A 144,179-nucleotide genomic window follows, 5' to 3' on the forward strand; every position below is an offset into this window, starting at 1 on the left:
ATGGGCTGCACTACCCATGAGAAATGCAGGAAAACAAGTCCCTGACCCTTTTTTTAAATTGCGCAGTACCAAGCTGTGCTGAAGTGTGGCGTGTTCCTCTGCGGGCCGGGAACATGTGCAGTTTCACCTGCATTCCCCAGCTGCAGAGATGGGACCGCCTAGGAGAGGGTGCTGTAATGTAAAGGATCTGAATCAAATCACAAACATGATTCGGACCTCCGCTGGAAGAAGATTTTACTAAGCGGACCTCCATGAATTTTAATTCAGTACCCCTGCCCTAGACTGTTCATTGACTGAGCCAGAGAGTAAAGAGTTAAATTGTGTATGCTGCAGTTGCTATTGGTGAGGTGGCCAAGGTGAACAATCCAGCAGTCCTCAAGGGGGCAGTGCTACATTTAAAAGTCAGCAGCTACAGTTTTATAGCTGCTGACTTTTATTTATTTTTTTTAAGACTGAAGTTCCTCTTTAACCACTTAAAGCGGAGTTCCACCTAAAACAAAAATTACATAAAAATACCCCCGGGACAGTCAGGGCTAGTGCATTCCACAATGGATAGCCTCTGAACTGTCCCACGTTGCACTTACCTTTTAGAAGAAATACTTCCCTTGAAAATGTATTGTCCAGCGTTGCCATCTCAGGTGTGGGCAGCTCGAAGCCAGCGCGATCCTCTTCTGCGTCCTTTTCTGTTTCCTCTTCCGTCCTCTTCGGTCCCACGATGCACTGCACAGGCCCCGCCGTCACTTCCGGGGCTGCAGCGCCATCCCTGCACAGCTTCTGGGCATGCCCAGAAGCTGTTTAGCAAGGTATGGAGCGCCTGCACCGGAACGAACGTCGGGGCCGGTGCAGGCGCATTGATTCCTGGAAACAATGACGTTCAGCTCCCAGAAATCATTGCAAGCCAGGAAGTGACAACGGGCCGTGGCCGCAGAGGGAGGAAGAGGACGTAAGGTGAGTATATTTTCTTCTAAAACAAGGTAAGTAAAAAAAAAAATTGCGATTATCCATTTGTTTTTCAGGTGACCCGGAGCAAGAAAATGGACCGAAGTTAAATTTTAGGGTGGAACTCCACTTTACTGCTACAGGGTGGCACTTGAGCGCCAGATCACGTGTGTATATATATATATATATATATATATATATATATATATATATATATATATATGTGTGTGTGGTTAGACACAGCCAGGTAGGGGGCTACACAGAGATGATCGGCGGGTGCACGGTACCCGATGTCCGCCGGCACCCGCCAATCGTCAGGCAGAGAGACAGAGCTGTGATCTGCCTATGTAAACAAGGCAGATCGCCATTCTGACAGGAGGAAAGAGATTGAATTTGTGTCCCTGCAAAGCAGTGAATAAATTCCATGTCTTCCCCTTGTAAAAGCACCTCACACAGTATATTAAAACATTAGTTAGTCACACAGTTAACCCTTTGATCGCCCCTGTTGTTAACCCCTTCCCAACCAGTGTTATTAGTACAGTGACGGTGCATATTTTTAGTACTCATCACTGTATTAGGCCCCTTTCATACTTATGCGACCTAAAAGTCGCTCGGTTTTACCGCGATTTTGCTGTGATTTTTACTGGACTTATGCCTATGTCTATGGACCTCAAAACGCATTAAAATCAGCCCAAAGTACTGCAGGGACTACTTTGAAGTCGTGATGCGACTTTGCAGTCCCAAGTCGCAGGACAAGTCGCACAAGTGTGAAACTGGTTCCCACATAGTGACAAAAGTGTCAGTTAGTGGTGGGCGCCATTACTAGTAAAAAATAAATAAATAAAAATATCCCCTAGTTTATAGACGCGATGCCTTTTGCGCAAACTAATCAATATACATTTATTGGGATTTTTTTTTACCAAAAATATGTAGCAGAATACATGTTGGCCTAAATTTATAAAGAAATTAGATCTTTTCAGTTTTTTTTTTTATTGGATATGTTTTATAGAAGTAAAAAAATATTGTTTTTTTTTTTTTTTTTTTTTCAAAATTGTCGCTATTTTTTGTTTGTAGCGCAAAAAATAAAAAACGCAGAGGTGATCAAACGCCACCAAAAAAAGCTCTATTTTTTGGAAAAAGGGACATTTTATTTGGGTACAGTGTCGCACGACCGCACAATTGTCAGTTAAAGTAATGCAGTGCCGAATCGCAAAAAATGGCCTGGTCATGAAGGGGGGGAACCTTCCAGTCAAGAAGTGGTTAAAACGACACATACAGATCTGAACTGAGCCTAAACGTGCACTTCAGTGTTCTGAGCATGACGTCAACATTCAGACAGGTAAACAATTCGATGACTTTATTTAGGAAGAGACAAAATGTCAGCCAGAGAGCCATAAAACCTACAAACATGGCAGGCGGTGTGACTGCATTCCTCCAGGGCAGCCAGCCTGTGTATTGTATGAGACCTGGAGGAAGGTGAGCTCTCTCTGGCCTCCTCCTCCTCCCTCATACTGAGAAGGGAGGGGAAGCCAGGACTGACTAGAGAGCAGAACAGGAAGGGCTAGTTTCACAATTCACACATTAGGTAGAGAGACGGCTGAGAAGACAGAGGACTGAGAGGAAGACAGACAGAGACAACCATGGACAGGAGGCCGGTGAGTGCTGCTGGGAGGGGGAAGTGAACGGGTCTGTGTGTAACTACAAGGGGGGGGAAGTTCCTTCTACTTTGTGATATATTCAGAAGGTCTGATATCCTCTACGGATTAACATAAGCCCCCTACTCAGGTATAGTACGTACATTCATTACCAGCATCCTCCAAGCTGGTGTCCTCCTATCCAGGAGACCTCATGTGTTTGTAAACAGTGACAATCTATTCACTTTGTGTGGTGTAGTTCTACTCTGGAGGGTGTTCCCGAGTCCTCCAGAGGGTACGAGTCCTCCAGAGGGTACGAGTCCTCCAGAGGGTACAGGTACCACCGACTCTACTCAAGTGCTTGAGAACTGAGGATAGGGGGCTGGGTGAGGACACTTGGGGACGTATATTTGTAGGAAGTAAGGGACGTATATTTGTAGTTAGTAGGGGGACGTATATTTGTAGTTAGTAGGGGGACGTATATTTGTAGTTAGTAGGGGGACGTATATTTGTAGTTAGTAGGGGGACGTATATTTGTAGTTAGTAGGGGACGTATATTTGTAGTTAGTAGGGAGACGTATATTTGTAGTTAGTAGGGGACGTATATTTGTAGGAAGTAGGGGACGTATATTTGTAGGAAGTAGGGGATGGATATTTGTAGTTAGTAGGGAGACGTATATTTGTAGGAAGTAAGGGACGTATATTTGTAGCTAGTAGGGGGACGTATATTTGTAGGAAGTAGGGGATGTATATATGTAGTTAGTAGGGGATGTATATTTGTAGGAAGTAGGGGATGTATATATGTAGTTAGTAGGGGATGTATATTTGTAGGAAGTAGGGGATGTATATATGTAGTTAGTAGGGGGACGTATATTTGTAGTTAGTAGGGGGACGTATATTTGTAGTTAGTGGGGGGACGTATATTTGTAGTTAGTAGGGGGACGTATATTTGTAGTTAGTAGGGGACGTATGTTTGTAGGAAGTGGGGAACGTATGTTTGTAGGAAGTGGGGGACGTATATTTGTAGTTAGTAGGGGACGTATAATGTAGGAAGTAGGGGACGTATATTTGTAGTTAGTAGGGGATGTATATTTGTAGTTAGTAGGGGACGTATATTTGTAGCTAGTAGGGGACGTATATTTGTAGCTAGTAGGGGACGTATATTTGTAGTTAGTAGGGGGACGTATATTTGTAGTTAGTATGGGGACGTATATTTATATTTCCCAATTTTTTAACTACAAGTTCCAGCTTAACCCTCAAGCCAACCATAGACGGATGGAAATTGGGCCGGTTCAGCAGGACACATACAAATTTAGATCTATCTATGGGCAGCCTGGGTTGTACTGAAGTCCATCTATCGACTGATTTGAGTACAACAGCCTGTTGTTTGATCACTGCCAGTAGTTAAGGCCAACTCCAGTGATCATTGTATTCTGACGATGGGGAAGCCTGATGAGTGTGTTGATGGTGGAAATTGACATAATGTATAGCCTGCCTTAGGAGACCGATGTTTCCCCTAGAATGACGAACAGGGAGATTATACTTGGACTCAAATTTCACAACATCAACTGCTGTGTGTTGTGGTTCAGCCAAAAATATGCAGCACATACGTGACCTCTTTTCCTATTAGGATAGGTTCACCTGTGCGTCTGTATTTACATGCGTTCCTGTGTAGGAGCCAAAAACGCACCAAAAGAAGCACTTGCACCATTTTCAAGCTCACACGAAAACATGTAGAATAGTTGTGAACGAGCATCATTGACATTATTGGGATCGCTGTTGTCGTGTGACTGGGGACTTCTGCACTGGATAGACGCAGGTAACGGCAATGAACGTATTTTTTGGATGGAGTAGAGATCCGTGAATCTAGTTCAGCTTCATTGCCGTCTGTGTCCCTGTTAGCGGTATTCACCCTCTCTATTTGACCTGTTTATTGTTATCATTTAAAGTGAAGGTGAAAGAAAATCCCAAGCTTTGGGTTGTCCCAAAAGCAGAAATAGAGGGGCAATCTTCCAATGAGGACACTAGTTCTGGTAAAAACCAGTAATTTCCTTCACTTTTGGAGAGATTTCTTCTCACTTCCTGTTTTGGCTATGGGACAGGAAGTGAAGGGAAATCTCCCCAATGGGAAACTGGTGGAAAATCCTAAATTGACAGGGGTCATAACCCTGTCTTACTTCATTCAAAATATAAAAAAAAATGCCTTTTAGTTATTTCCTAAAAAAAAAAAAAGTGACTGCAGGCCAATGCAGATGCGTTTTTATAGTGTGCTTATGCATGTCATAGTTGGAATGGGCCCTGGATGAGACCAGGAAAGGATCACACCAGTTGCACAGGTGCTTGAATGTTTTGGGGTAGCCCCAAGTATGCGGGTCATCCCCCCGATGTCACATTGGACCATCAGTGGTGGGTTGAGCCATCGTTGGTCGCCAAGCTAGGCAGACGTTGGTATTACCAGGACAACTGTAGAGTCACAGTTTGCCTACGCCTTCTATAAATCTTCCTATACGTCACGATGACTAAACAATCATTACCGGTTTCAGTCTAGTTATTACTTTTCTGTTGTTGGAGTGGAATTAAATATACCAGTAAGTGGTGTCATCACCTACATGCCAATTCTACCTGCTGATCATGTGATGTGTAGGGGGGGTTATACATGGCGTTCACCATCTTGTACAAGGTGCAGTGTGGCACCAGTGAAGGAAGTGTCAGCTGGGTGGACTTTGGAGCGAGCTGTTTACACCAGATTACAGTTTATAGCAGACAGAGGGACATTGTGTATATAGCAGGCTGATGGGGAGCGATCAGCGCTCTGTTGTCGCATACACAGAGCTTTGTATGTGTTGTTGGGTACAAGGATTACAGCTAATTGCTCCAAGTTTATATACATAGGGTCTTTGTCTGCGATTAGTTCACGCTGCTGACATTGGCCTGCCAGTTAGTGTCGCATTCTAGTTAGTGCCGCATACTAAGTTTGTGAACATTGACTTTCCTGTTTTAGTCATAGAATTCTATTTATGAAAAGCCACTATTCTCCGTTTTTAGTGCGGTGACAATGACTCTGCAGATTCCTCCATTGTGAAGATTGATATATGTGTGTGGCGGTTGGCTGATGTAGACAGGAAGAGTCACCTGTCATTGTTTTTTAGGGTGTTGCTTCTTCTCTATAGTCTTCTCAGCCCTTATTTAGGTGCTCCTGGCACGGCAGGAGTTAACACTTCTGTGACAGTTAAAGCATGGTAGAGTTTCCAGGACCTAGATTAGGTGTGTGCGTGCAATGACGTCAGGTCGGTGTGTGACAATGACACATAGAGCAAGCAGTGGCCTGCCACCCTTTCACTTCCAGAAATGGAGTCATTATTCAGAAGCAGGTATCTGGAGTGCCAAGGAGGATCTGCCCTGTCCACAGGCTGTATACTCCCAGATGTCTCTCTGATGATGCGTGTTTATTCAGTATGCAGAGTGCAGGGACACAGATACAAAAATAAACAGCATTCTGCTTTGTATCTAATTACATTAAGTGCCGATTCACACATATGCAATGACAGACATCGCATGTGATTCGCAGCGTGCTGCTCTGCAAATCGCATGCGTTGTCTGTGTGATGCGAATTCAGCCATACAGATTGTATGGCTCAATTTGCATCGCATTCGCACCAAACTCGCACAGGACCCTTTTTTGGGTCCCCACCTATGTGATCCGATTGATGTCCGGATTGACAGTTCGCACTGCGATATGCAAACTAATCTGGGAGTGTCGTTAACTTTGTATTGACACCCCCAGAGATTCGCATATGGCAGTCTGAACTGTCTGCAAATTGAGCGCGATGCGGGAACCTGCAGTGGATTCGCAAGGTTCCCACATCGCGTATGTGTGAACCGGGACTAAAAGGAATTATAATTTCTTTGGGTTAAAGTGATTGTAAACGATTACCCTGTAAGTGCCGGTTTACACTATAGCGTGTGCGGCGATCGCATGTAATATCGGAGCGCACTGCTCCTTCATTACATGTGATCTCCTGTGCGGATGCAAATTCGGCCATACACTTTGTATGGCTAAATTCGCACTGCACCCGCACAAAACTCGCACATGACCCTTTTTTTTAGCCGCATCAGGATCGGATCGCACAGTGATTCACACTTGTGCGATCCTGTGCGAACTGTCAGATCGCACTGCAATATGCGATCCAACTAACTGGGGGTGTCGTTAACACTTAATTGACACCCCCTGCGTATCTCATATGGCAGGGTGAACTGCCAGATCTGCGTTTGCGATGCGGGAATAGGCTGCAAATTCACAGCCTTCCCGCATCGCACAAGTGTGACCCGGCACTAGAGCAGGGGTGTCTAGCTCAATTTCATTGCGGACCGCATCAGCATTATGTTTGCCTGCTAGGTACGGTTGTAAGACTAGATGTCCAGAGCACCCCACCCTCCTCATTACATCAGATATCAAGAGCTCCCCGTTCATCAGAAGTCAAGTGTCCCCCATTATCCCTTACATCACAGTGTACCCCCTTACCTTGTGTTGCTGCCAGGAAGAAACTGAGGGTGGAGCTGGAAAGCAGAAAGTGCAGGTTTTGGAGGAGGAATGGAGTCAGCTGCTGAAATCAGGGGAAGCAGAAATGAGGGGGTGGTGCACAGAAAGGAACAGGATCTGTCGGAGGAAGTCTGTCCTCCTCTCCGCTGCCAACTGCTGAGACTGAGGTGGGGGCAGACACAAGGGGGGAGCCACAGCTGCAGGAAAGGTGCGAGGGCCATATGGAATGGCCTGGAGGGCCGGATTTGGCCCGCGGCCTTGTGTTTGATGCATGTAGTAAAGCAATCCATTCATAGAAATCAAAGGCAAAACATTTTGTATAGATATAAACATTATAAATACCTTTATTATAAATACCTTTATTATAAGTGATCACATTTCCTCTGTTCTCAGCTGCATAAGAGCTATGGGGAACAGAAGCAGCAGCACACTAATCTTCCCTGTGGGGTGGGTGTCAGGACAAGTCTGATCATTGTAGGATGGTACACTGAGTTCCCAGCATAGCTAGAGAACTGACCACGATGTGCTTTCCTGCTTAGTGTGGTCAGTTTTTAATAGGAAAGCAGAGGAACTGGCAGAAACACCAGGGATTTCACACAAAGGAAGCAATATAAAGAGAACAAGGATACTTCTTCACACAAGTACATGGTACAGCATTAACATATCGGGAATATGAAATGTTGGGGTAACAAACGTCTTAATATACTGCTTTCATTGTGTTAGTGAATGAGCCCATTGGACTTGCTCTCTTGAGAGCTCCAGCACTGATGTCTACCACTTCTAATTCCTGCCTCTTTTCTCTGTTATATAAAATGCATTTATAGCAGGATTAAAAGCAAACATTCATTAAGGCTATGTTCACATGTAGGCGTTTTGGGGCATTTTGGGGGCGTTTTTCTGCTCTAGGATCAGCTCTCAAAACGCCCAACAAGACAAATCCTATTCATTTCAATGGCCCCTGTTCACATCTGAGCGTTTTGACGCAGTGAGCAAAACGCCCAACGCCCAAAAAAGTACATGAGCTTCTTTTTGGGCAGATTACAGGCGTTTTCCATTGGTCTCTATTCAATCTAAAAACGACTGCACAAAAAACGCCTGCAAAAATGCCTGAAAAAACGCCCATAAAAACGCCTGTAATAGCAACGCCAAGATGTGAACGTAGCCTAAATTGCAGTTTACCAACTCTTAGATGTGATGGCTGCATTAGTTTTCTTTTAAGGCTTTTTTTTTTTTATTTTCACCTGGTGATCCTCCCGGTAGGCCTGTTGTTTTTTTATCACTGTCCTGCAGATGTAGCAGATAGAGGGTTGAGACAAACCGTTTAACACTGAGGGGTGCTTGCAATGATCAGCTTTTCTTAATGTAAAATCTTTACCCCCAACTCAAAGGTTTGCTGTAACTGCGTAAAAAGCGTTAGCTGGGGTTTGGCTTCAATTTGTTAGTGTATTTAAATCAGCTAGTACATCTAACTCTCCCCCTTCCCCCTCCCCCCCTGACTGACAATGCTGTTGTCCAAATGTGTCTCTGTGATCCTTCATCCATGGTGTGGGCACCCTAATACAGGAGGTGTGTTACTGGCCAGCTCACCAAGGGAAAAAAGGGTAAAAAAGAAAACGAATGCAGCCACCACATCTACAGAATGATGAGCTGCAATATGTTACGTTTTTGGTTTATTACCACTTTAAAATTGTTTAGCTCCATAAACAATTTTATGCTGTTTTTGGGGTGGACAGTAGAGGTCTGAATTGCCTTCAGCCCAAAAACTACTGAGAAGGGCCTTAAATGAATGAACCCTCAGATCAGCATCTAAATTGAATAAGGTCCTTGTTTACACTTGTAGTGGGGGTAAAAACAGGCAGTTGAGCTGTGTTTTTACCATCCCCCTTGAGCAGCAAAGGCAGCTGGATGGGGCTGTACACAGGCCGTGGCAACAATTGTCCACCCTGTCATGTTCAGTAGGCAGTACCACCACCAAATGTGACCCATTCAAGTGAATAAAGTCACACTGAAACCAAATACAATGCATGCACTTAAGCTATGGTGGTGTTGAATTTACAGGGTTCAAGCAGGCGGTAAGGAGGCAACATACTGTATGACTTTTGAGACTTGAGACTTGTCAAAGTTTGCTTTTAAGTGAATAAGCTCACTGGATTTACTTTCTATTTTAAAGGCCAACTCAAAGGTCAGTTAGCTAAACACAATCCAGGTACAAGAAAACAAAAGGTGTGCAAAGCATTACAGTTCAGTTTCATTTTTTTTTTCAAGCAGCCACAACCTGAGTAGGAAAGCCTGTCCCCTGCCAGCCTCCCACAGAGAAGGACCCTTCTCTCTGTGTGGGACATATTTTCCTTCTGTAGAGGTCTTGCATGCCCATTGCTTAGTCAGAGCTCACCAATCAGCAGGGAGCATGAACTTTGCTGGCTGCAGAGTTAAAGACCTGACTTAGACCTTTGCAGAGAGACCACTGCTTCCACATGGAGAGCAAGGGTCCTTTTCTACAGCATGCTGTCAGGTCACAGCCTTTCATATTCAAACTGTGGCTGCTTTCTCAAGATAACAAACTTTTTGGTTTATTGCATCTGGACTGTATTTAGCTGATTTAAACTGAAAGTTCAATTGGACTTTAGAAACTAGAGGTAGCTGGATTTATCTCAATTCAAACGGTGTATTCTAAGGCAGCATTTGATTAGTTGCTGTGACACTGTTACTAAAACTGTAGCAGTTGTGCATAGTAACCAATCAGCTTTTCTCTTTCATTTGCAGAGCTGTTCCAGATTATGTCTACTTTAGTTTTTAGGAAATTTCTCCTATTGCATTTCTGTTTGCAAGTTTGGTTTGAGCTACCCCTTTAACCACTTGCCCACTGCTCACTGTGCTGCTACTGCGGCACAGTGGCTCGTTATCGTCTGGCGACGTAGACGTACGTCACCACACATTCCCCTCTCTCGTCGGCGCGCTCCCGCTGTATTCGTTCACAGCGGGAGTTGGGCCAGGGGAGGAGCAAGGGTGATCACCACTGCTCTTCCCGGATCGTCTGGGATCGAGTGTGGAGATCCGCCCGCTTGTGTAAACAAAGCGGGCGGATCTCCTAAGTGACAGGCAGGGACAGATTGCAGGATTCAGCATAGCTGAACCTGCGATCTGTGCCTGTGTCACACAGTCCCCTCCCCCCCACCCCTTGATCACCAATAAAAGTTAACCCCTTCCCTGCCAGTGTCATTTTTACAGTAACAGTGCATATTTATAACACTGATTACTGTAGTAATGTCACTGGTACCCCCAAAAGTGTCAAAAATGTCAGTCAAGGGTCCGATCTGTCTGCCGCAATGTCGCAGTCCCGCAAAAAAAATCGCAGATAACCACCAGATCGCCGCCATTACTAGTTAAAAAAAAAAAACAATAAAAATTACATAAATTTCCCGTAGTTAGTAGCTGCGATAACTTTTGCGCAAACCAATCAAAATACGCTTATTGCGATATTTTTGGTAAAAAAAATGTAGCAGAAAACAAATTGGCCCAAAATGTTAAAAAATTTTGATTTTTACATTTTTTGGGGAGGGAATTTCATATAAAAAATGTGAAAAATATTGTTATTTTTTTCAAAATTGTTGCTCTTTTTTTGTTTATAGCGCAAAAAGTAAAAATCGCACAGGTGATCAAATACCACCAAAAGAAAGCTCTATTTGTGGGGAAAAAAAGAACATTTAATTTGGGTACAGCATCGCACGACCGCGCAATTGTCCGTCAAAGTAACGCAGTGCCGAATCACAAAATATGGCCTGGTCAGGAATGGGGTAAAATCTTCTGGTCTTAAAGCGGTTAAAAATACGCTCATTGAGAATTTTTTTGTCAAAGACAATGTAGCTAAATACATTTTGGCCTAAATATGACAAAAATTGAATATATTGGATATTTTTTAACTGTCAAATTAGAAAAATATTGTTGTTTTTCAAAATTGTCGCATTTTTTTATTAATATCGCAAAAAAAAAAAATCACAGAGATGATCAAATACCACCAAAAGAAAGCTCTGTTCGTGGGGAAAAAATGGACGTAAATTTCGTTTGGGTACGGCGTTGCATGACCGCGCAATTGTCAGTTAAAGTCACACAGTGCCGAATCACAAAAAGTGGCCCAGACGTAAGACAGCAAGACTCCGATGGTAAAGTGGTTAAAAGAGAAGTATGGACAAAGCGCTTTTCGCCGTACTTCTTGTGTGGGTCACAGGGGTGCACTTACTTGTGCTTTCCTGTGACCCAGAATCAGCCGACAGAGGGCTAAAGCCTGCTGTTGGCTCTCGTCACAGAGCCGGTCCAGACTCTGAAAGGATCCCGACAATAATAAATGAATATTCTGGTCAAAGGAATCCATTAATGCTCAAGTGCTTGACACGGCTAAACGTGTGTGCAGCATGTGACTTTTCCCAGTGCTTTTTTTTGTTTCCAATAGTTTATATTGGTAAATTTCAGGTAATTCGTATCAAACCGATACAAAGGAGAATTTGTCTGAGAGTAGGTCTTTACATCTAACCCCCCCCCCCCCCACCCCCTTAAGTAGAAGAATTCCCAGACCCCAGATAACCAGTCCGGGGGTATAATCGAGGAAGACGAAAAAAAAAGGAAAATAAAAGAATAGATAAGGTGTTTGGTGCGATGAAAATACTCCAGACTTGGACTCCAGAAGCGCCTTCAGATTCTACAAATGCCCTACCAGGTATTTAATCCAAGGCTCCCCAATCTGTTTAAACTGTGAAAATTTAGCATTAAGGATGGCTGTTGAAAGTTTCTCATTCATCAATTCCAAGGAAAGCTTGGCCTTAATTTGGTCAAACGGTATAGTGGGGGATTTCCTCACCTTAGCTATCGCGATGCGGGCCGCCAAAAAGACAAAAGAGATCAGTTTCATCACGGAGCATCTAAAATTGGGTGGCATAATAAAGCCTCTTGTGGATTCTTTTTAAGGTTTGTGCCCGTTCATGAGTAGGGAAAATTGTAGACCCTAATCCACGATCTAAAGACTTTCGGGCATTCCCACCAATTATGGAGGAGCTAACCATCTTGGGAACAGCCTCTAAAGCAGCGTGGGGAGGCTCCCGGGATGTAGGAGGCCAATCTCGTTGGAACCATATATCAGTGAAGTAGCACTTTGTAATTTGCCTCCATAAGCAGGGTATTATTATATGTTCTGGGTGCATTTCCCGCTAGTTTGGGCCAATCCTCAAGATCCACTCCACTTGCAGGTTCTGCTCCCATTTTAGCATATACCATTGTTTAGAAAAAGATGACATTAGCATTGAGTAAATTGCTGATATTAAACCATATTATTTCTCACACGTTCTGCTTACTTTTTCAAAGACAGTCTGGCTAGCGATATCCCCTGATCGTTAAATGGACTGTAAGAAATGAAGAAGTAGTTGTGTATAATGGTAGACCTCCGTGTCGGGGAGTTGATGTGTCTCTTGTAATAATTGGAGTGAAAGAACCTCCCTCCCCCCCCACACAGAAGTCTGCTATGTGCTGAAATCCTTTACTCATCCACCATTTAAAGGATGCACAACAAATTAGACAATATAGGGGAAAGGTGGTTATGGGCTGATTGAAGATGATGGGATTTATTGAGTCTGTCCCACAAGCTTAACGGAAAAGGAAAGAGTGGGACAGAGTTCTCTATGGACAGTAATGATTTGTGAGTGTGAAAGTGAGCCAATAAAAATTTGGATCTCCAGAAAATATTCCCCCCAGGCCGACTCTCCATTTAGGAGTGAAGAGAATCTGTCTATTCACCCTGGGCCTCTTGTCCCCCCCCATGAACCTAAGGATTTTCCACTGAAACAGAATAAGATCCGAGTTGTTTACAGCTATTGGAAGAGTTCGGAAATAATGAAGTATCCGGGGCAAGACATTAATTTTGTCAGTATGGAACCTACCAAAGCACGAGGAGGGCTCTACAGACGGTCTAGTTAAGTCAGCTGTAAATTTTTTGCATAGCGAGTGGTAGTTACGCTGACATTAAAGTGCTTAATGATGGTGTCAAGTAAATACCCAAATAAGATAAAGCATCCTCTCTCCAAGTCAACTCAAAATTTATTTTTACGTCCCCTTAAGTCTGACTGTCTCAAGGACAAATTCGTGGCCTGAGATTTTGAGCGAATAATCGCTAGGCCCGAAATATCAGAGAAACACTGTAGAATGGCAAGCAAATTTGGAATCGTAATTATCAGGGATGAAATAATCATCAGTGAATAATACTCATTTGTGTACTCGATCCCCGCATTGGATCCCTCTGATATCCGGGTTCGTCCATATTTTAATAGCCAAGGGTTCAATGGCTAAAATAAAAAGAATGGGGGATCAGGGACATCCCTGACACATCCCTCCATGTATACTAAAGTGTGGGGATTTATATCCTTTCAATGTTAAAGAAGCCATGGGGTTTTCATAAAGCATTGTAAGATCATCGAAAAATTAAGACCAAAACCATATTCACACAGAGTGAAAAATAAATATGCCCAAGAGAAAGAATCAAATGTTTTCTGTAAATCTAACGAAGGCAGCACGCCTTTTCTCTCCCTAGCGCATCCCAGTTGGATTTAACCGCTGAAATTATATCCACCGATCTTCTAGTTTGGTGTTTGTCGATGTGGGACAAAACCCACCTAATCTGGATTAATATAAAGGGAGAGAATGGAGTTTAATCTGTTGGCCAATATTTTAGTCATAATTTTCAGGTCCGTGTTGATGAGAGAAATGGGTCTGTAATTTGCTCGATCGCCTGGGTCTCTGCCAGGATTGGGTATTACATGTATAAAGGCCATGTTGTCATGAAAAGGAATGCTTCCACCTTTCCGTATTGTAATGAAATAGGAACATAGGTGGGGGATCTAAACGTCAGCATATTTTTGTAATATTGTCCAGAAAAATCGTATGGCCCCGGCGATTCAAAGAGGGTAATAGATTTGATCGCTGCCTGAACCTCAGCTTCTGTGAATTCATTTTCCATCAGATCCCTATGATCCTTTTTTTTTTTTCCAGCGTTTTTTAAACAGATTTTCTCCTGCTCAGACAAAAGGTGTTCAGGGGGGCTAAATGGACACCCCATGTGCGTAAGGCCTTAATCCTTTCCCTCCAACCAACCTAATCCCTTAACTCTTAAAATTAGCCACCCAACCCTTGAGCCAGTAATAGATAAAGCCATAAATATCTGTACTTCCGTTCGGCACTTAACAAAAGTCCTGTAAAACAAAGGATGCCTACATTTGCCAGTATTTGCAAAGGGTGAATGCCAGCAAATTAAAATGAAAGAATCCAGCAGATCTGATGGCAAAAGATTGATGGTTCCTCCAGTTCAGGTTCATAAATTGTAGGCAGAAATAACATTTTTGTACCTTGATAAATAAGGCAAATATTACAAAAAAACAGAAAAAGCTGTCAGATGTTGGTGAATCTCTTCACCAGGGGGCAGATGTGTTGGTAAAAAATAATGATGTTTGTAGTATATAAACAGACGAACAATTTATTGTCTGATGTACAGAAGAATCTTGGCTTTAATGCGTTCTTTCTATGTGTCTTTTAATTTGGGTGTGTTTTTCTTGATTTCGTTATGCATAGAACAGTTTGGGACGATATGAGGGGAACAATGAAGGCGCAATGATCTATCATTTGTACTAATCAGCTTACACGAATATCAGGCGTGCTTGTTGTCACTCTTAAGCCTATTACACAGGCGGAATGCTAGGCGGCATTGGGCGGTGCAATGGGCGGTGCAATGGAAACCCGTAGACGTTTGGCCCGTGTGTATTGCAGTCAGTCTGAACGGACGGCTTCTGTCCAAGGGGCATGACCAAAAAAAAGATCTGCCGATCGGGCAATGACTGCGAGCGCTCACCTGAGTGTTCTGGAGGGGGGGGGGGCGTCCCCCTGTCAGAGTACAGCAGAACAGCAGGGAAGATCGCTATACTAACATCAGGTTGTTAGTACAGCGGCTCGCGTTGAATGGAAAAAAAAACTACTAGGGTGTATTAGGCTTTAGGCTACTTTCATACTGCTCTGTTGCAAAAAATGCGGTAAAAATGCATATGCATTTTCTGGTGCGTTTTGCACCTGTGAAAAAAAGGATATGTGACTTTCTCAAAAAACACAGCAAGCGTGCAACTTCATGTTCATTTTTTTATATTTTGCTGCGTTTCTGATCTCTTTTTTTTTTTTTTTTTTTTTTTTTTACCACTTCGAACATACACCAAAAGATGCAGCAAGCAAGACTTTGAAAGAAGCAAAAGATTCGCAACTGACCAGTGCGACAAGTTCCATAGGATTTTATGGTCATGTAATTTCCTTCTGCTTTTTTTTAATGCAAAACCCGATTAGTGTGAAAGCAGCCTTAACCTACTGGAAAATCTCCGCAACTGTGGAACACGTTAAGCACCGAGTCACACTACTGCAGTGCATTAGCAAATTTGAACGGGCTACATAACAAACTAAAAAAGGTGCATTTTTGGCAGCATAGTCCGCAGTGTTGCCGCATGTTTCTTTGCACAGCAACGCACATCGTCAGCGAGACACATTTGGTGCCTTTTAAAATGAATGGCACTTTAAAAAAAAAAAAAAAGATGAAAAAAAAACCTAATACGCTATAACGTGCATCGCATTGCTCCCTTCCAGAGCGGGGACATTAAACGCAGTACAGGCTAGTTTGAACCGAGCCGTACTGTGTAATATTGTGAATTGGTCTGAAAGCTTTGATGGTTTTGTTGGAGTTTGGATTTTAATGATCCTGGGTATACCTCTTTTTATCTGGTGTTCCATGCTTAAAGCAGGGTTCCACCCAGAAAAATTTATTTTCGATAAAAATACCCCCCGGAACAGTCAGGGCTAGTGCATTTAAGCAATGATAGCCTCTGAACTGTCCCCTGTTTCACTTACCTTTTTAGAAGAAATACTTACCTTGAAAATGTCTTGTCCAGCGCTGCCATCTCAGGTGTGGGCAGCTGAAGCCGGAGCATCCTCTTCGGTGACGTCGGAGTCCCAGAATGCCCTGCTAGTCACTTCCGGTGCAGGCGCGTCATCCCTGCACAGCTTCTGGGCATGCCCAGAAGCTGTACAGCAATGACGCGCCTGCACCGGAAGTGACGAGCAGGGCCGGTGCAGGCACATTGACTTCTAGGATCGATGACGCTCATCTCCCAGGAGTCAATGCAAGGAGGAAGTGACAGCGCGGGCCGCAGAGGGAGGAAGAGGAAGGAAGGTAAGTATATTTTCTTTAAAACAAAGTAAGTTAATTAAAAAAAAAAAATATCCAATTCTTTTTCAGGTAATTTAGAGCAAGCAGACGGGGAAAAGTTGATTTTGAGGGTGGAACTCCGCTTTAAAGTAGAAGATCAGTTTACACTTGCTTCAAAACAAGGCTTTGAACATGCTTTGTTAAAGCTCTATGAGTCTAGTCAAAGCCCGTCACTATTTATAACGGTTAGCTTACAGTCCTGTTTACACCTTGCTTTTGCTTTGCTTCTGTTTCGCTTCAAAAATTATACCTCATGTCGCTTTAGTGGTACTTCAAAGCCTCCGTAGAAGTCTATGACAAAGCTCGCTTAAAGCACCACCAAATCATTATCGAAGCACCAAAAACACATAAAAAAGCATGTTGAAGTAGTAGGCATTTTAATGTGTGTTGAAGCTGAAGCAAGTATAAATGAGCCCTTAAGCAGCAGGGACTGGTCTAATTTCGATCCATGAATAGGCACCCTGGTACAATTCCGACTTGTGTACAACCATCCTGTCTGTTTTTTTCTAAGCGATTAGTTCCACCGGCTATAGCCAGCAATGTTCTTCCGGCAGGGAAGGCTCCCCATCTGCAGGGCACAATAGCGCTGCTGTAGGGATTGCCCTATTAACAGTGAATGTGTTGAGGGAATTGAGCAATTTTCTTTCCTTTCTTTTGTGGTGAAAGGAAAGAAAATTGCTTAAACACTGGCTTGCCTAACTATACTTAAATGTACTTCCACCCCCATTCTAAACCTATTACACTGTATGTACCTTATGAAAGGAAAGAATACCTATGCCAAGGGTCCAGTCACATGGTCTCCTCACCAGCCAGCTTTGATGGAGAGGAGAGATCACCGACAATGGCTGCAGAGCCTGTGCAATGAAGTCACCCATAGGTGAAGTCGGAGCTAGGACTCAATCTTGTGACTGGAGCGCCCTCAGAAGAGGCATTTCTACAGATCTTTCCTTTCACAGGGTACATAGAATAGGCTTAGAATGGAGGTGGGAGTACATTTAAGTATATTTAGTGTTTGACTGAACTTCCACTTTAAAGAATAATTCTACTTTGTACTGTTATCCATTACCTAGCCCCCAGCACCCAACTAAATATACTTCCTTCTTTTGAAAAATCCCCTTCATTCATATAGAGAGGCCATCTTTTGTTGGGACAATATTATAGACTAGGGTGACCAGACATCCCCGGTTTCCAGGGACATTTCCCGGACTGAGGACACTGTCCCAGGTTTTGTCCTGGATTCAGGGCCGGATTAACATAGACATGGCATGTCATGCTGGCTGAGAAACAGCCTGGTGGCTCGGATGCCGATGCCCCCTGCCGGACAATCGCACTGCTGCTCCTGCTGCTGTTCAGTGGAGGAGAGGCAGAGCCATAAATCTACTGTGTGGAGGGCTGAGACCGGGAGGTGAGCAGATGGGGGGGGTCGTCTGTTTTATACACAGGTGAAGGGAGTGGGGGAGCAGGGGTCAGGAGACATGGAGAGATGGAGATTATACAGTAGCTGTTGTGGGGGAAGGGCTGAGAGGTGGCAGCGGAGATAATCTGTGAGAGAAGGGTGCAGGGGTGAGCTATGGATGTGGTTGAAGTGTCCTCTGTGCATAGCAAACCTCTGAACCCTGTACTCTATGCCTAACACCCTCCTGTATATTATGTAGTTCTGTACCCAGCACTCTGTATATTATGTAGTCCTGTACCCAGCTCTTTGTGTATTATGTAGTCCTGGGCCCAGCGCTCTGTGGATTATGTAGTCCTGGGCCCAGCTCTTTGTGGATTATGTAGTCGTGTGCCCAGCGCTCTGTGTATTATGTAGTCGTGTGCCCAGCCCTCTGAGTTTTTTTTTGTAGTCCTGTGCCTAGCGCTCTTTGTATTATGTAGTCCTGGGCCCAGCTTTCTGTGTATTATATAGTCCTGGGCCCAGCTCTCTGTGTATTATGTAGTCATGTGCCCAGCACCCTGTGTATTATGTAGTCATGTGCTCAGCACCCTGTGTATTATGTAGTCGTGTGTTATGTAATCATGTGCCCAGCGCTCTGTGTGTTATGTAGTCCTATGTGCCCAGCAATCTGTGTATTATGTAGTCGTGTGCCCAGCGCTCTGTGTGTTATGTAGTCGTGTGCCCAGCAATCTGTGTAATATGTAGTCGTGTGCCCAACTCTCTGTGTAATATGTAGTCGTGTGCCCAGCGCTCTGTTTATTATGTAGTCGTGTGCCCAGCGCTCTATTTATTATGTAGTCGTGTGCCCAGCGCTCTGTGTATTATGCAGTCGTGTGCCCAGTGCTCTGTCTATTATGCAGTCGTGTGCCCAGTGCTCTGTCTATTATGCAGTCGTGTGCCCAGTGCTCTGTCTATTATGCAGTCGTGTGCCCAGTGCTCTGTCTATTATGCAGTCGTGTGCCCAGTGCTCTAGTGTGTTATGTAGTCGTGTGCCCAGCGTTCTGTGGTTTTTTTTTTTTTGTAGTCCTGTGCCTAGCGCTCTTTGTATTATGTATTCCTGGGCCCAGCTTTCTGTGTATTATGTAGTCCTGTGCCCAGCGCACTGTGTATTATGCAGTCCCGTGCCCAGCGCTCTGTGTATTATGTAGTCATGTGCCCAGTGCTCTGTGTATTATGTAGTCGTGTGCCCAGCGTTCTTTGTTTTTTTTTTTTGTTTTTTTGTAGTCCTGTGCCTAGCGCTCTTTGTATTATGTAGTCCTGGGCCCAGCTTTCTGTGTATTATGTAGTCCTGGGCCCAGCTCTCGGTGTATTATGCAGTCCTGTGCCCAGTGCACTGTGTATTATGTAGTCCTGTGCCCAGCGCACTGTGTATTATGTAGTCCTGTATCCAGGGCTTTGTGTATTATGCAGTCCTGTGCCCAGCGCACTGTGTATTATGCAGTCCTGTGCCCAGCGCACTGTGTATTATGCAGTCCTGTGCCCAGCCCACTGTGTATTATGCAGTCGTGTGCCCAGCGCTCTATGTATTATGCAGTCCTGTGCCCAGCGCACTGTGTATTATGCAGTCCTGTGCCCAGCACACTGTGTATTATGCAGTCCTGTGCCCAGCACACTGTGTATTATGCAGTCCTGTGCCCAGCGCACTGTGTATTATGCGGTCCTGTGCCCAGCGCACTGTGTATTATGCAGTCCTTTGCCCAGCGCACTGTGTATTATGCAGTCCTGTGCCCAGCGCACTGTGTATTATGCAGTCCTGTGCCCAGCTCACTGTGTATTATGCAGTCCTGTGCCCAGCGCACTGTGTATTATGCAGTCCTGTGCCCAGCACACTGTGTATTATGCAGTCCTGTGCCCAGCACACTGTGTATTATGTAGTCCTGTGCCTGGATTTCATTTGAAAAATCTGGTCACCTTATTTATAGACAGACTCTCTGTAAGCATGAATAGGATTCTTCTGCACACATGTAGAAGTCAGGGACTGGCCATAGGAATGTGTGGAGTCTGTGCAGTTCATAGTGAGCTGTGCAATGTGGATCTGACTGGGACCGGGCAGTTGACAAATGGCTGATAAATTTTAAAAAACTATTGATTTTGTCAGAAATTTAGAACTTTTCTCTGCACTCTTCCTGGGTTATCTCACTCCTACTTCCCTTATCTTATCTGACTACAGAATGATTAGTCTTTATGTTGTACAGATCTAAATTTGGGAGTGGTTAAATAATTTAGTAAATGACAACTGTAAGGGCTGACAATTGACAAAAAAAAAAAAAAAAGCCATGTTGTCATCTCAAAAACAGGAAGGTATTTGCAGGGTCTTTAACCATTTGCCGACCAGCTGCCGTAGTTATACTGCTGCAGGTCGGCTCTGTTACGCGAAACAACCTACCTGTACGTCGCTTTGTGTAGCAGATAGTGGGGGCTAGAGGGGGAGCCAATCAATGGGTCCGCCGGGCACCCAAGATCGCTCCCCATGGAGACAGAAGGGCGGTTTGCCTATGTAAACACGGCAGACCGCTGTTCTGTCCGTGATGAACACATAGATCCTGTGTTCCTCCAGTGATTACAGCCCCCCACACAGTTAGAAAGCATCCCCTAGGCACACATTTAACCCTTTGATCGCATATGGTGTTAACCCCTTCGCTGCCAGTGTCAGTACAGTAACCGTACATATTTTTAGCACTGATTACTGTAGTAATGTCAGTGGCCCACCGAAAAGTGTCAGGTGTCCGATCTGTCCACCGCAATGTCGCAGTCCCGCTAAAAATTGCTGATCACCGCCATTTAAAAAATAAATAAATAAATAAAAATGACATAAATCTTTCCCCTGGTTTGTAGACGCGATAACTTTTGCATAAACCAATCAATATAAACTTATTAGGTTATTATTTATTTATTTTTTATCAAAAACATGTAGCAGAATACATATTTGCCTAAATTTGATGAAAAAACTAGATTTTGAAAAATGTTTTTTATTAGGAATGTTCAGAAAGCAGAAAGTAAAAAATATATTTTTTTTTTTTTCAGAATTGTTGCTCTTCTTTTTTTATTTAGCGCCCATTCAGACTGGCACGACACGACTTGCTGGGGCGACCTGTGCACCGCGACCAAGGCGCGACTTGCAGGGACTTCATATAATTGAAGTCAATGCAAGTCGCCTCCAGGTCGCCCCAAAGTAGTACAGGACCCTTTTTCTAAGTTGGAGCGACTTGTGTCGCTCCTATTACAACGGGTCCTGTACTACTCAATGGCGAGCGACCCACCGCGACTTGTCAGGCGACCAAGTCGCCTGACAAGTCGCGCTAGTCTGAATGGACCCTTATAGTGCAAAAAAAAAAAAAACCTGCTGTTAAATATTTATTCCAAATTCATAATTCGGCACTTATTGGAATTATATTATATTCACAGCAAGCTTGCAAAATATATGTGATTTTATGATTAATCATAGTATATGTGTGAATGACCTTGATCTAGTGATTAACAATGGAGTTCTTCATCTGAGCTGAGACAGTAAAATGTCAGATAATTCTGGAGTATGTAGCTAGTTGGAAGATGACATATAAGGTATCTGCCGGGATAGTATGTCATGGGAGTCAAGAATAGGATCCATGTGTATACTAGGAATATACATATATTAGTTTAAATAATGTTAGTTAAGGACTAAAGTAATCCCAGTCATAATTAATCGTATTTGTATGTATTTACTTAAAGTTATACAAGTCATATAAGTTGGTTATATGTGTTAATTTTGTTATATGGTTATTTAACATGACATCAGCCACATTAGACGTACAAGAATAGAGTGTTACATGTGGGCTTGTCAATCAAAGTAGTTCAAGACTAATCAGCTTTTTGGTCATATACATATTAGGAATTATGACTTTATGGGCTTAGTACCTCCTCTTGTATAGAATACTGACGTTAGCAGAAGTTATGATGCCATACAAGGCTTGGAGTATTGGAAGTTCATGACGTCTACATGTAAGATAAATTGTCAGGCGATTCGGACACTCGAGACACAAGACTAGAGCACACAGACACTCAGACCAAGGAAGATCACACACATTACTTCTGCTCTACACAAATCTATTCATAGACTCTTTTTTACAACCTAAGCAGGTGTTTTGCTCTCTGAAACCTAGCAACGTCATTTCCTGCTTCAAAACTAGACATTTGACACGGAAGAAGGACACACACAGAGGAACACACATGGCTATATTGCCATGAATTCACGCTGAACACATCTTTTCCATGAATTATTGTTTTTATTCTTCATATTTTTTGACCTACACTGAACTGAACTGTCATACCTTTTACATTGTATTGTTGATGCCAAGTGTGTTTGAATAAAATCACACTTTGTTTTTAAAGTCAGTCTGGCTATCAATGCTAATCAAATCGAAACGCCTTAAGAGATTAAATATAGAGATATATTCTATATTTTACACCTGCAGAGGTGATCAAATACCACCAAAAGAAAGCTCTATTTGTGGGAAAAAAGGGACATCAATTTTATTTGGGTACAGCGTCGCACGACCGCGCAATTGTCAGTTAAAGTAACACAGTGCCGTATTGCAAAAAATGACCTGGTCATTAAGGGGGTAAAACCTTTCGGTCCTTAAGTGGTTAAAGGGATGGAACACGGGGACATGTACATGTATTGCAGAGGTGCACTGTATTGGCCTTGCTGTACACTTTTTTTTCTTTTAAATCATTGGCAGGAATATGGCCAGATAATGCTAATGTCAGATATCATGATGTGCTGACACCCAGCCAAATGGGCATAGTATTGGGGGCCAATAGCAGAACTTGGGCTGCAAAGAGCTCTACTGCTTTAAAAAAAAAAAAAATAAAATAAAATTTTTCTTTGTTAATCAAAATGTGCCTGCATTCTAGTGTGCAACATATATCTCACATTTTGAGCTATTGGAGAAAAACAGATGCAATCCTTCCTTTAGCTCGTTGACCTGTTGGTGTGAGTGCTTTTAAACTGTACAGAATTTAGGCTATACGTATGGGCCTGGTAGGCTGGTAAGCTAATGTGACCCCCAATGCTAATGGAGAGGGTCAAAAAAAGAATGGTATGCAGGTGACTGACATCCTCCTCATCAATTGATGATGCCTTCGGTCATTAGGATGCCGGCAGCTAGAAGGTTGTAACGGTGCACAATGAAAACCTGTAACTAAAAAGGTAGCCTTCATCAACATGCCGGCTTGTATACAAGTTGTGGGCAATTTTTAGGCATTTTGCCAAGGCACCCCTTGAAGAAAGCAAAAAAGAAAGGAGGCGCAAACACCTAAGAAAGGAGCGCCGCTACGTCATCACTCATCGCCGCGGACCGCGCTGCAGGCGGCCGCGGCCTCTTCTCTCCATTGCTGTGCTTTCTGTGCCCCGAAATCAAGCCGTCTTATGTAAGTGTAACCTGTATTTACGATTAAATAGTCTGTAAGGTACTACACTATTGCACGATTTTTTATTTCTGGGACACTGCGAGGTAACCTCGGGCACCGGAGGGGACACATCCAGACCTAGGGACCAGAGAAGGGATACTAACCACTCCCGGGAAAGTGTGTGATTAAGCCCATATCCAAGAATTTTTCTGGTAAGAGGCACATCCTCTCCTTAAGTGTGGTTTCAGGGATCCATCGTGGGTTTCTTATATCTGGATTTGTGCTATTTACGCCCTTACATGTCCATCTTTCTGGTAAGGAGCCAATCCAGATCTGGTGGTGGGATCATTTGCACTCTAATTTGCTGTGGATTTCTTCACTAAGGAGTTCATCTTATTTACTACATCACTTGGACTTATGTTTGGATTGGACTTTTTATTCAAGTTTCACCATTATTTTGAAGAGTTTATTTACTTCACTATTTGTTGCTCAGTTGATGCACTAGGGCACGCATATTATACATACTTTGATGTTATGTTATGAACATTTTTGTCACTATTTTATATTTGCTTAGTCACGTTGTGATCTATCTCCCTTTTTAGGGAACACTTTGTATGAGTTTAGCGCACCCATTTTCTTCACTGCAAACACCTAGTGCATTGCCCTTTGACACCTTTGGAAAATGAATTCTAATGCCAAAAACACACTCACAAACATGAAGAGTAAAATCGCATAAAACAAGTCCACCTCAATATGGAAAAGGACATGTCCCTGTGCTAGGTCTGTTGACGCGTTTCGGGAGACACGTTCCCTTCCGCAGAGTTAGTCCATCATCCTGAAGGCTCAGATATAAGTGCCATATGGCCCCGCCCAGTGTACATGGTGGAGGGGGAGGTATTCACGTTTGTCAGTATTAATTTGAGCCTTCAGGATGATGGGCTAGCTCGGAGGAAGGGAGCATGTCTTCTGAAATGCGTCAACGGTCCTAGCACGGGGACATGTCCTTTTCCACATTGAGGTGGACTTGTTTTATGCAATTTTACTCTTCATGTTTGTGAGTGTGTTTTTGGCATTATAATACATTTTCAAAAGGTGTCAAAGGGTAATGCACTAGGTGTTTGTGCCTCTTTTTCTTTTTTGCTTTTAGTATTTGGAGTTTATCCATCTGAGGAGAGCAGCACGCCTACAATTCCCGATAGAGTGAGTTGGGTTGGGTTGTATTATGTATATGTTTGCACCCCTTTAAGAAACCTCTGGGCACCCTGGTTGAAAAGGGCTGCCATAGTGTGAGCGAACCTTCAAGTGGAACTTCACTCTCCAAATCAACATTTATTGTTTTTAATCCTCATGCTGCTAAAGTTAGTTAATAGATAGAAAAGTATATCATGCTTGTGTTAAACTTTTTTTTTTTACATTTCTTCAGTTATTTCCTGGTTTCTAGCCTAGGCAAATGATGTCAAACATCCCAGGAGTCTTGGGGAGAAGGAGGGCTTTCCTCAGCTAAGCACACCCCCTGGCTGCATGCTTGAGCTAAGGACAGATGGATTCCAGAAAGTAAATGCTACATGAATTGATTGCTCTTGCTCAAGACGGCCCATGGCCAGAGATGCTAGGGGGTGTTTTTCAAAGAAAATTTCTCAACAAGATAAAGCCCGGAGACATGGATGGATGGATGGGGGAGTTTGCTTTGAATATTACAAACGAATTAGTGTTTTTTGTTTGTGGTGCTCAGATGCAGTGAAGATCTGCTTTCAACACAAAAAGAACATATGGGGTACATCTCTGCCATACAGTGGTGTCAGCCTTGCTCAGTTTTCTCTTGCCAACTCCTTAGACTCTCCTACTTTCCCATTTAGGGATGAGCTCATGTGTTCAGATCCTGGTCCAAACCCCTGGAAGTTGCCGGTGCACACCGCCAATCATGAGCGGCCGGGGCATTCCGCATGACGCAGCCATAAATATACAAGATATGTGGATACATGCGGATGCGGGGTAGGGAATGCCCCAGCCGCTTATGATTTGTGGTGTCCAGTGACTGATTCCTGGCGGAATCGCTCAGTTGGATTCTAACCAGGATTCCCTGAACACATCTTATTCTCCCATCTCTACAACATAATGACTAATCATTCTCAAGTCTCAAGATAAGGACTGGGAGGGCTAAGTAGGTATTTTTTGCACTTCTTTAAAAGATCTCAAAAAATTCTTTCAATTATATATTTAAAGACCAATAAAAGGGGCATATAGAATAAGTTCACGGTTAGGATTTAACCAGTGCCCATGTGGGCCTAAATATGATGTAGAGCTATTATAATCATAGGCCGTACCAAAGCCTTTATCCCATGTACAGTATTTACTGTAGAGATAAAAAAAGAGGTGTAGGCGACTCCTAATGCATCCAAGATAACTAAAGGTGGCCATACATGGGTATTTTTTTCGCCCGGCCAATTGAACCGACTTCCCCATCCACACATTCGAGGTGAATGGGGAAATCCTCTTAGCTGTGCCGTTGTATTCTGACAGTAGAACTCCCCCGCCATCAGAACACACATTGATCAACACTGCAGCCCATTTTCTCTATGCGCTGATCGAGTGAAAATCTACCAACAAGCCCGTCCAAGAAAAGCTGATCAGTAGAACGGGAACAGTCATACATGGATTGTTGGTTCCTGCTGAACTGGCCAAATTTCAACCCATATATGGCCAGCTAAAGAATTACACATATGATACACACCACCTGAAACTAATTTTGTTTTAGTGGAGATAGCCCCAAGGGAAGTAGTGAAATGATCATTTCAAGTTGGTAATGTTTGCTTTTTTCGTAACGCTTTTAAACAAATCCACACTTCAAAAAAGGCATTAGGGAACTAAATCTGTAAGAAATCCCTTCAGGACTTATTGTGTAATTCGGAAGCCGGTTGTGGCACTAATGTGGCACAGATGTAGTCTCACTGTACGGGGGCTTTCCTTCAACAAATTCCCCACATAGACCAATAATAACGTTTGTGAAGCCTGGCTGTGTCTATGATAATGTATTAAAATTTGGAATGTCAGCATCAAAGAGAACCTGTGAATATGCAAATGTTAGAGTGTCAGCACTGACTCATTTATATGGTGCAGTTGTAGGCAGAGACTGTGGCATTCTCTATGTGGTTCTTGTGTGTGTTATTCCCAGGAACTGTGAATGGTGGCACATCAGCCTAGGGTTGTGTCGCCTCTAGAGGGTAAATTGAGGAAAGGAAGTTGTTCCCCATGGGGGGGCAGGCCGAACATGTAACAATGTAGTTTCTTCTGAATAACTTTGGGGACCTGAGCATGGGAATAGGAGGAATGGAATAGCCAATTGCACTGGAAGTGATACAGCCAAAGGTATACACATCGCTACCACATCCAGAGCCACAATGTGTTACTACAAAAGGGTGTGTAAGAGGCCGGTTCACACTGGGGCGACCTGTCAGGTGACCTGGTCGCCTGACAGGTCGCCGTAGGTCGCCTTCCATAGAGAAGCTGTGGACCCGTTCTAATAGGAGCGACACAAGTCGCTCCGACTTAGAAAAAGGCTCCGGACCTTCTTTGGGGCGACCCGGAGCGACCTGCATAGACTTCAATGTTATGAAGTCCGTGCCGGCCGCTCCGAGGTCGCGGTGCGAGCAGCGCACCGTGACTTGTGAGGTCGCCCGGCAAAGTCGGATTGCTGTAATGTGAACCGGCTCTTATAGTTTGATAAACAAGGAGTCTTGTAACAGTCATTATATTCATGACAAACGTTAAATACTCAACTGTTTGAGATCTGCTACTACCAATGCTAAAATGACATCTCCGTAAACAAGTTTTGTGTATTAAACAAAGCCTGGTCTGGTCACAATACCAAGGAAACAATTGTGTGCTTCTACAGTGAATGCTAACAGGGAAAGAAGTTTATATCCATGGAGATAGGTGAGTGAGTAAAGCCTCGTACACACGCAACGATTATCGGCCGACCGATCGTCCGACTTTTGTCCAAATTGTGTTTTGTTGGTTGGAATGTGCCTAGACTGCACACAAATTTTCTCGGCCAACAAAATTCTACTTCAGAATTGATGTCATGTGTTGGTTTGTTTTCTTTGTGTTTTTTCTTCACTGAGCATGCCCAGACTTGCTCATCAGATTTTTCCCTGTCGAAATCTGTACTGACTGCACGAAAATCGGCCGTTGTGTTGACAGCCAACAAAAATTATATAGTCTGCACACCAGATTTTTTTTCGGCCGAAAAGTCGGAGTTGGTTGTCGGAAGCATCATACTAACAAGCCGAAAATCGGCAGATCGGACGTTGGCCGAAAATTCCCTGCCAATTTTCGACGCGTGTGTACGGGCCTTAAAGGAGTGTAATGTCTGAAAAAAGAAGGAAAAGTGGCCAGTTCTGGAGAGGGATTGATTGGTGGTGGTCGGCTAGAGAGGTTCTGGTGGAGGGGTGGATTTATGCCCTTGGTCTCTTGTCCTCAGCAGTAGGGTACCAATCTTGGGGCCCACTGTGGAACGAAGCCTCAGAGGGGCTGCTAGGACAGGTTTCACTGGTTAGGTGGTCTGAATAGTATATATTGGGGGGGGGGGGTTGATGCTCTAATAAAGCCTTAATTTTTGTATATACATATATATCATGAAGTGTGGTGTGCCAACATCCCTAGTTTCTAGTCTCAAAACATTTGGTTCCTCAAACCAGGTAAAAAGTGGGACTTTTTGAGGTGGTCTGAACAGTAGCCACAATGGTGTACTTAAATAATAATAGGAAAAAAGGCCGCGCTTAAGTCACAGTCAGGATAAGTAAACGATAATGAACCTAGGCAGCCAGTACAAAAAATACAACTATAGTAATGAAAAGATAAATAAGATAAATAAAAGTACAGCGCCAATCATTAATATAGGACAAATCACTGAAAGGTAAGAGTCCAAATATTAAACGGATGATAATCCTCAATAAAACAGATATGAGAGTCCAGCCACCAAAGATGGAGTCAGTACAAGGAAAACATCATGGATGGATTCATTTACCACTCGCTCATGTGACCCACCCTAACAGGGGGTCCAGGGTTTCCGGTAAGCTGACACCTAATCTGTTGCACGGGGTGATGATGTTTTCCTTGTACTGACTCCATCTTTGGTGGCTGGACTCTCATATCTGTTCTATTGAGGATCATCATCCGTTTAATATTTGGACTCTTACCTTTCAGTGATTTGTCCTATATTAATGATTGGCGCTGTACTTTTATTTAACTTATTCACTTAACACTCAAGCAAAAGTAAAAACTTTGTTGGATGGCATGCAGTTCCCATGTGCCAAAAGCAAAGGCCCTGGGGCTCTCGGTCTCATCCTGGTTTCACTACAATGTAAAAGAAATCCCAAATTGAGACCGCACTCAAGGTGATGAGATGAAATCAATAAGTTCTTTATTCCTCATAAATAAAGCAAACAGTGCACAAACAGACAGTGTGGTTATGAGTAAGCGATCTACAGCATTGTGAAACGCGTCAACCCGACACGTCTGTTTGTGCACTGTCTGTTTGCTTTATTTATGAGGAATAAAGAACTTATTGATTTCATCTCATCACCTTGAGTGCGGTCTCAATTTGGATTTCTTCTACTCTTGGATGGCGGATCTGATCTGCACCAGGCTCTGAACTTGCACCTGAGCGGCTTTTTCTCTGTTTGTCCTATTCACTACAATGTAAGTCACTGATCCAAAAAAAGACTGTAGATAGACTTTACTAGTATCATGCTTGTTCCAGGTTAGTGAACTACTGAATAGTAAGAAAGGATTTGGATCTCTGCCTTGGAGTCTGCATCTGTAAATAACAAATTGTAATGGCAACTTCTATAATTTTCTTATTTTGGATCCAATGATGTCATCACTGGGTCTCTGTATTCCTCTGTGCAATACAGAGAGATGGCTGGTGGAAGGGACCAGGGGGCCTTTACATACTGTAGCTTTCTGAAAACAACACAGTACCCTGCCTCCTCTCAAGAGCCATCAGCCCTGATGCAAGATGTTGGGGGGGGAATAGTAGAGTGTCGCTTGAGTGTCCCCCAGCAGCAGTCTTGGGGATTTTGGATGACTACACAAAAAGGCTTTTTCAGTTAAAAAAAAAAAAAAAAGTATAAAATACAGTAAATTCACATATAGTCTTATGGGAAGATTGTTGAGATGAGTAATCTGGTGACCGGGTCTCTTACTTTGCCTGCCCCCAACACAAACACTTATGCTTGCGTTCTGTTTGTTCCCCTGTGGCCCCGCTAAGGAGAAAAAAGCCCTCAGATACCGGGTACTTCACTTTGTTACCACTGGGGATTATGTGGTCATGAGACCTTATTATTTTAAAGTATTTTAAGCTAAAGGCAAAACCTTTTTTTCCATTTTTGATAGAGCGTAGAAGGACTAGAACATCTGAGATAAAACATCTCAAACTTTGGGTTGTCCCCAGAACAGCAATTGAGGGGAAATCTTCCAATGGGCACACTATTTCTGGGATTTCCTCTCACTTCTTGTTTTTAGGTATGGGACAGGAAGTGAAGGTGAATTTCCCCAATGGGACACAGATGGCAAAAAAAGTTGACAGGGTTTATAACCCTCCACTACTCTATCGAATATAAACAAAAAAATATTTTTTGCCTATAGTTAAACTGCTACATATTTTTGGTAAAAAAAGATCCCAATAATTGTATATTGATTGGTTTGCGCAAAAGTTATTGCGTCTACAGACTAGGGGAAAGATTTATGTCATTTTTATTTTTTTTTTTTTACTATTAATGGCGGCAATAAGTGATTTTTAGTGGGACTGCGACATTTCGGCAGACAGATCTGACACCTAACTGACATTTTTGACACTTTTGGGGGGACCAGTGACATTACTACAGTAATCAGTGCTAAAAATATGCACTGTTACTGTACTAATGATACTGGCAATGAAGGCAATCACACACCAGGGGCGATCAAAGGGTTAAATGTGTCCCTAGGGGGTGCTTTCTATCTGTAACGGGGATGTACTTATGGAATGAACACAGGGACCTGTGTTCCTAAATAGGACTGACTGGGGATCTGGGAGGAAGTGATGCTGCATGCATCACAGCTTGCACGGAACCTCATTGGCTGGATACCTCTTCTTCATGGATTGGCTTAGTCTCCAGCTATTGTCATCCAGCTTCAGTGGTATGTGTAATGTCGATGCAGTCAGAGCAGCCATCAGTTTTGGAGCCCCTTACACAGCTGTAGGCCTGGGCCCCTTGGGCCTGACCCCCTTTTACGCCTTTCATTAGGGTCCACAAAGTCCCCCCCACATCAGGGTCCCAAGAGTCCCCTCTCCCTAAGTCAGGGTCCTCGGAGTCCCCCCCCCCTTACATCAGGGTCCCCAGAGTTCACCCTTACAACAGAAACCCGACTTTTATTAGGATCCCAAATGTCCCCCCTTACATCAGGATCCCCATAGCTCCCTTACATCAGGGTGCCCAGAGTCCTCCTGGCCGTGGCTGCGCCCTAGGCAGCAGTGCGCCCTAGGCGGCTGCCTAGTTCGCCTAGTGGTAGCACCGGGCCTGGCCGCCGGACCCGCAGATCAGCTTCCTCTGTGGTGAATGTGCACGCGCGCGCATGCCCCCACTCGTACAGTTACGTTGTTTCGCAGAACAGAGCCGACCTGCCGCAGTATATGTATTGCTGGCGGTCTGCGAGTAGTTATTACAAAATAACAAACATGCCTATACTTGCCTAAAAAAAAAAAAAAAAAAAAAAAAAAAAAATTTCTTTGGATTTAGTATCTGGGGAGTCTAAAAAGTATGCAATGGTTTTGCACAGAGCAGTCCTGATCCCCTTCTGGAATCCTCCACTGGCGCTCCAGGCCTCTCCTCTTCATTGGGTGCCCCCACGAAAAGCCGCTTTCCCTGGGGACACCTGTAAGGGATCGCTCCCGAGTCCCCCTGCTGCGTCCACACAGACAGCGGGACTCACCCCTGTCCTCTGTTCCAGTGTCAAAGGATTTGGTTGACCACACTGGGAGCCAATGGCTCCTGCTGCTATTAATCTGTCCTATGAGGAGAGAGACAGCGACTGGAGCCACTGCGCTCATGCACATCGTTGGATCGGATCGGGCTCAGGTAAAGAAAAGGGGGGGGTCTGGGGGGAGCTGCAGCACAGAAGGTGTTTCACCTTAATACATAGAATGCATGCAAACCTTGAGGCTTTACAACCACTTTAAGCTACTAGAATAAAAAATGTGTATTTGGCAAAGCGGCCAATAACCTGATACTTTTCTTGGTTCAGGTATCTATTTCTTTATTAGTTTTGAAAACAATGTTGTTCTGTCTCCTCTCCCTGCTACTTATTCTGGTCTGCTGGCTCACCCTTCTCATGTGGACAAAGTTATTCTTCTTGAATAACATGTTTGCTGTGAATGGAGAGAATGGGTGTGGATGAGTTCTGCAGTTCAATGAATTTTTGAAATCTGTATTTGAATGTGATGAGCTTCATATAAATATATGTGTTAATGTTTTACAAATTTCCTGCAATTTTTAGCACTACTCCGTGGTAGCTGCTGGTTACGGGTTCCCCATAGCAACAACCTGACAATTTAGCATATTTTAAGTGCTTGGCTCAGTCAGAAAACAGTCCAGGGGTTTTGTTTTTTTTTGTTAATTTTATTGTAGAACTGGGAGAGGAGAAATTATGAGTGGGATACTTCAACTGAATAACTATGCACAATTTGCTGGGACTTCTGATTAACACTGGATGCGGCAAGGCCGCTGCTTCACCTTGTCACTTTAGTGAAGAAGATTTTAAATGAACTGCACTGTATTGTGAATCACTCCTCAGGGTCCTACTTGGCACCCCCTTTGTCCCTACTCTTCAGGGTTCTATAGGGCACCCCCTTTACTCTGACACTCTGTTTGAGCTGGCCCCTTGATCCTCTAACTTCACTGGAGTGGTCCCCCTTCCTGGGCAGACCCTTTGCCAAGTCCCCTGGTACTCACGGACACTGTTTTTCTCTGCCAGCAGCTCCACTGTCAACTTTACTGGATCCTCGGCAGCTCCGCTCCACACCTGGTTCACTAGGCCGACTGCCTAAGACCACCTTCCTCATACAGCAGGAGGAGAGCCAGCCGCCAGCCTCCTCTTGGGACTCTGCTTCCCGCCAAAGACGCCCTGTCACATGTCCCCTTGGCTTTTATGAGCAATCCCAGGATGCACTGCAAGAGTGCCCTCCCACTGGGACTCTCACAAAAGCCTCTGTGTCACTGGCTTGGTTTTCTCCACTGTCCAACAGGCTCCCCTATTGGATGCAGTGGGGACACTCCCTCAGACCCAATGATCGGGCTCCGGTAAAAAGAGTGCCCTCCCACTAGGACTCTTACAAAAGCCTATGTGTCACTGGCCGGGTTTCCTCCACTGTCCAACATGCTCCCCTATTGGATGCAGTGGGGACATCCCCTCAGACCCAGTGAATCACATCTGGAAACATGCAACAGGCAACCTAATAGATCAGGCGCCCCTGATAAGCAGAAGGAGCATAAAATGCTTTGAACCTAGCACCTAATTAGGAGAGTGCTACCTACTATACCAACCTATTAAACTTTGGATTTTTGCTAGCACATGTATGGCTGATTTGAAGGCATGATTGGCTGATTGAAGAAATCATATAGCATCATCTTATTTAATTAGCTCAGTAAACAATCACTTGGTAAGTAATTGGTCTCTATTAATTTAGTAAATAAACTCCACTGTCTGAATCAATGGCCTTCTTATGTCTGTAGGCACCTTATAAGCAGAGCTGTCTTGAGACAGCAGGTGCATTCTCATGCTCCTTTCATGCTGACAACCAGATGGTAAAAACAGGCGACTGATCCGCATCTTTATTGGACCCCTAACCGCCCACCATACTGCTCTTAAAGAAACTGATTTCAACATTACATGCCGAAATTGACAGGTGGCACCGTCTGTCAAACTTTCCGATGTAAGTGGGTGGGACCGTGCCGCAACAGTGTGCCAGATATGGTGCTTCACAGCAATGCAAAATTGCCATTAACAAAAATGAATAAACAGGCACCAGAAGGCGTATTACCTCCTTTCGTCATCCTTTTTAAAATTGACCCACCACACATCGCTTTTTAGGGCTGTAAAACACTGCGCCTAAGGGTGCGCTCACATTGGGCATGATTAATTGGAACTGAGCCTGAGTACGACTGCATTGCCTTACATCGCAACAGATTGCTCTAATGTGAATGGACCCTAAAGCACAATCTTTGTGCAGTACTGCTAATCTGGAAAAAGAGCCTGAATGAGCAAATATGGCTGCTTTCATGTATGTAAACTGTACCAACATTTCTAGTACATGTGAACATAAACTGAAGCATTAAAGGGCTACCGTTTCCCCAAAGCTGCATACTAGAGCAAGGAGTAAAGGATTCTACTTTTAGTGTGTGATCATCAAAGTGTGTAAGACTCGGTTCACATTACCGCGACTTGTCAGGCGACATGTCAGCCTGACAAGTCGCGCTCCCTCTCGGTCCATTGACCGCTACAGGACCCGTTCTAATAGGAGCGACACAAGTCGCTCCGACTTAAAAAAAAGGGCCCTGTACTATTTCGGGGCGACCTCGGAGCGACTTGCATAGACTTCCATTATGTGAAGTCCATGCAAGTCGCTCCGAAGTTGTGGTGCATGGGAATGCACAAGTCGCCCCCGAAGTAGTAAAGAGTCGTGTCACCCCAGTGTGAACCGACTCTAAATGTAAAAGTTGCAGTTTGTAATTTAACATATTAGTAATTTTGTGTAGTGCTACCCCTATAGGGGCCGCTGGTATTAATTGTTTTTTCCCTAAAAATACAGAGGCTGCCCACCACTGCAAGCACCAGTCCATTCACACTGACTCCAGTAACACAGTCTAGGGGATGCCTTTTTAAGATTTATTGCCGGAAGAAACTTTAACAGGAGTGGGGTTTAGTATATTGGATACTCCAAAGTGCTTGGCACCTGATGTTTGGAGGACACTCTTCTACTTTTATAATAGGGGACTGGAACAGTCTAGGGTCTCACAGCTGAAGACCATGGGGCACGTCTTTTTGGCATCTGGTTACCTTACGCTTATGCACAGCTGCTGGTACCCAGTGCAGTTTACAACACACTACACAGTCACAGGGGTAAGTTTAGGATCTTTACTCACAAGTCCCCAGGAAAGCTGCCACCTTCCAGCTTCCTCTGGACACGGTCTAGTGAGTGCAACAACACCTCTGGAGACCAGATAATCTATGGTGAGGTTCTGCAATCGGCTCCAAGCAAAGTTCATCCAGGTCCTCAGCCCTGACACCACTGAGGCCGCTAGAGCAGCTGTACAGTTCATTGGCTGCCTGAGGACCGCAGCCCCTGAGGCTCTGGAACACTCCTGGGAAGAAGGAACCCAGCTCTGCAGTGTTTCAGACTATCCCTGCCCCCTTTCTAGACACTCCTCCCCAGGGATTGGTTGGAACCTGATAAATATTCAGGCTGGTTATTTGAATCTCCCGTCCTGTGTTCTGGAAGCTTCTTCCAGAGGTAGGAAGTTATGCTGGCCATACACTAGTTTGAAAATCTGTCATTTGGTCCGATCCTTTGTTTTTCGTCCAGTTAATGGGCACAAATAGAAAATAATTTTTAACTTTTCAGACCAGAAAAATCGAAGGAACAGTTTGGAAAATTCCGCAGGAACTAATGATAAATTGAAAGGTTAATGTGCTTCTCGGCCGAACTGTTTGCACTAGGCATATGTGACAAACTGAACGAAAAACGTCCATTGAACGATTTATCGTTCCAAATTCGGTCATTACATGATGGCACGATCGTCTGCTCTCACGGCCGATTTTTCGTTTTTCGAAAATGAGTTTGAACGATTTTTTGGCTAGTGTATGGCCAGCTTTAAACTCCCAGCCTGTGAAACCTAAGCAGACCTTGATTGCAGAAGGAGCCCAAAAACTAGATTTCCATAGTATCCTACGCTAGGAGGGTGCTACATCTGTATATCATATGTATTCATGCCTGGAAACTAGATAGAATACATTCATAAGAATTTGAAATTTAGGGCTTAATAACACCATAACACACGTCATGGCCTGCATAGTAATACATTCACAAAAAGAGAAATCCAAAATGCAACTAAATATTACATGTAAGGGAAATCAGTAGCGCAAACTCACATGTCACCAACTACATGTAAATTCATAGAGTTAGTCCATGGGGAATAGTCCATTAACACAATTAAAATTGTAATTTGTATTTTGAATAGTAATACATTGTAGATGTTCGCTGCAGTACTTTTTTGTCAAACGCACTCCTACGCTCCTCTACAAGATGCTGCAACCAATGTGTTTTATACCATGCGTCCCTGCACAGATACATATACTCTGTGTCTGCCCAGAAGGAGAAGAAAAAATTGCACACGACATATTTTTGCATGCACTGAGGTGCATTGACAGCCGAATACATTTTCAAAGGACTGCCTAACACAAGGCATCTCAAGGCACAAAATATAGTGCATTGCAGCACAATGTCTTAAGGTGTGAATGGGCCCTTACAGTCAACAATGTGACAATGGACCTTTTTGACTTCTGTGTTTACCTTTATTGGGAGCATATGATTCGCTACACTGGCAATATTATTCTTTCACAACCAACCACTTTCTTCAAACAATAGGCTCCTATCAGATTTTGCAAGTGAAATATTTTTTAATGTCAAGTTCCATCAGCAAGCTTAGCATAGTTGTGCAATTCCATGGCCATGGCTTAAATTGCCATGATTACCTAGCTGGGCTAAAATGAGCAGATGACTGATTTTTAATTTTTTTTCTTTCTTCATAATTCTGTACTCCTAAAGTGCACCTGTAAGTAAAAACAAGTTATGAAACCGCCTCCTGCTTTATATCGCATAGCCCTGCAGATCTCTATAGTACCCTAACAATGGGGTACAGTGATATACAGATATTGACTATACCGTGTAGTTGATACACTGGCTCACCCCAAGTTAAGCCGGCCATAGATGATTTGAACCTTGGCAGGCTCAGCAGGAACAGGCTGAGATTCCATCCACCTATGGGCAGGCTGATTATACCCAGGTTGATCCATTGATCAACTTTGGTACAACCAGCATGTCGGATTTCTAGCATGTGATTTTTATTAGTGGCTATAGCCGCTAGCAATAATCCTTATGTTCTCCTTGTAGGAACAGCTCCCCAGCTGACCCCCCTGAGCAGTGTGTAGTGGCAGGGGGGTCAGCTGCTGAATCAGCCAGAGTGGCCACCTGTACAGGGAGAGAAGGAGGTGTCCACACCTCTGTTCCCACCCACTACCTCCAGCTAAAAAAATCAAACCCACTCCAGGGAGAGAGACATAGACAACCCAAACGCCCATCACCCCACTCCTGCAGGCCTGTACCTGCCTCAGCTGCCTTGGAGGCCGGTGAGTGGGACTCGTGGAATCTATGAAGGTGCCCAATGTGCTCCTTAATCGATTACATCATTGGTTGGAAGGACACAGGTGGACACAGGGTCTGGGCTTGTATTTGTACAATAACCTCTGGCTCTCTGTAAAATAAGGATCAAGCTACTTGATCCACCTGTATTCCACCGGCATGAGCGGCACCCTGGCTGAGAAAGGCTGGGCTAACCATACATGCATAGCTTTCTCCTGTTCAGTCCGCAGGATAAATGAGAAATATCTAGTACATTCCTCCATCTGTGCTGTTTAGACATTGTAGGCAAGCAGTTTCAACACCTGCGGCTGCATGCATACCCGAACAATGACCTCATCTGACAGGATGCAGCTACTAGTCAACCAACAATTGTTTTACTGGTTCCTTTAATTTTTCAGTAGATGTTTATTGAGCCTGGTGGTGATGTCAGGGTCACCCACAACCCAAATTTTGTCTGATTCAGAAGGAGAGCTGCACACAGACCATTGGGCACACAGTTGAGCTGCTCTCACAAACCATTGGCCATGTACAGTTAGAGATGCGTACACAGGCCACTGGGCACACACAGCCAGAGCTACATACACAGGCCACTGGGCACACAGCCAGAGCTACATACACAGGCCACTGGGCAAACACAGCCAGGGCTACACACACAGAGGAGTTCAGAAGATCAAGGATGATCTCACACGTGTCCACTGGGCATGCACAGCCAGAGCTGTACACAGAGCCACACACACAGGCCACTGGGAATGTACAGTCAGAGCTGCACACACAGAGGAGTTCAGAAGATCAGGGATGGTCTCACACGTGTCCACTGGGCATGCACAGCCAGAGCTACACACACAGGCCACTGGGTACACACAGCCAGAGCCACACACAGGCCACTGGGCACACACGGCCAGAGCTACATACACAGCCTACTGGGCACATACACGGCCAGAGCTACATACACAGGCCACTGGGCACACACACGGCCAGGGCTACATACACAGGCCACTGGGCACACACACGGCCAGGGCTACATACACAGGCCACTGGGCACACACACGGCCAGAGCTACATACACAGGCCACTGGGCACACACACGGCCAGAGCTACATACACAGGCCACTGGGCACACACACGGCCAGGGCTACATACACAGGCCACTGGGCACACACATGGCCAGGGCTACATACACAGGCCACTGGGCACACACACGGCCAGGGCTACATACACAGAGGAGTTCAGAAGATCAGGGATGATCTCATACATGTCCAAACCCACCCAGACCTAAGCTCTCCCGCCAGGAATCTGTCAAAGCAGACAACCAATCATAGGTGATCGAGGCATTCCTTGAAGCACAACCACACGCATACATGCACCTACCAAGGATTTGAGGATCTACATCATGACTGTACCATAAGAAAAACAAAAAGGAACCCCTACTACCAAAGCCTCATGCACACTGGCACTCCTGCGTCTAGCTTTTCTATACACAGAAGAAGTTATTTGGGAAGTATAAACCACTTTTATGCCTTTTAAGCTCATTGTTTCCTGTGATGTTCCTTTTAGGTATGTTTACATGCTCATCAGTTCAACTCCACAAAACCAACACTAAACGGACAATTAATACAAATTGTTCTTGATTTTCTTAGTTTCCTAGTTACTTAGTTGTTAACACTTCTGAACGTTTAGTGTACCAGTGTAAATGGAAGACCAGCGGGTACATTCATATCTGTATAAGAATGTTTGCTTTGAATTATCTTGACACTAGTGTGCATGAAAAAAGTTGTCATATGGGCATTGACAATGGCATTATGAAAGGACATTGATTTCCACATTTGTCTGTAAAAATGTGTGCAAAAACAGTATTGTTGGTACAAAGGGCAAGACTGTTATCTGTTATAATCTTGGTGATGTCATGCACAGGAAGGGTAAGAACTTGTGTCCACAGTACACACGCATGTCATAAAGATGATGGGCTAAGTGTGCCTGATAAGGTTTCTTTCCCAAAGTAAACCTGTAAGCGTGTTGCTATTGCTGACTTCCTCTCTAAAGATGGCGTCTCCAGGTATGTCATTCCCAACCCTGGCTTCACATAGTGAGTCATCAACACGAACCAAGCATACACAATATGATTTCAGATTTCACTTGCTGCATGCTTGTCTGGTCATTGACTCACTTGATTGTGATGATTGTAATGACATCTCCAGAGCCTACGTCTTTAACCACTTTATAACCGGAAGGATTTGCCACCTTAATGACCAGGCTCTATTTTGCGATTCGACACTGCGTTAATTTAACGGACATTTGCGCGGTCCTGCGACGCTGTACCCAAACAAAATTTATGTCCTTTTTTTTTTTCCCCCACAAATAGAGCTTTCTTTTGGTGGTATTTGATCACCTGTGTGATTTTTATTTTTTGCGCTATAAACAAAAAAAAAGCGACAATTTTGAAAAAAAAAAAACTATTTTTCTCATTCTGCTATGACATTCTCAAAAAAAAAAAAAAATTAACAAATCAAAATTTTTTAACATTTTAGGCCAATTTGTTTTCTGCTACATATTTTTGGTAAAAAAAAAAACACAATAAGCGTATTTTGATTGGTTTGCGCAAAAGTTATTGCGTTTACTAACTAAGGGAAAGATTTATGTCATTTTTATTGTTTGTTTTTTTTTTTTTACTATTAATGGTGGCAATCTGCGATTTTTTTTTTTTTATTTATTTATTTATTTTTTTATTTTTTTTTTGCGGGACTGCGACATTTCGGCGGACAGATTGACATTTTTTTACACTTTTGGGGGGACCAGTGACATTACTACAGTAATCAGTGCTAAAAATATGTACTGTTACTGTAATAATGACACTGGCAGGGAAGGGGTTAACACTGTGGGTGAAATGTGAGCCTAGGAGAGTGATTTTAACTGTGCGGGGGGGGGGGGGGGCGTGGCTTCTGAAATGACCATAGAGACATGTGATCATTTTATAGAAGGATCACATGAGCTCTGTGGTCATTTCAGGGAGAAGGACGGTCAGCTGTGTTTACAACAGCTGACCGTTCTCTCTCAGTGCAATCGGAACCGCCTGACACGCGCATCGGCTTCCCTGCTGAGAAGCGGGAGCGCACACCAGCGGTGGCGCGTGCTCTCCCCCTAGCCTCCTGAGAGCGAGCGACGTAGACCTACATCGTTTTGCCCAGGAGCGGCTGCCTGCCGCAGTAAATCTGCGGTAGGCGGTCGTTAAGTGGTTAAGTACAAAGTAATAATGGAAGCTCCCATTCTTCTTTCCTCTTAGGTTCACTTTAACAAATTGCCAACTGCCTAACTAAATATACGTAATTATTTTGACGTTCAATACTGGGGGTTATGGCGGGCAGCTAGGTGCCATAACTTCCCCAGTATCTTTTTTTTTTTTTGTTAGGCCTGTTTTCAGATAAAGGTGATTCCAAGGACACTACTTTTATTGGCGGCAGGAGAGGTGAACCCCCCCCTGTGTGTTTTGCAACATAGATATAATCAGGCAGAGACCCTTATAACTTACCAGTCTAAGAGTTTAAATCAGCACAGGGCCAATCAGCACTGTCCAGACAGAGAGTCAGGGGTCCTGCTTTCTTATAGGACAATCGTGGGAGAATAAAAACTTCTCCTACAAGCTTTAACCAGACACTGATAAAAGTCACAAGACTGCTCTAGCTGCTGATGAGAAAAGGTATTTCGCATTTTATATTTACTAAAATAATTGCATTTCCAAGTTCTGCACTGTGGGAGACCAGATATAGTGAATGCAGGCTCCCGGGTTTAATAACACTTTAGGATGACTAATATACTAGGATTTATTTGTAGTGAAGTTGTAATGTGAAGCTGGTCATATTCTGTATATATTTTAAAATAAAAAATTCCCTTTAAAGTTTCTGTATAAATTACAGTCTTGATTTCCCTCCTCCTGTTTGCCATAAAATCTCACTAAGAACAATATTGTATCGTTACTTAATATTTATCCTGCAGCTCCGTACAATGGTGCTATACAACCCCTAATAATGGCTCTACAAATTTCCTTCACATATATTCTATTTCATGGCAGGCTCAATTACAGAATGTCAAATTGTTCTAGTAAAATTAATGAAGTTCTAAAATATTCTCAGCTATAGAAGAGCCAATCGGCATTCTTCAATCTAAGCATGGTAAAACACATTGGGGGGAATACAGTAAGTGTCGGTTCACACTGAAGCGGCACGACTTCGGGGGCGACCTGTGAAGTCCCGTGCACCGCGACTTCAGCACGACTTGCACAGACTCCATAAAATGAATGTCTATGCAGGTCGCCCCGAAGTAGTACAGGACCCTTTTTCTAAGTCGGAGCGACTTGTGTCGCTCCTATTAGAACGGTTCCTATACCAGTCAATGGACCGCGACAGTGCGTGACTTGTCAGGCTGACCAAGTCGCCTGACAAGTCGTACTAGTGTGAATGGACACTAAATCTGCTGAGCAATTTTTCTGGTGTTAATTGCCCTTGTTTAATGTGTTGCGCCAAATTAAAAAAATATCTGCAACAGTTTTGGTTCTAACAGAGACTTGTGCACCAAATTGAGGTAGTTCTAATTTCTACATTGTGGTGCAACACCTGTGCCAAATTCAAAATTAAAATACAATTAGTTCATATCTTACGAAAATGGAGCTAATTAGGGCCAACTTTCTTTTGGCATACAGAGATCTTGCAAAAGTGTTTTACATGCGTTTACAAGTGGTGTAGCTTGTGCCAAATTCAAGTACCAGTTCTAGATTGGTACATGCATTTGATGCATGCTGCGCCACTTTTATAATTCATGCCAGACACCTTTAGAAAATATGTCTGCACCAGTCTTTATGAACTTCAGGGACTGCTCAGAGGATCAAAAGCCCAAAATGCACAGGTACCGTAGGTGTGAACACTAATGGATTGAATTGCTTACAGATTTGAAGGGCTCATATCTTAGTGCTTCTGATGCATGTTCTGTAGGGGGTAAAGGGCCGTGGATAGTAAGCTGGGTTGTGAACTCTAAAGCATCCTCGAGAAGTAAGATATTAGGTGATTCTGACCCACTGAAACATCGTTTTGGAGTTGGCTGCTCCTTTAAGGCTGCATTCACATGTCAGCGTATGATCGCTCTTGTACTTTTTTGGAGCGTATTGCGTCCCGCGATTTTGTTTGCGCGATGTTGCCGCGATTCGGCGGGCGTAAATCGCGGCAACATCGCTCGCCGTTTGGGGGGCTATTGCAAATCAACGGGCAACGCTAGGCGTCCCGCGATTTGCAATAAATCTCCGAATCGCGGGCGGAACCGCGGCGGTTCACCAAAAAAACACCAAAAATGACATAAATCTTTCCCTTAGTTAGTAAACGCAATAACCTTTGCGCAAACCAATCAAAATACGCTTATTGTGATTTTTTTTACCAAACATAGGTAGCAGTAAACAAATTGGCCAAAAATTTTTAAAAAATTTGATTTTTACATATTTTTTGGGAGGAATTTCATATAAAATTTTTTTAAAAATATTATTTTTTCAAAATAAACACTCTTTTTTTGTTTATAGCGCAAAAAGTAAAAATCGCACAGGTGATCAAATACCACCAAAAGAAAGCTCTGTTTGTGGGAAAAAAAGGACGTAAATTTCGTTTGGGTACGGCATCGCACGACCGCGCAATTGTCAGTTAAAGTCGCACAGCGCCGAATCGCAAAAAGTGGCCTGGACGTAAGACAGCAAAATCCTCCGGTGGTAAAGTGGTTAATATATACCGCTAAATACCTTTTCTCATTAGCAATGTATAGCAATCTTCTGACTTCTATCAGTGCCTGCTTAAAGCTTGTAGAAGGAGTTTTCATTCTACTCTGATTGTCTTATCAGGATGCAGGACCCCTGACCCTTTGTCTGGACAGTGCTGATTGGCCCAGTGCTGATCACATGCACTCTCCAAAGAAAAAAGAAAAAAAAATCTGTAGCAATACAAACTAAACTGAGCATGTGCAGCTTGTGCCCAAGGCTCTGTTCTGTCTGGAGATGATTTGTGGATAGTAAAAGAAGGGGAGGAACATGGAAGACAGGATCAAACAGCCTTTTTTATACAATGCAGAGGATTAACGCCAATTATTCTTAATGGTACTCCCATGCATCAGTACATTTTCAGGTTCGTGAAACTGCATGATGCCACAGCATTGTGCTTTCTGAGCGGTCGCGTTTTGAAGAAAAAATTCAGGGACGCTTTCTTTGCATTATTTGCAAGTACAGCAGCCCATTCAAATGAATGAGCTTCTGTGCCAAAGCTAGGGCAGCATGCAGGACCTGCACAAGTGTAAACCTAGCCTAATACCCCTACAAGTACAGTTGCACTCTGCCAGGGCATTTGCTTTAGAGCAAGGGTCTCCAAACTTTTTAAACAAAGTTTATCCTCCCAACTTTAGGGGGCCGGACTGTGGCCAGGAGTAAAGAATGCCCCATCATTGGTATTAGGGGGGGGGGGGATAGTGCCCCATCGTTGGTATCCATGCGAAAAATTGTGTCTCATCCTTGGTATCAATGGAAGCCGTAGTGCTCCATCGTTGATGTCAGTGGAAGGAATAGTGCTCCATCGTTGATGTCAGTGGGAGGAATAGTACCTCATTGTTGGTGTCCGTGGGAGGAATGGTACCTCATCGTTGGTGTCCATGGGAGGAATACTACCCCATCGTTGTTTTCAGTGGGAAGAATAGTACCCCATCGTCGGTGTCAGTGGGAGGAATAGTACTCCATTGTTGGTGTCAGTGGGAGGAATAGTACCCCATTGTTGGTGTCAGTGGGAGGAATAGTACCACATTGTTGTTATCAATAGGAGGAATAGTACCCCGTCGTTGGTGTCCGTGGGAGGAATAGTACCCCGTCGCTGGTGTCCGTGGGAGGAATAGTACCCCATCGTTGGTGTCCGTGGGAGGAATAGTACCCCATCGTTGGTGTCCGTGGGAGGAATAGTACCCCATCGTTGGTGTCCGTGGGAGGAATAGTACCCCATCGTTGGTGTCCGTGGGAGGAATAGTACCCCATCGTTGGTATCCGTGGGAGGAATAGTATTCCATCACTGGTGTCCGTGGGAGGAATAGTACCCCATCATTGGTGTGCGTGAGAGGAATAGTACCCCATTATTGGTGTCCGTGGGAGGATCAGTATCCCATCGTTGGTGTCCGTGGGAGGATCAGTATCCCATCGTTGGTGTCCGTGGGAGGAATAGTACCCCATCGTTGGTGTCAGTGGAAAGAATAGTACTCCATCATCTGTGTCAGTGGGAGGAATAGTACCCCATCGTTGGTGTCAGTGGGAGGAATAGTGTCCCACTGTTGCTGACAGTGAGGGAATAATGCCACAAGGGCCAAGTAGAAGAAAGCAAAGGGCCACAGTTTGGAGACCACGGCTCTAGAGTTTACACAATGAGGTGAAACTTCACTCATCACTGAATACCAAATCACATGCAAGGAAAATAAAACAAATAAAATAAAAAGTAGCATTTTTGATTGCACGCAATTGGATGGTGGAAGTCAACAGGGTTTCCCCTCATTTACTAAGCTCTGGAGCAAAAGCCCTTGCAAAGTTCACTGTCTATTTGCCTTTAGTAAATCAACCCCTGTGTCTTTTTACACAGTATGTATGAGGAATTCCTGCAACAATGAGGTTTCTCTGTAAAGTGTGTCCTACACTAATCTTTGAGCACACCTAAAGTGGAACAATACATACTGTATAAAGCTATGAATAGACAGAGAGAGGCTGATGGACCATTTAGGAAGAAACTATACAGAAGTCTGTTGAAGTTGTTTGCTGCATTGCTACAGTGGTAAATTTTGGCTAGGCAGCTTGCCTGAAAACTGCACACACCCTGATATAAAACCACACAATAAAAACATATCATATACCACAATCACAAGAAAAACGGCAGTTTCACTTCTCTCCAAGGCAGACTGCTGTTTGAACACACTGACCTCTGGATCTTTTTGAACACTCTTAAATTGGCAATGCATAACTTAACATAATTGGACATAATAATAATAACAAATCAAACCTCAAACCTAAATGTCACTTTTGGGCACTTCCACCAGTATGAATCACAGATCCGCTACTTTTATCTGCTCTCTGGTGGTGAGATCTGCTTGTGAACTCCCAAGTCAGCCCTTATTCTGTGGCGGTAATGACGGGTTATATGTAGTAGGAGGAATATGATTTAACCACTTGGGCCCTCGGGAATGTTTTGCACCAAATCCTCTCAGGCTTAGAGCAATTTGTTCCTTTTTCCGCAATGTCTTGATTCTGCACGTCCTATCATTTTGTTATGTAGTCAACTGTAACATGCATATTTTTTTGTCACACAGAGAACTATAACTTGCTAGCAGAGTTTGATACCATTAATTAACCACTTTTGCTGCTTAATGACCAGGCCCTATTTTGCGATTCGGCACTACGTTAGTTTAACGGACAATTGCGAGGTCGTGCGACGCTGTATCCAAACAAAACTTACGTCCTTTTTCCCCACAAATAGAGCTTTCTTTTGGTGGTATTTGATCACCTGTGTGATTTTTATTTTTGCGCTATAAACAAAAAAGGTGCGACAATTTAAAAAAAAAAAAAAACAATATTTTTCACATTCTGCTATATAACATTCCCAAAAAAAAAAATTTAAAAATCAAAATCTTTTAACATTTTAGGCCAATTTGTTTTCTGTTACATATTTTTGATAAAAAAAATTGCAATAAGCATATTTTGATTGGCTTGCGCAAAAGTTATCACGTTTACTAACTACGGAATGTCACTTTTATTGTTTTTTTTTACTAGTAATGGCGGCGATCTGCGATTTTTAGTGGGACTGCGACATTGCGGCGGACAGAGCGGACCCCTAACTGACATTTTTGACACTTTTGGGGGGACCAGTGACATTACTACAGTAATCAGCGCTAAAAATATGCACTGTTACTGTAATAATGGCACTGGCAGTGAAGGGGTTAACCCTATTCGTGATCAGAGGGTCACATGTATTCCTCATGCTTACTGACGTGTGTGTGTGTGTGTGTGTGGGGGGGTTTCTGTGACACAGACAGAGATCGCAGGTTCAGCTATGCTGAATCCTGTGATCTCTCCCTGTCTGTCACTGAGAAGACCCGCCTGCTTTGTTTACGTAAGCAGGCGGATCCTCTCACACTTTCCCCTGACGATCGGGGAAGGGAGGCGGCGATCGCCGCCTCTCCTCCTCCAGCCCGACACCCGCTGTGTGTAAACTAGGGGTCCAGAAGCGTAGGTCTATGTCACTGGACCTAGAGGAGCCGCACTGCCGCAGTAGGATTACTGTGAGCAGTCGGCAAGTGGTTAAGTTATTTTTTACTTGGTTTTTATTTGAAATAAATAGAAATTTAAAAATGCATGTTTCTTTAATTTTTCTCAACACATTTTACATAATTTGCGCACCCCCACATATTTACTGCAAAATATAATTAACAGTCTGCTGATTGAAATGATGTCACATGAGTGTAACTTTGAGTGCAACTTATTTAAACGTATCAAATGGTAAAGCTCCAAGAACATATACTGTACGTTTTTATATTAGGAGTTTTATTCTCATTTCGCTTTTACAAAGCACACAGGGGGGAAAACAGTTTGCGTAAATTTGTTAGCGTAGCATTAAGTAGGTTTTGTAGTAAGATGGAGGGAGGGGTGGTGGAGCTAGACCAGCATAGGGAGTAACATAGACACACTTAGTAAGGCCCAATTCCTGGGATTATTTGTTAATGACAACCCAAATGTGGCTAGCAATTGTGCAACATGTTGCACAGAAAAAAAGTGAATGGGCTGCCTATATTGTGTGAAAAATGCACACAAAAGTGTGGAAAAACTGCCCAACAGATGCAACAAGGGGCCTAAAGGAGCAGAGGGCTACGTAGTGCAAGGAGGAGAGAACTGTTCAGGGCAAGTGGAAACTAGTCAATTTTTCTAGTTGGTTTAGAGGCATGTTACAATAAAAAGAAAATCATTTGTGAAAATCACAAGGTTAAATTTTTTTTTTTTTTTTTTTTTTTTTTTTTTTTTAGTTTTGGATAAAGTAGGGATGCAATAAAACCCCGGCCAGGTTATTTATTTTTTGGTAAATTTTTGCTTTTTTTTTTTTTGTGCAGAGTTTACATAACTAAACGCTGCTCAGATCAGTTATATTGATTAAAACAATGGTTCCCTTTATAGTCCTTCTAAACTTTTGCGACACCTGGCAGAGGGGTTAGAATTTCTTTGTCTCGTGTTATAGTTAAGTAAATTCTTTTGAATTGTTCTGTGCTGGAATATTATTTTCTCCTGGGCAGAGGTTTGTGTGTTCCAAAAGGCTATGCAAAGGGTTCTGGTCCCAAACATTAGCTGTTAGAGTGGTGAACAGCGTTGCTACGGGGTGCGAGATTTTGCCCATAAAGCTTGCTAAATGATAAATCTAACCTGCTGCCCACACCCCGATATAATAAACGCACACAATGCAAATGTATTATTGTATCATTGGGGCAGAGGCGCAACAGGAAGTTATAGAAAAATCTTCTGAAGTGAGGGGAATTCCCATCTGTTGTCGCCATTGGAATATTTCCTCTTACCTTTTTTGTTCTGGGAAACTTTAATTTTTTGGATTTTCCCCAAACCTGTTAAATTGTCACCAGTAAAAAGTGACAGATGAATCTTCCTAGTGGGGAGGCAGAGGTTCTAACCTCCCCCTCCCCCCAATCAAAACTGAAAAAAAAAGATTTTACTTAGAGGTATACTGAAAATTCCTTGACTTTTTTTTTTTTTTTCTGTGCTTTTACCTGCAGTTATTTAAGATGGTTATAGGTCCTCTATAATGTTTGTTTTGTCTTTTGGGGGATGGAATAAGTAGCAATACTTATTTTTTATGCCAATGCTTTTTTCTCCATTTTCCGCAGGTCCTGGCATGCAGTGGGGCCCCCAACATCCCTTGCTCCCTATACAAATTGAGAATTTGACTGCCTGGCTAATTTTTACAGCTTTTGCTAGGTTTGGATGGGGGGGGGGGGGGGGGATGGTTAAAACCTCTGTCAGGTTTTGCTATCGGTTTCTCTTTAGGCCCTATGCACACTGGACATTTACCCCCGTAGCATGGAGTTCCAGCGTTTAGCCTTGATGCATGGGTCTCCAGCGTCTAGCCCTGGTGCACAGGTCTCCAGCGTCTAGCCCTGGTGCACGGGTCTCCAGCGTCTAGCCCTGGTGCACGGGTCTCCAGCGTCTAGCCCTGGTGCACGGGTCTCCAGCGTCTAGCCCTGGTGCACGGGTCTCCAGCGTCTAGCCCTGGTGCACGGGTCTCCAGCGTCTAGCCCTGGTGCACGGGTCTCCAGCGTCTAGCCCTGGTGCACGGGTCTCCATCGTCTAGCCCTGGTGCACGGGTCTCCATGGTTTTAGCCCTGGTGCACGGGTCTCCATGGTTTTAGCCCTGGTGCATGGGTCTCCATCGTTTTAGCCCTGGTGCACGGGTCTCCATCGTTTTAGCCCTGGTGCACGGGTCTCCAGCGTCTAGCCCTGGTGCACGGGTCTCCAGCGTCTAGCCCTGGTGCACGGGTCTCCAGCGTCTAGCCCTGGTGCACGGGTCTCCAGCATCTAGCTCTGGTGCATGAGACTCCAGCAGTTACTGCGGCTAGGAGCGGCTGAGCAGCACATTGATTTCTCTTGATTGCGTCTAGCCCTGGTGCACGGGTCTCCAGCGTCTAGCCCTGGTGCACGGGTCTCCAGCGTCTAGCCCTGGTGCACGGGTCTCCAGCGTCTAGCCCTGGTGCACGGGTCTCCAGTGTCTAGCCCTGGTGCACGGGTCTCCAGCGTCTAGCCCTGGTGCACGGGTCTCCATCGTTTTAGCCCTGGTGCACGGGTCTCCATGGTTTTAGCCCTGGTGCATGGGTCTCCATCGTTTTAGCCCTGGTGCACGGGTCTCCATCGTTTTAGCCCTGGTGCACGGGTCTCCATCGTTTTAGCCCTGGTGCACGGGTCTCCATCGTCTAGCCCTGGTGCACAGGTCTCCAGCGTCTAGCCCTGGTGCACGGGTCTCCAGCGTCTAGCCCTGGTGCACGGGTCTCCAGCGTCTAGCCCTGGTGCACGGGTCTCCAGCATCTAGCTCTGGTGCATGAGACTCCAGCAGTTACTGCGGCTAGGAGCGGCTGAGCAGCACATTGATTTCTCATGTTCTGGGCATTCGTCCCTGGGGGCATACTGCCCTATAGTACCACTAAGTGCACGGTGCACTTGTACCCTCCACTGGTGCCTGGAGCCCCATGCACCAGTCCTAAATGTGTACATGGGGCCATAAAAGGATTCATCCTCCTGCTGACTATTGGTACTGGGACAGAAAATGATGGGAAATCTAAAATTTTACTGTGATAATTTTGGGAGAAGTTGCTTCTCGCCTCCCTGTTGCCTTGTGCACAGGAGCCAGAAGCCAGTGGATCTCACTGTAATATCAGGACCTTCTACACTGATTTCCAGCTTCTACAAGGATCCCACAGGTATGGCACATAAATACTTACATTGGTATAAACTGAACCAATGTAACTATGGAAAATATGCTATATCTAAACTTCAGCTTTAAATGTTTCTTTTCACGTGTAAAAACTACTTTTCTCTGCATTTCCAACATATCTGTCTCAGCGGTGTGCTGTCAATTACAAGCGCAATACTTATATGATAAAATATCATTCTACTCTGTCCTGGTAAAATTCAGCCCTGGACTCTGCGATTCCTTCTCCTAATCATAAATGTGGGCTTCCGTTACATTAGCAGTTGGTGTTTTGCAGAAGTTTCCTGTGACGCAAATCTTAAATCTCAATAAACTTATAAAATGTATTCCTGCACCCACAGCAAAAATGTGCTGCTCTTTAGCAGATGCGTAGGGAAAAAACAAACAAAAAAATTCTGTAAGACAAAGCCCTAATACTTACCTTAGAACGAAGCCCTCCAGTGGCACCCGCACACCGCTGAGGCACCTGACATCTTCCCTGATGTTTCTTCTGGGTTTGCAGGCTCATGCACATGGGAGCCGTCGTTTACGGCGCGGCTCTGAAGGTCCGACACAGTAAGCCGAGCCTTCAGAGCGCATGCGCCAATGACGTTATCGGCTGCATGCACTCTGAAGATCTCCTAATCTGTGCAAGTTTAGGAGATATCCACAGTACCTACAGGTAAGCCTTAGGGCTCTTTCACACAGACGGACCGTTCAAATCCACCTGTACGTTTTTTTTTTTTTAGCGGATCTGAGCGGTCCACCCATGCATCCCTATGGGGCATCGGATGTCAGCGGAGACATGTCCGCTGACATCCGATCCGTCAAATCTGGATGGATGGAAACCCTATTTTCCATCCGTCCAGCAGATCGGATCGGATGGGAACGGACCGCGCGGAGACATAGCTGTCATTCTCCTGCTCAGCGGGGGTTCGGTGGATCGATCCCCCGATTGAGATAAATGGAGTCCGTCCAGACGGACAGTGTGAAAGGAGCCTTATTATTGGCTTACCTGTAGGTACAATTAAAAATAAGACTTCTACTTTAAAGGCAACCCAAGGCATTGGAAAACACTGCACAGTTTTGGGTGTATGAAACCGCAAAAAAGGTGCAAAAGGTAAAACGAGTCAGGGACTTCTTCCCTGCAGTTGTGGCAGGTACAACACCTTATTCAAATATTTAGGCTGTTGTGCCCTCGCAAACGTCAGCTATACCACCAGCTATAGTGTGAATCTAGCCCTAGTCGCCTTCAGACAGAATATTTACTAATCTAACAACGCTGTGAAAATCAAAATCACTGAGTTGGTAAAATAGCCAAGTGTTTATTCATATCCTGTATGGTATGTTGTCTGTCGAGTTCAGATGCCTTTACATTTTCAACATATTTTTCATTACGTTTGTTTCCAACAATTCCAATTGTAATTGGAGAAGAAGTAACTGATCTAATCTGACTGAATACCAATTGTAATGATTCCTATACAACCAAATCATTCATTTAAAAAGATGTATGTAAATATCTTGTGTGTGTGTGTGTGTGTGTGTGTGTGTGTGTGTATGTATATTATACAGTATCTCACAAGAGTGAGTACACCCCTCACATTTTTGAAAATATTTTTATTATACCTTTTCATGTTACAACACTGAAGAAATGACACTTTGCTACAATGTAAAGTAGTGAGTGTACAGCTTGTATAACGGTGTAAATTTGCTGTCCCCTCAAAATAAATCAACATACAGCAATTAATGTCTAAACCGTTGGCAACAAAAGGGAGTATACCCCTAAGTGAAAATGTCCAAATTGAGCCCAATTTGCCATTTTCCCTCCCCCAGTGTCATGTGACCTGTTAGTGTTACAAGAACAAGCAGGATAAGAGTGGGCGCATCACACATACCTATATAGCATCAAAGGGTATGCAGTTCATGTATAGTCATTAGTCTGGTGTAGTTGATGGCTGAAATAGATTACACTCGGGGCCAGCTCAGCTGCAGAGAGAAGTCAGCTCTGAAAGTGGAAATAAAAACAAAAAGCAGAGCGCCTCTAAGTGTTATCCGTTTAATTAAAAGGGTAAGGCAGTATAAAATAGCTCATCTGTTAGGTGGTCTGCAGGAACACAGGGGTCCACGGCTGGATGTTTGTGGCTCCAAGAGGTGGTGCAGGGGATGGTGAAGGAGGGAGATATCTGGAGAGCCAAGAGACCAGATAGTAGGATGGCCAGCGGCTTCAGGAAGGTGTTCTGTTCCTCAGGGAGACACCTGGTGAGCCGAGAGACCATTAGGTAAAATGGCTGTCGGCTTCAGAAGGGCGCCCTGCTCCTCAGTTAAGGCAATGCTGGAAAATTTACTTACTTTTGTTGCCAGCGGTTTAGACATTAATGGCTGTGTGTTGAGTTATTTTGAGGGGACAGCAAATGTACATTTTTATACAAGCTGTACACTCACTACTTTACATTGTAGCAAAGTGTAATTTCTTCAGTGTTGTCACATTAAGACTCCGTTCACACTGGGGCGACCTGGTCGCCTGACAGGTCGCCGTAGGTTGCCTGCCATAGAGTAGCTGTGGACCCGTTCTAATAGGAGCGACACAAGTTGCTCCGACTTAGAAAAAGGGTCCGGAGCTTCTTTGGGGCGACCTGGAGCGACCTGCATTGACTTCAATGATATGAAGTCCGTGGCGGCCGCTCCGAGGTCGCGGTGCGAGCTGCGCACCGCGACCTGTGAGGTCGCCCCGGCAAGTAGCGTCGCCCCAGTGTGAACGGGATCTAAAAGATATAATAAAATATTTACAAAAATGTGAGGGTGTACTCCCTTTTGTGAGATACTCTATATTGAAAAGAAATGTGTATTATTTAGGCTACTGTATGTGTATAACTTTAGGCAGGTACATGATTTCAGTATATAGGTATTATATAAATAGAGTTTAATAGAGTTTGTCTCTATTTGGAAGATATATTCAGCTCTGTACAGCAGCAACATTTAGAGTCTGGCACCAAGATTTCCTAATAGTCGTACTGAATTGTTGAGGAAGCTGTAACCTTTTAGGCTTTATGTACACGGGACATTTGAAAAACTTTCCTGAACGCTGGAATTTAAAAGCTAGTAACCAACAGTTAAAAGCGTCCGTTTTGCCGGATTTACATGCCATGTTTATGCATGTTTAGAAGTGTTTTTACATTGTAAAATGGTCAGAATTGTATCCCTATTGAAAACCCCTATAAACAAAGCACTTATAAACGTGAGTTACCGCGTTTAGACGCGCGTGCACGCTGCTACAAGCATTTGGCCTTTCAAATGCCAACAAACTTCCATCTGAACGCAATTTTTTGCTTTAAAAAAAAAAAATGCCACTAGACTTCACTGCCTCTAAACGACCTTAAATGACTCAGTGTACATGGACAGATAAGATAACATAGAGGAGAGTTCAGGAGCTGCTGAAAAAAATGCCCAACTGCTCCTAAATGTCCGTTTATCAGTAGCAGAGTACATGAGACCTTAAAGCGGAGTTCCACCCAAAAGTGGAACTTCCGCTTTAGGGAGTCCTGACCCCCCGACATGCCACATTTGGCATGTCATTTTTTGGGGGGGGGGGGGGAGCGGGTACCTAGTTTTGACAGGTACCCGCTCCCACTTCTGCTCGGAGCGCCGCGGCGCCCTGAGCGGAAGTTCTCCTCTCCCCCTCCCTCCCTGCAATCTTCTGGGACACGCCAGAGGTCCCAGAAGATTGCCGGCCAATCACGGCGCGCAGCGCGACTCGCGCATGCGCAGTGGGTACCCGGCTGTGAAGCCGCAAACTGTAACAGCCGGGTGCCCACAGCAGTGATGCCGGCGCCGAGGGAGAGGATCGAGGCTTCCGGCGGCCGCATCGCTGGACCGTTGGACAGGTGAGTAAATGGCTGGAACTCCGCTTTAATGTAGATGTCTGAAGGGATTACCGTAATTTTAGGAATTTGGTATAGAATCTTCATGATCTCTTCTGTGTGCAGATGTAAGAAGTACAGAATGCTCTTGTAAATGTGGGATTACTTGTTGTTTTAAATGTTCTTTTTATTTATAATGTTGAGCATTATGAAGATAATAAAAATATATGTTTTGAATACCCAGCTATAAAGGATTGCATATTAATATTCTACTGGTGTAGAAGTCTGTAGGAATTCTTGAAATGCTAGGAATTAGTACAGTGTATCTATGATGATCTTTTCATGTGCAGAAGCAAGAACAACATGTTCTAGTAAGTGTATGATTTGTTGTTTTTATAATTTTCTTTATGTATTATGGTCAGGATTAAAAAAAAAAAGTGTTTTTTAAAAGTCAGAAAAAACAAATGTATATTTTAATTCTTCTTTTGATCGAACAGGTGGAGCTTTACACTAATTTTCATGCTTTGTTATAGATACATTGGCTCCCTTTGTATGCAATAAAATAACCCTGTTTACAGAGCTGGGTAGCTCAAGGTGAATGATGGAATGACGTGTTCCTTCCTTGTACAACTCAGACTTCATGGCAGGCTGCTACTGCTGTGCTGTCTGTTTAGATTTTCCATAGTGCTATTAGAATCCTTTTTCGTGTACTGTATTTAATCATTATTTGTAAAAAATAAAGATTGTATACAAATAGTAAAAAAATAAATAAATAGAAATACAACAGTTTAAAAACATAACTATAAAAGCATCATAGTTTCCTTTTAGGTTGTCATGGTAGTGACCAACGTTCACCCACTGGAAACAATCCATCTTGTAGCTCTGTTGGTCGTGAGTGTTCCTGCTTGGGCCTCCTTCCATTGGGCTTGTTGTGAACTGTTTCCTTTACATTAATACAAGCTCTATTAATTGCACCTGGACTGAATGTGTTATTGCCGCTGCACTCACCCACAAGCTGATGCCTAAATCAGCCTCCTGAACAAGAATTCTGTACCAGCTAGATATAGAGGTTTATTTATTGAGAAAACACCCTTGGACAACAGAGCTACTATGAGCTACTAAGATGGATTGTTTCCAGTGGGTAGACGTTGGTCACTACCATGACAACCTAAAAGGAAACTAGAATGGTTTTTATAGTTATAGTGGAGTAGCGAAGCTGGTTTCAGCTGAACTAACCGCGTCTGTCTGGAGGGCGTCTGTCTGGACTTTTCATGAACCTTTCCCTACCACAAACACTGTCCCTAACAGACAGGTGACCTGTCCATACACTACCCACACGTAGAATGTGCACCAAACCCAAGAGTCAGGGTCTTGAATAGACTCTGCCACACCTAAGATGGCCACCAGAGTCACGTGGGTGGCTGGCATCCGACCGGATTGCTGCCCCAGTGACTCAGGAAACCGTAGAAAGAACCATGTACCTCTTGACTTCCTCTCCCTCTGCACTGCCGCTGCGCATGAGTGCCACCTGCAGTGGAGAAAACGGATTGCATCTGCCTACAAGCTGTCAGATTATCTCTTACCATCCTGCCGATTTGACGATGTCCGTTCAGGCTTTAAATAAAACAAATATTTCAGTAAAGTGCAAGATATGCTTGTAAGGTTCAAGCCCCCTCCCCCTGTAGAAATTGCTTCCTGATAGTACTTGAAAAATGTTTCTGTAAAGAAAGTTAAAGCAGAGCTCCACCCAAAAGGGGAAGTTCCACTTGTTTGCACCTTCACCCCCCCCCCCCCCCCCATCCTCCACTGCCACATTTGACACTTTTTTGGGGGAGAGTGGGTACCTGTTTTTGGCAGGTACCCGCTCCCACTTCAAGCCCAGATCCCTGCAGCGATCTGAGTCAGAAGTGGGCTCCCCTCCCCCTTCTTCCCCCGCAAGTCTTCTGGGACACATCACAGGTCCCAGAAGACTACGGGACCATTCACAAGGTGCAGTTCGGCATGCATAGTAGGAAACCAGCCATGAAGCCTCAAGGCTTTACATCCTGTATATCTGGCTAGAGATGCCTGCCCCCGAAGCTGATTGAAGAATCGGCTTGGGTGACATCGCTGGATCCCTGGACAAGTAAGTATCTTTATATTAAAAACTAGCAGGTACAGTATTTGTAGCTGCTGAATTTCCTATTTTTTTGGGGGGGGGCCTGGAGCTCCTTTTTAACTAAATCCTATCCCTGTCTTCCATGTTGCAGGGTGTGACGTTTCAGATGGTAAGAGAAAGGTGTTCAGACATGCAGGCACAATCTGACCAGTACAGCAGCTGCACAGATCGAGAAATGTCTTGGTGCCTGTGATTAGCAGCAGTGTGCAGTATCGGCTTCCTGGTGGAATCAGGCACGTGGGAACTCAAACACGCCCGAGCCCATCTCTACTCCTAAACCTTGTGGACAGACTTCCCAGAAGAGTTGAAGCTGTTATAGTCGGCTTCACTGTGCAGTGTCAGCTTCCTGGTGGGATCAGGCACCTGGGAACCAGTGTTGCCAACCGCCCGTAGATTTACGGACAGCCCGTTAAAACAGGGCACTTTTCTCCTGCCCGTAAATGCCCGTAGCAGGAGAAAAGTGCCCGTAAATCTACGGCGGCGGCGGCAAGGTCGGAGCTGCGCATGTGCGGCGCGCAGTTCCGAAGATTCCCGACTGACTCCGAGACGAGTTCTCGCACAGAGATCAATGCAGCAGGTCTGCCTGCGCCCGCCCCTGCCTCCGCCCCCGCCGTCATTCAAGTTTTCCCGCCGGTCGCTGGCGCTGACAGTGAGTGCGTGCAGCGTGTGGACTCACTGTGTGTGGAGTGGACTCGGAGACCCGTCCATTCTGTGACAATAGCGAATGAGAATTCGCTATTGTCACACGGATCATCCTCCTGGCCAATCAGGGAGCGGGTCCTCCCGCTTCCTGATTGGCCGAAAGGCAAACACCGTGCCATTGGACGAGGAGGAGGCGCCGCGGGGAGCCGGGGACTGAAGAGAAGCTGCGAGAGAGGTAAGTGCTAGGGGATCGCTGGCACTCTGCAATCATTGGGGGCAATGTGTGGCTGGCACTCTGCTATCATTGGGGGCAATGTGTGGCTGGCACTCTGCTATCATTGGGGGCAATGTGTGGCTGGCACTCTGCGATCATTGGGGGCAATGTGTGGCTGGCACTCTGCGATCATTGGGGGCAATGTGTGGCTGGCACTCTGCGATCATTGGAGGCAATGTGTGGCTGGCACTCTGCTATCATTGGGGGCAATGTGTGGCTGGCACTCTGCTATCATTGGGGGCAATGTGTGGCTGGCACTCTGCTATCATTGGGGGCAATGTGTGGCTGGCACTCTGCGATCATTGGGGGCAATGTGTGGCTGGCACTCTGCTATCATTGGGGGCAATGTGTGGCTGGCACTCTGCTATCATTGGGGGCAATGTGTGGCTGGCACTCTGCTATCATTGGGGGTAATGTGTGGCTGGCACTCTGCGATCATTGGGGGTAATGTGTGGCTGGCACTCTGCGATCATTGGGGGTAATGTCTGGCTGGCACTCTGTGATCATTGGGGGCAATGTGTGGCTGGCACTCTGCGATCATTGGGGGCAATGTGTGGTTGGCACTCTATCATTGGGGGCAATGTGTGGCTGGCACTCTGCTATCATTGGGGGCAATGTGTGCCTGGCACTCTGCTATCATTGGGGGCAATGTGTGGCTGGCACTCTGCTATCATTGGGGGTAATGTGTGGCTTGCACTCTGCTATCATTGGGGGTAGTGTGTGGCTTGCACTCTGCTATCATTGGGGGTAATGTGTGGCTGGCACTCTGCGATCATTGGGGGCAATGTGTGGCTGGCACTCTGCGATCATTGGGGGCAATGTGTGGCTGGCACTCTGCTATCATTGGGGGCAATGTGTGGCTGGCACTCTGCTATCATTGGGGGTAATGTGTGGCTGGCACTCTGCGATCATTGGGGGTAATGTGTGGCTGGCACTCTGCGATCATTGGGGGCAATGTGTGGCTGGCACTCTGCGATCATTGGGGGTAATGTGTGGCTGGCACTCTGCGATCATTGGGGGTAATGTGTGGCTGGCACTCTGCAATCACTGGGGGCAATGTGTGGCTGGCACTCAGTCTGCAAAAAAGGGGAAGCTCCGTTGGTTTTCTTTCTCACCCCCTCCCCCCCCCCCCCCCCCCCCGAGTCCGACAGCTAGCAGCGCACTGCAGACTGGAGTAGTAGAGAGAGGAGTCGGGGCCCGAGGGCAGAGGACATCAGTGTCCTGCTCCTGTGCCCCCTTCACCTCTCCATGTTAATGGAGAAATATGGTTTTTGACTTTTGTTTAACCTAAACACATTGCTAATAGCACTATCTACATGTTTATAGTTTAAGTATTGATATTTGCACCACGGTTTAGCACTGAAAACAGCCTGTTTATGTACATTTTTGCAATGCCAGTAAAAAATTGGTGCCGTCCGTAAATTTTGGACGTTTTGCCAGTAAATTTCCCTCCGGGAGGTTGGCAACACTGCTGGGAACTTGAACACGCCCAAGCCCATCTCTGTTTAGGAGTGTATCTATGGGAATGTTTGACCAGAAGGGCATTTGTGAGGTCAGGCACTGATGTGGAGGAGGCGTGCTCCTCCACCCCACACTCGCTCATCCATGGCTTTATGGACCTTGCTTTGTGTTGTGGTCAAAATCATTTGTTGGAGGGGGGATAATGGTGTGGGTTTTTGTTTTTTATTTTGGCCCATTAGTTCCAGTGAAGGGAACTCTTAAGGTATCGGCATACCAAGACATTTATGGAAAATGTCATCCTCCCAACTTTGTGGGAACAGATTGGGGCTGGCCCCTTCCTGTTCCAACATAACTGCGCACAAGTGCACAAAGCAAGGTCCATAAAGACATGGATGAGCGAGTTCGGGATGGAGGACCTTGACTGGCCTGACCTCAACCCGACAGAGCACCTTTGGGATGAGTTAAAATGGAGAATGCGAGCCAGGCGTTCTAGTCCAACAACTGTGCCTGACTTTACTAATGTGCTTTTGAAAGAATGGTCAAATATTCCCATAGACACACTCCTAAACCTTGTGGACAGCCTTCCCTGAAGAGTTGAAGCTGTTATAGCTGCAAAGGGTGGGCTAACTCAATATTGAACCCTACAGACTAAGATTGGGATGCTATTAAGTTTATGTGCATGTAAAAGAAGGTGTCCCAATACTTTTGGTTATATAGTGTAGTAAGGCAGGGAAAAGAACCCTAGTAGGTATTTGCGGTTTATGTAATTCAGGGGAAATTTACTCTCATTTTCTGTTGTGTCCTGTTGTGTCTCCAGGACAAAAAGTGAGAGTAAATTTCCCCAAAGTAAGGTAAACACAGTGGGGACAGCAATAAACATTTTGACAGAGGGTCTAATCCATATTCAAAACTAAAAATAAAGGTTTTGCCTCACACCATAGACATGAGATTGTCTTGAAATCTTCCCAGATTGTTTTTCTGTCAGGACTATGGACATTGGTATAAATAGTAGCACTTTTACAATACTGAATGACTTCCTCCACACGTGCCACTGTCTGCTTTTATTAGTTGGAGAACTTGTTTTGCCTGAATAACCGATACTGGCTTTAGTGTTTTGAGCTTAACATCTACCATGTTACCATGACCCAGAATGCCAGTGTAGCACCCTTGTCCTAAACAGAGTTGCTAATAAATTTAGCTGTGCTAGGTGGTAGCTATCCTGGCTAATTTGTAGATTTTGTGATCAATGGATTTTTCTCCTAAGACTGGTTTAGCTGTGGTATACTTTTCACAACCGATCATACTGGTCGCTGAGCATGCTGGGAGAAGGTATTTATTTGGAGGAAGTCAGGTGATCTTTGGCTTTTCCATCCAGACAGTCTGGGTGGGTGGGTGAGGAAACAGCTGCTGCTGGGTAGGCCTAAAGCCTGAGGCCTAGCCATGTGCTCAAGGCTCTGCAAGGGAGAGCCTGCTCCCTACCTGGACGCATGAAGGAAAGGATGGAGACCCAAGATGAAGTACCAGAGGTTACTCTGCCAATAAACTGGCAAACCTTGGAGAGACTGGGAAAGCATCAAGATGGAATCGTACAGAAAGTTTGTGCAACTTTCCGTGAGTTGAATATTGTTGCTATAGGACACAGCTTATGCTACAAAGTACAGATTGCTGGTTCCAGCTTAAAGGCTCTTTTTCTGTACTGCTGTCTACCTTTTCTACATTTTTGTCTAAGCCGGAGTCTGCCAATCTGCAAGTCTGCAGCTGTTTTTGACAAAGGATGTCCTGTGCCCTACCCAGTGTTGGGGTAGTTACTCAAAAAATGTAACTAGATACTAGTTACTTCTGTAAATTGTAACGAGATTACTTTACTAGTTACTGCATTTGAAAAGTAACTTCACTACTTATTTTACTTTCCTCTTTCTTAATTGACCGTGTAGAAGAAGATACATGACCCTCTTTCTGCATAGAGTTTATTGTATAAACACAGGCTTTGGGAAACATGAGAATAAAACCTGAAAAAACAGAATAAAACATAAAGTGCAACAAAAAGTCATAAACTTCATCCCTCTCTATTCTTCGAAATAACGATTGTATCGCACGGCTTGGGTAACGCAGGGAAGCGCATTCCTATAGCCTAGTAAAGTAGTGTAGTTACCAATATCAGTATTGTAACTAGTTACGTTACTTCGTTACCTAGAAAAGTAATGTAGTTACTGTAATCCGTTACTTTGTAACTAGTTACCCCCAACACTGGCCTTACCCCTCACTTTCCCACATTTTTTCCTGTCGTGAAAAATAAACTTTTTTGTTCAAGCATAAAAGTGACTGGCGCCCATCTTTCTACCTTGTACACCACCCACCATGCCTAGTAACTTGCACCCTGAGGAGGAATGTCAGCTCTCCCTGTCTCTGGGGGTCACCGCTAGGCCACTGAAAGTGGGGGGTGCCCTACACCAGTAATCCAGTGGAATGTCCTAAAAAAAAAGTCCAAACTAATTTTTATACTTAAAAGGTTTATTCCTCACCAAGTGTGTAAGGCTCCTTTTACACGGGGGTACCCCATCAAGCAAATCCGCCTGCTCAGGGGGGAAATCTGTCTGCGGATTCCTGCTGAGCAGGCAGATGACAGGTCTGTGTTAGCTCCGCTATGCAGAGTGAACTAGGACACAGTCCGCTGTTCTCTATGGGATGGTCAAATGGAAGTGAATCACCTGTCTGTTTCCATCTGACTGTCATCCGATCCGCTAGATGGATATCGAACGGATCACTTCGGCAGATAGATGTAGAGGAAGCCAGGACTTTGGTTTATCTATTGGGAGATACTCTGTCCTACCACTCTGTCCTAACCGAAAATTGAAAAATAGTCCCCTTTCTGGCGTAGTCCCCTGCAGCTAAATAAATTGAGCTACAGTCAGGGGTTTCTATTGAAGTCTATAAGGCCAAAAACGCTTGTAATCTGCCTAAAAGGAGCTCATGTACTTTTTTGAGCTCCAGGCGTTTTGCTTCAGGCGACAGAACGCTCAGATGTGAACAGGGGCAATTGAAATGAATGGGATTTGGATTGTTGAGCATTTTAGAGCTACAAGCTTCAAGCAGAAAATTGTGTGCACGGGGCCTAAAGAAGACACAATTGTCCCAGGTCTGTTACAGGAAGTTTGAGCATTTTGTTTATCTCCCCACCCTGGGACTTGTTGTTCCTCAGATTACCAACTCACTAGTAACAAAAGTACACCAACCCCCAGCATTTTCTGTCATTTTCACGCCAAAAAAAGATGTCCCTAAAACTTTTTTTGGAATGTTGGCAACTATGCTCCCCATGGAGAGAACAATGGGTGGTCTTGTCAGGTATGCCTGAAAAATGAACTGGTGGACCCAATCATCGGCTGGTGTGAAAGGTGTCTAATGAGAAATAGTTGGGGTAGATTTACTAAAACTGCTGCATCAGAATCTGGTGAAGCTGTGCATGGCAGCCAATCAGCTTCTAAATTCAGCTTGTTCGATTTAAGCTTTGGTAATAAAAGCTGGAAGCTGATTGGTTTCTATGCAGAGCTGCACCAGATTTTGCACTCTCCAGTTTTAGTAAATAAACCCCAGTTGTGACAGGTTTACCTTTTAAAGTGGACACACAATCCAATAAGGTGCTCTCTCTTGCACAGGGTAGAACACATCTGCTGCCACACTCCCTGCCTGGGCTAATGCCACACAGTCTCTGGCTACCAGTTGGTGTTAAATATTGTTATAGTGAATCTGGCATGAAATATGGGAGCTGCCATTGCTGGCCTGCTTTTGAAAAAGATAGATGATTGGCTATCCCTATGGAAGAATTCCAGGTATAGATATTTTTTATACAGAATTGCTGGTCCAGCTTGGATGAGTGCAACTATGTATATTAAATACCTGGACGAAGCCCCTGGAAGGTGGAAACTACTGAAGAGCACATCACTACTCCACTGATCGCCACTTGTTTCCGGGTCTGGTGCTGAGCAGCCAGCCTGATGCATTGTGAACACAGGAGGTCAACTGCTCGGGTTGAGTGCCATTCAGAGAATGACTTGCATTTTCTGAATGAATGCAAAGCATTCTGTGATTGGACAAGATGGAGAAGCAGGCCAGTGATGTCATGCTCTCCGCCTCCTCCAGTCGATCTTCATGGACATTGGCCAAGTTTGGTGTATGCATAGTTATATTGGCTCAAGCTGGGCCAATGAACTGTGTATAAAATGTCCATACCTGGAATTCATCTTTGAGTCACTGATCCAAGTGAAGTATGTACATCAGGAAGGTCAGTGAATAGTAATTATTGAAGCAAGGGAGTTGGTATCACAGCCATGCAACATGAATTTTCAGAAGCAGTCAGCAATGGCAGCCTCTGTTTTGCACCTGACAAGTTTCTCTTAAGTGGATCTTTCAGTAGCAATAAAGTGATCCTGTCACTGCAAAAGAAAAAAAAATACTATCACCCTGCAAAAGAAGTTTCATACCTCTCCTTCAGGGGGGCCATGAATCAAATCTATGCACTCATTAGAAGCTATGTGGGTCCCTGCAATCTATCACTTTGTGTGTATCGGGTACCTGGTATCCTACTTGTACTGTAGTTCCTCCTGCTGACTGCTGTGTCACGGCAGGACTCCGTAGTGATGTAGTGGTTGGTAGGAGGAACCACAAAGCCAGCGGAGAACATGGATCCAACATAGTTGGTAGTGCCGCAGGAGTCTGAAGATCTGACTTACCGATCCCTGAAAAAATCAGCACAGTCCGGACAGAGGGTCAGGGGTCATGCAGCCTCATAGGACAGTCAGAGGAGAATGGAAACTACTCCTACAAGCTTTAAAAAGGAAACCCATACTTCTCTTTTGAAAAGTGGTCCTTGAGCTTCAGACAAGTGACTGCCTACGAGTCTGTAGAAGGTGGTTGACCTGTGGCAGGCATTTTGTTACATTATAAAGTGAATGCTTCAACTTGATCAAATAAGTTTCTCCTGACATAAACATCATTATTCATTACATGTATGGCAGAAAACTGAACTGACCTGTGATACGAGCTTATCTAGAGAACAATGGGTTACATTTTATGTCACTGCTGTCTATAGCAGTCAGGCTTGCATCACACACTGTCAATTTGTTGCACGATTGCTGCAATTGTTGGTTATGTGACAGTTTGACCACATATATGACTAGGTGCAGGTTGGCAAATATTGCTGCAAGTTCCAGTATCTGCTCTGGGAGTGGAAGCAGGCCTGGGTTGGGCCATAATCTAGTGTCTGTAGGAGGTCTTCAACCCAGGTGATTGCATTCATTCCGGCTAGTTAGATTACTCCTGATTACTACTACTACTAACCCATCCCCCAAAGATAGCTCATCTGCTCCTAATCACAAGAACAGGAAGGTTTGGCTGGGCCCATCATTCCTGGTTTTGGACCTGCTGGCTAAAGCTTTTGAGGGTGGTCAGAAAAGGTTTGTGCATCCAATTGCCCCTAGAACTCTATGGTCACCTTAATGCCTCGTACATACGCATCGATTATTGGCCAGGAATTTTCGGCCAATGTCCGATCTGCCGATTTTCGGCTTGTTAGTATGATGCTTCCTACAACCGACTCTGACTTTTCGGCCGAAAAAAATCTGGTGTGCAGGCTATAAAATTTTTGTTGGCCGTCACCACAATGGCCAATTTTCCGTCAGTCAGTACAGATTTCGCCAGACAAAAATCTGAAGATCAAGACTGGGCATGCTCAGAGAAGAAAAAACACACGGAAAGTAAACCAGCACATGACATCACTTCTGAAGTAGATTTTTGTTGGGCGAGAAAATTTGTGTGCAGTCTAGGCACATTCCAACCAACAAAACACAACTCTGGACAAAAGTCGGACGATTGGTCAACCGATAATCGTTGCGTGTGTACGGGGCTTTAGGCTCTTCTGCCCCCAACGATCGTCTGCAGATTAACATTGCACAGCTCCCTGCACCGCAAGAGGTATGAGCCAGGACCATGAATTTGGGCATGGAAGGAACCAGGAGCTCCCACTAGTTCTGTTATCATGGCGTCTCAGGAACCAGTATTGTTTCAGGTCATAGGATTATGATGATAGCCAATCATGGAGCTTGCTGGAAGTTTGTTTACAAACTTCTCAAGACTGCAAAGGGATCTGCCCCCCCCCCCCTCTCTCTCTCTCTCTCTGCATGCAGAGAGATATAGTATTATAAAGCATTAGATTGTGTAAATAAATAACATGTAAAACATTTGATTAAAGTATAACTAAACGCAAAAAGAGTAGAGAGGGATTAGAACCTCTGTCAGTTTTTATTGTAGTCTGTGACCCTGTTAAGGAGATTCACCCTCTCTATTTGTCTTGTTTACCATTATCATTGAATGTGAAAAAGTCCTACATTTAGGGATGTCCCCAGAAAAGTAATAGAGGGGAAATCTTCCAATGGGAATACTATTTCCTGTGACCTGGGAGTCCCCAAGGAATTCCTTTATTTGCAGGTATTCCCTTTCACTTTCTGTTTGGCTATGGGACAGGAAGTGAGGGGAAATCTCCCCAATGGGACATAGATGTCGAAAAAAAAAATCTGACGGGTTATAACCCTCCCTTGCTCTATCCAAAATGAGAAAAAAAAAAAGTTTTGCCTATATTTCTGCTTTAACCACTTCCACCAAATGGATGTACCCGTATGTCCTTGGGGTTCAGTGGTAATAACTGGATGATGCCTGCACCTACAGGCATCATCCGTTATCATATTTGCAGCCAGCGATTCTCTTTTTGGCAGAAGTGACCTGAGTGGCTAATTAGCCACTCAGGTCACTTCTGTGTGTGGCGGAAGAGGGGCCCACCCCCCTCCTGCCGTCGCCGCTCTTCGGTCCCATCGCAAAGGCCGGGAGCGATTCAACCAGCGGCGATGGCTGCCTGGTGCAAAGAGAGAATAACTGACGTTGTTCCCCTCTCTCTACAACCCTGGAAACTGGGAGCAATGAGTATTCGTCACTTCCGATTCCGCCCTTTGTTTACGTGGCCACCAGCGGTCAGAGAAGCAGCCGATCAGACCGATTTTGGTCCGATCGGCTGCATGGGGGGCCAGAGGGGAGATTCTCTCTCTCTAAAGAGAGAGCTCTCCCATATCTGTCCAAAAAGAGGACCTGTTATGGCCCATGCTGTCACAAGGGATGTTGTTCATCCATTGTGATGGCAATAAAGTTATTACAAAAAAAATGTCAAAAAGTGTAGAAAAAAAAATGTTTTTTTATAAATTATTTTATTTTAAAGCACCCCCGTCCCACCACGCTTACGCACAAATGTGAACGTATACTTTACTCCCACACGCACGCATATGTAAACGGCGATCGCACCACACATGTGAGGTATTGTCAAGAACGTCCGAGCGAGAGCAATAATTTTAGCATCAGACCTCCTGTGCAACTCTAAACTGGTAACCTATGGAGAATTTTAAGCATGGTTGTTTGGCGCCATTCCACGGGTAGATGCAATTTTAAAGCATGTCATGTGAGGTATCTATTTACTCTGTGTAATATCTTTCTTCTTACAAGAAATTGGGGTAACTGTTTACTTTTACTTTTTTTTGTTTACTTTTACTGTTTTTTAATTTTATGAAAGTGTTTTTTTTTTCCAAAAAAAATTGCGTATGAAAAACCTGCTGCGCAAATACTGTGTGACATACACTATTTTATTCTATAGGGCCTCTGCTAAAAAAAAAAAAATATATATATATATATATATATATATATATATATATATATATATATATATATATATATATATATATAATGCTTGCGGGTTCTAACTGACTTTCTAGCAAAAAAAAAAAAAAAAAGTAGCTTTTTACCTGTAGGAGCGAAGTGTCAGAATAAGCTTGGGAAGGAGGTGGTTAAAAACAGGTATGTGTAAAATAACCAAAAATGCATTCCATTCACATTTTTTTTTTCAATTTGCTAGCTTATAATAAAAAATCTCAAGCAGGATATTTATTAAAACAAAGTATCAGCTAAAAGCCTTATATGTCCTGTAAAAAAAAATTAAATAAAATGACGTAAAAATTATTTAGGTGGGAAAATTAGTCAACCAACAACTCACTAGCCAATTAATTGACATGACTAAATTTGCTCTGGGTGTCTAGGCTTCAGTGATAAGTGGGTTAAAGCTTCAATTGCTTGTACATGCTTTGTAGGGTGTTACAAAACATTAAGGCCCCTTTCACACAGGCGGACTCTTCAGATCCGCCTGTCCGTTTTTTTGGCGGATCTAAACAGTCCCCCCATGCATCTCTATGGGGGATCGGATGTCAGCGGAGACATGTCCGCTGACATCCGATCCGTCAAATCTGGACGGATGGAAACCCTATTTTCCATCCGTCCACCGACGGTCCGTTCCCATCCGATTTCCCCCATAGAGATGCATGGGGAATTGACAGCTGTGTCTCCGCACACAGCGCGTAGACACAGCTGTCATCCTTCTGCTCAGCGGGGGATCGGCGGCTCGATCCCCCGCTGAGAAAAACAGAATCCGTCCGACGGACGCATAGTGTGAAAGGGGCCTAAGGCTGGGTTCACACTTATGCCAATTGGATGCAGGTTCACCCGCATCCAATTCGCATGTCAGAGTGTGCCCGACTCGCAATGGAGCCGGTTCACACATCTCCGGAGCAGTTCCGATTCAGGTGCGAATTCAGGCAAAAATTCAGATCTGATTCGCACCTGAATTGGTGAACAGGGGATGCCCCAGACCCCCTGCTGTGAACTGCATCATGTGTGAACCCAGTCTAAAGGATAAGTTCACCTTTGGGAACATGTTACATGTTCCATTTGTTTTTAGGGCGGATGTAACATGTTCCCAATGGTGCAGCAGCTACCTGATTTTTTACCATGGATAGAGGTAAATCTTCCAATGGGAACACTTGTTGCAGTGACACCTGTCTAAGTGGGCATTGCCCTCACTTTGCTCATGTTTGTGCCAATGGGTGATAAAAGGGGAATGCTGTGGGTGCTGGCCTATTGCAAAGAAATGTTGGCCAGGAAAAACTATTCCAGTCAACTTTCTCAACATGCAATCACTCCCGTTTATGGTCAGATCAAGTGAACATTATTATTATACAGGATTTATATAGCGCCGACAGTTTGCGCAGCGCTTTACATTCTCTAATATCTATAGGGACCTTTACTAGATAAGTCTGTTTCTATCAGGACTACAGTGTCTTTGTAAGTGTCTTATCAGTCATTAACATTCACAGAACAAATTGTTGCAAATGATTTGTCAACAGTCTTACATCCTTTCTGTATGCTTCAGTTGAAATGGCGTTTTTCACACAGCTAGTTCTTTGACATGTATGTTACTTCCTCATTTCTGACTTCCCATGACACCCCGTGAGGTCTGTGGTGGCTGGAGGTCTCTTACCAAAAGCTTTTATATTGTGAGCTATTAAGTTGAAGCTACTCAGATGAATAGTGGTAGTTTTTTCCTATTTAATTTAATCTCCAAAATGGGGGAAAAGGTAATCGGTATGTTGCAGTGTACAGATGACAAATATATCTATTGCTTCCAAGAAGTGACCTGGGCAGCATAGGGGGCAGTAGCATAGGGACCACCAAAAACAATTGCCAGATGACTGATCTTTTTTTTGGGTAGATTTGCCTTTCACATCCTGGACTGGTACCAGGTAGTTAGAAGAAATCTCCCCTATAAAAACACAAGACCTCCTTAAACATGTCCCTTTATTGGTCAACAAGGTCACCTCAATAGCAAATAAAGTTACTCTGGTTGGATGGGATATGTCAGTTGGTGCGGCTTATGCCCCGTACACACATTCTGATTATCGTACGACAAAACTCGCTTTCGACCTGGTCTCACGATAATCTGATCGTTAGTACACAGCTTTCGACAGCCGATCACGACAGTTGGTCCAACAAAATCCGAAGTGACAAACAGGAAAACTTCTGTCGTACGACATCTTCTCGAACGATAATCATTTCGTCAGTACAGTATTCATACGCTAAAAGTCGATCGACAAATACCACGCATGATCGGAAACAGTAAAATAATCCGCAGGGTTCAGACGTATATATATCACTTCCGTTATGTAGCTATGAAAAATACACTTGGTCAGTGAATCGTACGAAGAAAGTCGGATGGTTTTTACGCAGAGTTGCTTTCAATTTTAGTAACCTACAACAATTGCGAAACTTTAGTCGTACGATTATCGTACAATAATCGGAACGTGTGTACGGGGCATTAGTTAGGTCAGAAAAGTCAGGCCCGGTAACAAAAAGAACCTAAATCAGAGAGGATCATGATCAGGTTCAGTATCAGTACCAGGTAGGCTTTTAGGCAGGTATTTTATTTATAAAGGTGTAAAAATTAAGCACAGGTTTACTTTAATAAGCTCTGAGTACTGGCAATTCAACCTGATTGGTATTTCTACCCTATCAGAAAATGGAGAGTGATGGGAGAAGAAGTAACTGCTGCCTATTACATAGCTCCCAACTGTCCCTGATTTGGAGGGACTGTCCCTGATTTAAAGTCCCTCTGTCCCTCTTTGCCCCTCTTTTGTCCCTAATTTTCGTCTGATCTATATAGTTGTATATAAAATGCACTATTTATCTTTTAAAAAGTGTTTCCCGGTGCTAAACCTTTCATCCAATTTCTAAATTGCTGCATTTGTAAATTTCAAAAGCCAATATAAAGCAATAGTAGTGGTAAAAAAAAAAAACTCTTGGCGGCTTAAGCAATCTTTTTTTTTTTTTTTTTGTATAATCCTCCTTCAGGGGGCGTGGCAGGGTGTGTGTCCTATACCTACATACTTTTGCTAATAGGTGTCCCTCGTTCCAATCTCAAAAAGTTGGGAGGTATGCTATTATGTTTTTTATTCCTTGGAAAACCAGGAGGGTTCATTCATGCTCAGAAGACATTGGAACCAACCATCTTGTTGGCAGAACCCATGACCAATGCATATGTGAATGGAGCTTATCTGTACATCAAGATACAGTTTAAAGCCTCAGTGATGTTATTGGTTCCAGTTAACCCAAAAGAACATTCCTGGGAACGTTTTTGCAAACCAGAAGATGTTTCCATGTGTTAGTACCTTGAATAGTGGTACATGAACAACTCAAATTTTTTTATTTTAGTATCTGTGTTTGCATGTCTAATCTTATTCCTGTTTCTCCATTATTAGGAGACGCCAGGGATGGCTGCCCCAGTGGGCAACGAACGTGTGAGGGATCTCCAGAGTGAGGTGGAAGGGGTAAAGAACATTATGTCTCAAAATGTGGAACGAATCCTGGCTCGGGGAGAGAACCTCGACCAACTAAGGAATAAAACCGAGGACCTGGAGGCCAGTGTAAGTTGTCTTTACCTTCATCTATATATAAGCTCCTCCAAACTTGTCTCAACATTCTCTTCCGCTGTCATGTGGGTTATCCATATTTTTGATATTTTCAAAATGTTCCACTATATTATGTGTAAACCTACCTGTCTGCTCTGCTTGTAGTCTCTCTTAGAATAAACACTGAGCTGTGCATGCGCAACTCTGTATACATTCAGGCACTGTGCCTGTGTCTCAGGATGACCTAACTCCTGTGCAGGCATAGGAGTTACACCACCCCACACCAGCAAATCAAAATGACCAATGATTGGAGCCCAGAGAAGCCAGGGAGAAGATGCCTGTGAGGGACCTTGTGGGCATCAGACCGTTGGCACTAAGGTAAGTATCTTAGACTTCCACTTTAAGAATTGGTAAGTTGCAGTATATTACATTTCTCTGTCGCTCATTACAGACGCAGGACTGATATCTTGATATCCGTAGGGTTATACTGCCCCCTACAGGAGTAGGACACTAGGCAGGAAAAAAGTTCTGCCCACACCCATGGGCAGTCCCAGGGGGTATATTCTCTCTCTCCCTGCATAGGATGTCAGTTTTTTTCTGCCTAGTCAGGAGTAAGGACCTAAGTTCCTTGCTGGGATCTCTGGTCCTGGCAAGCTTTTTTAGATAAATCTTTTTTTAGTTAGCTTTTTTCTCCAGTTATTCCTGTGAGATCTTCAAGCAATTATGCCGGATCTGGGCGACGGGCTGGATGTTGAGATCCAGTGGTCACCCCAGCCGGCCTAGGAGCGCGTGCAGGCCCTAGCTCCGCGCTGGGTCGGCCGCGACATAGTCCCGCTGGACAGGGACTGGCCCGCGGGTTAAACATCCCGGCGAGTCGCATACGACCGGTCGACGGCCGAGTCGCAGCGTCTCCTTTGGCCGACACCCCCTCCCCCCCCCCCCCCACTGGGCAGCGAGGGGTTTTGTCTGGAGTGGCGCCCGCTCTGTTCCGGTATGGTGAGTAAATGTTTCCCCCCTGCTCCTTATGGCTGACTCTGGGGTGGACCCGGGCCCCTCCCTGGGACGGTCGGACCCACACTAATCTGGGTTCCCCTCTGTTCCCCTGTGCACCCTCCCCCTGTGGTGTCCCTCTCCCCCCTCCCTTCCCCCCTATGGGGGGGTGTTTGTGTGTGGGGTGGCTAGCCGTTCATGCAAGCCGCTAAGGGGGCGGGGGGTGGGGGGGTTCTGAGTGCGGACGGCTGTGTTGCGGGGGGCTTCCTCCCTGGCTTCCCAGGGCCTACCTGCCGATCGATCGTCTGTTAGTAGATGTGGGGACCCCCCTTCCAAACGCAGCGCGCGGGGCTGCCTTTTGTTTGGAGTTCCTCATGTGGCTCATGGGGGCGGCCATCTTGGTACACCCAGCTCGTTTTGTTTGCAGAGCTGGGCAGCTGTGGGAGTTACTGAGGGTGTGTGAGGGGGCGGAGCCCCTCCCTAGAGACGGGAAGATCGCTCCACAGGACTTCCTTGTCATGTAGACAACGCTGAGAGCAGTTCTGTTGGACTCTGGTGCATCGTGTGGTGAGCCTTTTGGGGGTCTCTCTCTCTCTCTCTCTCTCTCTGCAGGGGTCTCGAGGCACGCTGTCTCATTGAGGGGCGCTGTAGCGCTGGGTGACATTTCTAAAAAAAAAAAAAAAAGTTTTTTTTTATTTTTTTTCAATTTTGTCATACATTGCTGACGGGTTCCCCTGGTGTTACCATGGACCCTGCTGCACGTGTCACCACCTGATCCTCTTTGAGGTGGCCGCAGGGCCCTCTGATTCTCCGCTCACCATTGATGTGCTTCGGCGGTCCTGGAGTCATTTGTGTCCCGGGTGAAGGTACCCCTGTCTTGTCTGATGCCTCAGATTCTGATCCTGAGCCAGTCGCTGCTGCTGCAGGTTCCTCCTCTGGGGCTGCTGTCTCGCGCCCCGTCTCCTCTGATAGTGAGAATGACCTCTCTGCCTCCGCCATAGCGCAGACAAGGCACTAGTGGACGCACTGATTGTGTCTGTCCGGGAGACCCTAAAACTGGAGGTTGCACCTGCGGATGCAGCTCATACGGAAGTTGCCTTTGGCACTCGCAAGCCCTCCAGGGTGGCGAAGGGGTTTCCCTTTCCCAAATGCTTTGACGATATCATTAAGAAGGAGTGGGTCCATCCAAAACGACACCCAGGGATGCCCAAACATATTGCTAGGCTCTATCCGTTTGAAGAGTCCCTCCTTAAAAAATGGACGGTGCCACCTTCGGTTTATCCGCTGGTTTCCTACCATTGCTCTGGTTTCACAGACGTTGACGGAATGGGCCAAGCTGTTACGCCATGATCTGGAGGGGAGAAGTCTCCCCCCTGCCGTGGCGGAGTTGCTGGAGCAAATGGTGCAGTGGCTACAGTTTGTGAAGCCGCACTGGACGCTGCTCCATTGCTGGGGCGTGTGTCCATCTCGACAGTGGTCCTTCGGCGCATGCTATGGTTGAAGTGCTGGTCGGAGGATCAGGCTTCCAAAAAAGCCTTGACTGATCTGCCTTTTCAGGGGGATCGCCTGTTTGGTGCTACCTTGGATGAGATTATCAAGGATCTCACTGGGGGCAAGAGCACCTTTTTACCACAGGCTAATAAGGGTAAGGAACCTCGTCGCAGACAGGGACCTTCCTTTTCAGCTCACAAGAAGTTTTTTCGCTCTTCCGGGGCCGGCGACAAGGCGAAGCCCTCCAAAGCCCCCCCGGGGGGTTTCAAGAGACCCTGGTCTGGTGAGCAGAAATACGGTCCTTCCAGACCTGAGGATAAGACCGCTTCAGCCTGAAGGTGCGCCCCCACCCCTATCAGGGGTGGGGGGGGGTGTCTTCGCCGGTTCCCGGACCCGTGGCTCTCCAGGATTCAAGACAAACGGGTTCACGAGGTCCTACGGTCAGGATACAAGATGGAGTTTCGATCACTTCCACCGGTGCCGTTCTTCCCTTCCAAGATGCGACTGTCCCCGAATCGCCTAGTGGCTCTGTTGGGGGCAGTGCAGGACTTGATGCAACAAGGAGTGGAGGCCATTCGCACAGTGGTGGCCTCCCTGCATCAGGGGGATTTTCTGGCGTCCATAGACATCAAGGATGCCTATCTTCATGTTCCTATTTACGCAGGACACCAGCGGTTTCTGCGCTTTGCTGTGGGAGAGGACCATTATCAGTTTGTGGCGTTACCCTTTGGTCTCGCTTCTGCTCCCCGGGTTTTCACAAAGGTTTTGGCCCCAGTTCTGGTGCTGTTGCGGCTGCAGGGCATATCGGTCCTGGGCTACCTGGACAACCTCCTCCTTGGTACGGAGTCTCCGCAGGCTCAATTTCATACGTGGGCTCTCCAAAAGGAGATTCTTCTCCAATGGAACCGGAATCCCGATTCCCTGGACAAACGGATCCGGCTGAGCGAGCGGACCAGGGAGTCTCTGGCTGCTCAGGGGCTCTGGTCCCTGGAAGAATCCCAGAAGGTGGCCTTTTTGGTGGTTATCACTTCTGCACGCAGGGTGTCGGAACTGGCCGTGTTGTCCTGTCGTTCCCCATATCTGGTGGTTCATAGGGATAAGGTGGTTCTTCGTCCGAATCCATCCTTCCTTCCTAAGGTGGTTTCCGACTTTCTCTTGAATGAGGATATTGTGTTACCTTCCCTGTGCCCTAAGCCCAGTCATCCTCGGAAGTTTGCGTTACACTCCTTGGATGTGGTTCGGGCGATCAGGGTGTACTTGGCTACTACTGACTCTTTTCGTAAGGCTGATTCACTTTTTGTGATCACGGATGGCCCTAGAAAGGGGTTGCCTGCGTCTGCCGCGACTATCTCCAGATGGATCAGACAGACGGTGTTGCAGGCTTATTCTATTAAGGGTCGGGTTCCTCCGTTCCCTGTTAAGGCGCACTCTACTCGGGCTCTTAGTGCTTCCTGGGCCTTCCGCCATCAGGCGTCGGTGCTTCAGGTTTGCAAGGCGGCTACCTGGTCGTCGGTTCATACCTTTACAAAATTTTATAAGGTTGATGTGCTGGCATCGGCGGATGCCTCTTTCGGCCGCAAAATTTTTGCAGGCCGCTGTTTGAGGGGACCTTTGGTCTACCTCGGGGGTTGTTTTTTTCAGGTGGGTCTCATCTGCTTGGTTCAATGAGTCCTCTGTTCTTCTGGTTGGCTCTGTTTTGGCCTTCTGGATTGGATTTTATTTCTATTATCCCACCCCTCATTTATGGCACTGCTTTGGGACGTCCCTACGGATATCAAGATATCAGTCCTGCGTCTGTCAATGAGCGACAGAGAAAACTGGATTTTTGACTTACCGTAAAATCCTTTTCTCTTAAGCTCATTGACAGACGCAGTACCCGCCCCTCTATTTTGAGTTTGGTTGGTATGAGTCTCTGACACTGCTTTGTTACATAACTGACATCCTATGCAGGGAGAGAGAGGATATACCCCCTAGGACTGCCCATGGGTGTGGCCAGAACTTTTTTCCTGCCTAGTGTCCTACTCCTGTAGGGGGCAGTATAACCCTACGGATATCAGTCCTGCGTCTGTCAATGAGCTTAAGAGAAAAGGATTTTACAGTAAGTAAAAAATCCAGTTTTCTTTTACATTCATTGACAGACACCGCTCTTCTTATTCTCAACCATAGGGTTATAATGCCACCTACAGGAGTAGGACTTTATGCAGAAAAAATAAACTTTGCACTGTCTATGGGCAGTCCCTGTTGGTACAAACCCCCTATTTGCTATAGGCAATCAAGTTCTTTCTGCCTAGTATCAGGTCAGGAGTAGTATCAGAAGTAGTGACCTATCTCCCTGCTGGGACCTCTGGTTCCATAGACTTTTTTCCATGTTATTTTTCCTGTGGAGATCCCCAATCAACCACTGGGCTGAGCAACAGGCTGGATAATCTAGATAGAGTGGTCACCCCAGCCTGGCCAGTGCACACAGACCTTAAGCCAAGCGCTGGATTGGCTGCAACTAAGCCCCATCTGCCCTGATGCCACTGTGGGACTTGAATTTAGGCTTTTCAGTCCCCTGGGACCCTTCCTTGAGAGTATCCAGGATGTTACACTGATTACTGTTTCTCACTACTTTTGCCCTCTGGTTGTGCCTTCATTTCCACACAGCAGGTATCATGCTGGCGGCCTTCACTGGTACATATTTTCCTTTCTGGTTTTGCCCAAGGGAAAGGTAGTTCTCCGTCTATGCCCTCCCCTTCTTCGAAGGTGGTGTCAGATTTTGGCCTACATGGGGACATTGTCTGTCTTCCTTGTGTCCAGTCCAGTACTGCAAGGTAGCATTAGTCTCAGGGGCGTAACTACAGGGGTTGCAGGGGTTGCGATTGCAACTGGGCCCAATGCTCCAGGGGGCCCAGAATTGGATAGGAGGGGCGGCAGGGGCAGCATGTACTGAAATCACTGTCCTCCTTTTTCCTCCTGTAGCTGCAGAAAGAAAATGGAGGAGATTGGTTCCTCTGTATGCTACCCCCCGCCACTCCTCCTATCCAGTTCACTTGTGTTCTGCTGTCTCTGGGCCCCTGTGTGCTCCCCTGGTCCCCCCCCCCCCCACTGTGATCCCTCCCCTTTCCTGCCGGCTGCTGCAGGGGATGTGTCACAATAGAGAACCAGGAAGGGGTCGGTAAATATGTAATTTACCAGCTCCTTGCTTCTCTAAATGGGCAGAGTCATAGTCAGTGACATTGTAAAAAAATAAAATAAAATTATAAAAAATAATACAATTAAAATACCAAAAAATAAAAACTACTGACACCAGTGGGTGAACTTTCAGGATCGCAAAGGTCACACTTGCAACTGGGCCCCAAGATGGCAGGAAGGGGGCCCACTGCAAAACTTGTGAAAGGGACCTGCTGTGGGACCGCAATAAAGGGCCCCGCAAGCGGAGTAAAGGGCCCCAGGATCAGTGGGAAGAGCCCGGGGCTTGAAGGGAAGGGCCTTGGCCAGGGGTCTGGGGGGCCCTTCATGGTTTCTTGCACCGGGGCCCTGAAGGTTCTAGTTACGCCTCTGATTAGTCTCCTTTGGATGTGCTCTGGGCATAGCATCGGTTATAGCCATCTGCTACTGCCTCCTTCTGGGGGTCAGATTTTCCTTTTTGTGCTCACAAACAGCCGGGCCTGGGGGCCTCCTCTGCCATTGTCTTTAGTTCTAAAACAAAGGGTGCACTGCCAGTCTGCCAACAGAAAGTCCTGTAAAACACAATATATAAAGTCCACACATTGCAACTAGCAAAGATTTTGAAGGAAATCCCCACACCAACTGAAGTGAGAAAAGTGCACACGTTACTACTGTGGAAAGGAAGGGCAATCCTGCTTACCAAATGGTGTTGACTTTCAGATTATAGAGAGGTCAATAACTGCATACAAGAAGCCTGGATCATATGGATCCACAACAGAGCCAGGCACACACAGCGTCCTCCACTGCAGTATCTAGAACCAGGTACACTCCACACTCATAGTATAGTGAACTTCCACTCCCGAAGTAGCGTATGAACCAATAAGCCACTGGTCTCATGCACTCCTGCCATGATGTTTTGCAGTACATTGTCTCCAGGTAGATTCGGCAGAAGTTGTCCTGGCATGTGCCCCTGAGGATCGTGCTCCTCTATTCCCCTTCTGGCGCACTCCACCTGGGGTGTTTTGCCCCTTCTGGAAATTCCATCATCTGGTGGACATATTTCGGACCTGATAGGTGGCTGTCTGGTCATCTGTGCATCCTTGTACGACTTTTTCTTCATTGCTGTGTTTGCATCTTTAGTTGCTTTATTGTAACTGCAAGGTTTTGGGGGCCATTGTTTCCCGCTCCTTATTAGCCTTTGGAGCTGTTTTTGGTGGTCGCATGTTTGACTGGTTTCTGTTACGGCTTGCCCACTCCTCGTTGGGGCGCTGCTTTGGGACATCCCTATTGTTGAGAATCAAAATAGTTAAGTCCGTCAATAAACGGAAGAGAAAACTGAATTGTTTTGTTACTCACTGTAAAATCCCTTTCTCTGAGTTCATTGAGGACACAGCACCCTCTATTGGAGTTTATAATTCTGACACTGCTTTGTGACTAACTGGATTGCCTATAGCAGAGAGAGGGTTTATACCAACTGGGACTGCCCATAGGTGGGTGCAGAATTTATTTTTCTGCATAGCGTCCTACTCCAGTAGGTGGCGATATAACCCTCTGGTGGAGAATCAGAAATGTTGTGTCTGCCAATGAACTCAGATAAAGGGATTTAGGTGAGTAATAAAACAATCCCGTTTTTTTTTTTTTTTTTTTGTTGCTTTTTATGCACGTTAAGCTTAAAGTGTTACTTCATCACCACTTTAAGCATATCCTCTTCCATCTCTCCTCATTAAAACGACTTTCAGTTAATAAAAGCTATGAACTGAGCATTTGAGTCAAAAAACCTTAAGAAAAATGAGTAAATGAACACGTAAACTGTAAATATAATGTCCATGATGCAGTCACTGTATCCTCTTTGTGTAGCAATGACTTAAGTGAATAGAAAATCAATTTTAACTCATATAAAGCAAATACCACACAGAGCTAAAAATATCATCTGCATTATGCTTTTCTATATGTTGCTGTATTGTATTATCCTAGCAGGTCCTATTAATACTCTGCATTCTATGTTATTAAACATTGTATTAATGTAGAATTCTGCCATGTTTTCCATCTTTTGTAATCTGCCTGCATTGAATCTTTTATGTTCATTTTACAACTTCAAAGGTATACTGTGCTCATTTAATAGAGGGAGGTAAAACCATTGTTGTACAGGCATTTTCCCTTTGTCCTCTGCGGTTATCTGCTTTGAACAACACTAAGGCTCCATGCACACAGGGCGTCATAAAAACAGGCTCCAAAGCTGTTTCTTGATGCCGGGAAAAAGCAGCTGTAAAAACGTGCTTTCAGTAGCTTTTTCCATTAGCGTTATTGCACGTTTGGCCACGTAGCTTTTAGTAGCTACTAAGGGGGCCCCCTTGTTAAAGGGGGCTTCCAGATTCCGATGAGCCCCCTGCCCGCAGACCCCCACAACCACCGGCCAGGGTTGTGGGGATGAGGCCCTTGTCCTCATCAACATGGGGGCAAGGTGCTTTGAGGTGGGGGGGGGTGCAGAGCACCCACCCCCCCCATGTTGAGGGCGTGTGGCCTGGTATGGTCCAGGGGGGGTGGGGCCACTCGCTCGTCACCTCCCCTTTCCTGGCCTGCCGGGCTGCATGCTTGGATAAGGGTTTGGTATGGATTTTTGGGGTGACCCCACGCCGAAGGGCCTGGTTTGGAACCTGGGGGGGAACCCCACGCCGTTTTTTTCCCCATTTTGGCGTGGAGTTCCCCCTCAAGATTCTCACAGCTCGGATCATCCTGATCCGACTTGTGGTGCGACTTCAATTCAAATCAATAGGCTCCCATAGGGAACCATTGATTTTGAATGGAAGAATTTTGAATTTGGGAGGACATACCATGGGGTGTCAGGAGGGCACACACTGGGGGGGGGTTGGGAGGGCATACCATGGGGTATCAGGAGGGCACACACTGGGGAGGGGTTGGGAGGGCATACCATGTGGTATCAGGAGGGCACACACTGGGGGGGGTTGGGAGGACATACCATGGGGTATCAGGAGGGCACACACTGGGGGGGGGTTGGGAGGGCATACCATGGGGTATCAGGAGGGCACACACTGGGGAGGGGTTGGGAGGGCATACCATGTGGTATCAGGAGGGCACACACTGGGGGGGGTTGGGAGGACATACCATGGGGTGTCAGGAGGGAACACACTGGGGGGAGGTGTTGGGAGGGCATACCATGGGGTGTCAGGAGGGCACACACTGGGGGGGGGGTGGGAGGGCATACCATGGGGTGTCAGGAGGGCACAAGTTGGGGGGGGGGAGGTGTTGGGAGGGCATACCATGGGGTATCAGGAGGGCACACACCAGGGGGAATTCACAATGCTTTATTGAGCTAAATGAAAAGGACATGCATTTCCATTTGTCAGCTAACAGCACCTCTATGCTAAGCTGCAGTAACTCAGCAGACTTAGCATAGAGGTGTTTGTAAACTAATCCACCATGTACAGCTAGCTGAGCCTACCTCCAGGAACATTCAATCGGCTCCCTCTGCTCAGCTGCTCACATTTCCCTCTTCCAGGCGGGCGCGATCTCCGTGGTCAGGTACATTTCCATCCCGCCCACTCAAGCAGCAAGCAGCTTGCAGGAGATAGGCTGGAAACCTGCTGGGGGAGGTACAGGGGGCGGAGCGTCAAGTGTCTATGTGTAATGGCTGTGAGTTGTCCCGACTGCAGCTCTTATTTCCTGGGGTGCGCTCGGCCTCACAATCAGTAATATTTTCTCGGGGGGAGCACTTGCCCCATTGCCCCCCTGCCGAACCCGCGAGACTGACTCACCGAACCCCTGGGGTTCGATCGAACCCAGGTTAAGAACCACTGCTCTAGTGTCTATAGCCAGTTTATAGACCCTGCCACACAATTAAAGCCTTTCATCAAAGCAGATACCAATACTGAAAAGGTTGCTCTAAGCATTGTTGAGTAGCATGGGCAGCCGGAAAGGTAAGTATTCCGCCTTTTCTTTAAAAGTACGTGCATTAATGAAAGGTTTTGATTACATGGCAAGATCTCGTTAAGGCTAAAGTCACATACAGTCAGTTTTTGATCTGTCAGGTTCTTGAAGGATATTTTGTTAATCTATCTTGTGGAATTTTTGTGATTGTTTGAGAAATGACATTCCAAATGATTAAACCCCCCCTTTCTGATATTGGTCGGTCACAGGATGTCTGCCAACACTGCAGTGTGTCTATAGATATACAATCATCTCGTTATCCTTTTTCAATATGCCCAGATTAACAGAGGGTCGTCATTTGTTACCTATAGGTAGCCTACCTTAACAGTCCTTAAAGGGACAATGTCATGAGAGATTATTGGTGGCTGGCTTTGCTGAACTCTACTTTGAGAATGCTAGTTCCCTACATTGCTTACTTAGAACAGATTTAGAACTACTTTACACCTGTCCAAGACACCCGTTAAGAGCTTGAGTGTGTCTGAAACATACTAAAGTCAGACGCAGCCAGGCATTATACATTTTTGGAAGGAGGCCTGCAATGGCAGCTCCCATCTTTCGCTCGTGACGGAGTCACTTTAAGTAAGGATCTCTAATCGCATTTCATGACATGTTACCAATAAATTAAACATTTCTATATCTCTGTCGGAAGTACAATGATCAAAATGCAGAACAATTTAAAAAAACTTACTGGAAATACTCTCTTTATGACTTTGTGTCTCAGGGTGTCTCTGTGTTATACAGTCCTAAGTCATGAAAGCGATGATACATGGGCTTAAAATGAGAAGCAGGCATCCTTGGAAGTTACCCTATTTCTCCCTATGTTGCCAACACTTGAGAAACCTAGACTGGGTTTCCATTGCAGCTGTAATATGACTTTGGGATCACATGGATTGTTAATAATAATCCATATGGTTTCTCATTTGATGTCCACTTTCCTCATGGTTATTCTTTGTTTCCTGCAGTCTGAACACTTTAAGACCACATCCCAGAAGGTTGCCCGGAAATACTGGTGGAAGAATGCGAAGATGATCGCCATCATCTGTGTGATAGTTGGAATCATCGTCCTCCTCATCATCCTCCTTGCGACTGGAGTCATCCCCACATAGACTGGTTTTCTGTTGCCACCTTCCTCCTCTTCACTCCCCCACTGAAGACTCTCACAGACCTCCTATGGATGAACCCTGGAGACTGGCCAAGAGGAATTCTATTTGTCTATGTATATAAGGAGCCTCAAACTGTCTTCTTCCTTTTGAAAATATTTCAATATAGCAGTAAGCTTTCTAGTCTGAAATAGGCCAACACTGGAATACTTTCCATATGTCTTTGTACTTTAGTTCAGTTAAAGATAAGATAAAAGCCATCTTGTAGAGAATGAAAGTCTCATAGTGCCTTTAGTTATATGAAGGGGAATGTTTGTAAAATATGCAATATAGACTTTAGTTTATTGCTGCCAGATTGTGCAGCAATGATCTGATGTTGTATGGATGACCATAGCAAACACCTTCTGTCAGCAGATCTTGGACAGGGGAGTACATTGGTGGAGTTTTGGCTGCTGGACCTTCTCCAAGATATGAACTGCACCAGGAGGTATGCTATGCACAGAACGCTGCCACCACATATCTACATTCACAGAAGAAATGTTTAAACATCAGCATCGCTTTTGTGACTTTTTAGAATTGCAGGTCGATTGCCAAAAATGCAGCAAATTAAACTAGTTTGATTAGCATTTTGTGCTAGTCAGTTTCCTTCAGACATCAGCAATATCCAGGGAGGGATAAGAGCCAAGGGGTAGAAGCATCATCCTAAAAGCTGCTACACAATACGGGATTAATCTTTTATTACAACCATTCTCAACCTTTTTACTCCAGTGGAACCTTCGAAATAATGGTCTGGTCTCGGGGAACCCCTGCTAAAATTTAATCATTAGAGGTTAGTGGGAAGAATGCCACTTACATTGGTAGTCAATGTAACAAATGCCCTCCTTAAAGTGGTAGTCAGAATGCCACCTTTACAGACACCAAAAGACACCATTGGTGTCATGCTGCAAGCTTTCCCAAGTGGCACTGGACCTGAAATGATGTAAACACCATCAGATGGAAGGTCAAAGAGCCACAGCTCAAGGTACCCCTAGCAACTTCCGGAGGAACCCCACAGAACTATGGTTGAGAATGGCTGTTTTAGTATATACTCAAGGAACTGTGTTCAGGAATCTAACCGTTACAAATTTGAGTTTGCGTAGGGCTAAATTACATAAATAATTGTTCTCTCCTAGCTATAAGCAATGTTAGCAGTCATGTAGTTTGGTACATATTAACTCTAATGTGTTTTAAATAGGCCAGCTGCCAACTAGGGGTGGCATTGCTCAATAGCATGAGTTTACTGCATGTGGCCTAACCCCCTATCATTTGTAAAACTGATTAGTTCTTAAATCTAGACTGGTTACAGTTTGTAGAGACAGACCTTTTAAATGCTGAACCCTTATTACATCCACAGGTCTTGCCTCAGAAAAAGTATAAATAGCAAACAAAGTGATTAAATGTGTTCTAGAACAAACTGGTCTTGCTTTGAAAATGGCTGCCTCTACACTGAGTTTAGAACAGGGGCTTTTAAAGGGCTCTTTCACACGGTCCGCCTCCGTAGGCGGATCCGTGCTGCTCAGCGGGGATCGATCCGCGATCCCCGCTGAGCCGGCGGATGACAGCTCCGTCTCCGCTTGCAGTGTGGAGATGGAGGTGTCACAGCCCCCGCTGCTCTCTATGGGGAATCGGATGAGAGCGGACCGCCTGTCCGCTCTCATCCGATCCCATCCGATCCCCAGGACGGATGGAAAATAGTGTTTCCATCCGTCCGGATTTCACGGACAGGATCGGATACGGATGGCAGTGGGTGTCAGTGGACATGTCACCGCTGACATCCGCTGCTCCATAGGGCTGAATGGGGCATCCGATCAGATCCGCCTAAAAAACTGACAGGCGGATCTGATCGGACCGCCCGTGTGAAAGAGCCCTAAAGTAAGATTCTGTGCGGTCTGATCAGTTCTGTCCGAAGTCACATTGTGCCATTCTCGGTATGTGCGTTCCTGTATTTCCAGTGCCCAATGCTCCTCTCTTTAATCTATTTTTATACGGTACAGTCAATACTCCTTTCTTCATCTCTTCTATTTTCATATGGCGCAGTCTTAGAACGGGAACGGCAATGGTGGACAAAAAAAAACCTTTAGAATCCAGAACCACTTAAATAAATAAATCCTGTATATAGAAGTGAAGGTTTAGTGGGGGGGACAGGTCTATCTGTCATAACATGGGAGTGAGGAAGTATGGTGGGTGTAAATAAATCATAATTGTACCACTTAGGTGAGAATGTAATTTAGAAAGCTATTTTAATGAGAAACAAATGAAATGACTCCAATATATTCTCTCATGGGTACTCTTTGAACATACTTTGAATACTTTGAATTTTGATTCAATTTGCAAACCTAATTCACACAACTTCAAAGAAACTTGTAATGAGGAAGCACGAATGCTGCTACTGCTGATCTATCCTGAAAATACTAGTTGCCTGGCTGTCATTCTGAGCCAATAGCTTGAATACATTCTAATTCACTGACCCAAAACCTACATGCAGATCAGGAATTATGTCCGTTTTGAGTTTTCTGGTCTGCATGCTGGCTCTCAGTAATGCATAATATCAAAGACCTTGGATGAGCATGAGAGCCAAGAGCTAGCATTTTTTGGGAAAATGTCAATGACAGCCTTTGTTTTTTTTTTTTTATCTCTCTCTGTACAGGGTTCCTAAATGGAGCCACTTGTTCTCCTTTGTGTCAGTGGGATTTATAATTAGAAGAAGGATTTTCTAAATACAATAGAATATCTTTATTTGGATAAAATAAAATCAAAACCTGTATCAATAAAGGACCTGGGTAAAAGTACCCTCCAAAGATTCTTTCTTTTCAGTCTACATTTGTTGAAAAAAAGCAAGTGTTTATATAACTTTAGCAAATTGATCAAATTCTACTTCTATGTAACCAACTTGTGCCTTTGTACAGATTCATGGCAGAGCAATGCAGGTGACCACCACTGTGATTTTAAGATTCTGCTTGCAATGTTCACACTAAACAGCAGAGGGCAGAAGTGCAATAGTAAAGATATATTCAATGGTTTGTAGTGACTTCCTAATCTGCACAGTTCACTTTATGGTTTTGATAATATGAATAAGGAACTATGTGACATTCTTGTTAGCAGTGCAGCCCTCAGAGTCTCAACAGTTCTTGGTACTTATTTGTATGTACATGCCAATAAAGCTCAAGTTGTTTGTTCTATTGATAATTTACAGGGTTTATTTATAAGACTCAATAAACAGAATGTAATTGGATATTTATGTGTGACATTGTATTTATTTTATAACCTCGTAATTTATTATGCTATGGTTAGTTTGACATGCATTTGAGATACCTTAATAGTGACTTTTATAAAAAAAGAATAAAATCCAAGTGATACGTCGCATACAATAGCAACAATATAACAGCCAATTCACAATGTGTAAGTACTACTTTCAACATCCAGCTAAAATGCTTCACCAACTAACTTCAGGAGCTGCATACAACTGCACACATTGGGGTTCATTTACCATACCTCGAGAGTACAAAATCTGGTGCAGCTCTGCGTGGTAGCCAATCAGCTTCTAACTTCAGCTTGTCCAATTAGGCACATATACAAACTGTTGTAATTCCTACACCGTTCACCTACTTTGGATGTAAATACCCTCAAATTAAAGCTGAAAGTCTGCAGTTAAAGCAAATCTTCTTTGTTTCATTTCAAATCCATTGTGATGGTGTATAGAGGCAAACAATATTAGAATTGTGTCGATGTCCCAATATTTATGGACCTGACTGTATCTAATAAAAAAATTTAAAAATCACATTTCTTTATAAATTTAGGCCAACCTCTATTCTGCTACAAATTTTTGTTAAAAAAATGTAAAAAAAAAGTGTATATTGATTGGTATACGCAAAAGTTATAGTGTCTACCAACTATGGGATACATTTATTTGGATTACTAGTAATGGCGGCGATCAGTGAGTTAGAGCGGGACTTCGATACTGCGGCGGACATTCTGACACTAATTGATACTTTTTTGGGAACCAGTGAAACTAATACAGTGATCAGTGCTAAAAATATGAACTGTCACTATACTAACACTGACACTGGCTGGGAAGAGTTTAATATCAGGGGTGATCAAAGGGTTAACTGTGTGCCTAGCCAGTGTTTATGTTAACTGTGTGAGGTGCTTTTCCTAGGGGAAGAGATTGACTTTATTCCCTGCTTTGCAGGGACACAAACTCCATCTCTTCTTCCCTGTCCCTTGTTTACATGGGAAGATCGCAGTTCTGTTTCTCCGCCTGACATTTTGGCGGGGGCTGGGGGACATCTAGTACCCCACACCTGCCAGTCGGCTTCCGCTGTATGTAATCACAGCAGAAGTGAGCTTATGCAGTTCGTTAGATCAGGTTAGATTAACTGTTTGCGTTAGATCTCACACAGAAGAAGCAATGTTAACAGATATTTGCTTGGGGGGGTTAAGCCCCTCCTTATAAAAAAAAAAATTACCAAATATGAGTTATGATGGCCAGACCAGCTGCACTTGATTCAAAGGGTGGGGGCGGAGTCTAATGCTCCGCCTACCCTGCTCTGTGCGGCATCCTTACTCACTGTAACTGGGCGGGGTCTGTGTCGAGAAGGAGGAGAGAGGAGGACAAGGGAACCTACAGGCCAGGACAGCAGGTATGAATCACGATTAATAGGTTACCTTCCATTACTATTATTCCAACAATCAAATTTAAACTTTGCAGTAGATACATTTTCACTGAATATGGACTGTTTCATGCCTTTGCATTGATTTCAGCATGCATGGAGTACTTTGCAGTACATGAACTTTCACTAAATGTGAACTATTTAATGAGTTTGCATTGATTTTAGCATGTGCAAAGCGCTCCATGCTTTAACCACTTTTGTACTGGAAGGATTTGCCCCCTTAATGACCAGGCCATTTTTTGCCATTCGGCACTGCGTTATTTTAACAGGCAATTGTGCGGTTGTGCGACACTTCACCCAAATAAAATGAATGTCCTTTTTTTTTCTACAAATAGAGCTTTCTTTTGGTGGTATTTGATCACCTGTGCAATTTTTATTTATTGCGCTATAAACAAAAAAAAAAAAAAAAAAACGACAATTCTAAAAAAAAAAAAAAAAAAAAAAAAATTTTACATTCTGCTATAGAACATTCCCCCCTCCCCCCAAAAATTGAAAAATCTAATTTTGTCATCCTTCTAGGTCAATTTGTATTCTGCTACATATATTTGGTAAAAAAAAATCCCAATAAGCATCCCAAGCGTATTTTGATTGGTTTGTGCAAAAGTTGTCTACAAACTAGGGGAAAGATTTGTCATTTTTTTATTTTATTTTTTTCTAGTAGTGACGGTGATCTGCGATTTTTAGCGGGACTGCGACAATGCAGGAGACAGATCGGACCCATAACTGACATTTTTTACACTTTTGCTCAGGTCTCCGGGGTGGAGTGGCAGGAGGGAGAACCACCCCTCCCGCTCCTTGTGATAAAGGACGAGCGGCTACTTAGCCGCATCGGTTGTTATCACCTGAAAGCCGACTGCCAGCTCTAAAAAAGAAAGGGTTGACAACCCCCTGCAAAAGAAACAAAAAAAAAAAAAAACATAAGCATAAAGGATGTGGATGTAGAATTTATGATATACAAAAAAAGAGAAAGAGAGAAAAAGAGAGAGAGAAAAAGAGAAAAATATTTTTGCTAAAAATATGCACTGTTACTGTAATAATGACATTGGCAGGGAAGGGGTTAACCTAGGGGTGATCAAAGGGCTAAGTGTGAGCCTAGGGGAGTGTTTTCTAACTGTGGGGGGGAAGGACTTGTGAAATGAACACAGAGATCTGTGATCCTATATAGGAGGATAACAGGTGCTCTGTGATCATTTCAGAGAGAAGAATGGTCGGTTGTGTTTACAACAGCAGACCGTCCTTCTCTCTTAGCGGGGAGCGATCGCGGGTGCCCGGCAGTAGTCGCGGCCGCCGGCCCCGTGGATTAGCATCCCCGCTGCCTAGTGGACAGCGCAGGCTCACCCCCAGGAGCGCTCCTTCAAACCGACGTACCCATACGTTGGTTCGCCCAGCCAGCCAGCCTGCCGCAGTATATCTGTAGAAGGCAGTAGGCAAGTGGTTAATCAATACATAATAATAAACACTAATAAGCTGTGATTTTGTGAAACTGATGAGGCTGCACCGATTGCCACAAAATATACATGTAGCACTGCCCCCTTGATGGCTGCTGAATTTCACTCTGTCGGGTCCACCTGGGTTACCATTAACGACTCCGACATTCACAGTCTATCACTTTACTTTTTAAAATGGTCCAAGGATATGTAGTTTTGTGTTTTATTTTATAAATTAGGGATGAGAGAAGGGAATAGTGGCATACTCCAGATTAGCTATGTACAAAGTTTGGAGGACATCTATCTGTTGAAACAGCCAGGCTGTTGATCCACCTTGCCACTAGGTGGATTTAGGGTTAAGTCTCTTTCCAGATGACTTGATGAACTAAAGTTATCTTCAGGACACTCTCCTAGTATCCTCTTTCTTGACCACTGACACTTGTCCACTGACTATGTGTCAGGGCACAAACACCAGGAGAAGGGCTCTAGGACCCAGCAGCGCTATCAGCACTTTGGCAGGAGAAGGACTTTAGGACCCAGCAGCACTACCAGCAATTTACCTGGGCCTATTTAAGGAAACCTGCCAGTGATTTTAGTTGCTGGTTGATCTTCAGCTCCTCCAGTGTGTTATCCCTGTGATATTCCAGTTCCTGTCTCCTGTTACCAACCCGGCTTGTCCTTGACCTGTCTCCTGATTGCTTCCTGTGTTTGACCTCGGCTATCCACCTGACCACGCTTGCTCTGATATCCACCTGGCTCCTGATCTCGGCTATCCACCTGACCACGCTTGCTCTGATATCCACCTGGCTCCTGATCTTGGCTATCCACCCGACCACGTTCCAGTCTCAGCATTATCCAAGTCCTGCAAACACCTCACGGGCGCCACCTGTCTGCTGATTCCACTCCAGCGCTCCAGCTGTACTCTGGATCCTCCTGCACACAATCCAGCAGGCGACCCGTGCTACTTTGGGCCTGACCTCTCCTGTTCTCATCCTCAGGGGGGTCTGGAACTTAGCCGCAAGGGAAGCCCTCTCTCTCCATTGGCCTCTAGCACCAGGTACGTGATAGTAAAATTGCTGGTAGTGCTGCTGGGTCCTAAAGTCCTTCTCCTGCCAAAGTGCTGATAGCGCTGCTGGGTCCTAGAGCCCTTCTCCTGGTGTTTGTGCCCTGACACTATGCTACTACGGGGTGGCCCCTCGCAGGTCAGGCCCCTTGACATGATCCCCTGTACTCACGCTTCTGTTTTTCTAGGATCTCCAGTGTCTCCCTCTCAGTCAGCTTTCCTGGACCTCTGGGTTCAGCTCCGTTCCTCTGGCCCTCAGGACAACCTCCTAATGCCACGTGCCACTACTACAGAGGAGGAGGCAGCTGCCACCCTCCCTCCGGGACTCTGCTCACCAGTCAAAAACCCCGCAGCACATGTGCTCCTGGCTTTTATACAGTATCCTAGAATCCAACGAGACAGCCATCACCAGGACCGTATCAATGCCTATGTATCCACTGGTCAGATTTCCTCCCACTGCTCAACATGCCTCCCTATTGGACCAGTGTGAAACACTCTCTAGATTCAATAATTCACATAGTGAGCACACTGAGCAGACCTCACTAACGGATCCTGCTCTCTGCCAGACAGAAAGCAATATAGATTTGCCTGCTGCTCCTCTGACAAGCAGACTGAACCAAAAACGATCATCTCTCTCTAGCACCTACCTAGGAGGGTGTTACATACAAGTAGGCACTTTGTACCCACTTTTAATCTACAGAGAGGAAGAGGTGGAGCTCTAAGAAGAAAGGGTGGAGCCTAAAGAGGAAAAGGTGTGGTTTACAGATAACAGGACGGTTCTGAAACAGGAAGAGGTGTGGCCTTGATAGGAAGGGGTGTGTCGGAGTTAAATTAGGGGGTGCATGAGTTTTGTCAGTCCTAGGGCAGCAAAAAACCTTAATACACCACTGCCTACAGCCCCCTATGTATTTAAAGCCTTACTTAAAACATTGGGGGGATTTACTAAGACAAGAGCAGACAGAATCTAGAGCAGTTGTCCATAGTAACCAATCATCTTCTAGTTTTTACTTTCAAAGTTTAACTAGCTTACTAATGGAAAAGTGTGCTGGGTTGTATTGAGAGGCAAAGCCTGGCACTGGTAATGCCCGCTCTCTTCCGCCTCCTATGCGTCTTTATTGGCCCATATCTATGATTGGCTTTCTGACTGTCCAATAGGAAGGCCTGGAGGGCAGGAGGAGTTTAGGCAACCTTCCACACTCCCAGGAAGTATCAGAGTGTTGTGCTTTGGTACAATGATGGGAATATCTGGAAAAGGGATACTGGGCTTGTTTACACTAGAAGTAGTAGGATGTGCACCATACTATCATAGTTGCCAACATTTGAAAAAAATGTCCAGAGACACTTTGCAGCACAGCTAACAATTACTTACCACACCCACTTCCCTGAAGCTCTGCCCATTCCGCATAATTAATCTCTGCCTACTTATCATCAGATTATGGGGTCTACTCCATAAATAGAGAAATACAGGAAATTGCAAAGGGAGGTGGCAAGTAGTGTCCAGCAGCAATCCCAGGTGACGGTCCTTCTCTGCTCTGCAGCTGACTGTGGCGTGCGGCGCCGGCGAGGCGCTGCCGAGAACGAGTGCCTTTGATTTAAAAATGGCGCCAGGTGGCGCCATTACGTAACTCCGCATGCTCCCGCCTGGCCGAGCTTGTACAAGCTTTCCCGCATGCGCCGTTACGATGTCGGCCCGCAACCATTTTTTTAAGGGCACCGGCTGTCCGTAACGGACATATACGGGCAGCCGGGACAAATTAAATTACCCGGGACAGGGTCCTATTTGCCAGGACTGTCCTGGCAAAAACAGGACAGTTGCCAGGTATGTACTATCTATAGACTAAAAAGAAAAACAAAAATAAGTTCCATTGAGAGAATGCAGTAGTTAGGCATATTCATTCGATAAGTGTATAAAAAAGCAGGTGCGCTAAACTGATGGGTGTCGACCAACCAAGTTGAAGTTGACCAAAATACCAATAAAGTGAACAAATGGTCACACAACTCTAGTGTGTGTGATAATTATTCTCAAGTTGCTGTATCAACACTGTAAGCAAAATCGCACTCAAGTGAAGATAAAATAAAAGTGCATAAAGTCCAAAGTAATAATCTCAATTGGGTTGTGAAAAAGTCCGAGTGAAATAACCACTGCTCCTATACAGTGCAGTGCAGGTAAAGGTGAGAAGCAAAGGTGAAGGTGCATAAAAGTCCGAAACAATATTCCCAGTGGAATGTGGAGAAATCCAGATAAGAAAAATCCACTTTAGCTGTCAGGTGCAGATAATCCCACCACCGTGTTAAGGACTGGCCCCTTACCAGAAAGCAGAATATTCAAGGGCGTATGTAACAACTCCAGACGTGAAATAGGTGCCCAGGGGAGGATGTGAATCACTCAAATGGGAGGATAAGCCTCTTACCAGACAATGGGTATTATAGAGCTGGATCTTATATCCTCCTAGATGGTGCCTGTCCTCTCTCCTGGGTGTCCTCACTCTGGGCGATATCTCTCTGGTGCCAATGGTAATGTCCCCACAAGTATCATCTCCGGCCTGCTTCAGTCTCCTCGATATTCATTCGATAAAGAAGAGGTGTCGTCACAGGTGGGACACGAGGAAGAAGAGAGAAGAGAAATGGAAGAAAGAATAGAGGAAAGAGTAGAGAAAAGGAACAAGAGAAGGGGCGAACATCAAGGGATTATCTAAATTGAGAGCAGTGTAGCATTGAATCTAGACGGTGTGATATACGTCGTCCATGGGTGCCACACTTTAAGAAATTTATCATGAGAATCAGTAGCTATAGTTGTCAATTTTTCGTTCGTCATAATGTCAGTCACAGGGTTTTTGACTGCTTCGAAACTGAGCGGTGGGGTTTTCCAAGCCTTGGCAATAGTACATTTTGTAGCAATAAACAGATGCTGAAAAAAAAAGGGGGATTTTTAATACAGAAATGTTGGCTTACTGAGAAGTATGTCCATGTACAGTATAGTACGCACTCAATACTTGCTCAGGCTCCTTTTGCATGAATTACTGCATCAATGCAGCGTGGCATGGAGGCGATCAGCCTGTGGCATTGCTGAGGTATTATGGAAGCCTAGGTTGCTTTGATAGCCGCCTTCAGCTCGTCTGCATTGTTGGGTCTGGTGTCTCTCATCTTCCTCCTAACACTATCCCACAGATTCTCTCGCGATTGGTCAGGCGAGTTTGCTGGCCAATCAAGCACAGTGATACCTTGATCATTAAACCAGGTATTGGTACTTTTGGCCCTGTGTGCAGGTGCAAAGTCCTGCTGGAAAATGAAATCAGTAAAAGGAAATAGTCTGGCTCACCAAAAATATATACTTTTTTTGGCATTAGAATGTATATGGGACCAAGATAGGGATTAAGGGTGGCCCAGGATAGTCCCTAATCCATGTAGGAGGAGATGTAAAAGGTGGACCTCCTGCGGCTGCTATCCTCAGAGTTGTGACCAGCTCTCTATGATTCAATGAGAGAAAAGAACAAAGGGAAGGAAGTGCCAGCTAAGTGTAGTATCCAGGTTAAAAATGATTTATTACAATGGATAAAAAACACTCACAAGAGGTATAAAATAAAAGTGCTCATCTGGTACAGAGTAGGTGTAGATTCCTCCTTCATCTGACCTGCAAGACTGCTGTGAGGTGTTCAAGCTGCTGGAAGAGGAATATGGCCCACTCTGGAGCCTGGAGGAGTCCCGGGAAGCCACGTTAAGCGTAAATTACGTCACCGGAAGGCTAAAGGACCAGATGAGGAGGCAAGGCTACACGCTCGGAACATCCAGCTTCTTCTAGAGGCCTCTAGAAGGAGCTGGATGTTCCAAGCGTGTAGCCTTGCCTCCTCATCTGGTCCTCTATCCTTCCAGTGTGTGACCCGCGCTGGTTAGCATGGCTTCCTGGGGCTCCTACAGGCTCCCCGAGTGGCCCATCTTCCTCTCCCAGTAGTTGGTATACCTTTAAAGTGGCCCTGCAGGTCGGATCAAGACGCAATCTACACCTACATAATCTGTACCAGATGAGCGCTTTTATTTTATAGCTCTTTTGAGTGTTTTTTATCCATTGTTAAAAAATACATTTTAACCGGGATAATACACTTGGATGGCGCTTCCTTCCCTTTGTTCTTTACTCCCATTGGAAAATAAAATCAGCAACTCCATAAAGCTGGTCAGCAGAGGGAAGCATGAAGTGCTCTGGAATTTCCTGGTAGAGGGCTGCGCTGACCTTGGACATAGAGGACCAAAATCAGCAGATGACGTGGCTCCCCAAATCATCACTGACTGTGGAAACTTCACACTGGACCTCATGTAACTTGGATTCTGTTCCAAACAAAACAAGGTGGATAAACCACCTATCTCCTGCACTCAGAAAAACCGACTCCTTGACTGCTCTGCCCACAGGACTTTCAAAATGGGGTCTTGGATGGCTAGGATCCTGTGGCTCTGAGGAAGAGGCGTATGCCTTGAAACGCGTCAGCCGTCATCCTAATAGGACAAGGGACATTCGTATGGACTACTCTCGATACTCAAGATTTTCGAGTCCGATGTGATTGATTTATACCTTTGCTTGTGAGTAGCCAATTCTATGTTTTAACAATAAAGCCTATATTGAGGATAATGCGCTAGGTCGATGCGCCTTTCTTTGTGTTTCTAACTTGGATTCTATGCCTCTCCACTCTTCCTCCAGACTCTTGGACCAAATTAAATGCAACATTTTCCACAGTCAGTGATGATTTAGGGAGCCATGTCATCTGGTGTCAAGTCCAAAGTCAGTGCAGCCTTCTACAAGGGAAATCTCCTTGAGCCGTTGTCCCTCTCCCCCCAGCATCACCATCTTTGCTAGTCTGGTGCATGCGCAGATGTGCCAGAGGGCTCTGTCAAGCCTTTGGGTCCCGGCCGAGTTTTGTGGCATACTCAGGGGATTTCTCACATATGCACAGACACACCGAGGTTTGGGACTTTCATACCAGAACAATCTTTGCGCATGCATGGGAAACCCTCGCATTTTCAGGTGTGCCGCAGGGCGCTGCCAGGACCGGAAGCCCTGAAGCACATCTATGCAAACACAGAACCCAGGGGCGTGAGAGATGGGGAAGAAGGCAGGGGAAATCATTATTTTTTAGGGTGAAAGTCTGCTTTCATATTGCATCAATATGTGCTTTGAGTTGAGGTGTGTTCCTTTTTCCTTGAATTGTTTTTTTATTGTTTCCAAAAATAATTTGTAAAAATTTGCAACACGTTAACTTCCTTAATGTGTGCACGCAATTTGTCTGTTCTGCTTTGTAAACTATTTGCCAATGGCTTATGTTAACTTTTAAACAATCTGTTCTGTCTCATATAATATAATACTTCACTGTGAGCAGCTTCAACAGGTTTTATGCTTTTATCTATGTCATGGAAAGCCCTTGCAGCTCACAAGCCGTGCTTAGTAGCAGGGATCCAAGCCAGGTCAGCAGTTGTGTGCCTGTGGGCATGTAGGGCAGGCGGGTGACACTTCCTTTGTGTTTCCCTCCTCATTGGACGCCAAGAAAGGGTCACATGAGAAGCCTACCCTGGGGTGGGTTCTTCTGGGGTACGCTAGGCACTTTGTACAGGGTCACTGCATTACAGATGGGGTAACTTTGCTGGAACAGATGATTGGCTTGAGTAAAACTCTCTCAATGTACTAAACATCTCCACGGTTAATTGTGCATTTAGGAGGGACACACTTTGCGTCCTTGCGCTCTCCACCTGTCCAGCGTAACACCGCTACCTCGCTCCCAGCAAACCCACACTCGCTCATCCATGTCTCCCTGTCTTTATGGACCTTACTTTGTGCACTGATCAAAATCATTTGGTGGAGGGGGGATTATGGTGTGGGGTTGTTTTCAGGGCTGGCCTTAGGTGTTCAGGCGCCCTGTGCGAGCTAATCATGTGACACCCCCCCCCCCCCGCACATTTTCTTGCACTTTATTTGACTTTTTTTATGATCACTAATAACTTAGCCCCCCTTACATTAGAGACACCTCACAGAGCCCCCCTTACATCAAATACCCCTTTACATTAGAGATCCCCACAGAGCCCCCCCCTTACATCAAAGACCCCCTTACATTAGAGAGCCCCCCCTTACATCAGAGACTCCTCCCACAGAGCCCCCCATACATCAGAGACTCCCCCCCCACACAGAGCTCTCCTTACATCAGAGACCCCCACACAGAGCCCCCCTTACATCAGAGACCCCCACACTGAACCTCCAGGCCGCAGTTGCCACTTACCTCCCGCTGTGCGGCCTGATCATCTGCGAGCTGTGATGGCCGCACGGCGCCCCTGTTGCCCATGGCGCCCTGTGCGGCCGCCCAGCTCGCACACCCCAAAGGCCGGCCCTGGTTGTTTTTCAGGGGATGGGCAGTGAAGGGAACTCTTTAGGTGTCATTATACCGAGATATTTAGCACAATTATTGCTCCCAACTTTGTGGGAACAGTTTGGGGATGGACCCTTCCTTCCTGTTCCAACATGATTACTCATCAGTGCACAAAGCAAGGTCCATAAAGACATGGATGAGCAAGTTTGAGGTGGAGGAACATGACTGGCCTGCACAGAGTCCTGACCTAAACCCAATAGAACACCTTTGGGATGAATTAGAGAAAAGACTGCGAGCCAGGGCTTATCGTCCAACATCAGTGCTTGACCTCACAAATGTGCTTCTGGAAGAATGGGCAAACATTCCCATAGACACCCTCCTAAACCTTGTGGACAGCCTTCCCAGAAGAGATGAAGCTGTTATAGCTGCCAAGGGTGGCCAATTAAATAATGAACCCTACGGACTAAGACTGGGATGCCATTAAAGGTCATGTGCGTGTAAAGGCAGGCGTCCCAATACTTTTGGTAATATCGTGTATATTCATGAGGATAATCCTATATGTTATTACACAAGCAAGTTCTGCTTCTTGCTTTTCAGTGCTCCTCCTTGTCACAATGCAAGTCAGTGAGCTGGCCGACTGACACCCCTGAGTGGAGAATATCGAATATCATATCTCAAGAGCAGAGCATGCTACCTGTTTTCACCTTCAAATTAATTTGCTAGAAAAGCGGATGGTATTCCGCTGACATCCGCAATGCCATAGACTTACATTATGTCCGCAAATCATCCGCAAAAAAATAGGATGATTTGCGGACATACGGAGCGCCCGTGTGAAAGGGCCCTTAGTCCCAGTTCACACGGGTGCAATGCGGGAAATCTTGTGATTCAGTGCCAGGTCCCATGTCGCACCTGTAGCGGTGTTTAATATGCCTGAAAGATGATTGTTTGACATTTGAGAGGAACTCGGCTCCATCTAGTGGCCAAAACGACACACTGCAGCTACTATGGAATTTCTTGTGATGTGATTTTCCTTTCAGGAAGTTGAGAGACTTCATCATCCATAGTGCTCTTGGACTACCAGGATGCACTGCTTCACCGCACAGCCTTCTGGGGGAAGCTTTATAAAGGAAGGGAGGAGCCAGGCTCAGTCTCTTGGGAGAGACACAGTGAGACAAGCAGGAAGCCAGCGCTGTGGGCTGATGCTGCATGCTAGGCCGAAGCCTCTGGGCCTGAAGTGACGACGCTGAAACATTCCATGCAAAGCAAGAGACCCTTCCCAGAGGTCCCATCGCTGTTTGCAGAGACCGGAGCCATCCACCCCAAACACCTCGCGCGGCTGGGGACAGAGAACAGAGACTAAGACAGCCGTGGAGAGTTCTAAGGGAAAATCCTGTTGGTGAGAGGGCACTTGCCCAAACCTGACTTTATCTACCAAAAGAAGTAACGTTATCCACAGATAGCTATAGTGTAACAGAAGGTGATAAACCCCGGGGTAGATCAGCATACTCTCTCAGGAGATTCATAGACAAACAATAATATCTGTAAAGGAGTCGCCAGAGGCCCATCTCTCTCACAGAAGTTATTGCTCAGCTACACAGATACCCTGTGGTGACAACCAACAGCTCACTGCTCTTTTTCTCTCTCTTGATCTTCATTCCTAATGCGGATTACAAATATATCTGCGCAGTTATCTTGCTAGCGAAGATTCAAGAAGAAGAAAGAAGAGGACTTTGGGGAAGGGACTCAGATAGGCCTATCTATCTTGTACTGTGTCTAGCATCAATGAGGGAGTAGTGTGGGATATTTCTTTTATCTTTTTAAAGCCGATTTAAGTAACCCTTTAAAATAACCGTATTTCATTGTATCTCACTTGCTTAATTTGATATACAGTAAATTAAGCTTTGGTTAATTACAATCCTGTGTGCTGTTCCATTGTGTCACCCAGAAAGACTACCATTGAAGAAGGTAATAAGTCACTGTTGCATATTGAAGTATTGTAGTCCAATCTGTGTATCCATTTGAAGGTCCAGTCCTATTCTGGTCAGTTGTGCCTGAGGAGGGATCGAGCCAGTTCTATAGGGTTGTTAGGCAGGGTGTAGACCCAATAACATAATCAGCAGCTCCTGCGGGGGTGGTGCTACACGTGGGGGCTCGTCCGGGATCTCTACAGTCCTGCAACACAACCCTCTCAGCCACAGAATCCCCCTCAACGCAGAAATGGATCCTACCGCTGCAGCCGAGTGGTGCAGGGAAGAGAATGTCGTAGTGGAAAATGGCCTGGTGGTTGAAATCAAGGGAGAGGTCTGGACTGAGGAAAAACTCCTCCCAGTTTTAAGGGCACTGTCCACAGACAGGAAATTCTGGGTGACTGACATAAAGACAGACACCACCGTTCCACACACGTATGCATTGTGTGAGTGGAGGAAGGGGGTCCCCGATTACTTTAAGGGAACCAGTGTAAAGACTACTGACCAAACAGAACTTTTTTTAATACATCCAGAAGTCCTTACTGAAGGTCCCTCATCCACCACTCCTGGGGGATCCAGCAAAGAAAAAGGTGTCCAAGAAGGAAGTCCAGAGTCACCACCTTTGTCTACCTTTAGCTCAGAACTGTGTGCTGTTCTCGGGGAAATCGTAGCAAAATGTAGTAAGGACTCCCCAAACTATCTGATGACTGGATATAGGAAGCTCAGGACATTCTCTGGGAAACAGCCTGTGCCTTCAACAGAAGATGGGTTTGAAGAGTGGTTAGATACCGCCACTCAGGCTTTGGAAGAGTGGGAGGTACCAGAACAGCATAAGAAACAGAGAATCACAGAAAGTTTAAGGGGACCTGCACTAGAGGCCGTACGTAATCTCAAGCTAAGCAAAAAGAACTGTACTGCACAGGATTATCTAGACATTCTACAAGATGTATTTGGTCGGACGGAGAACGTGGCTGAACTTCTTTACCAGTTAGACCACTGTTACCAAGAAGAGGAAGAGAAGTTGTCCGAATTTATTAGACGCCTGGATAAGATCATCCACCAGATCCTGTTAAAGAAAGGGATAGACCCCCGGAAGGTAGATGAGACTCGTGCACGGCAGGTGCTGAGAGGGGCTCAACCTTTAGATCCCATTGCCATACTGTTGCGAACTCGTCAAGACGGTGGCATTCTAGAATACCCTGACCTGATTCGAATGGTCAGAGAGGAAGAGGTCATGTTGGACAACAAAAAGAAGAGTCGGCAGTTTGACTCAACTGCTCGAGTCAGAGTGATAAGTGTAGAAGAAGGTGATTCGCAAGTTGAACTCCTAAAGACCCAGGTGTCCCAGTTGATAGAAATGGTGTCTATCCTGACTAGTCAGGCATCCACTCTACCTAATGGGAACATATCAGAGAAGCCAGATGAACCTGCTAACCTTAGAGCAGATCCGGAACCGAGACCTACAAGATTGTTAACTTGTTTCAACTGTGGGGGAGTAGGTCATGTTAGAGGAGTATGTCCCAGCCCAGGAAAGGTTGTCTCAAAACCTCGCAAGCCAGCGGAAAACTTCAGAGGGCCCCCGGTGAAGGAGTCAACCGGGTGCCCGCCAGTTTCAAGGGACTCCAGGAGGCTCACTGGTTCAGGGAAACTGAGTCAGGGAGTAAGATCTAGGTACAACGCCCCTCGTTCTATACTCCAGGCTACTGGGGGGAGGAAAATCAATGCACACCGTGCCCAGCGGGGACTGAATCCAAGAAAAAAAAGAAAGAAGAAAAGAGCTTGGGTGCAGAGAACTGAATCAGACAACAAGGCCACTTCAAGAGAATTCCCAACTAACTTGGTCGGGCCTTCCCCTGTAGTCTCCGTCCAGGTAGAAGGAATTTACACAAGAGCCCTCCTCGACACTGGGGCCCAAGTGACTCTTCTGTATAGAGACTTCTATGATAAACACCTTACCCATCTACCTCTGCAGAAGTTGGAAGATCTGGAGATATGGGGTATCGGGACTCAAAGTTTTCCCTATGACGGGTATCTGCCAATCAAGTTGACCTTTGACCCATCAGTGGCTGGTGAAGCTGAAACCTTTGACACCCTAGCGGTGGTCTGTCCTCGTCCGCCAGGGGCCAACAAAAGCTCTCTCATTGTAGGGACCAACACTGACCTAGTAAGGCGCCTCCTGACACAACTGGTCCAGGGACAGGATTCTCCAGCGCCAAGGATTCACCCCATGCTACGGCAGGCCTATCAACGACTAGTATTGGAGCAAGAGACTCCTGCAGAAGGAGTTGGAAGACTCTGGAAGTTGGACAGAACAGAAAAGGTCTTGCAGCCAGGAGAGGTGGCTTGTCTGAAAGCTTCAGTTAAACTCACATGGAAACAGCCTGGCCCTTTTATCATCTTTGAATCAGGTCCACAGGAAGAGGAGAGAGGGATAGAAGTAATCCCTGAAGTGATCCCTTTGAAGGTGTTACAGAAAAACCGTGGAAGGGTTTTAGTGAGTGTCAGAAACACCTCTACTACACCGGTGAAGGTACCGGCCAGATTGCTGTTGGGCCAAGTTAACCCGGCTACCCCAGTTGTCCCATCTGATCTTAAAGAGGAGGGAAGTGGTGAAGTTGTCATAGAAGAGCTCTGCTCTGGAAGCGCTGCCCTCCCACCGGAATGGGTGAAGAGGGCCAAGGCACAACTTGCTCGATGGCGAGGAATATTTTCTAAGGATGAGTTTGACGTGGGCTGCGCCAGGAGTGCCACTCATAAGATCCGCCTGAGTGAGGACAAACCTTTCCGAGAAAGAGTCCGGCGAGTTCCCTTGGGTGACTTAGAAGATCTACGTCAGCAGCTGGTGGAACTCAAGAAGACTGGGGTTATTCGAGAATCCAGGAGCCCATATGCTTCTCCGATAGTGGTAGTCCGGAAGAAAAACGGATCTTTGAGGCTTTGTATCGACTACCGAACACTGAACAGAAGAACCATCCCAGACCAGTATACCACTCCTCGAATTGAAGACGCCCTACAGAGCCTGTCAGGGGCGAAGTGGTTCAGTGTGATGGACTTAAAGAGTGGGTACTATCAGATCCCCATGCACCCTGAAGACCGGGAGAAGACAGCCTTCATAACCCCCGTGGGGTTCTTTGAGTTCAATCGCATGCCGCAGGGGTTGTCAGGAGCCCCTGCTACTTTCCAGAGGCTGATGGAAAGGACTGTTGGGGATATGAATTTGATAGAGGTACTGGTATACTTGGATGATGTTATCGTGTTTGGCAGGACTTTGGAAGAACACGAGGAGAGGTTGGAAAAGGTCCTGAAGAGGCTACACGAAGAAGGCCTGAAACTTTCTCCTGAGAAGTGTCAGTTCTATCAATCCTCGGTCCATTACCTGGGCCACATCGTGTCTGCAGAAGGGGTAGCCACCGACCCGGACAAGCTGGATGCTGTCTCCTCCTGGCCGAGACCTACAAATGTGACCGAACTTCGGTCGTTCCTGGGCTTTTGCTCCTATTACAGGAGGTTTGTGGAGGGGTTCGCCAAGATTGCCCGACCCCTCAATGAGCTACTAAAGAACGAGGAAGATGACGTTCCTGAACTGGTCAAGCCGACGAAGTCCACCATGGGACCCCGGAAGGCTAAGGAATCCATCCAGGATCAGTGGACCCCAGAATGTGAAGGGGCTTTCATTCAGCTGAAAAAGAATCTAACCACTGCCCCTGTGTTGGCCTATGCAGACCCCATGAAACCATATGAACTGCATGTCGATGCCAGCCGAGATGGGCTGGGTGGGGTACTCTACCTGGAACATGAGGGTCACTTGCGACCTGTCGCCTACGTGAGCAGGAGTCTACTACCTGCTGAAAGGAATTATCCTACCCACAAACTTGAATTCTTGGCCTTGAAGTGGGCAGTGGTTGACAAATTGAAAGATTACCTGTACGGAGCTGAATTCATTGTCAAGACGGATAATAATCCCCTTACCTATCTGTTGACTACAGCCAAGCTGGATGCCACAGGACACAGATGGTTGGCTGCCCTCTCTAGCTTCAACTTCAGCCTGAAGTATCGGCCAGGAATCGGGAACAGGGATGCAGATGCCCTATCCAGAAGGTTGCATGCACCACACGAACCTGATGAAGAATGGACCCATTTGGCTCCAGAAGGGGTGCGTGCCCTATATCAGGGAACTGAACTTCGATCCAGAGGAGGATCAAGAGCCGAAGAGATTGGGGTTTTGGCTGTCGGGGTACCCAAATACTATTGCAGGGGGACCCAGGTTGAAGGGGAAGATTTACCCCGGCTATCCAAAAGGGACTTGAGGAAGGAGCAGCTGGAAGACCCTCTGGGAAAACTTCTTTTGGAAGCCTTGGAGATCCAGCGCCCTGAGTTGCTTCTAACCGATTCTCCTCAGGGGGCCTGCCTGTTGCATAGAGAGTGGACCCGGTTACAGATCCGAGAAGGGGTGGCCTACCGAAGAGGCCCATCTGAAGATCTGGAGGAGAAGTGGCAACTGTTTACAGGGAGAGAGTTCTGGCTGCTCTTCATGATAATCATGGCCATCTGGGACCTGAAAGAACTTTTCAGCTTGTCAGAGACAGGTTCTACTGGCCCTGTATGAGGGCCGAAGTTGAAGGATACTGTCATTCTTGTGTCCGATGTATACAAAGGAAGACTCTGCCACGTCAAGCAGCCCCAATGGGCCATCTGCAAAGCCAGGGACCCATGGAACTGGTGTGCATTGATTTCCTTTGCCTAGAGCCTGATCTGAGTGGCCAAGGGAATGTCCTTGTGATAACAGACCATTTTACCAGATACGCCCAAGCATTCCCAACAAAGGATCAGAAGGCCTCAACGGTAGCCAAAGTTCTTGTAGAAAAGTTCTTTGTACACTATGGGTTACCACAACGCCTCCATTCAGATCAGGGAAGAGACTTTGAAAGCAGACTGATCAAGAGACTGTTAGATCTGTTAGGCATCCAAAAGACTAGAACTACTCCCTACCATCCACAAGGGGATGCCCAGCCGGAAAGATTTAACAGGACTCTTTTGGACATGTTGGGGACTTTGAGCTCAGAGAAGAAACAGCATTGGGGCAAACATGTAGCTGCCATTGTGCATGCCTACAACAGTACTGTCAGTGATGCTACTGGATATTCCCCTTATCGTCTAATGTTTGGACGAGAGGCTCGGTTGCCAGTGGATTTGGCCTTTGGCATCTCGCCCGATCACACCTCTTCAGCATCGCACAAGGGATATGTGGACCGACTGCGGAAGAGTCTGAAATCGGCCTATGATAAAGCTCAGGCCACATCTGATCAACGTGGACTGAGGAATAAAAGGAATTTCGACTTAAAAGTTCGGATCCAAGACTTGCAACCCGGGGACAGGGTATTGTTGAGGAACTTGGGTGTCCCGGGAAAACACAAGTTGGCAGACCGCTGGAAATCCCAACCTTATGTTATCTGCAAGCAACTACCAAACCTCCCTGTGTATCAAATTCGGCCTGAAGGAAGTGTGGGCCCATTGAAGACTTGGCATAGGAACCATCTACTGCCTCTCTCTGAAGCAGTTCGCATGCCTCCTGTCGTAGATTCGCCAGATACCCCTTCGACCTCCCGCCTATCCAGACCAGTCACCAGATCTCAGTCGACACTCCCAGATGTGAGGGAGGGAAATTCTTCATCTGAAGATCTGGAAGATGAAGAGGAGGTACCTGACTGGATGTGGTCATCTCAGTTACCAGAACCCACACCTGCCTCCCTGTCTTCATCCGAATTGGCTGAAAGAGGAACCCTTCGGGCAGAAGCCCCCGAATTCATACCTTTTCACATGCTTCCAGAAGAAGTAGTTGATGATGAAGATCCTGAGGAGGAGGTTGCACCTTTCTCTGAAGAAGAACTGACCGCTCTTGAAACATCAGATTCCTGTGTGTTGGAACATGAGGAGGAGGACATTGAAGAATCCCCAGAAGTGGCTGGTCCTAGTACCTCTGAGATCGTGCCTCCCAAAGAACAGAGGGACAGGAGAGTCATTCACCCACCCAAAAGACTGACCTATGACCAATTGGGTGAATGCTCGGAAGAAGCTATCTTTACTTCCAAACGATCTCTTGATCAGCCTAGTTCTTCCACCGCAGATTTGGTGGAGGACAACCCTAGCTCACCCCCAGGCACATCTGTACAAGCCACCCAAGTGTCGGGGGTCTGTGAACAGAATTACCTTCCCTCCCCTGACAATTGGTGGGAGGTTCCTATGTCGAACCTGTGTTGTAATATGCAGTTGTTGAGTTTGAATTCTGCTTATGAAAAGGAAGATAATTCCCTGTTATGCATATGTTAATGTTTTTGTTGTGTACTGCCAACATATGCACTGGAGTACATGCTGTTGTCCTCTTTGGGGACCAAAGTTTCTTAAGTGGGGGGAGTGTGTAGCGGTGTTTAATATGCCTGAAAGATGATTGTTTGACATTTGAGAGGAACTCGGCTCCATCTAGTGGCCAAAACGACACACTGCAGCTACTATGGAATTTCTTGTGATGTGATTTTCCTTTCAGGAAGTTGAGAGACTTCATCATCCATAGTGCTCTTGGACTACCAGGATGCACTGCTTCACCGCACAGCCTTCTGGGGGAAGCTTTATAAAGGAAGGGAGGAGCCAGGCTCAGTCTCTTGGGAGAGACACAGTGAGACAAGCAGGAAGCCAGCGCTGTGGGCTGATGCTGCATGCTAGGCCGAAGCCTCTGGGCCTGAAGTGACGACGCTGAAACATTCCATGCAAAGCAAGAGACCCTTCCCAGAGGTCCCATCGCTGTTTGCAGAGACCGGAGCCATCCACCCCAAACACCTCGCGCGGCTGGGGACAGAGAACAGAGACTAAGACAGCCGTGGAGAGTTCTAAGGGAAAATCCTGTTGGTGAGAGGGCACTTGCCCAAACCTGACTTTATCTACCAAAAGAAGTAACGTTATCCACAGATAGCTATAGTGTAACAGAAGGTGATAAACCCCGGGGTAGATCAGCATACTCTCTCAGGAGATTCATAGACAAACAATAATATCTGTAAAGGAGTCGCCAGAGGCCCATCTCTCTCACAGAAGTTATTGCTCAGCTACACAGATACCCTGTGGTGACAACCAACAGCTCACTGCTCTTTTTCTCTCTCTTGATCTTCATTCCTAATGCGGATTACAAATATATCTGCGCAGTTATCTTGCTAGCGAAGATTCAAGAAGAAGAAAGAAGAGGACTTTGGGGAAGGGACTCAGATAGGCCTATCTATCTTGTACTGTGTCTAGCATCAATGAGGGAGTAGTGTGGGATATTTCTTTTATCTTTTTAAAGCCGATTTAAGTAACCCTTTAAAATAACCGTATTTCATTGTATCTCACTTGCTTAATTTGATATACAGTAAATTAAGCTTTGGTTAATTACAATCCTGTGTGCTGTTCCATTGTGTCACCCAGAAAGACTACCATTGAAGAAGGTAATAAGTCACTGTTGCATATTGAAGTATTGTAGTCCAATCTGTGTATCCATTTGAAGGTCCAGTCCTATTCTGGTCAGTTGTGCCTGAGGAGGGATCGAGCCAGTTCTATAGGGTTGTTAGGCAGGGTGTAGACCCAATAACATAATCAGCAGCTCCTGCGGGGGTGGTGCTACACACCTAAATCACACACCGGTTCACACTGAGATCTGTGAACCACTGGGGGTGTCAATGTAATGTTAATGACACCCCCAGATCAATGCAGTGCAAACTGAAATTGAACAGGAAACCAGATTCCAGTGTGGACCAAAAAAGGGTCCTGCACCATTTTGGTCTGAATGGGATGCAAATTCAGCCATACAAACTGTATGGCTGAATTCACATCGCACAGACATCGCATGTGATGTGCACAGCAATGCGGTACAAATCACATGCGATGTCTGTAATCACACAAATGTGAATCCCAGCCTTACACACTGTATGGCTGAATTTGCATCGCACAGACATCGCATGTGATGTGCACAGCAATGCGGTGTGAATCACATGTGATGTCTGTCATCGCAATAGTGTGAATACAGCCTTAAGCCCCTTTTACACAGACTTTCCAATCAAGTCCGCCTGTCAATTTTTCAGGCGGACCGGATCGGATGCTCCATGCAGCCCTGTGGAGCGGCGGATGTCAGCGATGACATCTCAGCTGACACCCGTTGCTATCCGATCCGATCCTGTCTGTGAAATCCGGATAGATGGAAACCCTATTTTCCATCCATCTGGAGGATCGGATACGATTGGATGAAAGCGGACAGGCGGTACATTTTTATCTGATCTCCCATAGAGGAGAGCGGGGATCTGACAGCTCTGTCTCTGCAAAGTAAGCGGAGACGGAGCTGTCATCCTCCTGCTCAGCGGGGATTGGCGGATCGATCCCCTCTAAGCAAAACCGAGTCCGTCGGGCGGAAAGCCCGTGTGGAAGGGGCTTTAGTGTGCATTAGGCCTAAAGAGGGTGAATGACACGTGTTGTAACCCTTTCCTGCTCTAAAAAAACTATAAAACGCTCTGTCTGGCGATAAACACTAAAGAGATATTAAATCCAAAAGCAGACATTCATTACATTGCAGCTTACCATTTCTTAGATGTGATGGCTGCATTAGTTTTCTTTTTTAGGCTTTCTTTATTTTATTTTCATCTAGTGATTTGGACAATAAGTCTGTTGTTTTTCAAAAGAACAAGCTTTCTTGCAGATGTAGCAGTTACATGTGTAGCACCCTCTTAGGTAGGTGCTAGTGAGAGAGTATAGTTTTTGGCTCTGTCTGTCTATCAGAGGAGCAGCAGGCAATTCTATATTGCTTTATGCTTATTGGAGAGCAGGATCGGTTAGTGAGGTCTGCTCATTGTGCTCAGTATGTGATTCATTATGTCTAGAGAGTGTTTCACACTGACCCAAAAGGGAGGCATGTTGGACAGTGGAAGGAACCAGACAAATGGATACATAGGCTTTGATACAGTCCTGGTGATTGGCAGAGGAGGGTCGCCTCAGTGCATTATGGGATACTGTATAAAAGCCAGGAGCCCATGTGCTGCGGGGTATTTGGCTGGAGAGCAGATTCCTGGAGGGAAGGGGGCGGCTGCCTCCTCCTCTGTAGCAGTGGCACGTTGTCACAGGCGGTTGGCCTGGGGACCAGAGAAACGGAGCTGAACCCAGAGGTCCAGAAGAGCTGACTGGAGGGGAGACACTGGAAAAGCAGTATCGTAAGTACAGGGGATCGTGTCAAAGGGCCTGACCTGAGGGGGGCCACCCCAAGAGTAGGATAGTCAGGGGACAGGTGTCAGTGGTCAAGAAGGAGGATACTAGGAGAGTGTCCTAAAGATAAACTTAGTTCATCAAGTCATCTGGAAAGAGACTTAAAGCTAAATTCACCTCAATGGCAAAGTGAATAAACAGCCTGGCTGTACTAAGAAATAGGAGTCCTCAAATCTTGTGCATAGTTAATTCGGAGTATCCCCCTCTTCCCTTCTCCCATCCCTAATTTATAATAAAACACAAAAACAACTATATACCCCTGGACTGGTTACAGAATGAGCCAAGAAGGAAAGTGAGAGACTGTTAATGTTAAGGTTGCTAATGGTAACCCAGGGGAATCCATAAGTGTGAAATCCAGCAGTCCTCAAGGGGGCAGTGCTACACACGGTTAAGACAAACCACTGGCAGGGGTGCTTACAATGATTAGCTTTTATTTATTCAAGTAAAACTTTCATCCCAAAAGGAAAAAAAATGTTGCTGTAACTGTTAACTTCAGTGTGAGCCGGAATTTAGCTTCAATTTGTTGGTGTATCTAAATTTGCTAGCACATCTAACCCTGCAATGCTGCTGCCTGCTGTGCCCCCTGTGCTCTTTCATCCTGAGTGTAGGCACTCTAATACAGGAGGCGTATTACTGACCAGAGCACCAGGGGAAAATAGAGGAAAAAAAGCCTAGAAAAAAAAAACAGACGCAGCCATCACCTCTGATTGGTAAGCTGCAATATATTACATTTTTTGGGGGGTTTAATACCGGTTTAACATTTGATATTCATCATGTAAAATGATCTAAAAAAAACATACTAAAAACCTGTGTGTATTTGAGGACACAGTGCCCACAATGTATGATGCCCTGTCCCCCTCGTTCACTCTACCCACAGCTATTTCCAATGAAGCTGACATCAAGGAAAGTGGCATTGATTGAATAACTGCTCCACTTTATAAACGATTTCTTATCAAAGATGGTATAAGGAGAGGAGGGGTCGGGTTTTAGATGGATGTTTTAAAAGTGGGCAGCGTTGGCACTATAGATAGTTCTGCCATTTGCATCATGTGTTCTGCCAACAGAGCCCTTCTGTTTCTACCTGTCCATCACTAGGGGGCGCACTAATCACACTACACAACATGTGAGTGGCTTCAATGGGGTCACTCTGGATAGATATAGAAGGCACTCAGGGCTGAGCTTTTCCTTGGCTACATTAACATGGGCATTAACGGTATGCAGAGGATTCTTATAGCTGGCATCACAGGTGTATGCAAAGCTCATCAAAGTCCTGCATGCGGCATCTTTGATGTTCTTTCATAAAATGCGTGTTCTAATAAAGTTTAATGGCAGAGCACCTAAAAACAAGTGTGAGGCCCCATTCACATCTAGGTGGTACGAGTTTTCTGCATCACCTTTCTAGGTGCACTACCATTAAACGCTATTAGAACGCGTGTTTTCATTAAAGTGCATCAAAGTCCTGCAAGCTTCATAAATTACGCATTCTAATAAGGTTCGGTGGGCTGGGTGAAATGCATCAGCCCTGGTTCACATTGATGCGATGCTGAAAATGCAGCGAATCCTGTGGATTTCCCGCATTGCAATCGCACGGCGTCCATGTGATCTGCTGTGGATGTCAATGTTATATTAATGACACCCCAAAATAGATTGCAAAACGCAGTGCGATTGCCAGAATTGCATCATGTGGGTATGATTCAGGTGCGAAAAAAAGGATCCTTTACCATTTATGTGCGGATGCCATGCCGTTTAAGCCATACAAAATGCATGACTCAAATTACACCGCGCAGACAACGCATGTGCACAGGAATGCGGTGCGATCACATGTGATGTCTGTGACACACAGGTGTAATTCAGGCTCAGGGTGTGTGGTTCGGGGGGGGGACATGTAGGCTCAGGCCGCTCATTATCACTTTTTCACCTGGGCTGCTCAGATGTAACAGCGATCCTTTCCGCTTTGCATTCTAATAGAGTTTAAGGGCCGGTTCACATTAGTGCGATCACAGAGATCGCATGTAATTCAGAGCGCACTGCTCCTAAATTACATGCGATCTCTGTGCGGTGAAAATTTCAGCCATACAGTTTGTATGGCTGAATTCGCACCGCAATCGCACTAAACACGCACATGACCCTTTTTTTCCCCGCAGCAGAATCGGATCGCATGGTAGTTCACACTTGTGCGATCCGATTTTGTGCGAACTTGCAAAGCGCATTGCGATATGCGATCTCAACTGGGGGTGTCGTTAACTTTTAATTGACACCACCTGCGTATCGCATATGGCAGTGTGAACTGCCAGGGGTGCGGATGTGATGCGGGAACACGCTTTATATTCGCAGCGTTCCCGCATCGCAGAAATGTGAACCGGTACTAATGGCAGCGCACCTAAAAAGGGCATAAAAACACTACAGAGAAAACCGCACAGATGTGAACCCGGCCTAAACTGGAACTAGACCCACTGATTTATTTGGGTTCCCAAAACACGGCGTGTCATGAATGATGAATGTCACAGTTGCTTGTGGTCCCAACTGAACTGTCAAGCCCTGAAATGACGGGTGTCATAACATGTCACATGGGCAGCACCATGGCAAATGCAGAGCAAACACAAGCTAGCATGGCGGCTTCCTTAGAGGGAAGGGTGAGGAGGGTTTAGTTCTGCTGATTATTATATTACAAAAGGATGGCACTTCCATTCAGGGAGAGGTCTCTTCTCCTAGAGGCTGCTCTGCTGGGTGATAATTCCTCTGTCCCCTGGATACTCCCACAACAGTAATCTTACAGTGCTGAAGAGGTTAATACAGGACCAGGTCATAAGTGTTGACTTTACCCACCCTTGCCTCCCCCTCATCCATTCATAGACATTGTACTAGAGTTTCCAGCAATGAAAGTTGCTCTATGAATGGAGGATGACAGATGAATGCCCCCCCCCCTGCCTAATCCATTCATAGACATTGTACTAGAGCTTCCAGGAATGAAAGTTGCTCTATGAATGGAGGATGACAGATGAATGCCACCTCCTGCCTCCTCCATTCATAGACATTGTACTAGAGCTTCCAGTAATGACAAGTGCTCCATGAATGGAGGATGACAGATGAATGACATGCTCCCTGCAGCAGTGTGAGCCCAAGCTTAAAGCGGAATTAGAACCCCTATGCTTTACAACCAAGAAGCTGCATCTGTTTGATCTGCAACTGCCATGGTGCTGCACATGTGATCAGTTATGACACCAGCCATTTGATGGTTTGACAGTTTGGTTGAAGACACAAACAAATGTGAAAGTTAGCAATCCTGGTGTTATATGGAATAGTGCAGATCATCGTATATCTATAGTCTATTTCACTATATAATCAGTTTGTTGCTGAGCAGTGCGGGTGTACCAAGATGGCCGTCGCCACTTTCTGCCTGCAGGTTTCTCGCTATGGGATGGTAGGCCGGAGTTTTATTTGTAATAAACCCTATGGCCTCTTTCACACGGGCGTTCCGTATGTCCGTATATCACCCCATCCGTTTGCAGGTGATATACGGACATAATGCTTGTCAATGGGATTGCAGATGTCAGCGGATGACCATCCGCTGACATCCAATTTGCGTCCTTTCAGTTCTGTTCCGTTTTTTGGAACGGAACAGACCCCCATTTTTCTTCCGTTTAAAAAACGGAAAGGACGCAAAATCGGATGTCAGCGGTGTCATCCGCTGACATCCGCAATCCCCATAGACATACAATATGTCCGCATATCATCCGCAAATCGATGGGATGATATGCGGACATACGGACCGGATGACACAAGTATCATCCGTGTCCGTAAAAAAAAAAAAAGTACCGGAGCGGAACAAAATACGGTCCGCTCTGTGTGAAAGAGGCCTTTACCATAAATAATAACAATAGACATTGAGTTGGATAAATAAGGCCACGGCCGTTTATTACTGGTTTTACATTTTTTATAAATAAACACATCAACATCATAACAAAACTTTAAGTGCCGGTTCACACTAGGGCGACCTGTGAGACGACCTGGTCGCCTCACAGGTCGCCGCAGGTCGCCTCCCATAGGGAAGCTGCGGACCCGTTCTAATAGGAGCGACACAAGTCGCTCCGACCTAGAAAAAGGGTCCGGAGCTTCTTTGGGGCGACCCGGAGGCGACCGCCATAGACTTCAATGTTATGAAGTCCGTGGCGGCCGCTCCGAGGTCGCGTCGCTGCAGTGTGAACCGGCGCTAACCACCTAGTCTTTATGACTCAGGTTGTATAAACACCATATATTTTTAAAATAATTTTCCAATATTACATATAAACCAATAACATTATACATAATACTTCGTCCCCCTCTGCCTTAGCTGAGGTGACCCTACCACGTATTAATTTGGCCGCGGCAGACCAAAGGGGAGGGAGGGGAACACCACAGTTTCTGATTTCTGAAAACGTTTGAGCTCTGATGGCTGAAATACTTCAATATATACCCCCAGAACCGGTTCTGGAATAAACTGGTGGGCACTCAGGCGGGAAAAAAGAGCGGGAAGGGGCTCATTCTGAACTAAAAATAGGGTTAAGCCTGAAACTCCCCAGATACACTACCTAGTCTCCCTACATACCCACCTAAAGAGCGGGAAATTTGAGCGGGAAGGGGGGCTAACTTGACCCTTACAGTAAAAAGGTCAACCTAACCTTTACCTCAGAGTGACAGAGCCCTATTTAACACCTATCATAAACCTAATTAATCAAGCCCCATTAATCTTTTCCCTACCACCATCCCATAAGGAAAAGGGGGGCAAAAAGCTCCCCTTTCCCCCGTACTTACTTATAATAATAAAAATGTAATATTGTGATTCAGTATATAAGGCGAGTTTACTGCTAAAATAAATGTAAAATTCAAGACTTGCGTGGGTATAAGAAGATATCCGTCACTGCTTCATGTTCTGTGACATTAGGAAACCTATTGGAACGCATAGCGGCCATGTTGGAACACATAGCGCATGCGCAGTAAGTTGTTCTTGTCCGAATGTTCCTTCCGGTTGCAGAATCGGATAGGTAGAAGTATTCTGATAGAACACCGGCATTCCAGGAATGTAACTTTTTTTGAAACTGTTAAATCGGTGAGTTTAGTTCCTCTTTATGATGTTCAGGGCTTCAGAAAAATGGCCGCCTCCAGCAGATGAAACAGGAGCAATGCTGGAGGCAATTTACAGCACACACTCATTTTAGTAGCATCATTATTAATGTGAAATGTATGTTCCTTGCTAAAGAACATTATTTTTTATCATGTTGTTACGGGTAAAGTTCTGCTTTAAGTGAGTGAGTGTCTGATCTCCCACACCGTGCAGTCAGTGACAAGCCTGAGTCTTCCATACATCATCATCTGTATGTAAATGAGGTGTAGTTTGTGGAGGAGTGTGGGTGTGACCTGTCATGACACCCTGACACCTGCTCATCTCACTGGAGTGGCAGCCCATACTATACACACACAGGCTATTCCAGGCTGCTGCTCTTGGCTCCTCCTCTCTGGGACTTGCAGGGACTTCAGGCTGGATGACAGCAGAGTGATCAGAGAGGGAGGAGGACTCACACAGGACTGGACTGACAATCAATGTAACTTCTCTACTACTACCACTCTGATCTGACCCTACACCAGGATCTGTGCTGGAACACAGAACTCCTAGATCATGGTAAGTGACTGTAATATGTGCCTCTCCCCTCCCCAGGCTGCAGATTCCACTTCTCTCCCTCTGCTTTCACTTTCATGCAGTGCCGGAGTAGGAAAGGTCAACAAGAGAGCCTGGAAGAGCCGCTTGTTATAGATTTGTCACCAGAGATCACTCTTCCCAGTGGGATTTGGATCATTTCTTGTGCTCAGATTGCTCCCTGTGCAGTGGCGAAGTACAACAGAGGGGTTCAGTCTCCTTAGTACTATCCTCACTGTCTTTTATTCTGAAACTGTGGGGGGACTTTACTGACGCCTCGCACACAGGGGCCGAATATTGCCCAAAATCAGCCGTTACAGTACAAACTGGCCAACTTTCGCTATACAGCTGTCTGACACAAACCAATCTCATGACCGGCTTCTGTTGAACGAGCGTGCTTGAAAACCAGCAGCTGATCGGCATCTGATCAACGTTTGCAGCCAATGGCTGCGAGCGCTGACCGGCGTATTCTGGTGACGGGGGGCAGAACACTAGCACAATGGAGGAGAGATCGCTGTACTAACACAAGCAATGTTAGTACATCTGTCAATTTTCTTTCATTCAGCCCGCCGAGCCTCGGTTCACACTAGATGTGGTGCGAATTTGCGGCGGATTCCGCACCGTGTCAAAATCTAAGCCTGTTTATGCTAACTGATTGCAGAGTGTATGTTAGATTAAAGACACCCTGGTTTGCAAAGCGCAGCGTGATTTACAGAATCGGATCACTCTATGTGAACACCCATGCGATCCGATTCTGGTGCGGACAAAAAGAGGGTCCTGCACGAGTTTGGTGCAAATGCGGCGCGATTTAAATCATACAAATCCATGGCTCAAATCGCACCGTGAGGCACCATATGAAATTCGCACAGGAATGTGCTGCCATTCCTGTGCGAATTACATGCGTTGTCCCGCACCTCATCAGTGTAAACCTGGGTTAAGCCCTGTGTACCAGGCTTAAAACTGGAGCAACTGTGCATGGCAACCAATCAGCTTCTATCGTCAGCTTCTTCAGTTAAGCTTTGAAAATCAAAGACAGATGCTGATTGGTTTCCATGCTACGCTGCGCCAGATTCTGTCTGTTTCAGTAAACCCCCCCCCTTTGGGCAACCATCTTTAGATTTACCAAAACTTTGTAGAAAGCGGGCATACCAAATCTATCCAGTCTGGGAGGTCCTTGTACTATATAGTTGTAGGTAGATCTAAAGGAGATTGTGCAATCAGATTGTAATGTGTATAGTAGGTGTAAAACAGTAAAACACATGCGCTTTTCCTGATTAGTGCCATGTCCAGTATTCTGGGGATGAGCGTGCCATGGGTCTGATTTACTAAAGTTCAAATGCATACAGTTATGCTCATAAGTTTACATACCCTGGCAGAATTTATGATTTCTTGGCCATTTTTCAGAGAATATGAATAACACAAAAAAAAAAAAACTTTTCTTTCACTCATGGTTAGTGTTTGGCTGAAGCCATTTATTATCAATCAACTGTGTTTACTCTTTTTAAATCATAATGACAACAGAAACTACTCAAATGACCCTGATCAAAAGTTTACATACCCCAGTTCTTAAAGCGGAGTTCCGGCCACAAAATCATGTCTGTAGATTTTATGGCATCCGTTTTCTTATCCTTACCTGAGCAAGAATTGGATATTCCCGGCTTTTTTTTTTTTTTTGCTTACTTACCTTATTAGAGAGGATAGTATACTCACCTTCCCATCCACTTCCTCCTTCCTCGGCCGCGGCCTGCGCCGTCACTTCCGCTTTGCAATGATTCCTGGGAGCTGAACGTCATCACTCCCAGGAATCAATGCGCCTGCACCGGCCCCGACGTCAGTTCCGGTGCAGGCGCCGTCATACCTTGCAAAACAGCTTCTGGGCATGCCCAGAAGCTGTGCAGGGATGATGCTGCAGACCCGGAAGTGACGGCGGGGCCGGCGCAGTGCATCGTGGGACCGAAGAGGACGCAGAAGAGGACGTGCTGGCTTCAAGCTGCCCACACCTGAGATGGCAGCGCTGGAGAAGAAATTTTAAAAGTAAGTAAGTATTTCTTCTAAAAAGGTAAGTGCAACCCGGGACAGATCAGAGGCTATCCATTGTGGAATGCACTAGCCCTGACTGTCCCGGGGGTATTTTCATTGAAATTTTTTTTCTGTGGCCGGAACTGCGCTTTAATACTGTGTATTGCCCCCTTTAACATCAATGACAGCTTGAAGTCTTTTGTGGTATTTGTGGATGAAGCTCTTTATTTTCTCAAAAGGTAAAGCTGCCCATTCTTCCTGGAAAAAAGCCTCCAGTTCCTGTAAATTCTTGGGCTGTCTTGCATGAATTGCACGTTTGAGATCTCCCCAGAGTGGCTCAAAGATATTGAAGTCAGGAGACTGAGATGGCCACTCCAGAACCTTCACTTTATTCTGCTGTAGCCAATGACAGGTCCACTTGGCCTTGTGTTTAGGATCATTGCCATGTTGGAATGTCTAAGTATGTCCCATGCGCAGCTTCCGGGCTGATAAAAGCAAGTTTTCCTCCAGTATTTTTTGATAACATACCGCATTCATCTTACCATAAATTCTGACCAAATTTCCTGTGCCTTTGTAGCTCACACATCCCCAAAACATCAGCGATCCACCTCCGTGTTTCACAGTAGGAATGGTGTACCTTTCATCATAGGCCTTGTTGACTCCTCTCCAAATGTATCGTTTATGGTTGTGGCGATAAAGCTCAATTTTGGTCTCATCACTCCAAATGACTTTGTTCCAGAAGGTTTGATGCTTGTCTCTGTGCTGTTTGGCGTATTGTAAGCGGGATACTTTGTGGCATTTGCTTAGTAATGGCTTTCTTCTGGCGACTTGACCATGCAGCCCATCTTTCTTCAAGTGCCTCCTTATTGTGCATCTTTAAACAGCCACATCACATGTTTTCAGAGAGTCCTGTATTTTACCTGAAGATATTTGTGGGTTTTTCTTTGCAAATGTGGTTTGGTTTCAACAGAACCCCTCATTTTCCACTTCTGGATTAGAGTTTGAACACTGCTGATTGGCATTCTCAACTCCTTGGATATCTTTTTATATCCCTTTCCTGTTTTATACAGTTCAACTACCTTTTTCCGCAGATCCTTTGACACTTCCTTTGCTTTCCCCATGACTCAGAATACAGAAACGTCAATGCAGCACTGGATGAAAGATACAAGGGTCTGTCAGGAGTCCAGAAACTCATTGACCTTTTATATACACAATCTAATTACAAGCAAACAGATCACAGGTGAGGATGGTTACCTTTAATAGCCATTCAAACCCCTTTGTGTCAACTTGTGTGCATGTTATCAGGCCAAAATCACCAGAGTATGCAGATTTTTTTTTTTCATTTTCATTTGTGTAGTTTCTTTTGTCAATATGATTTCATGGCCAGAGCATTTTTTTCCTTTTCAGCACTGCGCTACTTTAACTGGCTAGTGCCCGGTCATGCTACACTGTATACAAATAACATTTATATAATTTATTTTTCACACAATAAAGCTTTATTTTGGTGGTGTTTGATCGCCACTGTTTTTTTAAATAGAAAAAGAACAAAACTTTAAAAAAAAAATATATATATATTTTCCACTTTCTGTCATAAGAAAAAAATATCCAAAACAACAAAAAACAAAATTTGTTCATAAATTCAGGCCAAAATGTATTTTGTTACGTGGTTAAAAACAAAATCCTGATAAGTGTATATTAGCCATTTAATGACCGCCCTATAAAAGCAGGGAATAAAATCCATCACATCCCTTAGTAAAAACACTGCTCTTGGCTCCTCCTTTCTGGGACTTGCAGGGACTTCAGAGTGGATGACAGCAGAGTGATCAGAGAGGGAGGAGGACTCACACAGGACTGGACTGACACTCAATGTAACTTCTCTACTACCACTCTGATCTGACCCTACACCAGGATCTGTGCTGGAACACAGAAGTCCTAGATCATGGTAAGTGACTGTAATATGTGCCTCTCCCCTCCCCAGGCTGCAGATCCCAGTTCTCTCCCTCTGCTTTCACTTTTTATGCAGTGTCGGAGTAGGAAAGGTCAACAAGAGAGCCTGGAAGAGCCGCTTGTTATAGATCTGTCACCAGAGATCACTCTCCCCAGTGGGATTTGGATCATTTCTTGTGCTCAGATTGCTCCCTGTGCAGTACAACAGAGGGGCTCAGTCTCCTTAGTACTATCCTCACTGTCTTCTCTTATTCTGAAACTGTGGGGGGACTTTACTGACGCCTCGTACACAAGGGCCCGAATATTGGCCAAAATCAGCCGTTACAGTAGAAACTGGCCGACTTTCGCTGTGTACAGCTGTCTGTCTGACACAAACCAATCTCATGACCAGCTTCTGTCGAATGAGCGTGCTTGAAAACCAGCAGCTGATCAGCATCTGATCAGAACTTGCAGCCAATGGCGTTCCCCCTATCAGAACACAATAACACAGTGGAGGAGATCGCTGTACTAACATTGCTTGTGTTAGTACAGCGACCTGTCAGTTTTATTTCACTCTGCTGAGCTGTGTGTACCAGGCTTAAAACTGGAGCAGACAAAATCTGGAGCAACTGTGCATGGCAACCAATCAGCTTCTATCTTCAGGTTCTTCAATTAAGCTTTGAAAATGAAAGACAGATGCTGATTGGTTACCATGCTACTCTGCGTCAGATTATATCTGTTTCAGTCTTAATAAAATCCCCCCACTCGGCTCACCATACACATTACAGTCCTCCTTTAGATTTACCAAAACATTGTGCAATGGTACATATACAGGAATTTAGGCAGCTATGATGCCTAACTGTCATGGCAGTGATCAGTGACTTAAAGTGGGACTGTGATAGTGTGGTGGGCAATCTGGTGCTAACAGAACCTTACTGGGAGGTACATTAACTAACTGACATCAACAGTAACACTAATACAGTGATGAGATATAATACTGTACACTGTATTAATGACACTGACTGGGAAGGGGTTAACATCAAGGGGCATTCAAGGTGTTAACTGTGTGCCTAACAAGCGTAATGTGTGCTGCTTTTACTGACAGATCTGTTTGTTTTATAGCAGGGAAAAGAATACAGCTAGATTGCTGATCTTCATACACAGTCCTGTGTGTTTGTAAACACACGACTCTGTGCTGTGATTGGCTACAGCCGATCAGCAGGTGTCAGCCATAAATCATTGGCCGGAAACCTGCCGGAGAGAATCCTGCTGTAGCCAGTGACAGCGCGGGTTAGTAGGGGGTGCGCACATTTTTGCGAGTTTAGGCGTTTTTTTTTGCCCTTGAACGCCCCTCTATGTTTTACTATGTGTCCATGCACACATGAACATTTTAGAAGTTTAGTAGCAGCAGAGTTTAGACCAGTGGTTCTTAACCTTGTTGGAGGTACTGAACCCCACCAGTTTCATATGCGCATTCACCAAACCCTTCTTAATTGGAAAAATAAAATATGATTTTTTTCAAATTCAAAACATAGGTATATATTTAGGTATTTATTTATACATAGGTGCACAAAATGAACAAAACCATTAAGAACAAAGAACAAAACCATTTATACATGGGGTGTCATGAGGGCACACACTGGGGTGGGGTTTTTTTTAGGGCATACCATGGGGTGTCAGGAGGGCACACACTGGGGGGAAGGTGTTGGGAGGGCATACCATGGGGTATCAGGAGGGCACACACTGGGGGGGGGGGGGTTGGGAGGGCATACCATGGGGTATCAGGAGGGCATACACTGGGGGGGTTGGGAGGACATACCATGGGGTGTCAGGAGGGAACACACTGGGGGGAGGTGTTGGGAGGGCATACCATGGCATATCAGGAGGGCACACACTGGGGGGGTTGGGAGGGCATACCATGGGGTATCTGGAGGGCACACACTGGAGGGCACACACTGGGGGGGGATTGGGAGGGCATACCATGGGGTGTCAGGAGGGCACACACTGGGGGGAGGTGTTGGGAGGGCATACCATGGGATATCAGGAGGGCACACACTGGGGGGGTTGGGAGGGCATACCATGGGGTGTCAGGAGGGCACACACTGGGGGGGGGGATTGGGAGGGCATACCATGGGGTGTCAGGAGGTACACACTGGGGGGAGGTGTTGGGGGGGCATACCATGGGGTATCAGGAGGGCACACACCAGGGGGCATTCACATTGCTTTATTGAGCTAAATGAAAAGGACATGCATTTCCATTTGTCAGCTAACAGCACCTCTATGCTAAGCTGCAGTAACTCAGCAGACTTAGCATAGAGGTGTTTGTAAACTAATCCACCATGTACAGCTAGCTGAGCCTACCTCCAGGAACATTCAATAGGCTCCCTCTGCTCAGCTGCTCACATTTCCCTCTTCCAGGCGGGCGCGATCTCCGTGGTCAGGTACATTTCCATCTCTCCCACTCAAGCAGCAAGCAGCCTGCAGGAGATAGGCTGGAAACCTGCTGGGGGACGTACAGGGGGCGGAGCGTCAAGTGTCTATGTGTAATGGCTGTGAGTTGTCCCGACTGCAGCTCTGATTTCCCGGGGTGCGCTCGGCCTCACAATCAGTAATATTTTCTCGGGGGGAGCAATTGCCCCGTTGCCCCCCTGCCGAACCCGCGAGACTGACTCACCGAACCCCTGGGGTTTGATCGAACCCAGGTTAAGAACCACTGGTTTAGAGGATGTTTTCTGAACACCCTAACTTTGCGTTCAGGAGAGGCAATTTTGACCACAAACAAAACGCTGTTAAACGCGCATAAATGCACCTAAACGCTAGGAGCATTTAGCACTTCAGTGTTTATTTATTTCAGTGGCCAGAATAAATTAAAATTCATGAAATGAATAAACGCCTAAACTCTGCTAAACTCACCAAAATTGGTTTGAAATAATGCTGCTTAGGTGAGTTTCTAACGCTGATTATCTCCTGTCAGGATAAACAGCGCTTACAAGAAACCAGTGTGCACGAGGCCTAAATGTACTGTGGGTGGGAGGGAACTGGTTAATAAAGTTAAAAAAAAAAAAACTATAAGCATTGTAAGAACACATTGCACTGACCCTATACAAGACATAGCAGCTTACACTATTTTGGTGTAGGGCAGACCTGGGTAAATTGCGGCCATACGGCCACATCTGGCCCTTGATGTCCCCATCTGAGCTCTCCATGTGGAGAGCTGCAAGAACTGGAAGGAGAGAGCCTGAGGGCAGTGAGGAGCTGATTGGTACAGCCGGGAGGCTCAGTTCTGGTGGGGGAGCATTGCTTAGGACAATGATGGTGAACCTTGGCACCCCAGATGTTTTGGAACTACATTTCCCATGCTGCTCATACACTGTGCAGTGTCGCTGAGCATCATGGGAAATGTAGTTCCAACATCTGGGGTGCCAAGGTTCACCATCACTGGCCTAGGAAATGTCCCGATGCTCTCCTGCAACTTTGCTACCCAGCCACGTTCTTCCCATGTTAGCGCTGGCATACTGCAAAACCCCGGAGCTGTGCACCTGTTCTTCAGGCTGGGTTTACACTGGGTGTTGTGCAGATCACATGCGATATCTGTGCGATGCAAATTCAGGCACACAGTTTGTATGGATGAATTCGCATCACATTTGAACCAAAATGGTACAGGACCCTTTTTTGGGTCCGAACTGGAATCGGATCGCATGGGAACTGCATTTGACAGTTTGCACTGCGATCTGTAAATTGATCTGGGGGTGCCATTAACTTTAAATTGACACCCGCTGCGGTTTGCAGATGTCAGTGTGAACCATCTGCGTTCAGGTTTGCGATTCGGAAACCCACTTAGGATTCGCAGGATTTCCCGCATCGCACCAGTGTGAACCCAGCCTCACTCGATGTCAGGATCTGCAGAAATCCCTGATGTACTGATCTCAGGCCCTTTCCTTCCAGTCACAGCGATTTAAGAGGGCATTGGACAGGCAGTGAGGAGCTGTTATATTGCACTCCTCACTTCTGTAGCTGCGGCATGTGAACAGTCCTCTTTGGCTGTCATTTTACAGTTTGGGTGGACGGCTAGGGGTGGCTCAGGAGCCTGTTTTAACCCCCCCCCCCCCCCCCCCTCTACAACAGTCCCAGTTTCTCATGTGGCCTCTTGGGACAATGAACTGCCCACCCTTGGTGTAGGGGCCTGTGTGAATGAGCCCTTACCCCAATAGTTCATGTACACTGGCTGAGTGATGACGGGCCAAATAATATTGTGATTATTTCAAATGATTTGTGTGTTACCTCTTCATGCCTAAGCCTATTTCTGCAAGTATTTTTTGCTAGAAAATTACTTAGAACCCCAAAACATAATATTTTTTAGGAGAGACCCTAGAGAATAAATTGGCGATCGTTGCAATATTTTATGTCACACGGTATTTGCGCAGCGGTCTTACAAATGCAATTTCTTTGGAAGAAATACACTTTTATGAGTTAAAAAACAAAACAAAACCAGTTTCCCCAGTTCAGTTTTTTAGTATAATGTGAAAGATGATATTATGCCGAGTAAATAGATACTTAACATTTCGTGCTATAAAATTGTACTTGTGGAATGGCGACAAACTACGGTACTTAAAAATCTCCATAGGCGATTCTTTAAATGAATTTAACGGATACCTGTTTAGAGTTACAGAGCAGGTTTTGTGCTAGAATTATTGCTCTTGCTCTAACGATCATGGCAATACCCAACATGTGTGGTTTGAACACCGTTTACATATGTGGGCGCGACTTATATATGCGTTTGCTTCTGCGCGTGAGCATAAAGGGACGGGGCACTTTAATTTTTTTTTTTTTCTCTTTTAAAAAAAAATTTTTTTGATCACTTTTATTGCTGTCACAAGGAATGTAAACATCCCCTGCGACAGTAATAGGCAGTGACAGGTAATCTTTATGGAGGAATCTGGGGTCTAAAAGACCCCAAATCCCTCCTCTGCACTTAGAAGCTGTTTTGAATACTGTCATTTACTGGCACCTTTAAGGCTCTAGTACAGGGATCCTCAAAATACGGCCCTCCAGCTGTTGGGGAACTACATGTCCCATGAGGCATTGTAAAACTCTGACATTCACAGACATGACTAGGCATTATGGGAATTGTAGTTCCGGAACAGCTGGAGGGCGATAGTTTGAAGACCCCTGCGAGTCTAGTACATTGAAGTGATGTTATGACATCGCTTCTGGGTTTCTACATCGGAGACCCAATCAGAGGCGAATCCGGCTTTGTTCGGGTCTTCGGCCAGCCGGTGGATGTGCAGGTTGGTCACTCGGGTCTTCCAGTGGGATGGGGGACCCGGACGAGCTGCAGAAGGCGTTGGAAGGGGATGTCCCCTCCTGCTGCTTGTACTAACAAACGGGCGCTGGCTTCGCCCCCATCGGTTGTTATTACAAGAAAGCCGACCATCGGCTCTAAAAAAAGGGTACCGGGGTGATGCCTGCAGCTGCAGCAGGCATCACCTGGTACAGCTGCAGGCATCACCCCGGTACAATCCCTTGAAGCCGAGGCCGAATATTTGGGAAGGAGTTAAGTAAGAACAAAACTGCATAAAGTATACTGTTATTATTGAAGGGGACTTAAAAAAAAAATAAGTAAAATGCCGCAGAGTACTTTTCAGAGGATATGAAAGTGCTTTTGTGTAGCCATGTCTGCTGTGGTACACAACGTCACACACTGCTGCTTGAAGTGGTGAACATCTGTACGCCCTCTGATAACAGGGTGTGCACGTTTTAGAAGAAATGTGTGGGTGGTACTTCCTTCCATCATCCCTAACTTAACGTAAACAATCATACAAAACCATCTTTATGGGACGTTAGGCAGATATGACAATTTTGTGTATTTTAATAAAAGGCTAGTATGCCAAGTTTATTACAAAAGACCCACAAAGCATAAAAATAGCTTACCTACACAAAATACTGTATCAAGGTTATTACGTAAACACGGCTAAAATTTTTTAAAAATAATAAAAATTGTAGTATCCCTGTCATGGATTACATTTTTGTAGAGACTTTAGGACAAAACACGTTTCGGAAAACCTCCTTCTTCATGGGATAAAGCAAGGGTATGCCGTGTATAGTAGATCAACAACAACATAAAAATAATAGTTGAAACCAGATGGTTGCAAGAATAGGGCTGTCAACACACTGCTCGTCCACCCGGGACTTGGATGAGGATACATCTCAGGGACCAATGCACATCCTCTGGGGTTACCATGTGTAACACAGAGCAGCCACCCACCCCCATATTAATGTCCCATGGCTGAAATCAGGATGGGAGTGGGTGGCTGCTCTGTCTTAGACATGGTAACCTCAGTGGATTTGCTTTGGCCCCTGGGATGTACACTCATCTGAGTCCGTGCTGGATGAGCAGTGCGTTGGCAACTCTATTCTTGCAACCATCTACTGTATATTTCAACTTTTATTTATATGTTGTTGTTGATCTACTATACATGGCATTCCCTTGCTTTATCCCATGAAGAAGGAGGTTTTACGAAACGTGTTGGGTTATGTCCTGATGGCTCTACAAAATGTAAACTATGACAGGCATACTACAATTATGTATATTTTTTGGACACATGGGGTTTTAATGTTTTTAGCCGTGTTTATGTAATAACGTTGATACAGTATTTTGTGTTTATAAAATATTTGTATACTCTGTGGATATTTTGTAATAAACTTGGCATACTAGCTTTTTATTGAAATACACCCGATTGTCATATTTGCCTTAGTTAACCGTGGCAGTTTGAAAAAATACTAGCACATTACGATATACTTACCTTAGAACGAAGCCCTCCAGCGGTGAAATGTCACCACAAAAAGGCTTTTTTCTGGGTTTGCAGGCTCCGGCTATATGAGTGGCAGGAGTCACGATGACGTCACTCCTGGGCATGCACCTGGGAGCCCTCGGCTCCAGGGTGACATGCCGAAGGTCCGGCACATTATGCCGCATCATCAGAGCGCATGCGCTGGTGACGTCAATGGCTGCATCCAGGGTGAATATCTCCTAAACGGTGCACAAGATACTCATTGTACCTACAGGTAAGCTTACCTGTAAATAAAAATCACAAAGCTGACTTTACTACAGCTACGGGTTTCTACGATTGTTTCAGGGTGTGCATGTTTTTTTGACTAGTTTCATATTTATTTCATTGCACAGAGAGCTGGTTGCTTTAGAGTCTTGTTTCACTCTTAGGTAAAAATGTTGACACATGTATGCCATAGTGAACTTTATTAAAAATGAAGCAATAAAAGTACAGTCTACCTTTAAAAAAAAAAAAAAAAATATATATATATATATATATATATATATATATATATATATATATATATATATATATATATATATACAGTGGGTACGGAAAGTATTCAGACCCCCTTAAATTTTTCACTCTTTGTTATATTGCAGCCATTTGCTAAAATCATTTAGGTTCATTCTTCTTCCTCATGAATGTACACATAGCACCCCATACTGACAGAAAAACACAGAATTGTTGACATTGTTGCAGATTTATTAAAAAAGAAAAACTGAAATATCACATGGTCCTAAGTATTCAGACCCTTTGCTGTGACACTCATATATTTAACTCAGGTGCTTTCCATTTCTTCTGATCATCCTTGAGATGGTTCTACACCTTCATTTGAGTCCAGCTGTGTTTGATTATACTGATTGGACTTGATTAGGAAAGCCACACACCTGTCTATATAAGACCTTACAGATCACAATGCATGTCAGAGCAAATGAGAATCATGAGGTCAAAGGAACTGCCTGAAGAGCTCAGAGACAGAATTGTGGCAAGGCACAGATCTGGCCAAGGTTACAAAAAGATTTCTGCTGCACTTAAGGTTCCTAAGAGCACAGTGGCCTCCATAATCCTCAAATGGAAGACGTTTGGGACGACCAGAACCCTTCCTAGAGCTGGCCGTCCGGCCAAACTGAGCTCTCGGGGGAGAAGAGCCTTGGTGAGAGAGGTAAAGAAGAACCCAAAGATCACTCTGGCTGAGCTCCAGAGTGTAACGCTCCTGCGTTTTATGTACAATGTGGATTTACAGCTGCAGAAATATTCCACTTCAGTAGTCATGTAGAGAAACGCTGAGACACCAATCACAACTCCCAAGACTCATCATGTGTGGATAGTCTCAATTCAGCAAGTAAATACACACACTCAATAAGATGTTCCTAGAGTGACTTATATGTATAGTAATATAGTGATGATAGGCTGAAGAGACAGGTTGGGTAGAGATGGTAGATGACAGACACTTGAAAGGAATGTTCTTGAAAGTAAGATAGTAGCAGATGGGATGCAGATAGGTTTAGCAATCATGTATGGTAGCAGATGATAGAGTAGCAGGTGAACATACAGGATAGACCAACCCAGTGCAAGAGCAGATGGTATTAGGCTCAAGAGCTAGCAATCTTAGTTAGTGCAGATGTAGTAATAGTCCTTAGTATGCAGAGCTAGATAGTGTAAGCTTTAGTATGAAGGTTATAGAGGTTTCCCCTGTGGGGTACTTATCACTAGTAGCAATGTAGTAGAGGAGAGGTTCGGCAAGAGCGGATGATCCGGTAACGGGATACAGGGATCAGCAGCGTGGTTCCGATAGCGAGGTATGCTTGCAAGCATGAGAGCTTCAAGGCAGATTATGCGGCGTTGAACGAACATGTGAGTGAGACCGCCGGAGGTTGAAATAGCCGCTCCAGCGGCGCTCAGTGATGACAGCATCGGTCTTAAAGGTGTATGCGCACCTTACCAAAAGAGAATGGTGGGGCGCATACATTTAGGAAAAGTGGAATTAGGGTACCAAAGGTACCAGAACATTACACAGAGATGCAGTCAGGAGATGGGAGAAAGTTGTAGAAAGTCAACCATCACTGCAGCCCTCCACCAGTCGGGGCTTTATGTCAGAGTGGCCCGACGGAAGCCTCTCCTCAGTGTAAGACACATGAAAGCCTGCATGGAGTTTGCTAAAAAACACCTGAAGGACTCCAAGATGATGAGAAATAAGATTCTCTGGTCTGATGAGACCAAAATAGAACTTTTTGGCCTTAATTCTAAGCGCTATGTGTGGAGAAAACCAGGCACTGCTCATCACCTGTCCAATACAGTCCCAACAGTGAAGCATGGTGGTGGCAGCTTCATGCTGTGGGGGTGTTTTTCAGCTGCAGGGACAGGACGACTGGTTGCAATCGAGGGAAAGATGAATGCGGCCAAGTACAGGGATATCCTGGACAAAAACCTTCTCCAGAGTGCTCTGGACCTCAGACTGGGCCGAAGGTTTACCTTCCAACAAGACAATGATCCTAAGCACACAGCTAAAATAACGAAGGAGTGGCTTCACAACAACTCTGTGACTGTTCTTGAATGGCCCAGCCAGAGCCCTGACTTAAACCCAATTGAGCATCTCTGGAGAGACCTAAAAATGGCTGTCCACCAACGTTTACCATCCAACCTGACAGAACTGGAGAGGATCTGCAAGGAGGAATGGCAGAAGATCCCCAAATCCAGGTGTGAAAGACTTGTTGCATCTTTCCCAAAAAGACTCCTGGCTGTATTAGATCAAAAGGGGGCTTCTACTAAATACTGAGCAAAGGGTCTGAATACTTAGGACCATGTGATATTTCAGTTTTTCTTTTTTAATAAATCTGCAACAATGTCAACAATTCTGTGTTTTTCTGTCAGTATGGGGTGCTATGTGTACATTCATGAGGAAGAAGAATGAACTTAAATGATTTTAGCAAATGGCTGCAATATAACAAAGAGTGAAAAAATTTAAGCGGGTCTGAATACTTTCCGTACCCACTGTATATATATAATAAGTGCACCTACGTATAAACTATGGGACTTTCACAGATCCCTGCAATTATATTCACAGTGCGCATGACAAATTAGAACTGCACTGTTCACACTGAACGTTGGTGTACGATTGGCTACCTAGGTTCAGGGATCAGGTATAAATCAGGCCTGCCATGTGCATCTCTGCAATGTAGCGGAGCAATGCCTGGAAGATACAGCTATACTACAGGAGACAGTCAGATTGTGGATGGGCTACAGGAGATGGTCAGAGACTGGAGGTGTGTTATAGGAGATGGTCAGAGACTGCAAACATCCTGCAGAATATGGTCAGAGAATGTGGAGATATTACAGGAGATGGTCAGACACTGTGAAGATACTACAGGAGATGGTCAGACGCTGTGATGATACTACAGGAGATGATCAGATGCTGTGGAGATACTATCGGAGATTATCAGAAACTGTGGGGATACTGCAAGAGATGGTCAGAGACTGCATACTTACGACAGGATATGGCCAGAGACTGGGGACATGGTACAGGAAATGATTAGAGACTGGGGATGTACTACAAGAGATGGTCAGAGACTTTGGGTGTACTAGAGGAGATGGTCAGAGACTGCGGACATACTACAGGATATGGCCAGACTGGGGGCATGCTACAGGAGATGGCCAGAGACTGCAGGTATATTACAAGAAACAGTAAGAGACTGGGGACATTCTAAAGGAGATGGTCAGAGACTGTGGAGATACTACAGGAGATGGTCAGACGCTGTGGAGATACTACAGGAGATGGTCAGACGCTGTGGAGATACTACAGGAGATGGTAAGATGCTGTGAAGATACTACAGGAGATGATCAGATGCTGTGGAGATACTATCGGAGATTTTTAGAGACTGTGGGGATACTACAAGAGATGGTCAGAGACTGCATACTTATGACAGGATATGGCCAGAGACTGGGGACATGGTACAGGAAATGATTAGAGACTGGGGATGTACTACAAGAGATGGTCAGAGACTTTGGGTGTTCTAGAGGAGATGGTCAGAGACTGCGGACATACTACAGGATATGGCCAGACTGGGGGCATGCTACAGGAGATGGTCAGAGACTGCAGGTATATTACAAGAAACAGTAAGAGACTGGGGACATTCTAAAGGAGATGGTCAGAGACTGTGGAGATACTACAGGAGATGGTCAGACACTGTGGAGATTTTACAGGAGATGGCCAGACACTGAGGAGATACTACAGGAGATGGTCAGACACTGTGGAGATACTACAGGAGATGGTCAGACACTGTGGAGATACTACAGGAGATGGTCAGACACTGTGGAGATACTACAGGAGATGGTCAGAGACTGTGGAGATACTACAGGAGATGGTCAGAGACTGTGGAGATACTACAGGAGATGGCCAGACGCTGTGAAGATACTACAGGAGATGATCAGATGCTGTGGAGATACTATCGGAGATTATCAGAGACTGTGGGGATACTACAAGAGATGGTCAGAGACTGCATACTTATGACAGGATATGGCCGGAGACTGGGGACATGGTACAGGAAATGATTAGAGACTTTGGGTGTACTACAAGAGATGGTCAGAGACTTTGGGTGTACTAGAGGAGATGGTCAGAGACTGCGGACATACTACAGGATATGGCCAGACTGGGGGCATGCTACAGGAGATGGTCAGAGACTGCAGGTATATCACAGGAAATAGTAAGAGACTGGGGACATTCTAAAGGAGATGGTCAGAGACTGTGGAGATACTACAAGAGATTCTGGAGCGAGCCTGCAGGTGTGACCCCATAGAAAGTGGGGGGAGGGGCACACAGAGAAGAAGAGGCGAATGGAGTGCCCGCAGGGGACCCCAGAAGAGAAGGTTTGGGGTTGCTCTGTGCAAAACCATTACACAGTTTAACATGTTTGTAATTTATTTTAATTAAAAAAAAAAAAAACATTCTAAACTTTACAATCACAATAATGAGATGTCTGCATGAGTGCACAGCTCTGCCAATCTACAGCATATTCTATCAGGAGTATCACTTTACTTGCTGGATTTCATTATGGGAAAGTGGGATTTTGTCAGGGGGGTATGTTGAAGGTGAGGGGAAGGGAATTGGCTGTTTAGGACACAAGAGTGGAGCATGTGCAGATGTGTGGCAACACTGCAGAGGGAAGATCAGCCTGCAAAGCGTTGCCACTGGGAAGGAGGAGGTGCAAGCTCCTGGCAGGATCACCAGGTATTTACTGTTTATGGAAATGGTTTCACAGTACACTGAAACTGGCAATTTTATTTGGGAGCCTCTAATAAAAAAATACATTTTGGGTTTCCTGACACTTTAATGGTGATGGTTTACAAAACAGTCTGACACTGGTTTACAGTCTGACACTTATCATGTCCTGCCGTTGCCTCTCTCCATTGACTATTTCTCTGCAGGCTTTGTTCAGCTTGTTACACCTCTCCTATCCCAATCTTCATCATTGTACAGGGTTGCCTAGGCCTTTAGAGGCTTTTCTTTTTTTCAGAATCACACGTTTTTGGCTACATAGAATTTCATACAGGAGTGCCCAAAAAAACCTGCATAAACATGCGTTTTTCACACTCTTCCATTATTTATGTGGGGCCAAAAACACACCATTCTGCCCCAAAAAAAAGCCCATGTACTATTCCGAGCTTCACAGCATAGGCGACCAGCGACAGTGCTAAGATGTGAACAGATTGAGAATAATGGGATTCTTTAACATGAGCATTAACACGGTTTAGGACTCGAGAAACAAAAACGTTCATGTGTGAATGGGGTCAACTGATTTTTTTAAAGGGAATCAGCCAAACAGAATTCACCTTTCGTATTCTAACTAAGTTGCACTGTATCCATATACTGTATGCCTTTGCTGTTATCGCTGCCTAATGATTCAGATCTGGGTGGTTCACATTAGATCTTTCTCTCTGATTTTCAGGCAGACCAGAAAATAGAAAAGTGCATGCAGGAGGCAGAGGAAGTGACCGTGTTAATGAAAAATAATGTGGAAAAAGTTTTCGAGAGGGAAGGCAAACTGGCCAACCTGGAGGTTCGCTCTGAGGAACTGAAAAATATGGTACGTTCATGTGACCAGCCCCATTACCATAATATGGAATTGTGATATAAGGCAATTAATACATACTGCATAACTACCAGGCCAAACCCATGCTTAGGACAAGCACAGATCAAATTCCTCCAAAATGTACGCACTGGAGAAACGTATTGCAATTACAGCTCACAACCAGTTCTACCAGTTCTATACAACCCATCTGACATCCTCGCAAAGTATTATTCTGATACCTGCCTTAGAATGTTTAATCCACCATATCTTATGATAATTGATACCTACCCTATGATGGTTGATACCTACCTTACCTACCTTACAATGATTGATACCTACCTTACAATGGTTGACAAGACATGAGGATGATGGAAAGCTGAACTAGTTTCCTCTAGTCAAAGTGATACTTCACCCTGTTTAAAAAAAATAATAATACAATACTGCAGCAACTGTCTTTTATTATTATTATTATTATTATTATTATTATTTCACGTACTTATATAGCGCTGTCAATTTATGCAGCGCTTTACATATTCATTACACATTCACATCAGTCCCTGCCCTCAAGGAGCGTACAATCTAAGGTCCCTAACTCACATTCATACATACATAGTAAAAAAGGACACTCACCTGTCCAGGGGTCCACCGCTGTCCTCACCCGAAACGGTTTTTCAACGGTCTTTGGGTCTCCAGCGCCGGCATGTTTACTGTGGACAGCCGGCTGTTATTTCTAGAGTTATACAAGATGCATATTAAAATAAAGAATGCGTAAAATAAAAAAAGAAGATCACCAGTTAGCGCTGCAGGCTCAGTGGGTATTTTTTTTTGCACATATTGAAAAAATATAACTAAACTCTTTCAATTCTATATTTAACACATCAAAAGGGACCAAAAAGGGGAAGTTCATTGTTAAGCTAGCTATAAACATTTAGACTTTTTACGCAGGAATGGGTGCACAGCCCTGATTGCACACTCTCTGCGGTTGGGGCTGTGCACCTGCACACCTGTCATACTCAAATGTGCGGACCTTCAGTTGCATCTTAATTGACTAGCATAGGCTGCCTGCACACAGCTCCCATGCTGTTCCATCAATACAAAGAGTCCAGGGCATACATTATTGATACCCCATCATAGGAGGGTGCTGTACTGAGCTGAAATGGCAGATGGAGCCACCAAACCATAAGGCTCGGTTCACACTACGTCGCTCCGACTTAGGGGGCAACCTGTGAAGTCGCGTGCAACGCGACTTCGGCATGACTTGCACGGACTTCATAAAATTAATGTCTATGCAAGTTGCTCCAGGTCGCCCTGAAGTAGTACAGGACCCTTTTTCTAAGTCGGAGCGACTTGTGTCGCTCCAATTAGAACCGGTCCTGTACTACTCAATGGGCCGCGACTGTGCGCGACTTGCCAGGCTGACCAAGTCGCCTGACAAGTCGTAATAGTGTGAACCGGCACTTAGTCCAATGCAATTATACTAACAGAAAGCAACATTTGAAGGCCACTTAGGACCTCTTCCTCAGGCAGCAGTGATAGTGCCTGAGAATGAGGCCCTTAGCGTCACTCATCCGTGATCTCCCCCTACCAAACCTCCACGAAGGTATGCATATGTCCCCACACCTGAGTGAGTTCCCTTCATTGAGAACTACAAGCTGACAGCTGCAAAGACTATCTGTACATGTAATCTTCACATTCACACAATTCTGTGAATGAAGGACTCATGGCCAGGTTTATTTACATTGGAGGGGTGTGGGGGCTGCTGGACATGTTACACCCTGAATGTTACAAAAGGTGAACTTATCTTTGAGACTGGGTTCACACTAGTGCGAATTGGATGTTGGTTTCCCCGCATCCAATTCGCATGATAAGAGACTGTGACCGACTCTCAATAGAGCTGGTTCACACATCTCCAGGCTGGCTGCAGAGCGGATTGCACGGGGGTCCTGTGCATCTTTGGCTCTGTTTCAGGTCCGAATTCAGGCAAAAATGCGGGCCTGATTCGTCCTTGAAAAATAGAACAGGGACACACCGGACCCCTGCTGTGAGCCACATCCATATTAAATATGAACCCAGCTTTAAGCTGACCATATATGGATCAAAATTTGGATGGTTTAGCATCTACATCTGAATTCCTTCTATGGCCATTCCCGCTCGACCAAAGTCGACCTGGCTATTGTTGAATGGGAGTGTTGGAAAATCTTTGTCAATCAGTGATTTTGACAGAGAAGATGTCCTGTTGTCAGAAAACAATGGCACAGTGGGGAGAATCCTCCATCTTCCTCGATGGATGGGCCCCGCTGGCTGAACAAAACCAAAAAAAAAACAATCTATGGGCAGCCATATACTGTAGGCTGTATACTTGTCCCTATGTGCTGCAGTATCCTGTATACTTCTCCTGGCCGAGCTGGCTGTGATCCTTGGTCACTTCTGCATAAGTAACTTGATCTAATGAACATGCTGATGATACAAACATTAACTCCATTTCTTCCCTGTGCAGGCCAGCAACTTCCAGAAGACAGCCCAGACAGTGGAGCGTAAGACGCGATGGGAGAAATGGCGCTGGTACATTATTTGTGGAGCCATCGTTTTTGTGATTGTAATTATCATCATCATCATTTTGGCCGTCCAGTTTGGTGGAGGTGGGGGAGAGGCCCCACAAAATCCACCAAATCCTTCAAATCCATAATATTCAATAATAAACTTGGAAAAGACTTGGGGGGGGGGGGGGCAGCCAATCTCTTCCAAACATGGGACAATGGATACAGAGGTATGATACAAAGGATCTGTGTGCAAACATGGAGCCTATATCCACATAGTCCAATGAGAGCATTACTTTTCATCAGCCAGTTGACTGATCGACCTCTGAACATCTATCAGCCAACATACACAGACGTCAAGGCTGTTCTTTCATTGTGTGTGTACAGATGATAGGGAATACTCTGATAAGCACTGCCAAGAACCATACTACCCTACTGTGTGCCGCACAGCTCATGTGCTCGGTACACTGCGGTATGCACAGTACTTGAAGCAACGTTCAGAAATTGTTGACAAGTGTTAAATGATGCCTCTCCCCTTTTGTGCAATGTTCTGTTCCAACATGAATCTATGTACAGTTCGGTTCTTGGGTTGGTTTATTCAAATTGGAGTGAAGCCATAGTAACGTTATAGTGTCTATTGTTGCAAGTCCAGTTGCTTGTTTTATTTGAAAAGTTGATACTTGAAACAACAGATCGATTTTGTTTAGCTAATTAAGAAAGATGGCTGGACGGTGCTTTTGTCCAGGATACAATTTCCAACAGGGAAAGTATCTGCATGGAGTTTGTTGTCATTGCGCCTGTTTGAGTTTTCTCCCACAATGGCAAAACCTGTTTCTCTTACGTCCTCCGACAGTCGCCGCCATCTTCATATTCGTCACAATGGGGTATTAGACTTTGCTCCGAAGGAGTAGCTAGGCAACCGAATATGTTAATATAAAGGCTTTTAACATATCCCACCCCCAGGGGGTGGTCCCCTCAGTCAATACCCTCCTACTTCCTGTATCCATACTTCAGTTTCAATGTCTAGCTTGTCAGGAGTAGCTGGATGTCTCTATGCTGGGGCATTTTTTGTCTCAGCTTTTCTTTTCTCTTTTGATTTTCTTTGAGTTTTTTCTCTTGCTTTACTTAGCTGTTATTTTTTCAGGGTTAGTTAGTTCTTCTGATGAAGAGGATTCGTGCGGGCTGGGTCTCGGGCTGATCCCCCTGGTCGCAGGTTGTGGGTCAGTGGCTTCCCGGCCTGCCATCGAGCGTTCAGCCAGGTATCGCTCCTGGCACAGTGAACGACCCATCCCTGTTCGGTGCAGGGATGCTTGGTGAGGTGGCTACCTCACTGGACGCTGTGCGGTTTCTTAACCCCGGTTTAGTGCGTCCTGGATGCGACTCTCCCTGCCTCATGTGCTACGGTTTGTTCGCCTGTGCGGGTTCCCCACGCCATTAGGAGGTAAGTGTACTTATGTGGAGACCTGTCTGTCGGGGGGGTGTCAGTCTGGGACTGTGTAACCTGCCTCTATTCACACTGTTTGGCTCCCTGTCATTCTGCCTGCACGCTGTGGGCTGCAGGGGGGGGGGGGGGCTGTGTGGCACTGTGTGTCTGCCTGTGTACTGTGTGATGGGCTGTGTGCTGTGGGGCATGCTTTTGGTCATGTTGGGGCACTATACAGCGGTCGCTGCGGCGATCCGCCATGTTTTTTACATGGGTGGTGTTTTGTAGTACATCACAGAGCAGGGGAGCGGCGTTTTCGGCGCCAAACGGCGCCATTTTGCCTGCACTCGCCCCAGCCGCATGTTTTCACTGTGGGCGGCCATTTTCTTGTAGCCTTCCATAGGCTTTAACAGAGCGCCCTGATTGCATCACTTCCTCTTTCCTGATGTGCACCGATCGAGGCGGCAGCTACAGCAGGGGTCTCCTCAGGTTTTAACCTTTCTGTCTTCCTATATCCATTGCCTGTGTTCTGTGTTATCCCTGTGGGGGTCTCATTGTGCTTGTGTGTGTGGCGGTGGGCTGCGCTCGCTGCGCTTGTTAAAGGGGCAGTTAACCCTTTCTTTGCCAGCATATTTTTTTGGGGCAATGGATTCTCAGGAGGGCAAATTTCCTGCCACATTGGTGGGTAGGCAGGGGACTGCTGTTTCCCCCCCAGGGGGGGATTTGGCTGCGATTGTGGCTAATCTTGCTGCCCAGGTGCAAATGTTGGTGGCTGCTCAATCCACAAAAAGGTCCAGAGCTTCAATTTCCTCTGGTTCAGAGGGTGATGGTGCGGGGGCTGATATGGCCTGGGTTTCCTTATCAGGGTCCCGTTCCTCCCTGGATCTTGTGGGGTCCGAGGTGGAGGCTGAGGTTGAAGGGGTGGATGATTCTCCTCCTGGCTCGTCTGAAGAGCTTGCACTCATGGATGAAATGGTTGCTTCCATCAAGCAAACGCTGCGCTTGCAGGATGAACCGTGTCCGCCTGCTGCCTTGGCAGCTTATGGGACAAAGAGAAGACGCAAAACATCGCAGGTTTTTCCCTGCACTGATGATTTTCAGAGCGCTGTTAAGGAACAATGGCGTAATATCCGCAAGCCTTTTGCTGTACCCAGTAGGTTCAAACTGCGTTATCCTTTCACGCCCGCTACTGACGAGCGTTGGTGTGTACCACCTCCAGTGGATCACGCGATCGCGGTTCTGAATAAGTCCACTGCGATTCCTGCTGAGGATACCCCGGTGTTCCGGGATGCCACAGACAAGAGGCTGGAGTCTCTTGCCCGTCATACCTATTCTATTATGGGTTCTATGCTGAAAGCTTTGTTTGCTTCCCTTATGGCGGCCCAGGCGGTCGCGAGTTGGACGCAGGTGCTTAGACGCGTTTTGGTGGCTGATTCCGCCCCACAGGCGACATTGGACATGGTGGATCAAATCCATCAGGGTGTCATGTATTTGTGCGATGCGGACTTGGATATGGTCCCGTTGGCCGCACGTGTACACGGTGTGGCGGTGTTGTCTCGCCGTTTGGTTTGGTTGAAGTGTTGGTCGGTGGACCAATCTACCGTATGACGGTTCTCGCCTTTTTGGCGAATCCTTGGATACTCTGATAAAGGGGATCACAGGGGGTAAGAGCACGCTCTTGCCCCAATCCCAAAAGGCTAAGGCGGCTCCTGGTAAGAAGCATGCTTCCTTTCGGCCCTCTCAGGGGTCCTTTCGTGCCTTTCGGCCGCACTATAAGGGCAAGCCATTCAAAGGTCAGGGCTCCCAAAAGAAGCCGTGGACAGGTAAGCAGAAGTCCGGCCAGTCCGGATCCGCTGCCCACAACAGTGCGGCCTGAAGGGGCGCCCTCACCCGGTTCTGGGGTGGGGGAACGCTTGCTCGGTTTTCCTCAACCATGGCTGACCCGTGTTCGGGACAGGTGGGTTCAGGAAATCGTTCAATCTGGTTACAAGATCGAGTTTCTCTCTCGGCCGGAGAGCAGATTTTTTCCCTCAAATCTTCAACTGTCTCCGGAGCGTTTGCGGGATCTGCACCTAGCGGTGCGGGACCTGAGGGCTCAGGGAGTGGTGGTCCCGGTGCCTCATCGGGACAGATTTCGGTGGTTCTATTCCAATCTGTTCACCGTGCCCAGGAAGGAGGGCAAGGTACGTCCAATTCTGGACTTAAAGGCTCTGAACCGCTTTGTGCGGGTTCGCAAGTTCCGCATGGAATCTCTGCGGTCGGTGGTGGCTGCCCTGGTTCCGGGGGAATTCATGGCCTCCATCGACTTGAAGGATGCGTACCTACACATCCCCATTTTCGAGGGTCACCAGAGGTACCTTCGATTCGCCATTGCAGAGGATCACTACCAATTCGTGGCGTTACCTTTTGGCCTCGCTTCGGCTCCGCGGGTTTTCACCAAGGTGCTTGCACCACTGCTGGCCTTGTTAAGGGCCCAGGGCATCTCTGTCCTGGGGTATCTGGACGATATTCTGGTTCGGTCTGCGACCAGCCAGGGTCTGGAGACGGATCTGTCCATCACGGTGCAGACTCTACAGGAGTTTGGTTGGACGATAAATTATCCAAAATCGACGCTGTGTCCGTCGGTTCGTCTTCCCTATTTGGGAATGATCCTGGACTCGGTCCAAGCGAAGGTCTTCCTACCGGACGACAAACTCAAGATTCTTCAGGGAGAAGTCCAGTCCCTCAGGGACGTTCCGTGCTCATCCCTGCGGAAGTGCATGCGGTGTCTGGGACTGATGGTCTCGGCTTTCGAGGCAATTCCCTTTGCCCAGTTTCACACGAGGGGTCTCCAAGCGGAGATCCTGTCCAGGTGGGACGGGCGTCCGCAATCTCTGGATATGCAGATTTCGTTGAGCCATCGCACCAGAAGGGATCTTCTGTGGTGGCTCCAGTCCCCGGCGGTGTCGGGGGGAAAGTCTTTTCGTCTTCTTTCATGGACGGTGATCACCACGGATGCCAGCCTGTCGGGCTGGGGTGGTGTTCTGGGCGTTCTGTCCGCCCAGGGGACTTGGTCGGAGGAGGAATCCTCCCTTCCGATCAACATTCTGGAGTTGCGTGCGATAAATCTCTGCCTTCAACGTTGGACGGACAGGCTGCGTGGCTGTCCGGTTCGGGTGCAGACGGACAATGCCACGGCGGTGGCTTACGTCAATCACCAAGGGGGCACCAGGAGTGCTCGAGCAGCTCGGGAAGTGGCCGACATTCTTTCTTGGGCCGAGACTCATGTCCCGGCGATATCGGCGGTACACATTTCGGGGGTGGAGAACTGGCAGGCGGATTATCTGAGCCGCCAGACCCTGGATCAGGGGGAATGGTCTCTCCACCCGGCTGTCTTCCAGATGTTGTGCGCGAAGTGGGGTCTTCCGGATGTGGACCTGTTCGCGTCTCGTCTGAACAACAAGGTGAAAAGGTTTGTGGCAAGGACGCGCGATCCTCGGGCAGACGCGTCAGACGCGTTAGTAGCCCCGTGGCATCAGTATCGGCTGCTGTATGCGTTTCCGCCGATTCAATTGCTGCCCAGGTTCCTTCGCAGGTTGAACTCGGAACCACACACAGTGATTCTTGTGGCACCGGACTGGCCTCGCCGGTCCTGGTACGCGGACCTCGTGAACCTGGCGGTCGACGCTCCTTGGCGTCTGCCTCTTCGAGAAGATCTCCTGTCTCAAGGGCCGATATTCCATCCTGCTTTACAGTCGCTGGCTTTGACGGCCTGGCTGTTGAAACTGAGGTCCTGAAAGATAGGGGTCTTTCTCCGGAGGTCATTCACACTTTGATTAACGCGAGGAAGTCTTCCTCGGGGAAGGTATATCACCGTACTTGGAAGGCCTATTTTGCCTGGTGTGAGTCCAGGGGGTTTTCACCTCGCACATACTCTGTGTCTAGGGTGTTGTCCTTCCTTCAGACGGGTGTCGACCAGCGTCTGGCGCTGGCTACGGTCAAGGGTCAGGTGTCTGCGCTGGCCGTTCTATTTCAACGTCCTGTGGCGTCTAACTCTTTGGTTAGTACCTTTGTTCAAGGGGTGCGACATCTGGTCCCTCCTAGGAGGGAACCTTTACCTCCTTGGGACTTGAATCTTGTTCTGTCCGTGCTACAACATGCTCCCTTTGAACAGATCAGGAAGATCTCGTTGTCCATGTTGTCCAAAAAAGTCGCTTTTTTGGTGGCGATCACTTCGGCTCGCAGGGTTTCGGAGCTGGCAGCTTTGTCCTGCAAGTCTCCGTATCTGGTCATTCATCTGGATAAGGTGGTCTTGCGACCTAACCCTTCTTTTCTTCCGAAGAGAGTTTCGGATTTTCACATCAATGAGGACATTGTCCTGCCTTCGCTCTGCGCGAAGCCCAGACATCCGAAGGAGGTGGAGCTGCATTCCTTGGATGTTGTTCGGGCGATTAGGGTTTACCTAAAATCGACTGAATCTTTCCGCAAGTCGGATTCCTTGTTTGTCCTTCCTGAGGGACCTCGGAAGGGCATGGCTGCGTCGGCCTCTACCATCGCCAAATGGATCAGACAGACTGTTGAACAGGCCTATGCTTTGAAGGGGAAAGTTCCCCCTGTGCCTGTGAAGGCGCACTCTACCAGATCTCTGAGTACGTCTTGGGCCTGTCGGCATGGGGCTTCTGTGGCCCAGGTGTGTAAGGCGGCGACTTGGTCGACCGTGCACACTTTCACGAAATTCTACAGAGTGGATGTTCAGGCATCGGCAGATGCTTCCTTTGGCCGCAAGGTTCTTAGTGCGGCAGTTCCTTAGAGCTCCTTGTATGGGCTCCTTGGCTGTTTGGGATACATGTTGTTATCCCTAGGTTATTTGTTTTCCTGGGTTATTGCTTCTGTTGAGCAAGTTTTTTCTCCTGTTGCCCAGCTGGTTTCCTTCCTTTGGTAAGGTTCTTTTCTCTGATGTGGAGACTGCGTTGCCTTTAGGCGCGTCTGCGTTTCCCACCCCTCATGTTTGCACTGCTTTGGGACGTCCCCATTGTGACGAATATGAAGATGGCGGCGACTGTCGGAGGACGTAAGAGAAAAGGGAATTTTTGTAAAATCTTACCTGTAAAATTCCTTTCTCTGAGTCCTCCGACAGTCGCCGCCCCCGCCCCTCTTTTGGGGTTTGGTTGTATACTCTACTGCTATTCCACTGAAACTGAAGTATGGATACAGGAAGTAGGAGGGTATTGACTGAGGGGACCACCCCCTGGGGGTGGGATATGTTAAAAGCCTTTATATTAACATATTCTGTTGCCTAGCTACTCCTTCGGAGCAAAGTCTAATACCCCATTGTGACGAATATGAAGATGGCGGCGACTGTCGGAGGACTCAGAGAAAGGAATTTTACAATTAAGATTTTACAAAAATTCTGTTTTTTGTAATTTGACTCTGAACTCAGAGGTAATCGTCCTCAAAGTATACATTTGTTCTGTGCAAATGGGAGCAAAAATTTCTCCCCAGGTTCAAAGTAATTAATTCATATAGAATAAAGCGTATTGGGAAAATACTGCATTATGGCCAGTAGATGGAGCTGATGATCATAAGAAATAAATAATAATTTATTATGATTGCTAGTTCCATTTGGTGGCCATTATGTGGCATTTTCCTGATTCACTTTTCCGAACCACTCTATTTTGAATGATGAATAACAATCAGCCTGGAGAGAAAATAGCCTAGAGACTTTCACCCCTATTCACACAGATCAAATGTTCATGCAGTTTCACAGAACAAATAAATCTGCAATTTTTTTTTTTTTTTTAATTCAACCATAATTGTTAAAAAAATGTGAATGTGTGCGTGATAGAAGCATTGATGGAGAACTTGTCAGTATATGTAAATAAATAAAATCAGACTTGATAAACTTTAAGACTCATTTTATTTGTTTGTCTCCCCTTTTATGAAGAAATATCCTGTTATTCTGAACACAGACTTGCACACCACTTCCTTATATGTGTTAGTATGATATTTCTGAACTATCGACAGATCTACAGACTGTTGCTGCTTGATATCCCTCTTCCCATGAACATTTCCTCTATTTGGCCATATTGTGATACATCTGGTATCTGTGCCAACATTGCTCTCTGTGCCGGACTAAGGGGCCTGAGAATGGCGTCTTGCTGCACTGCTGTGTTGTAACCCCATTGCTGGCATTCCATTAAAGCGTCTGATGTTTGTGTACAGAAGGGGGAGATACACAGGAGGCAAACAAGGAATGAGGAATGTGACAACTTAGATTTATAGATGAACAGAAAACAAATTCAATGTAATACAGATCACTAAACACAATCAGCTGAGCATGCAGAAAATAGGCATCTAAAATAAAGACATTAAAGTGGAACTAAACTGTATCTGAGCACCACAAACCAAAAACGCTACCTAAAGGAGACGTACAGCCAAAGCTCATTTGGCTGTACTTCTCCTGTGGATCACAGGAGGATCACATTTCTCTCTGCACTCCTGTAACCCATATTCAGCAAACAGCGGGCTGAAGTCCGCTGTCTGCTGACGTCACAGAGTAGAGCTGCACGATTAATCGTTAAAAAATTGTGATCTCGATTCAACCTCCTCACGATCTTAATCCGGCATTTCCAGGATTCATGTAAGTGCAAAGTAGTTCCCTGCTCACAGCTGTCCAAAAAAAAAAAAAAAAACAGCAGGCAAAGTTCATCACAACATTGCTGAGCGCTGAGAGATAAAATAAAACATTGTATTATTTTGTTCTTTTAGATCAAAGGGATGAACTTCAGTCTGAAAATGAGGTCAGTTTAACCACTGCCTTTTTCTAACACTTGTTGCTTACAAGTTAAAAATGTGTATTTTTTGCTAGAAAATTACTTAGAACCCCCACATATTATATATGTTTATTTAGTAGAGACCCTAGAGCAGTGATGGCGAACCTTGGCACTCCAGATGTTTTGGAACTACATTTCCCATGATGCTCATCTACACTGCAGAGTGCTGGAGCATTATGGGAAATGTAGTTCCAAAACATCTGGGGTGCCAAGTTTTGCCCCCATTGCCCTAGAGAATAAAATGGCGGTCATTGCAATAGTTTATGTCACACTGTAGTTGCGCAGTGGTCTTTTAACCACTTAAGCCCTGGAAGATTTTACCCCCTTCCTGACCAGGGGGTATTTTGCGATTCGGCACTGCGTGAATTTAACGGACAATTGCGCGGTCGTGCGATGCTGTACCTAAACAAATTTGACGTCCTTTTTTTCCAACAAACAGAGCTTTCTTTTGGTGGTATTTGATCACCTGTGCGATTTTTTGATCATGCGCTATAACCAAAAAAAGAGCTTCAATTTTGCAAAAATAACAATATTTTTCAAATTTTTTTATATGAAATTCCCCCCAAAAAAAATGTAAAAATCAATATTTTTTAACATTCTCGGCCAATTTGTTTTATGCTACATATGTTTGGTAAAAAAAATCGCAAAAAGCGTATTTTGATTGGTTTGCGCAAAAGTTATCGCGTTTACTAACAAAGGGAAAGATTTTTGTCATTTTTGTTGTTTTTTTTTAACGCGTAATGGCGGCGATCTGCGATTTTTTTTTTTTGCGGTGCTGCGACATTGCGGCGGACAGATCGGACCCTTGACTGACATTTTTGGGGTTACCAGTGACATTTTTACAGTAATCAGTGCTATACATATGCACTGTTACTGTAAAATTACACTGGCAGTGAAGGGGTTTACTTTATTTGAGAGGGAGGGGTGGTGTGTGTCCCTAGGGGCGTGATTCTAACTGTGATTGGCTGTGGCTTGAGGTGTAGGAACAATGATCAACTGTCCTACATAGTAGAACCGTATGATCATTGTTTCTACACAGGGGAGAATGACAGGCGGCTTGTTTACACTAGCCGCCTGCCTTTCTCCCTCTCCCCCGACGATCGCCGAGTGACCGGTGGACATCGGGTCCGCCGGTCACACGCGCAGGGTGGTCCGTGACCCCGTGGGAGCGGGAGCGCGCCTCTGGCGGCTCGCGCTCGCTCCCCAGAGCCTCACAGGCTAGCGACGTAGACCTACGTCGCTCTGCCTGTGAGGGGCTGACTGCCGCAGTAAATATACTGTGAGCAGTCGGCAAGTGGTTAAACGCAATTTTTTGGGAAAAAATACACAAGGAATATCCTGTAGGATGAAACCCAAAGGTGGGCCTCCTGCACGGAAAAAGCGGGGGAATGGGATGTTTCTGATGCTCTTATGTAAACAGTACAGACATATAGTCAAATATTAAAGTAAAGCAGAAGATGTAGATAGAATAAAAAGATATATCCTTTATTAACACATATAAATCACATATAAAATTTACAAAATTGTATACGCCATATATACATATCTCCAGATGCCTGTTAAAGACAAAAGAACAAAAGAGCAGATCCAACTTCAATTTGTGCCATGCACATGTGCTGGGGAACTGAAACTTGGACCCAAAGACCCCTACGCGTTTCAACTAAGTAGTCTTCCTCAGGGGGAAAGGTGGTCCAGAGTTCCTCAGAACATATATCTAAACATACAATGTAGAGAAGAGATTCACATTAACTGGCATATTAAATATCAAAATTATGTAGAAAGGCCATTATGTATTGTGTATTGTACACTTACATTCAGTATTGGTAATTGCACTTAGAAGGTCTGCACATGTAGCATATTCTGCAGGTCTCCCCTCAGGGACCCCCAAGAAAGGAAAGAGCCCGATCCAAGTCAGGGGACCACAAGGGGCAGGAGCAATGAAGGGCCGAAGCCGAACCTGATGGAGACATGGCGGGGTGGCAAGTAGGAGGGGAAAGGGGAAGAAAAAGAGATAGAGTGAAAAGAAAAAGAAAAGGAAAAAAGAAAAAGAAAGAGAAAAGGAAAATTGAATAAAAAAAAAAAAAAGGGGAGAAAATGTATATTAGACTATATAGAAGGAGAAAAAAATATCCAAATTCAAATTTATTTTTCAAAAATAGTCCAAAGAAATATATATATAGATTGGAAAAAGAAAAAAATATATATATATAAATGTAAAGGACTTGTAAGTCCAAGTACCTGCTTCAGTTGTCAGTCAATAGTCCCCCGAGCACAAAAAAGGACAAGGGGATGACTATATAGAGAGGCCAAACAAAAAAATATATTAAAAAGCAAGAGGAGGAAAAATCACTCCTCAAGAGCAAGAAACAACGATCTCCAAACTAAAAAAAAAAAAAAAAAAAAAGGGGAGGGGAAGAGATAGAGTGAAAGGAGAAGTAGATGCAAAGAGGAGGTGAGACAACCAGGAAAAAATGTGTTAAGAATTGCCAAGATGAGCATGAATGAATAGAATAAAAGACCAAAAATAAAACATACCTGCTTTTGGAGCTGGACAAACGTACCTCCCCACAGAAAGTAGGGAATGAGCACCTGAGCCGAGAAGTCAGGTATATAAGGGAAAGAAAGACCCACCTCTCCCTCCCACGTACCAATCCCGCCATGCCGCCACCAAGGTGAACGCCTACAGCCATCGCCCACTGGTGGAGAGAAACCCCACCTGCCCCCCGTAGCAGACATCCCCCAGACCGCCCCGAGCCAAGGCGGTCATGTGTTGCCGATAACGGGGCTCGCTGATCTCCGATGGAGTCCCCATCATGGACTTGGGAATCTATTTGTCAGGATCTGTGTCATTACATGGGTCACCTGCTGGTGGCACTGTTGTTCCTGGAACTGAGGGGCGCAGTTCCAGGGCCCACCAGCGGGTGTCTCCCAGCAGCTGGACTGTTCTTTTAATTAAGCTGCACCTGAGGAGGACTGCTGAGGGAATATAAGCCCGCCCTTCACGGAGGCTCAGTGCTTCAGTATTTTCTCTGCTAGCCGTGTCCCTGTCTGAACCTGTATCCTGAAACCTGTATCCTGTAACCTGTAACCTGTATCCTGATCCTGAGTCCTGTTCCCTGCATCCTGCTTCCTGTACCTGGCTCCCTGCTTTCCTTGTCTCCTGTCCCTGTCCTGTCCTGCTATTGTTTGCTCCATCCCTTTGTATATAGTTTGTTAGGTTCTATTGGGGTTTTGTACTGTTATCATTTATATTTTGTTTACTTGTTTATGGTCACTGGTGTTGGTATTGGAGTGTGTCATTTTGCTTAATAAACTTATTTACATCTTTATCCATCTGGGTCCTGATTCCTTGGTGCAGCCAACTGATCTGATCACCCTTGCTGGATGCCTGCATGTGGTATCCCTGACAGAATACTGAAGCCACTAACGATCAGATCGGTTGCACCTGGGAATTAGGAATTTTCTGGTTGTTGCAAGATGCAGTCAGAGGAGGTCTTTTATTTTTCTTTGCTTGTAACAGAAGACAGGGAATATTGTCGCCAAATTTTGAAAACTTACACTAGCGAGCAGTTGTTGGAATGCATCCGTCTGGCCCACTCGTTTGTTGACAAAGGCAGAGTTTTGTTCAAAGAGATTCAGCCACTTATTCAGCTCTGTGCAGAGTTGGCTTTATCTAATACCCCTAAGGGTGGTGATGATTATTCTCCTCCTTTTAGTGTCTCTCAGGTGGTATCTCTTGTGTGGCTCTTGGAAGATGATAAACCCTATTTTATTGAACATTATTCAGTGTATTCTCCAGAGGCCCTGTTGGATTGCATGAATGCTGTATATTCTCTAATCAGACAAGGGGGTTGTAAATTGAGTTTTGTTCAGGCCTTATTGCAAACCTGGTCAGATCTTTCCAATTTAGCATCAGCTAACTCACACCAATCCACTTCTGCCTCTGGACACCAGTTTTCTCAAAGTTTATCCTCTCCGTTACCCGTAGCAACCACAGCTGCAGTTAGGTATGGTTTGCTTTCCACTGCTTGTTCATATCCTGGCTTAACGAGTTGCACTTTTCCTGCATTTAACTCTGTGAAAACTTCCTCTACTACTCTGTTGCCTCTAGCAACCTCTCAGAAATTCTCCTCTGTAACTGTCTCTCCTTTTCCACCATCTCCCAATACTGCCATTTCGCTTCCATCTACTTCACAATCTATTCATAGCCCTGCAACCACTAGCAAGATTTCTGTATCTAAACCTAAAAAGAAAAGGAGATTTTTCCCAACACATACAATTATACCTGTTACCCAGCCTGCTGATCCAGTGCCCGCTGATCTGGTGCCTCCTACTGAGCCTGTTGATCCAGTGCCCACTGATCCGGTGCCTCCTACTGAGCCTGCTGATCCAGTGCCCGCTGTTCTGATGCCTGTTGTTCCAGTGCCTGCTGATCCAGTGCCCACTGATCCGGTGCCTCCTACTGAGCCTGCTGATCCAGTGCCCACTGTTCTGATGCCTGCTGTTCCAGTGCCCGCTGATCTGGTGCCTCCTACTGAGCCCGCTGATCCAGTACCTGCTGTTCCGGTGCCCGCTGATCCGGTGCCTCCTACTGAGCCTGCTGATCCAGTGCCCACTGATCCGTTGCCTTCTACTGAGCCTGCTGATCCAGTGCCCGCTGTTCTGATGCCTGTTGTTCCAGTGCCCGCTGATCCAGTGCCCACTGATCTGGTGCCTCCTACTGAGCCTGCTGATCCAGTGCCCACTGTTCTGATGCCTGCTGTTACAGTGCCCGCTGACCTGGTGCCTCCTACTGAGCCTGCTGATCCAGTGCCTGCTGTTCTGATGCCTTCTGATCCAGTGCCCGCTGATCTGGTGCCTCTTACTGAGCCTGTTGATCCAGTGCCTGCTGTTCTGATGCCTGCTGATCCAGTGCCCGCTGATCTGGTGCCTCTTACTGAGCCTGTTGATCCAGTGCCCACTGATCCAGTGCCTCCTACTGAGCCTGCTGATCCAGTGCCCGCTGTTCTGATGCCTGTTGTTCCAGTGCCTGCTGATCCAGTGCCCACTGATCCGGTGCCTCCTACTGAGCCTGCTGATCCAGTGCCCACTGTTCTGATGCCTGCTGTTCCAGTGCCCGCTGATCTGGTGCCTCCTACTGAGCCCGCTGATCCAGTGCCTGCTGTTCCGGTGCCCGCTGATCCAGTGCCTCCTACTGAGCCTGCTGACCCAGTGCCCACTGATCCGGTACCTTCTACTGAGCCTGCTGATCCAGTGCCCGCTGTTCTGACGCCTGTTGTTCCAGTGCCCACTGATCCGGTGCCTCCTACTGAGCCTGCTGATCCAGTGCCCACTGTTCTGATGCCTGCTGTTACAGTGCCCGCTTGTCTGGTGCCTCCGACTGAGCCTGCTGATCCAGTGCCTGCTGTTCTGATGCCTGCTGATCCAGTGCCCACTGATCTGGTGCCTCTTAATGAGCCTGTTGATCCAGTGCCCACTGATCCGGTGCCTCCTACTGAGCCTGCTGATCCAGTACTCGCTGTTCTGATGCCTGTTGTTCCAGTGCCCGCTGATCCAGTGCCCACTGATCCGGTGCCTCCTACTGAGCCTGCTGATCCAGTGCCCACTGTTCTGATGCCTGCTGTTCCAGTGCCCGCTGATCTGGTGCCTCCTACTGAGCCCGCTGATCCAGTGCCTTCTATTCCGGTGCCCTCTGATCCAGTGCCTCCTACTGAGCCTGCTGATCCAGTGCCCTTTGATCCGGTGCCTTCTACTGAGCCTGCTGATCCAGTGCCCGCTGTTCTGATGCCTGTTGTTCCAGTGCCCACTGATCCGGTGCCTCCTACTGAGCCTGCTGATCCAGTGCCTGCTGTTCTAATGCCTGCTGTTCCAGTGCCCGCTGACCCAGTGCCTGCTGTTCCGGTGCCAGCTGATCCCGTGCCCGCTGTTCTGGTGACCACTACTGTGCCTGCTGATCCTGTGCCTGCTGATCATGTGTCTGCTGATCCTGTGCCTGCTGATCCTTTGCCTGCTGACCCAGTGCTTGCTGTTCCAGTGCCCGCTGACCCAGTGCTTGCTGTTCCGGTGCCTGCTGACCCAGTGTTTGCTGATCCAGTGCCTGCTGAGCCACGGTCTGCCGCCCTGTTTGATGTGCCACCGTCTGTTGCCCAGCCTGGTGTGCCACTGCCGGATATCCTGCATGCCGCTGGCGCTCCCCTGCTTGATGTCCAGCTTGCCTTCAGTCCCAGTGTTGGGACATGTGTTGCAATGAGGGCAGGTGTATCCCTAATGTTACGCCTCTTCAGGAACTTGACCGGTGGGGTGCCAAGACGGCTTCCAGACCCTGGTGGTGGGGCGCATGATCAATTGCTGGACTCTGGTGGCACGCCTTCCGGCAAGTTAAAGGACTTTGGCCTAGAGAGTGCTAGAAGACCCGCAGACATGGAGGGGAGACCTTTTTGGACTTTTGGGGTAGAAGCACAATGGAGCGTCCGGAGGCCGCTCCTTAAAGGGGGGGAACTGTCAGGATCTGTGTCATTACATGGGTCACCTGCTGGTGGCACTGTTGTTCCTGGAACTGAGGGGC

The 144,179-nt window shown here is 45.7% G+C and overlaps 2 protein-coding genes across 2 annotated transcripts; both read left to right on the plus strand.

Moving 5' to 3' along the window:
- Positions 1-2,328: 2,328 nt before the first annotated feature.
- Positions 2,329-79,703, plus strand: VAMP8 (vesicle associated membrane protein 8). The gene is made up of 3 exons (XM_082254275.1): positions 2,329-2,594; positions 68,726-68,890; positions 79,414-79,703. Exons 1-3 carry the CDS (start codon positions 2,580-2,582, stop codon positions 79,555-79,557), a joined length of 324 nt encoding a protein of 107 aa, XP_082110401.1. The 5' UTR covers positions 2,329-2,579; the 3' UTR covers positions 79,558-79,703.
- A 29,941-nt stretch (positions 79,704-109,644) lies between these two features.
- Positions 109,645-129,530, plus strand: VAMP5 (vesicle associated membrane protein 5). The gene is made up of 3 exons (XM_082254898.1): positions 109,645-109,984; positions 126,720-126,857; positions 129,340-129,530. Exons 1-3 carry the CDS (start codon positions 109,982-109,984, stop codon positions 129,526-129,528), a joined length of 330 nt encoding a protein of 109 aa, XP_082111024.1. The 5' UTR covers positions 109,645-109,981; the 3' UTR covers positions 129,529-129,530.
- The last annotated feature ends 14,649 nt before the right edge of the window (positions 129,531-144,179 follow it).

This window comes from Pelophylax lessonae, assembly GCF_965119305.1.
Source record: "Pelophylax lessonae genome assembly, chromosome: 4".
Classification (NCBI taxonomy): Eukaryota; Metazoa; Chordata; class Amphibia; order Anura; family Ranidae; genus Pelophylax; species Pelophylax lessonae.

Bases quoted from the DNA above. Each gene is read 5' to 3' on its own strand.
- VAMP5 (XM_082254898.1), top strand. The intron at 126,858-129,339 runs GTACGTTCATGT...TTCCCTGTGCAG, and splicing joins CTGAGGAACTGAAAAATATG to GCCAGCAACTTCCAGAAGAC.
- VAMP8 (XM_082254275.1), top strand. The intron at 68,891-79,413 runs GTAAGTTGTCTT...TGTTTCCTGCAG, and splicing joins CCGAGGACCTGGAGGCCAGT to TCTGAACACTTTAAGACCAC.